We start from the raw sequence: 144,179 nt of genomic DNA, 5'->3' as shown, positions 1-144,179 counted from the left end.
TCTGGGGCTCTCTAAGCTGGAGCCCACTTTCCTTTGGACTATCTATATTGGTGAGAGCATATCATAGACCTTTGGGAGGAGATGATTGGTACCAACTGTTCTTACTATGCAATGATAATAAAATCTCCAAAATAAAAGCTAAGTTAAGTTTGGTGGTCTAATGGGTATCAACTGATCATGGAGACAACAGTAAGTTGCTAGAGACTTGTGTGTGATAGCATTAGAAAAAAGCCACCCTTAACTCCTTTGAGCTACCCCTAGAATACAAACTCCAGCCACCTTCTAGAGACCTGACCTGGCACTGAGATGGGAAGGTGGGTGAATAGCTCCAGAGCCTATTTCATCATTTCAACAACCACTTTCATAGGATTAAGGATCTGAGGCTGAGCTTGATGAAATGACTGATCCATGATCACACAGCTTGTAAATGTTGGTGGCCAGATTTGAACCCAGACTTCCCTAACTGCAAATCCAAACTGCTTTCTGGTATAGCAGAACTATTGTCTTGAAATAGAATGTATTCTCTGCACTAGACCTATGAAAGAGAAAAGCTCTGGTCCAGGCTTTTGGAGGAGGAAAACTTATATTTTATAGCACTTTTTTTTTTTAGTCTCCTCAGTCTTTCTGGCATACCATTCTCAGGCCCTCATGGATTGGGATGCTGCCAAACTCTTTTTCCCACAAAACCTCAGTAAACTCTGAGGCAGAGCCAGCTATCAGACTGTGGTATATTTCCCAATAAAGCAATATATTACTTCAACTGACCCAAGTTATAGAAAGACCGATGAATACATCTAGACCCCTTTTCAGAAGTCAGTGATAACACTCCCGTGAAGGATAGACTCAGCATCTCTGTCTTATCTAAGGCTGGGAATTTTCTCCTTTTGGCTTTGTAAATGACTTTGAAATTGATTTTATATCAAGTTATTCCCTATAACTACAAAATCTCTTTAATAAAGCAAATGAATAATTTAATTGGCCCCCAGAGACTTGTTTGCTTTGATTTTTATCAAGACTTAAGGGACTTTTTATGGGTAATTACACTTATATCCTTCAGGGCTGCATGACCTCCTTCCTGGTCATAGCCAGAGCCCCAGCACATCGTTTCAATAAATGGGGGAGCAGGCCAATGTGCCCTTTGGAAGGGGAAAGGTAGTCTTTCTTTTTTTTATGTTGGTGGATATTTTTTTTAAAAAACAATATTTTATTTGATCATTTCCAAGAATTATTCATTAAAGACAAAGATCATTCACCCCCCCCCATAGCTGACGCATGATTCGAACCCATTGTCATGTTGTTAGTATTTGCATTAGAGTGTTCGTTTAGAGTCTCTCCTCTGTCATGTCCCCTCAACCGCTATAGTTGGGCAGTTGCTTTTCCTCAGTGTTTCTACTCCCACAGTTTGTCCTCTGCTTATGAATAGTTTTTTTTCTCCTAGATCCCTGCAGATTGTTCAGGGACATTACACCGCCACTAATGGAGAAGTCCATTATGTTCGATTATACCACAGTGTACTAGTCTCTGTGTACAATGTTCTCCTGGTTCTGCTCCTCTCACTCTGTATCACTTCCTGGAGGTCGTTCCAGTCTCTATGGAATTCCTCCACTTTATTGTTCCTTTTTGCACAATAGTATTCCATCACCAACATATACCACAATTTGTTCAGCCATTCCCCAATTGATGGGCATCGCCTCGTTTTCCAATTTTTGGCCACCACAAAGAGCTCAGCTATGAATATTTTTGTACAAGTCTTTTTGTCCATTATCTCTTTGGGGTACAAACCCAGCAGTGCTATAGCTGGATCAAAGGGTAGACATTCTTTTATCGCCCTTTGGGCATAGTTCCAAATTGCCCTCCAGAATGGTTGGATCAGTTCACAACTCCACCAGCAATGAATTAATGTCCCTACTTTGCCACATCCCCTCCAGGATTCATTACTTTCCTTTGCTATCATGTTAGCCAATCTGCTAGGTGTGAGGTGATACCTCAGAGTTGTTTTGATTTGCATCTCTCTGATTATAAGAGATTTAGAACACTTCTTCATGTGATTATTAATAGTTTTCATTTCTTTATCTGAGAACTGCCTATCCATGTCCCTTGCCCATTTATCAATTGGAGAATGGCTTGATTTTTTGTACAATAGATTTAGCTCTTTATAAATTTGAGTAATTAAACCTTTGTCAGAGGTTTTTATGAAGATTGTTTCCCAATTTGTTATTTCACTTCTGATTTTAGTTACATTTGTTTTGTTTGTACAAAAGCTTTTTAATTTGTTATAGTCGAAATTATTTATTTTACACTTTGTGACTCTTTCTATGTCTTGCTTGGTTTTAAAGTATTTCCCCTCCCAAAGGTCTGACGTGTATACTATTCTGTGTTTACAGAATTTACTTATGGTTTCCTTCTTTATGTTTATGTCATTCACCCATTTTGAATTTATCTTGGTGTAGGGTGTGAGGTGTTGAACAATTCCTAATCTCTCCCACACTGTCTTCCAATTTTCCCAGCAGTTTTTATCGAATAGTGGATTTTTGTCCCAAAAACTGGGATCTTTGGGTTTATCGTATACTGTCTTGCTGAGGTCGCTTGCCCCCAGTCTATTCCACTGATCATCCTTTCTGTCTCTTATCCAGTACCAAATTGTTTTGATGACTGCTGCTTTGTAATATAGTTTAAGGTCTGGGACTGCAAGGCCCCCATCATTTGTGTTTTTTTCATTATTTCCCTGGATATCCTTGATCTTTTGTTATTCCAAATGAACTTTGTTATGGTTTTTTCTAAATCAGTAAAGAAATATTTTGGGAGTTCCATGGGTATGGCACTAAATAGATAAATAAGTTTGGGTAGGATGGTCATTTTTATTATATTGGGTTGTCCTATCCATGAGCAGTTAATGTTTTTCCAATTGCTCACGTCTAGTTTTAGTTGTGTGGAGAGTGTTTTGTAGTTGTGTTCATATAGTTCCTATGTTTGTCTCGGGAGATAGATTCCTACGTATTTTATTTTATCTAAGGTGATTTTGAATGGGATTTCTCTTTCTAGTTCTTGCTGCTGAGCTGTGTTAGAGATACATAGAAATGCTGATGACTTGTGTGGGTTTATTTTGTATCCTGCAACTTTGCTAAAGTTGTTGATTATTTCAATTAGCTTTTTGGTTGAATCTCTAGGATTCTTTAAGTAGACCATCATGTCATCCGCAAAGAGTGATAACTTGGTCTCCTCCTTGTCTATTTTGATGCCTTCAATTTCTTTTTCTTCTCTAATTGCTACTGCCAATGATTCTAGTACAATGTCAAATAGAAGAGGTGATAATGGGCATCCTTGTTTCACTCCTGATCTTATTGGGAATGCATCTAGTTTATCCCCATTGCAGATTATATTAGCTGATGGTTTTAGATATATACTGTTTATTATTTTTAGGAAAGACGCTTCTATTCCTATGCTTTCTAGTGTTTTTAATAGGAATGGGTGTTGTATTTTATCAAAAGCTTTTTCTGTGTCTATTGAAATAATCATGTGATTCCTGTTGGTTTGCTTGTTGATGTGGTCAATTATGTGGATGGTTTTCCTAATATTGAACCAGCCCTGCATCCCTGGTATAAATCCTACTTGATCATGGTGGATGATGCTTCTGATCACTTGCTGGAGTCTTTTTGCTAGTATCCTATTTAAGATTTTTGCATCTATATTAATTAGGGAGATTGGTCTATAGTTTTCTTTCTCTGTTTTTGACCTGCCTGGTTTTGGAATCAGTATCATGTTTGTGTCGTAAAAGGAGTTTGGTAGAACTCCCTCTTTGCTTATTATGTCAAATAGTTTGTATAGTATTGGGATTAACTGTTCTCTGAATGTTTGATAGAATTCACTGGTGAATCCATCGGGCCCTGGGGATTTTTTCTTAGGAAGTTCTTTGATGGCCTGTTGGATTTCATTTTCTGATATGGGATTATTTAAGAATTCTATTTCTTCTTCTGTTAGTCTAGGCAGTTTGTATTTTTGTATATATTCATCCATATCACCTAAATTGGTGTATTTATTGCCATATAATTGGGCAAAGTAATTTTTAATGATTGCCTTAATTTCCTCTTCATTGGATGTGAAGTCCCCCTTTTCATCCTTGATGCTGTTAATTTGCTTTTCTTCTTTCCTTTTTTTAATTAGATTGACCAGTACTTTGTCTATTTTGTTTGTTTTTTCAAAGTACCAGCTTCTTGTCTTATTTATTAAATCAATAGTTCTATCACTTTCGATTTTATTAATTTCTCCCTTAATTTTTAGGATTTCTAGTTTGGTTTTCTGCTGGGGGTTTTTAATTTGATCACTTTTGAGTTTTTTCAATTGCATTTCCAATTGATTGATCTCTGCTCTCTCTAGTTTGTTAATATATGCACTCAGGGATATGAATTTACCTCTGATTACCGCTTTGGCTGCATCCCAAAAGGTTTGAAAGGATGTCACGCCATTGTCATTTTCCTCGGTGAAATTATTAATTATTTCTATGATTTCTTCTCTAACTAAACGATTTTGGAGTATCATATTGTTTAATTTCCCATTAGTTTTTTATTTGGTTTTCCATGTACCATTACTGATCATCATTTTTATTGCCTTGTGGTCTGAAAAGGCTGCATTTATTATTTCTGCTTTTCTGCATTTGTGTGCCATGTTTCTGTGACCTAATATATGGTCAATCTTTGTGAATGTGCCATGTGGTGCTGAGAAGAAGGTGTATTCCTTTTTATCCCTATTTATTTTTCTCCATATGTCTATTAATTTTAATTTTTCAAGATTTCATTCACTTCTTTTACTGCTTTCTTATTTATTTTTTGATTTGATTTATCTAAATTTGATAAATTTAGATTGGTTTAAGGTTAATTAGGTTGGTTTAAGTCTCCCACTAATATGGTTTTACTGTCTATTTCTTCCTTCAATTCTCCTAGTTTCTCCATTAAAAATTTGGGTGCTATATTATTTGGTGCATACATGTTGATTAGTGATATTTTCTCATTATCTAAAGTCCCTTTTAACAAAATATAATTACCTTCCCTATCCCTTTTGATCAGATCTATTTTTGCTTTGGCTTTATCAGATATCATGATTGCAACTCCTGCCTTCTTTCTGTCAGTTGAGGCCCAGAAGGTCTTATTCCAACCTTGAATTCTGACCTTGTGGGTGTCTACCTGCCTCATGTTTGTTTCTTGAAGACAACATATGGTAGGGTTTTGGATTCTAACCCATTCTGCTATTTGTCTACTTTTTATGGGTGAGTTCATCCCATTCACGTTCAAAGTTATGACTGTCATTTGTGGACTCCCTGGCATTTTGATATCCTTCCCTAATTCTAACCTTTCTTCTTCAGCTCTAACCTTTTAGTCCAGTGATTTACTTTAAATCAGTCCCCCTTGTCCCCTCCCTTGATATGTTTCCCTTTCTAGTCCCTCCCTTTTTGTTCCCTCCCCCTCCCCCTCTTCTTCCCTCCTTTTTTGTGTTCCCTCCCCCCTCCCCCCTTGGTTTTCCCTTCTCCCTTCCCTTGTTGGGTAAGATAGTATTCAAGATTCCAATGGATCTGGATGTTCTTCCCTCTCAGAGTTCATTTCCCTGAGAGTAAGGTTTAAGTCAGAACTCTCTTCCTCTCCTTCTTATAGGAGTTTTCTTCCCCTCCCCTTCCCGTGTGAATCTTTGTGTGAGAAAGATTATTCTATTTGGTCTTTCTTTTCCCCCATTTACATATTACATTTTCCCCACATGTTAGTATACATAGATTGATATAAATGTAGTCCTTATAGAAGAGAGTTTGGGTAAAAGAAAAAGATAACATTTTCCCCCTTTTCCCTTTCCTTCATATTTACCTTTTCAGGTATTCCATGCTCTTTGTTTTTCGATATCGAACTTTCCACAGAGCTCTGGTCTTTTCTTTGTAAAAAGTTGGAAATCTTCTATTTTGTTGAATGCCCATACTTTCCCTTGGAAGTATATAGTCAGTTTTGCTGGATAGCTGATTCTTGGTTGAAGACCCAGCTCTCTTGCCTTTCTGAAAATCATGTTCCATGCCTTACGATCATTCAGAGTGGAACTTGCAAGGTCTTGTGTGACCCTGATTGGCATTTCTTTATATCTAAATTGTCTTTTTCTGGCTTCTTGTAGGATTTTTTCTTTGTTTGAATGCTTTGGAATTTGGCAATTACATTCCTGGGAGTTGTCTTTTGGGGATTTACTGTAGAGGGTGTTCTGTGAGCTCTGTCAGTGGCTGTATTGCCCCCTTGTTCTAGAATCTCTGGGCAATTTTCTTTGATTATATCTTGTATTACGATGTCGAGTTTGCTGTTTATTTCTGGCTTTTCTGGTAGTCCAATTATTCTTAAATTATCTCTTCTTCCTCTATTTTCCAAGTCTGTCACCTTGTCAGTGAGGTATTTTATGTTCTCTTCTAATTTCTTGATCTTTTGGCTTTGCTTTATTGATTCTTGCTCTTTTACCTGCTCGTTGTCTTTGAGTTGCCTAATTCTGACCTTTAAAGCCTGGTTTTCCTTTTCAGTTTGGTCAAACTGGTTTTGTAGATGCATGAATTTCTTTTGCATTATTTCCCACTTTTCCTCCCAGAAGGCTTCCATCTTTTTGATCCTTTCTGATTCAAATTCTTCATGGGTTTGTGGAGAGTTTCCATTTCCTTTGGAAGGTTTCAGAGCATTTGCTTGTGTTTCCTATTCTATCTCCTCTGTATTTTGTATTTTTGCTCCATAAAATGTGTCCAAATTCGCCCCCTTCTTCTTGTTTTTCTTGGAATTTTGGGGCTTTTGTGCTTCTGTGGGGTTTGCCATCTCTATCTGTGTGGGGAGGACTAGCTTTTCTTATCTCTGTCTGGTGTTCAGAGGTTTTAGCCCTAGGCAGATTGTCTGTTCTATGCAGTTGTTGTTCTGTCTTCCCAGGGAAGCCAGGAATTGTTGGTGTTTCCATGTTACTGCCCTCCTCAGTTCCCTCCTGATGCTTCTCTGTTGCCTTACATCCAGGCTCTGAGCTTGGCTTGGCCCTTTCCTCGGGGTATTTGTTTCTGTGCCTTAGCTGGCCAGGAGAGCCAGCACTCTGAGGGGGGAGGGGCCGTGGCTTCCCGGAGCTCAGAGGGCTCCTGATAAGATTAACTTTCTTTGGGTTGAACTGAGTATGCTTTGAGGTAGGGACCTTGAGACTCGGAAGGAAGGATCCAGCCAGGGGGCTGCAGGCTCCCCCGTCTCTTTCTGTTTCCCTGCTGTCTGGGTGCCCCTGCGATTGGGTCAGGTTGTTTTCAGGATGTGGCCTTCAGAATAGCCAGCTCCCGAGGCCCTTTTGCCTGCCCTGAGCGTTACTGTTGTTTCAGAGGACCCTGCACTCTGAGGGGTAGGGGCCATGGCTTCCTGGAGCTCAGAGGGCTCCTGATAGGATTAACCTCGGACTGAATATGCCCTGAGGCAGGGACCTTCTGTGAGACTCAGATGGAAGGATCTGGTCAGAGGGTTACAGGCTCCCCCGTCTCTCTCTGTTTCCCTGCTGTCTGGGTGCCCCCTCAACTGGGTCAGGTTGTTTTCAGGAAGCAGCCTTCAGGATAGCCGGCCCTGAGGCTCTGAGGTTCCCTCTGCTGCCTCAGACTCAGAGCTCTGGGTTGGGGGGATGGGTCCTCGGACCTTCCTTCTGCCTACCCCTTAGGTCCGGGTGATCTCGTGTTCTGGCTTTTGGGGGGTCCGTACCTTTTGATCCAGGTCCAGGTCCAGGAGGAGGATTCCCAGGGTCTATGCTGTTGTTTGTTTTGAATTTTGGTGCCTTAGGAGTATATAATTTGAGTTCGGTAGGGAAGGGTTTCCAGAGATCTGAACTTTAGCTTTCTCTAAGCCACCATCTTGACCGGAAGTCAGGAAAGGTAGTCTTTCTAATCCACACCACTGATAATAATAGCTAACACTGGGGCAGTTAGGTGGCTCAGTGGATTGAGAGCCAGAACTAGGGATGGGAAGTCCTGGGTTTAAATCTGGCCTCAGATGCTGCCTAGCTGTGTGACCCTGGGCAAGTGATTTATCCCAATTGCCTAGCCCTTACCACTCTTCTGCCTTGGAACTTACACTTAGTGTTTATTCTAGGACAGAATAGAAAGGGTTTAAAAATAATAGCTAGCACTTTATGTAGTATATTAAGGTATGCAAAAGTTTGACAAATATCTCATTTAATCTTCACAGCAATCCTGGGAGGTAAGTATATTATTATCCCCATCTTACAGATAAGAAAATTGAGGCACATGGAGATTAAATTGCTTGCTCAGGTTCACATGGCTAGTGTCTGAGATTAGGTTTGAATCCAGGTCTTCTTGGCTCCAAGACCAAAACCCTTTAAAAAAGCCATTCAAGCACACAGCATCAACTGCCCCAAACTGGGACTTTGAGAAGATGTAACTTGGGACAGAGTATGGAGAGCAAAGCTGTTTCTCCACATAAAAGTTGAGTTTCAAAGTTCCCTGTCCTCGGCCATATTGGTAGACTTGGAATCATAGAATCACAGATTCTCAGAGCTGAAAGGGATCCTTAGTCCTTTATTCCCTTCTGGGTTCTATGTCCTAATCTCCAGACTTCTCTCTTACCATCATGTCACAGAAGTCTTCTCAACCTGGAAGACCTCTCTGCTCTGTGGCCCCCCCAAGTCTGATTGGTCAGTTCCTCTTGGAACCTCTGTTTGAAGCCATGCTCATTCACTCCTTCATTCCTGACCAGATGGCCTCCTCCTATGCCCTTCCCTTTCCCAGCTTTCTTTTGTGTGTTCTCTTCCTACATCACTATAAACTCTTTAACACAGGAATGGTCACTTTCCTTTCTGGCTCATCTTTGTATCCTCAGAGCTAAGCCCAATGCCTGGCCCCCTACTAAGCACTTAATAAGTGTCTGTTGACTTCTTTTCTGGTCCAACCTGGACCCAACTCATCAATCCATCAACCAACAGACATTTATTTTTCCTGTGTGGTGGGCACTGTGCTAAGCAGGAGGGATAGAGAGAAAAAAAAATCGCTGTCATCAAGGCTTGCATTCTATTGGGGAAGATGACATCTATGTGTATCTACCTAGATATAGATCTATACAGAATAAATACAAAGGAAGGAAGGAGGGGATTAGTGGTTGGGGGGAATCAAGAAGGGCTTCACACACAAGCCCTTGATCAAGAGTACATCTGAAGGAGCAACTATAAGTGGCTCAGAGGATAGAGGATAGAGGACAGAGACCAGACCTGAAGTTGGGAGGAACTGGGTTCAAATGTGACCTCGGACACTTCCTAGGTATGTGACACTGGGTAAGCCACTTAACTCCAATTACTTAGGCCTTGCTACTTTTCTGCCTTAGAATAGATGTAAAAAAAAATCCTGTATCCATTCTAAGACAAGGTAAAGGTTAAAAAAAAAAGAATACATTGAACTAGTGGTCATCCAGCCTCCAGTGGGGAAACACACTAAAACAGGTCCTGTGTCACAGACCTCTTCTCAGAATGATGTTTTAAAAATCATACAGAAAATATAATAGGATTACAAGGAAAACCAATAATATTGAAATGCAATTATCAAAAAAAAATTTGAAAAGTTTCAAAGCCCCAGGTTAAAAAACTGCTGTGACCAGAGGCAGCTCATTTCACTTTAAAATCTCTTAAGTTGTTAGAAATTTCTCCTTCCATATGGATCTTATATCTGTTTCTGTGCAATTTCTACCCATTGATCCTAGTTCTGGGGCCAAGCAGAACCACTCCTCTATATGTTGCTGTTATTCAATCATCTTTCAGTTGTGTCCATCTCTTTGTGACCCCATTGTGGTTTTTCTTGGCAAAGATACTAGAGTGGTTTGTCATTTCCGATTCCAGCACATTTCCTATTCCTTAGCTCTGAGGAAACTGAGACCAACAGGATTAAATGATTGGCCCAGGGTCACAGTGTAGGTAAATGTTTTACAAGGAATACTTCTTTAAATATATGAAGATAGCTTTTATGTCCCCCTTAAGTCTTTTCTTCTGCAAGCTTACTCTTCTTATTGCCTTTACTCTACCTTTCTTTTTCTTTCTTTCTTTCTTCCTCTCTTTCTTTCTTTCTTTCTTTCTTTCTTTCTTTCTTTCTTTCTTTCTTTCTTTCTTTCTTTCTTTCTTTCTTTCTTTCTTTCTTTCTTTCTTTCTTTCTTTCTTTCTTTCTTTCTTTCTTTCTTTCTTTCTTTCTTTCTTTCTTTCTTTCTTTCTTTCTTTCTTTCTTTCTTCCTTCCTTCCTTCCTTCCTTCCTTCCTTCCTTCCTTCCTTCCTTCCTTCCTTCCTTCTCCCCCCCTTTCTAAAATGTGGTATCCTGAATTTCCAGAACACCATGAGACTATTATCTCCTTCATTCTGGATACTTTAATGGAGTAAGCACTCAATGGTATTCTTCCTTCTAAATTGTCCTTCCTCGATATTGAATTCAATTCCATAAATAATTATTAAGTGCTTACTTTATTCAGGGCAGTTAGGTGATGCAGTGTATAGTGTGCCAGGCCTGGAGTCATGAACACTCATCTTTCTTAGTTCAAATCTGGTCTCAAATACTTCCTAGCTGTGTGTTCCTGGGCAAGCCAATTCACCCTGTTTGCCTCAACTATAAAATGAACTGGAGAAGGAAATGGGATAACCATTCCTATATCTGCCAAGAAAACCCCAAATGGGGTCGTGAAGAGTTGGACATGACTGAAAAATGACTGAATGATCACAAATATGTGCCAAGCACTGTATTATGCACCACGAGTAAAAAAAAGATCTCTATCCTCAAGGAACTTACATTATCTTGAACAAGATGGACATTTTTCAGAGCAAATCTGGATTAGGATTTTCCACACATGCTTATGTGTTTGCCTCTGCGCCCTTTGGGCTTTTGTCCTGAAATAACTTTATATTTTAGATAGGCAGATCCCAAGATAGTGGGAAAAAACCACTGGATGTAGATTTCGTGTCTCAGCTGTGCTACCCACTCCTTGTGTGACCGACCCTGAGCAAGTAACTCCCTTCCCTTTTCTGAGCCTTCCCATTAGTCATTCTCTTTGGATGAAAATTTGAAGGCCCTTGCCTTAAAGGGAGAGAGAGGATCACTGTCAATATTATTCATTAGCACCTTTACACTAATTAGTCCATCAGATTAGCCTGCTTGTCACTTAACACAGCCCTAAGGGAATGGGGTAGGAGAAATACTTTGGTAAGAGAAATATGAGGTTAATAAAAGTTCAGAGCAAGCAAGGGGTGTTGCCTGGAACTCAAACCTGAGCATGGTGCAAACTGGAGAGAGAGAGAGACAGAGAGACAGAGAGAGAGACAGAGAGAGAGACAGAGAGAGAGAGAGAGAGAGAGAGAGAGAGAGACAGAGACAGAGAGACAGAGACAGAGAGAGACAGACAGAGACAGACAGAGAGAGACAGAGGGAGTGTATGTGTGTGATTGGGAAGAGGGGGTTGATGCTCTGGGAAGGGGTGAGAAGGAGTCCAGACAGGCAGCTTATGCGTCCTGGACTGAAGTGGATAAAGGGATGAAGGGATGAAGGGGAGATGAGGATAAAGCCTGCCCTCTTCAAACGTGTAGGCTGGGTGTAGCTTTGGGGCAAAGCCTAATTAAAGCAACCTAACAGGCTTCAGCTTAGCTGCCATTACTTACTTATGGCTTGTGCACAGGTTAGCAAGGGGGGGGGATGGGCAGGGGAGGAGACACTAATGAGAGGGGCCTTCTTCTTCTAGTGTGAATGGTGCTCATCATCAGGCAAAGCAAACTAAACCAAGGTTCGCTTATCTCAAACTCTGGATCCCCCTGACATTTAGCATAAAAAATAAGCAGCCAGACCAGGAATTCTTGCATCTTTTCCTGTTATTTGTTCAGGTGGGCATCAGAGGATCTGTTGGAAAGATGGTGGAGAAGGACAATGGCTTCCAGGCCCAAATTCCTGAGTAATTAATACATCATAAACTATTTGGAGTCATTACAACTACTGGATGTTTACTCTTAATTACGATTGCACAAGGGCTTCCTGAATGATGAAAAAAAAAGAAAAGAAAAGAAAAGAAAATCCTATTCATTCTCCCACACCAATTTTTGAGAGCAAGTAAAAAAACCAAAATACCAGTCTTGAGTCAATTCCTGCCACCCCCTAATCATGATTATAAGCAGAAGTTGAGATGAAATAATTTCTTGGTATTTGCCTTGGAGATTCTGTCTTGGTTTTATATTCTGGACCCTCCTTTGTTGAACTGCAAATTAATTAGTTCTCTCTTTGAGAGGGTCCTTCCTTTGATGGGGGTAAGGGTATCCCTGAAATTCAGGGACTTCATAGGCAGAATTACTCTCTGGTCCGGTGAAGCACAGGAGATCTAGTCCTCTTTGACCACTAACTTGTCTAGAATAGTTTTGTGGGACTCTAATGTGAGTTTTCCCTCACATTTTTTCTCTGAATAGAAAAGATGACTTTTATATATTGAATTGTCTGGGAAGAAACACAGACTAACGCAGCCCGTGAGAGCAGCTGCCCCGAGAGGGAGCTCTGTTGAGCTGACCTTGCTGACTCCTGCCCTTTGGACATGAGGCAGAGGGGAAATCCAGGATTTTTTTTACCAAGGCATTCTAGATGGACAGTCTCCTCCTTTATTCTTCCAAACCTCTGACTTGACTGCTACCTTTTGATGGAGGTATTGGACAATTTGGAATGCACCTGGGTCATCTATGAAAACTTAAGGATGTTTATATACAGCTGCACAATTTCAAATATTTCCATGTACTTCTTTTGAAAGCTAAAGAGGATATAGACCAACTCTTCTCCTGTAGGGAAGAGTTAGAAAGATCAGGGACTCTTGAAGGATGAAAGAGACTTCTAAGTCTGTCATCGATTCCAGATCTCTCCTTTGGTACCCATGGTTTTTGTTGTTTGTTTTTTTAACAGATGAGGAAACTAAGGGAAACAGGGTTAAGTGACTTGCCAGAGGTTATATGATTAGTAATGTAAGGATGGCAAGGAATCTTGGCAGATCCCTGTGTTTTGGCGGACAGGCACAGAGGTGGCAATTTGGGACAGCAAAGAATTGTGGGTAGAGAACTGAGAGCTGAGGAGAATTCTGGCCAGCCCCAGGACTTCCAGCCCTGTACTGGAAGCTAGGTAGGTCTGTTTCTGAGTGACTGAGGGAAATCCAAAGCCACAAGAGAGAGAAGACCCAGATTTTTCTGTCTATCCTGGAAGCTGTTTTCATTAAGGAAAGAAACCTTCTACTGCTTTCCTCCATCTGCCAGCAAGAACCCCTGACTGAGAAGAAGTTTAGCGTGGACTCTCTCAAAACTGAGCCAGCCTTCTCATTTCTTTCTGGGTCTCTCCTTGCTTTCTGAATTGACTTAAATTTAGAGATAAGATATATTAGCATAGAAATAAAGAACACAGACAGCTGGAAAAGGGGGCTGAGTCCTTTGGGACTCTAACTCCAGCCTCTTGATCTGGCTGCTAGGGGTCTCAGCTTGACAGGGGGCATCCTGCTCCCATTTCCCTTCAAGAGCTTTCCCTTCTCTTTCCTTCCAAAATAAATCTTTAGTTTAAGTCAGATCTGGGTTTGGCCTGTCTCCATCACAAGAGAAGGGTTGGGAAAAATTGGGGACAGGATTCAAAGCTGAATCCTGTTCTTGTCTGAGACATGATTATACTAAGTCTGTCACAAATCTCCATAGAGGAAGGTTGACCACAAATCTAGCTCTGAAACAGCTGACGGGGAATAGACAACTTTCCCTTCAGCTTGTGCCCACATCAGTGCTCAAGGGGATAGTCTGTTAAAGCATCCCTTGTGAAGAGAGACAGACAGAAAGTCTCCTTCTGGCTCTCTAGAAGTTGCCTCAAGCTCTGGTTTCAGCTATCCCCAGGGAGGGAGAGATATTGCCACCTTCCCTCCATCTACAAATCACACCCCAACCTTCAGATTCCCTCACCACCCGGTCTACTCACTTGTTTCACTGGTGTTACATCTTGCCAGTGAGCCAAACTCAAAGAAGGAAAGCTTCCTTCTTTTTTACACTAAGTATCTGAGACTGGATCTGACTCCAGGGCTGGCACTCTATGTAGCTGTTCCTGTACACCCATTTCAAACCTTATTGTTCCAGCATAGCTGTTCCTCAGAGACATAATAAGGAGTGGCAATTTTAGCAAAAGTCTATGTAGAATACTGCTGAATGCAGGTTAGCACAGTTGTTGAAATCTGTTCTACATAAACGTGGTGTGCAGGTGGAGTATTTCTTTTTAGTGATGGAATATATCTCCAGTAAAAAATTACATTCCCAGAGGTAATGAGAATAGGGAAAATGGAAATCTAGGGAAATGGGAATAGTCCTGGCTCTAGGTCCTAACCCTAGCTCTGTTATTAACTTGATACAAAAAGAGAGGATTTGGAAAGCAGAAAGCAGTTTTGGAGAAGAATAAACAGAAGCTGGGCACTAAATGGTTTTCTCCATGGAATCACAGGAGAGCTACATGGGTTTTTGTGAGGAATAAATAAGGAAAAATGCTCTGCAAATCTTAAAGGGCCATATAAATGTCAATTACTAACACGACCAATTATTTAGGATTATTGTTTGACTAATTCTTTGGATGAAACTCATTCATACAAAAGTATTACCTCAACACGGCCATTGTTTTGTGTTTCCATTCTAATTATAGAATGAAAATCCCCTTGTTAAAGGAATTTCAGATCCTACACAGTAGATTAGAAGGATTTTTTTTTTGGTGGGGGGAGGGAGAGGGAAGTCCCTGAAATCTTACTGGACACATTCCACCAGACAAAGAAGATAAACCTCAGTTGGTTATTTTAGGGTGATTCACAAAAAGTTCTTAGTTTCTGGTGTAAAGATGATCTTCACCTCTGGAAGGCAATGACACAGGAGCACATGTGCTGGCAGGTCTTATTGAGATGGAAAGATTTCTACTACATGTCTGTCCTCCAAGATGCAGCCTTGCTAAGTTTGGAGAAGCTTCTCAGGGTCTTGGGGTAATGAGGTCACAGGAATTCTTGAAAATTGAAGATGTAGACAGCTTACACCTGTTTAACTTCATCGTGCAAGGAGGGGTATGGATGTCCTTTTCTAATTCTAAATCTTTGATCCTATTACTAAAGATGAATAGGGTCAGAAGGGTACATCTTCCCTCTAGAAGAGCTTTTGTTCCCTTTGGGGAATGAGCAGGGGACTGCCCAGCTTTTGGACAGGTCTACTCTTCAGTATTTTTGCATAAAGAAGATATTGACTTCCCTTTGCTGGCATCTTCTTCCAAGTCCCTGACTTGGGGTAGATAAGCCTACTGGTATACCCCCCCTGGCTTTTTATTCTTTCCTTGCCTTGCCTAAAAAAAGGTTGGGTTCCATCCTATATTACCAGGATCTAAATCAAGCCCCTGTCCTCATCTTCCCCTCTTCTAAAGGCAGATAATTTATATATTTTATATTTTATTTTTTACGATTTATTAGACTTGATGACTATTAGAATTTCCTCACACAAAGTGCTATGCTGATGTTTCATTGTGTCATGGAAGTCACTTGGATCCTTGAAGGTAATTTCAGGGGACCATTTACACTAGTAGGCCTTACCAAACTAGAAAGACTTCAACTTCAAGCATGACCGTAAATTTGGCTGGTGCCAACAACGTTAGTTTTGATAAATTTGGGAAGGTTCATCATCAGTTGATTTTAGGGTGATGAACTTTTGACCATGGAAAGTCTGGAGTAGTGCCTTATACATATCAGGCAAGATATAAATAGTTTATCATCCAAGTGTCTGGAGGGAGTAAATCAGGTTATTTCAGGAGGCTTGTAGCTGAAGCTGAAAGGAAAGAAACAAATAAAAAGGAAATGAAATAGATCTGCCAGTGTTTTGGAGCAGTTGTACAATCATGGAACTGGAAGAGCCCATAGAGATTATCTAATCCAGCCCCACCATTTTAGAGATGAGTCTCAGGAAGGGTAAATAAGTGACTTGCTCAAGGTCATATAGGTAATAAGTGACAAGATTGAGATTTGAACATAAGTCTTCAGGCTCCAAATTCAGAATAAAATTTGAATCACAAACAAAACTCCAAAAATGTGCTACTGCATTAAGAGAGAGCTACCTTTATTTATAAAGTAATTTTTAGGATACCAGTTGGAAAATCCTACAGAGATTTTTAGTTAAGATGATAGCACAAAGTCATAAAGGAGCCCATCTCTCTCATATACTTGAACTAGCACTTCTGCTGTGAATGCTTATCTACCTTTAGTGTCCATCTTTCACTCAACTCTCACCTGTGGCTCCAAAAAACTATAGCATGTGCAGCAGCCACATCCTGGTAAAACCATCTCAGCAGGGAAGATAAACCAGACTGAGAGTAATTGAAAGGCCTCAAATCTGTTAGTGAGAGGTGGGTTTCCTCCCCAGGCATGCGAAAACTTTCTCTGCTGGAATGGGTCGATGAGAACAATTTATTCCAGAATTGTGAAGGTGGCTGAAGCAGGTGCTATGGAGGGCTTAGAGCTTAGTCAGACATCAGAGAAGCCAAGGTCATCCACTGCACCCCGGGCCATCACAGGTCATCCTGAATTTTGTCTTGCCCCTGAACATGGATGACTCTGGAAGAGACAGTGAGGCTGATGACTTTGAACAACTCTGTCTCACTTACATCCAATTCACTTGTGAGCCAAGACATCCCCCTGTGATGCTATTGATCTTTGAAAAATGACAGAACAGCAGCTGTTCCTACTCAACTTCTTTCCCCTCTTTTTCTCCAGACCAATTCAAGCTTTCTCAGAAACCCAGAAACCATCTCCATTCAATCTCAAGGTTCATCATGTGTTGGTCAAGGGGGATTGCTCTTTAGGACGTCATCCTGCATCTCTCAATGGTCCATGCAGCTTCATCTGCAGCTCTGTCTCTCTGAAGGATATAATGTTCATATTTATGGATGTTTTTCAAGTTCAGGGCAATAACATACTAAGATTAAATTCTTGAAAAACTTCTTTAAATTCCTTGTTAAAAGTGGCCTTATTATCCTTGAGGATAAAATTAATTCATCCTCACTACAATACGGTGAGTCAGCATACACTAATGTGATAGAGTAATCCTCCTTGTTTTGACTCATTTCCTATGGAGTTACTGGGTTTCAAGATTCCTATTAAAAAGGTATTAGTAGCTTGAACATTTGACATCATTTTGTCCTTTAGGATCTGGATGTCTAGAGCAGATCATGTGACCTCTTTGTTCTTTTCTTGACTGTCTATTAGTCATTTTCCCCCCTGTCTTTTGTAGACAGTTCATTGGGTGTAGGTTTGAACTAAAAAAAAAATTGCTGGGAAAGAAACAAATCTAGGGTGTTTAGCTGACCTGGATCAGATCAGGTACATGCTGGGTTGTGAAGGAAGTCTCTCAAGGTCTATTCTTTTTCCAAAGGCCTAGCCATCCCCTAAATCTGGCGATTCTGGGGTTCCTCTATTCATTTGTTCTATGATTCTGCACTCATGCTTACTGTATAGCCTGTCCCACAATGGTCCAGGTCCAAACTTTTTTTGAAAACAACTAGGGAAGTTCAGTGGATGGAGTGCTGGACTTGCTGTCTAGAAGACCTGAGTTCAAATCTAGTCTCAGACATTAACTATGTGACTCTTGTGTAAATCATTCAATCTCTTTCTGCCTCAGTTTCCTCAAATGTAAAACCAGAATTAAAACAGCCAACTTCACAAGATTGTTGTGAGGTTCAACTGAGGTTATATTTGTGAAGCACTTAGTATAGTTTCTGGGCCATAGTAGACACATAATAATACTTCTTCCTTTCTCCCTTCCCTCCTCTTCCCCTCTACTATCTTACCTGGCAGAAAGGTTTCATTTAACAAAAGGGAAGCTAAGCAACTTCATTATTACCCCAAATATGGAAAATGTATATCTACACATTATATTCTATAACTTCTGAGACTTTGGAAGGAGATGAAACCATGAGTCCAAAACCATGCAAAACACATCAATAGGAGAACCAGGCACATTTCACACTGGTTCAGGACTTCAATCCCAAGATGGCTTTGTTTGGCAGATGGGCACAAGACTGCCATATTGAATGATGTGTTATCTCCCTGATAAACTTTCCTAACAAAGAAGAGGCTGTCATCCTCTTGATGCTTCTCATCATCCCATCCATGATTAACATCTATATTACAATATTATTTATAAAGTTAATATAATAATTATTTAGAAACCCTGTTTAATAATTCAAAGAAGGAACATTTCAATTGGGATGAGCTTTTGCAAGGAATGGGAACTAGTTGGGACTTAAAGATTGCCAATATGAGTTATATTTGGGTACTTAATATGAATCATTTTGCATACAGCAAATTCTTATATCATTGACATGATAATATCTATGCTCCTATATGACCACATTTTCCCTGTTTTTACTATAGATACAAGTTATATGCCTTTCTAGGATATTTAGCCTGAAAAAGAAAAGACTTAAAGGGGAAATGATAGCTAGTGTTCTAAGAGTTGTTATGTAGAAGAGCAATTGGATTGATTCTACTTGTCTCTGGAGAATAGAATGAGGAGCAAAATTGGTGGGGGAAAGGATGGATCAGGAAGTTATGAGACACAAATTTAGGTTTGATATCAGGGAACATTTCCTAACAATTAAAGCCATTCCAGAGTGGAACTGGCTGCCTGGATAAGTAGTGAGTTCTCCATCCTTGGAGGTTGGATGACAGAAAGGAATTTTTTGTTCAGATATGTGTTTGGCCTAAATGGCCCTTGAAGCTTCTTCCAACACTAAAATTCTATGATGATATGTACTATGAAATAATGAACACAAGCAAGAACTCATCAGCACATCATGCTGCTGCCTTGGTGATTTCCTGAAAGAGAGAAATCTGGCATGCAACCACAGCTGTGTCCTGGGGGTGGTGCTATATTGCCTGAGGGAAGGAATGAGTGATCAACCATTCAAAGGGTTGCTTTGTCATTTTATAGGGCAATTCCGTGGCCTGGATGTGAGGTTAAGCCCCTATGACCCTTTTCCCTTTCCACTGAAAGGGACTCAAAACATTGGCTGATTACAGACATGGTCAAAGCAGCTGGAAAAGACCCATCCATTGGTGCAGTTGGGGGGTGGGAGAGATTGATTATGCTATAATAAGCTCAAATGAAAGTTCAGTTCATAGAAAACACAACTGATGACCTGATGATTTAAAAAATCATAGTTCAACATCCTCCATTCATTAGAAGAGTTGGGTATGGTGGGATAGAAATACCCATCAGATGTGGTTGCTATGTTGTTTGGTTTTGCTCAGCTGTCCTTTGTTATAAGAGAAAGCTTGTGTGTGTGTGCCTGGGTGTATATGCTCTTTCTACTGCTTCGTCTCTACCAATCTCTCTACCTGTATCCTTTAATTCCCTGCATTCCTTTTCTGGAGAGTCTATTGCAAAGTAGAAGTCTGCAGCATCTCAGAAACTTTGAGCCATCCCCAGTTCTGGTATGATCCAACTAAAAGCAAACCAGTATTCCTGGGCAGAGGCTTAGTCTTGCCATTATAATTTTCTCAGCTCTTGAACTGGGACACCTAGGATACCATTTGGGCACAGTGGCCTTTTAGCTGCAGACGCTGGAGTAAAAGAGCATAAACCCTGACCAGACACACTCATTCTGTCTTTTGGTGCTGCTTAGAGTAAAATCAATAACAGAGAAATGGTAGGATTAGCTAAAATCCCTCTATTTTGCAAAGTAAAGAAGTCATTGGTGATGCTGAAACAAGGAAATGCACTTACTTGTGCTCTGACCCAACTTTCTTTAATGTTGAAAGTCTGTAAAAACATCAGTAACCAGAATTAGGCTCAGACTAGCAAAGATGGCTGAATAGAGGAGGAAAAGGGTCATCTAGCCCATTTCTTTGCTCCCAGAAGGAGTACTTTTAAAATGGCCCAATATAAAATGAAGAAGAGCATTCACAGACAAGAGTCTGCTATTGAAAGAGCGAGACATGTCCCAGCCATCCTGATCTCCACTTCCTGAATCTCTTGCTGTTCTTTGATATCCTGAGTGAATGTTTTTGACCAGCAGGACCAGGGAAACATGGACTCATTGGCTTTTAGAAACAGAACAGCATGTAGAAGCTCTCTATTTATGTCCTGAGGCTAGTGGGGCACCAGAATTATTTAGAAACCCTGTTTAATAATTCAAAGGAAGCACATTCAAACGGGATGAGTTCTGGGGATGAATGGAAACTAGTTGGGACTTAAAGACTGCCATATGAATTACATTTGGATACTTAATATTAATCATCTTGTATATAGCAAATAAATATTGGAATTCCAAGTATTAGTTCCAAGGCAGAAGCCAGGTACAGCTAGGATGGTTGTGAGATCAGACGTGAAGTGGATTTATTTTGAAAGAAAATATCTGTTTATTGCCCCCAAGGAGAGATAGTAGGGGGCTAAATACTAACACAAACAGCAATTATCTACATTGCATATAATAATCATTATATCTACATATTTAGGTTTGTTTTGCAAAGTAAATTACATTATTTATTTCATTTTTTCCCAATTATCTTCCCCAGTGCCTCTGAGATAACCTCTAACTGATCCTGCCTGTATCTTGTTTGCAAGTTGTCTCCCCATTGGACTCTGAGCTCTGGAAGAGCAGGGGCAGTTTTTTTTTGGAATCCCCAGAGCTCAGCAGAGTGTCAGACTGGGTGTCCCTGGGTGAATCTCTTAATCCCTCTCACTCACTACTCAAGGGAGTTCTCTAGGTCTTTGAAGTTGCAGAGAAGGTGATAACCTATACCTGTAGAGGGAGTTTCCTCACCTGTGCATTACTCTACTAATGAAAACCCAACTCTAACCCCTCTGCCTAGACTATGGTGTTTGTAAGGGGTTTTGTACTCTTGGCAGAAAAGTGACATTGAGTTTTCTCCATCTACATCTGTTTGATGCTTTATATGAAGACTCATTAAAATGGGACAACTGGAAGGGGGCTCAACAATCAAATAGTCCAATCCCTTCCCTTTACAGGTGAGTAAACTGAGACCCAGGGATGAGAAGTGACTTGCCCTAATTCACACAGGCAGTAAGGGGTCGTATTAGAGTTGAGTTCAGGTTCTCTGTATTAAAGTCTTATTCTCTTTACACTGTGCCACAGAGGTGAGGAAACTGAGGCCCAAAGCAGATTGGTGACTTGCCCAAGACCTTGTTGCCTTACTATCCCAGGTACTTCTATGAAGAGTCAGTTTGTTTAAGGCAATAAATAGTGGCTCAGAATACCCCTTTTCTCTAAATGTAGCCTCAGATTTGGGTTGGTAAAGGACCAGGGTGAGTCATGAGAATAAAATTGAATGACTGAACATTAATCATGGGTTCATAGAAGGTCAAGACTTGCCCTACAATTACACTCACCACATAGGTATATGGTGAGAATCTGGACTTCTTCAGAATACTAGTGTAACTCTTCTTCAAAGGGCCACAAAATCTTCCTTTTCATGTTAGGATTTGGATTAGAACTCCCTACAAATTCCAATTCAGGAAGACCTAGAATGAGATGAGAACAAATGGAATAGATTATTGCTACAGGACAGGAACAAGAAAATTTCATTTTAAAAGAGAGAAACCAGTCTATCTCAGGGAGGTATTCATCCTGAGGTAAGTGGAATTTAAATGGCATGCAGACCCTTCAGAGTCAGAGAAGCCCATTGGAAAGAGACCTGGATTTGGAAACTGGGGATCTGGTTTGAAATTCTGCCTAGGTACTTAATGAGCAAATTGACTTTCTTTTCAGAACTTCTGTGTTTTCACCTGTTAAATGGGCATCATAATACCTGAACTACTTATTGCATAAGGTTGTAAAGAAAGTACTTTGCAAACCTCAAAGCTTTCCTCATCTAGAAAATGAACAGGAGAAGGAAATAGCAAAACACTCCAGCCTTTTTGCCAAGAAAATCTAAATGGGGTCATGAAGAGTAGAACTTGACTAAAAAAAGACTGAACAACAATGTACCAGTCTTGTGAAAAACCTGGTTGAAAAGCCAGACTGAAAAAAATATTTTTTAGATTGAAAACCAACTAAACAGCATAGTATGAAGGGCTTTGGGGGTATGAGTATGTGGGAGAAGGAAGTTGAAGAGTAAATGAAAAAGAAAGTCCTTACCCTCAAGGAGTTTGCATTATGCTAATGCAAGCAATTTTGAGATGGGGAGAACAGTCTCTACTAGAATAACTAGGAAAGACCTAGGAGGTGGCACAAAAGGCATGGTTGGAAGGGTCATGTGAAGTTTAAGGGGTCTAGGAAAAAGGTGAATCTTCCAGGCAGGTGGGACAGGTTATGTAAAGGACATGAAACCACTTATGGAATGCTAAATTGAGGAATCAGTAAGTCTGACTGGAACATTGACCAATGTGTAGTTGACCTGAAAATTTAAGCAATCTAATATGAATAATTGATATGGAAAAAGAGGTCAAGGAGGTACAATCTATGGATTTCTGGATTCTCTGAAAATTATGACCAGAAAAGAAATCTGGTTACCATATTTCAGGAATGTATTAATGAAACTCCCAGAACTAGTGAAAAAAGGAAGTGAAAATGGTAAAAAAAAATCTGCCATTCATTCCTAGGGGAAAAAACACAAAATTCTAAGAATGGAAACTCTTAGGATCATTCAGAGATAAGATCCTGAGCTTCCAGGTCAAAGAAAAGTTACTTCAAACAGGCAAAAGAAGGAGTTCAAATACTAAAGAATTACAATAAAGAATATGCTAGACTTAGCAGCTTTCATTGTAAAGAAGGGTAGAGTTTGCAATATGATATTCCAAAAGACAAGAGACAAAGATTTACAACTAAGGTTAATTTATTTGGCAAAATTAAAGATAATTCTACAGGGAAAAATGGATTTGTAATGCAATATAGAATTTCTAAGCATTCCTAATGATAAGATAAGAACTGAGTAGACCTTTAGGAACTGAAATTCAGGAAACAAGACAAAGGTACATATATTTATATAATTGAAAGGGAATCTGTGGAGACGAATGGTTTACATATTATTGGAGGATAAGAAACAAATTTCTTCTTAGATCTCTAAAATCTATAAAGGTCATGGAGAAGTTATAGTGGTTGGTTTTGTTCTGTTTTAATGGTCATAGAAAACAAAAATAGGAGAGACAAAGATTTATACTGGTAAGAAAAGGAGGAATAAAGGGAGGGAAACCAATCTTGCACAACAGAGGTTCATAAGATAAAGAGTATATAACCATGATTATGGGAGGAATAGGAATCCCATGGATATTGTTTTCATCTTATTTGGATAATGGAAGATTGAATAGAATTACCTTCTCCTCCTACATGCACATAAAGATTTTGGTATAGAACAACAGCATCCTCCAAAGGAAAATATGAGAAGATAATGATGAAGGGGAGGATGTGGAATTTAAGAGGGAAGGCAGGGTAGGTAAGGAGACAATCTTAAACAAAGAAACCTTAAATATTTGAGGGAGGAACATGAAGGGAGGATTAAAAAGATAGGAAGAAAGAGTAAAAGCTTGGGTTCAAGGGCAAGGTAAGGAGAAGAGAGGAACTATAACAGAGGAAATTGATTATTTCCTTTAAATCATACGGATTGGGAAAATTTCTTCTCTTCTAGCTACTTATTTATAGCAAGAGAAGTTGGAGAACAATCTTCTTTATGAGCATTGAGATCAAAATTTTAAATAAAATATTGGCAAGAAGGCTATAACATGTTTGAAAGATTATATATTATCATGAGGTAGGGTTTATATCAGAAAAAACAGGGCCAGTTCACTGTTTAGGAAGATTAAAATGTCATATTATTAATAATATAACAAAAATTAATATATTAATAGATGCCAAAAAGGCTTTTGACAAACTCTAATACTCATTTCTATTAAACAACATAGAAATCATAGAAATAAGTGGACCTTTTCATACAATAATAATAACATTTGTTGAAAACGAAGAGCAAACATTAAATGTTAACCGAGAAATGTTAGAGTCTTTTCTAATAAGATCACGGATAAAGCAGGGATGGCCATTATCACAGCTGTCATTTAACTTAGTGTTAAAAATGCTAGCTACAACAATAAAACAAGAAAAAAATTAAGGGAATAAAAATAAACAGAGAAAATGATTACTTTTTAAATATGACATGATGGTATACTTAAAAGAATGATAGAGAGTCAACTAACAATTAATTAAAATAATTGTTAACTCCAGCAAAGTTGCAGGACATAAAATAAATCTACATAAATCATCAGTATTCCTATATATACCTATAAAACTCAGTATGCCTATAAAACTCAGCAAGAGCTAGAAACATAAATGCCTTTCAAAATAATAAAAATTTTAAAATGCTTGGGAGTACATATTTCAAGAATCACTGAGTTATTGTATAAAACTAAGTATAAAACACTTTTTGAAGAAATAAACTTAACTGGAGAAACACTAATTTCTCATGGGAAGATCAAGTAAATTTAATAAAAAATATCAGTTACTACTTATATTTATTTATTCAGTACTGAATTAATCATAATCTTAAAAGATTATTTTATTGAACTAGAAAAAGTAATAAATTTATGTGCAGGAACAAAAGGTCAAGAATCTCAAGGTTAACAATGAAGTAAAGAGGGAAGAAATAGTCTATCTGTATCAAATCTCAAATTATACTATAAATCATTGATCAATGGAGCAGATTAGGTATACAACATATAGAAGCAAACACACACAGTGGCACAGTGTTTGATAAACTCCCAGTTTTTGGTTGGAATATCTTACTATTTGACAAAAACTTCTGGAATAAATGGACAGCAGTCTGGTAGAAATTAGATTTAGACCAACTCTTGTCAATTCTATCTCCATATTGTATACTGCATCCATCTCCTTTTTACTTCATTTGCAAGGTGTTACAAGGGAATCACTTTAAAAGACTGATATATATTAATTTAAGGTCGCCAAGGAATTCAGCTATGTAATTCCTAAATGAAAACTCAAGTCAGCCGTCAGCCTTTTTTGGAGTTTAATTACAATAGGAGCAAGAAAGGAATTAGAGATAGAGAGAGAGAAAAAGGGAGAGAAGGGAATAGGGCTTAAATACCCCTTCTGTTTAGGCGGGGCCAAAAGGCCCAAGCCCTTAGATAGCTGGGGCAAAGAAAAGAGATCAGTCCCTATCACTCACGTGACCAAAATGGAGAAACAGTCTCAGAGGCCCCCACCTTCAGCTTCCTTCAGCGCAAGCTTCTCCGAGTCCACCACAATCACCCCGACCAAACTCCTCAACCCCCCCTCAAGTCTCCAGACCCTCCTATCTTTAAGGAAACCATCCAAGTTCCTCCTCTCAGTTCTCCCATCTACCAATCACTGTTCATCAATTTCCCTGTGCCCATGGAGGCTCTAGCTTAACCCAGGACCGCCCAGAGGTTTCTGGCTTTTGCACATGTCTGTTGAAGGTCATATTTTCAAATGATTAAATCTTTGATCTAGGCTGCAGCCCTTACTCAATCCTGTTAGGACTGAATAGGGTGGAGATTTATTCCAAGTATCTCCATTGTATCAATTCTAAAATCAATCATGATTCAAAGAAATTCCTGTTCTATGCTTAAGCATAGGTCAAAGTCCTTTCCATTGTTCAGCAAAAGGTTTCTGTCCTAAAGTAATCTGAAGAAGGGAAGAGAAGGAACCTCCCATGCCAATGGGGTTCCCATTCCAATAGACTATCAGTAAGAAATTTTCCAAGAATGAAATATCCCAATGGTGAAATTTCCAACATTTATAAGTCTAAGGAATTTTGAGGTTTACAAAGGCCATTACCCTAGTTTGGGACCTTACTGCCTCTTGCCTAGAAGTATAACTTCTAAATTGGACTTCCAGGTTTTAGTTTCCCCTTTCAAATCTTTCATACCACTGTAGGATAATTGCATTGCTGCTAGTAGAGAAGTCCATTACATTCAATTGTACCACAGTGTACCCATCTCTGTGCACAATGTTCTTCGGGTTCTGCTCCTTTCACTCTGCATCACTTCCTGGAGGTTGTTCCAGTTCACATGGAATTCCTCCAGTTCATTATTCCTTTGAGCACATTAATATTCCATCACCAACAGATACCTCAATTTGTTCAGCCATTCCACAATTGAAGGGCATCCTCTCATTTTCCAATTTTTTTTTGTTACCACAAAGAGCAAGGCTATAAATATTTTTGTACAAGTCTTCCTTATGACTCAGCAGTGGTATGGCTGGTTCAAAGGATATGTAGTCTTTTAGTGACCTTTGAGCATAGTTCCAAATTTAGGCAATATTTAATTGCTCACATATCAAAGTCTAGCTAAATGAATGTGTGAAAAATATATGCCTCTTTCTACATTTTAAGTGCATTGCCTATCTATCAGGAGGTCAATGGTATATTTCATCTTCATTCTTTTGGACTCATGGTTTATCACTGTGGTGATCAGAGCTCTAAAGTCTTTTAAAGTTATTTTTCTCTATAATTTTGGCATCATTGTATAAATTGTTCTTCTAGTTCTGTTCATTTTGTTTCATATCATTTCATAAAAGTCTTCCCACTTTCCTCTAAAATTTAGTAATTTTTCTAGTAATTTCTAATGGCATGGTAATATTTCATTACATTTCAGTACCCCAAGTTATTTAGCCATTCTCAAATGGAAGTGTAATCTTTAGTTTCTACTTTGGAACTAGTTGAAATTTGCTGTTATAAATTTCTTTGTGTATGTAGATCCTTTTTCTCTTTCTTTGATTTCTTTTTGGTTATTGACCAAGTAGTAGTATACCTGAATCAAAGGGTATGCACAGTTGGTAACTTTCTGCCTATACTTCCAAACTGCTTTTCAGAATCCCTGGAAAAATTCAGAGCTCCATCAAAGGTAGCTAGTCTACTACATTTCAACAGCCCTAACATGAGTAGTTTCATCATAATTTGTGATCTGGGATATATATATATATATATATATATATATATATATATATATATAATTCACTTTATTTTTTCTTATGTGAATGGCAATGCTGATCTCTTAAATAAAGGTGTAGTTTCACCTATACCAATCACTTTCTTGTAAGAAGTGGAGTAAAGGATATCATTAAGGGCATATGTATGATATGATGTAGATTGATCATATATCAAGAAAGATACCCTGTATGTTTGTACAGGCATCCATCAGAATATTAAAAGAATTTGAGGAAGGTCACCAATGAGTTTGTTGGATATTCTTGGGAAGGCTCAGAGGAAGAAATTCATCAGGATTGCATGAACTTGCTTTCTCCCATGCCTGGAATGCACTCCCTCCTCACCCCCATCTCTTAACTGATAAATGGAAAAAATAAGAGATAGTTTTAAATAGATGTATTTTTTTTGTCAAATGATGCCTTCTCTAAAGGGAGAATGTTAACTTATTATTTAAATGTAACAAATAAATAAATAAATGCTTAAAAAAATCCTTAGCTTTCTTTGAGGCTTAGTTAAGATGCCACTTCCAATGAGAAGTCTTTCTTGATCCCCTTTGTTCCAAGTATCTCCTCAAATTATTTCCTGTTTACTCATCCACTAACATATTGAACATAAATCCTTTGAGGTCAGATTTTTTCACTCATAGCCTTAAATTAATTCTCAGTAATTAATATAGTGCCTTGTCTCATGTAAAAAAAAAAGATTATTGAATTGAAATGAAATGAAAGGATGGGTTGCAATTTGGATCCAAAACAATGAGATGATAGACCCACTAAAACACTAAAATGCTCTTAGTCATATTTTTTTGCCAAATGTGGCATAGAAGCTAAAGGAGTAGCACTGGAGTCAGGAGTTCAAAGTCTACCTCTGAAAAATAGTGGCTTTGTGACCATGGACGAGTTACAATCTCTCAGTGCCCCAGGTAATTCTAAAACTAGAAGTTCCAGAGAAGCTGGTGACCTGCATCAGCAGAGGCAGTTTCTTCCTCTGGGAGTTTCCTATGTCAATGAAAACAAAGATTATCTCTCTCTTATTTCTCTCCTTGTATGTAGGATGTAAGTTTCCCAAGTGCAGCTACGGTGCCATTTTTCATCTTTGTATATCAGTACTACCTAACACAGTGTTTTACTCATAGAAGGGCTTTGTATGCTAGATTAAGGAATTTGTATTCATCCTTTTCAATGTTTGTTGTGTTGAAGACAGGAAGTATAATTTAGTATAGAACTCTGTTGCATTCAATACAACAATGGAGTCATTTCCTAAAAGTTTTGACCATAGATCAATAATATTTTTAAGTCCCTACTATGTGCCAGGCACCATTTTAAGCTCTGAGAAACAAAGATAGTGAATCAACAGAAATCCTGTTTTGAGTAGATTTTACCTGAGACTCACCTACAGAACACAGAATTCGGGGCACACAAAGGGATCCACTAACAACGAGGGTCTCTTCTTCCAGTTCCCAATGTGGCCAAATCTGTGGCTGAAACTTGTCCTCAATCTTCTCATTTCTCTTGGGCTGGATTTCCTTATGCCCATGACTCAGCTTGGAGAACAGACTCCCTTTTGCTGGAATGGCAAAATCAGAAGTAGAGGCTGGAATTCTTGATTCAGGAAACACTACGTAAGTCAATTGGGCTGGTGCATAGAGTGTGGGAAAGGAATCTACAAAGAGGGATCCTTAGCCAGCCTCTGAAAGGCTATGTGGACAAGTCGAGGAGCTTCCATTTATTGCCTAGAAGTAATAGAGAATCACTGAAGCTTATAAAGGAGAGGAGTGGTGTAGATTTGCCTTTTAGGAAGACTATTTTGGCAGCTATGGGTGTATAAAAATGATTGACAAGGAGAGAGAATAGAAGCGTGGATCCCCGCCAGAGTAGGAATAATCATCAAAATACCAGCAATACTTGTAGAAATATCTGCTTTATTTTACATTTCTGGGCCATTTCCATTATGGGACTTTGGCTTCTGGCTCATTTCTATAGGGAGTCACCTTGCTGTACAGACATGATAAATATGGTGGAGATTAGCCCCCTTGAAAGCATAATTACATCTTACTAAGCTTATCAACAACACACATAATAAAGCTCATGCAGTTACTATTCAATGCCAGAAATGTACGATGTTCTGGATTTGTAAAATACATTTCATCTGTATGCAAGAAACATGTATTTTTTTACAATTATGATTGTCTAAACAAAACTTGTAATACTATAGCTTATGTTATAGGCATATGTTGTTTCATGTGCTGTATCAATACATGAAGGGAATGTGATAGGATAACACTTGAATAAGCAGTTTCCTAGCCTCTCAGTTTCAACGGCAGACACCTAGGATAAGTTTTTAGGTAGGTGGTGTCTGGGATTGTATCTGAATACAGCACCATAAATGAGCTTAGCTCCGAGTCAGCAAAGCAGGATTCCTGGCACTGCATCTTCACGATGAATTGTCCATTTTTATTTTCTCATTCAGATCTGTGACCTTGTCAGGACAAGGATGTCTCTGTATGGAAACTCCCTCCACTGTTGCAAATTGTGTCATTTAGTCTGTAAATATAGTTATAGAGAAATTCCTGGGCTCTGAGAGGATAAGTGACTTTTCCATGGTCACACAGCTATCATATGCTAGAGACAGGACTTGAACTCAAGTCTTCTTGACCTCAAGGTTTGCCCTTTATTCATTATACTTAGCTGCCTCTCTACATTGGATAGAAAGGGGGTGACAGTAAGGAGTTATTACATTCCCATAGCTGTGGCACAGGAGGTAACAAAACCCAATATGCTACTTCATCAAAAAATGTTGGAAAAATCATTTTGTTGCATTGGTCTCAAAGATCCTAGCTGGCCATTTGTTTAGTGTATCAGGCCTCCCCTTTGGGATGACAAATATGGTCACTAGCTTTGGGAACAAAAAGGCTTCTGATGTAGAACTGATTGGACTAATGCCTCCTGACATTCTGTCCAGGGTCAGCTACTCTTGAACAATGCTAAGAAGTTATGTTTCGGTCCTTAATAGATCACTAAGCAACTGCATAAATTCTATGCACACACGTGTTCCTACAGAAAGACACACCACAGACATTTCATCTGAAAAGGTTCTGCAAAGAAATTTACAAATGGTGTTTCTGTGTACATTCGAAAACTTTCTGCTGTGCACAGACTGTAAACAAGTGGGGAGCTGCCAGCATAAGTCTTTGGAGGCACTTTGAAATGGTGACCTTGTGAGCAGAGCAGGCTAGTGTGCTTTGGACATTTGGGATGGTTACATTTCCACCTGGCATGGCAAACCCTATGAATCTCCTAGTAGTTTTCTGAAACAGAGAAAAGGCACTGAGACACAGCAGGCTGCCATGTCTTATGATGGACATCAAACACTTAGTGGCTAAGAATTGGTGCCATCATGTAGCCATTTTTGAGAATCACTGCAAGTGAAAGCATACATTCAGATGTAGCAAGAGAAGAATTGCTAAAATTTGGACTACTAGGCTTTAAAATGGAAAAAAAACTCCAATAAAAATGGGATGCTTTGCTTAGACTTTGAACTCTCTCTGCATTTCCTTTTGTCAGTGACAGTCACTGAAAGTTTCAGAAGTATTTTAAGTGCTTTTAGTTCTTTGAACCCTTTCTTCATTTTGTAGGAGACATAGATACCCCTGAAGAAAAGAATAGGCTTATGGAAAATGACTGCTGAATTTAAAGGTAACTCCAGCATTTAGTAGATGCCTATGGAATGCAAATGTGATTTGGGAATTTATCATGTGTTTCAGTGTTTCCTTTAAGCAAGGATCATTAAAAATTCCCCCATAAGATTTCCTTAAAAGTTTTTAGACTAATACTTAGAGATGCAGCCTGATAGAACACTAGACTGAGAGGCAGACAGACCTAGGATCAAAGTCTGCCTCTGATATTTCCTAGTTCTGTGATCCTGGGTGTCACTTCTCTGAATCTCAGTTTCCTCATCTATAAAATGAGGACAGTTCTATCTGTAGTACCTACCCTCCTAGGGCTATTCTGGAGGCAATAACATTCATAAAGCACTTTGCAAATTCAAAGCACTGAGTAAATGTCTATTATTATTAATAGTACATCATTGTACCTTCTGGTGCTTTCAGTTTGAATTTTAAGTACCTAAATTTAAGCTGCTTTTAAGTCGTACATTTTTATGGATTTATCATTGCTTGGAGAAAGAAGCTTTACCTCCTGACTGCTTGCTAAATCTACTGCTTTCTTTGAAAAATGTGTGTAGGACAAGAGCAAATGATTGTGACTATGCTATTAAGATATGTAATGAAAAAAAATAGAATACTGATGTGGACTGACATTTAAAACAAAGGTGGTTTAAACCCATACTGTATTATATAGGAAAAACAAATGTCAACACTCAAGAGGATGGAGATGCACTATACTGCCCACAGTCCTTTCTGTGGCCTCAGCAACATTTCATGGTGCCACGTCTTAGCAGACCTCCGCCAGAAGGGCCACTGTATACCAGTCACATATGAGGAAGACTCTCACTTCCTGCAAAGGCAAAAGCTATGTCCCCAGGGCTAAGAACTCTGAGAGAGTTCTTTCCAGGTTCCTCCAACACCGCTGAGTGTCATCTTTGAAAAACGTCAAGTCTGCTGAAAGCAGTCAACTTCACAGGACTTAAAAGACATAACCAGGTTAATCTGACGGCAATTCCCAAGTGCATTTTTCAGGGGCTGGGGCAGGGAAGGAAGAGAAAACTGGTAAACTTTCTGGCAAAACATCCGCCAGGGTCAGGCTTTCTTTATCCATAAGGCTTGAGGCGTTGCTGGTGTTCTGGGCATCTTCAGTTTATGCTGTCCTTGTGGCTGCTCCTGTCTGTGTTGTGATGGTTTTGTTCGTGGGTTTTCCACTGGATGCTTGTTCCATTCATGGGCACTGAGGTCATGAGGCTTTTGGACTGGTAGCAGCAACAGCAGAGGCATGACTAGAAAAGAGGAAAATATTGAAAAAACCCATTCTCTCCACTAGTTCCTCCAAAGACTCAATAAACTGGGGCCCTCGACACCTACTCTAGAATAACAGGAGTGGTAAGTCTTAAACGTTCAGTCTAGGTTTAGTAGCAACAAAATCAATCGCTGTCTCTTCAAGTGTCAACAGTTACCCCATCTCTCTACTCATCAGTGCTTTCCACTCTGCAAAGAGCAGACAGACTATGTAGTTTAATGAGAGAAAGCGCAGTAAATAGTCATTAAGTATGCTTTCTACCTCTTTGGTAAGTGAGGGTAGCAGCGTGGTTCTGTTTTGTTCATCTGTAAAGTAGCCTTTGAAAACAAAACAAAGAGAGCAGAAGTCTAACCAATGTAGCGGTTCATTCTGATATCAGTGGACCACTGGTGGTGCCTTGAGAGAGATAGAGAAGAAAAGTAGTGGGGTGAGGAACTCGCTGTCAGGCACTGTCACTGCAGTGATTTGTTTTCTCTCCTGTAGTACTCTGCTACTACAAGAGAGGGATCTATTTGCCAGTCAGTGGGAAGTAACAGTGTTCAGGAGAAAAAAAGCACATGAATAAAACATTTACAGTATTTTAAAAGAATAAAGTGACCCTTAGATCAACAGATCAACAAAGTGGACTGTCCTCCGCCTTCCTGTCTCCCCAGGATTAATTAACTAGCATTTGTCTAGCTGCTAATGTTCCCAGGAAATGGACAGTTTTATGACTATTATAAATATTTAACAATCTGAGCTTCAACTCCAAAGATTTGGCTGAGGGAGCAACAAGTAAAATTCCATATCATGGGCTCTGAGGTTAATTACCATACTTTCAAACAGAAAACAGCATAATTCAATTAAGATGAATGATCTGCCAGTCATCCAGTGGGTGTTTGCACACACCTTTTTGCATGTGTGCATATATACCTATTTGCAGCAATGGAGGCCAAAACCACTTTGATGAACTGTGCTGTTAAGTAACATTCCCTTCATGCAAATCTCCTGAATTTGCTCATAGACATAGTTTTGAGAGTTGGAGTGAACTTTGCTTCTAATGACATTTCTTTAGGTCAAAGGACCAAGAAATATTCCCAACTGGCTTCCTTGAATGGATTACATCAGTGATCTGTAGCATGTTATCATAAAAACAGGTGTAATATAGCTGCTTAGATTTCTGGAAGGTTAAGGTTAGTTTGGGAAGGAGAAGGTTTTTTTTTTCTTTCAGTGTGAAGATGGCACACAAAGTCAAGATTTATATTTTCTGACAATTGAGTTTTAGGGTTTCTTTTAAGTGGAGTAGTCACTGGGCAGGTCACAAAAATAACCAGAGTATTATCGTTGTTGGTGATCCCTTTTTAGAGAACCCACCTTTCTTGTTTCTGGCTCTAGAGATGCCATATTGTCTATTTGAAACTTTCCTGCCTCTGGATCTTTGTAGAGCTCTTATCTCGGGTCTACAATGCATTCCTTCTTCACTTTTGCCTTGAAGAAACCTTCAAAGCACAGTTCTTGCAAGAAGCTTCTCTCTTGAAGCAATCATTTTTTAGTCTGTTCCTTCTCGAAATGCCTTTGTATTAATTACATTGTATGTTATGTTATGTCTTATTTGTGTCCATACTGTATTCTCCCTCTATCCTCCTTCCATTTCTAACAGAATGTAAGCTCATTCATGGAAGTCAAGGACTATTCCATTGTTGTTGTTTAAGGGCTTAGCACAGTGCCCGTCACACACAGATGCTTAATATATGTTTGATACATTAAATATCATCTCTTCTAATTTCTTTACAGTTCTTCTAGTTGGTAAAAATGATGACTTTTGAGACTCACATTGGCAATGTCTACTCTTTATTTTTCATGATCTAGGGAGCTATCACAGTGAATAGAACTGACCTTAAGTCAGGTTGATCCGAGTTCAAATCCTGCCTCAGAGACTTATAAGCTAACTTAATATCTGTCTTCCTCAGTTTCCTCATCTGTAAAATGCAGATAATAATAGCACCTACATCGCAGGGTTGTTGTGGGAATAAAATGAGACATTTGTAAAGTGCTTTTCAAATTGTAAGGCATTATTTAAGTATTAGCCATTAGCATTAGTATTAATAATGAAATTAATAATGATGATGATATGCTCTATGATGGCAGCTATTATTCCTCATTTTTCATTTCTCTTAAAATTACCTCCTAAAGCTCTTACCTGGAAACAATTTTTAAACTTTTTGCTGACAAAATAGAGTGCTATCGGGTTTATACATGAATTCATAGTTGCCAGGTTAATGCTGATGTAATCCATAAGCAATAAGAAACTAGAGCAAAAGAAAATAAAGTAGAATAATTAGAACATATATTATTTTTACATGCTAGAATTTATTCCTGAAGTAAGCATTCTTTCTGCCCAGAAGCCATTTCCAACAAATCTTTCTATATACTTTTTAAAAAAAAAGAATGGTGGTCTCAGCTTCATACAGCTTTTTTTGCCACAAAATCTGCTCCATAGTTTAGACAGCACCCTTAAACACACTACTGGAAGATTAGGGTTATGCAGGGCATTTTCATCTCTGTGCATGCTGTCATGGAAGGAGACTAGACTTGGAGCTAGAGGATCTGGGTTCCAATTGCTTCTATTAGTTACCTGTTTGACCTAGAGCAAAATACATAATCTCTTGGAACATCAGTTTTCCCAGCTACAAAAAGAGAGGATTGGATGATTAGGAATTCTCCTGTTCCTCTAAATCAGTGACCCCTTTTAGGAAGGTTATTCCCTTTTCCCCACAAAAAGAGGTGGCAGCTAAACAGTGGGGGTCTTGTGGAGTTTTTCCCTCATTGAAAAAATGGGTACCCAAAGGGATCATTAAAGTAGGCAGAATAGAATCATAAGAGCCTTATTCTCTTGGGGAAACCCTAATTCCCTTCCAGGGAAATTAGTCTGTCTAAGCTTCATTTTGCTCATTTTGAATGAGGAAATAGGTAAATGGCAGGTACCATACCTAAGCAATTCACAGCGATTCAAATCCCTCTCATTGTACACAGTCTTCTTCAAGATTCGACTCAGGTGAAGAGGAAACCAGCATAGGGCAAAAATCACAACCAAACAGAAGACTGTTTTTGCCACTTCCCGGCGCTAAAGAGGAAAAAGAATTACAAAAGAAAGTTATCTTGAGATAGAATCATTTCACAAAGTGACTCTAGTCATGAGAGGAAGAGCTGTCACTGCAGATGGTCAGAGAAATGGTCTTTCACAAACCTCTTAAAGAATCCGAATATCAGTCAATATTCTAACTGAACTTTTAGTAATTGAAGAAAAAAAAAGAATGATTTTTGCTTTATATCATAATCATTCCTTGCACTGCTAATTAATGTTAGGTCAGAATTGAAATAACAAGCTTAAAAGACAAAATTGCTCATATGAATAGAGCAGGGACTTTGTCTAAGGGTGGATTTGATATTCTGCTCTGATAGTCCCCTACATCTCGGCCAATTGGAGAGAATATACCTTCCTCCTTCCTATTGGCTGAGATGTAGGGGACTATTGGAGAAGAATATAAAATCTGAATCTAGGATCTGAATGATTCTTGTATTTGGATTTTGTATTTGGATATCAAAATTTCCATTTAGCTCTGGTCTTTTTAGGAATGCTTGGAAATCTTTTGTTTTATTAAATGTCCATACTTTCCCCTGAAAGTATATAGTCAAGTTTTGATGGGTAGGTGATTCTTGGTTGTAGACCCAATTCTCTTGCCTTCCTTAATATCATATTCTAAGCCTTGTGGTCCTTTAGTGTGGAGTCTATGAGATCCTGTGTAATCCTGACTACAGCCCTTGATATCTGAATTTTCTTTTTGGTTGCTTGCAATATTTTCTCCTTGGCCTGGAAGCTCTTGAATTTGGCTACTACATTCCTGGGGGTTGTCTTTTGAGGATTTAATGTAGGGGATGATCTATGAATTTTTTCAATGTCTATTTTCCCCTCTTATTCAAGAATATCAGGGTAGTTTTCTTGTATAATTTCTTGTAATATGCTGTCAGGGCTTTTATCCCCCCCCCCCCCCCCCCCCAGGCTTTCAGGTAGACCAATAATTCTCAACTTGTCTCTCCTGAATCTTTTTTCCAGGTCAGTTCTCTTTTCAACGAGATATTTCATGTTTTGTTTTTTTTTATTCTTTTGATTTTGCTTTATTAATTCTTGCTGTATCATGAGAACATTAGCGTCTACTTGCCCAATTCTAGTATTTAAAGACTGTTTTTCCACTATGATTTTTGATTTCCCTTTTTGGTCTATTCTGCTTTTCATGGCTTTCAGCAGGTCATTTCTGGGCTCTAATTTGCTTATAACTTTGTTTGATTTCTGTGCCTCTTTTTCCATATGGGCAATTTTGTCTTTTAAGCTGTTATTTTCTTTCTGTATTACTTTCATTTCTTTTCCCTATTTTTCTTCCCATTTTTCTTCTATCTTTCTTGGTTTTTGAACTCCTTGAGAGCTTGTGACCAATTTCCATTTTTTTTTGAAAGCTTGGATGTGTCTGCATGTTTATCACCCTCTGCTGTTGCTTCTGTAGTTTGCTTCTTTTCACCATAGAAATTATGCAGGGTAGAGAGACTCTAAATGAACACTCTAATGCAAATACCAACAACACGGAAATGGGTTCAAATCAAGAACACATGTGATACCCAGTGGAATCATGCATCGGCTATGGGAGAAGTGGTGGTGGGGTGGGGGGGAAGAAAAGAAAATGATCTTTGTTTCCAATGAATAATGTTTGGAAATGACCAAATAAAATAATGTTTTTAAAAAAAGAAATTATGCAGGGTAAAGAGCTTTTTTTGCTGCTGCTTGTTCTTTTTGCCACCAGTGGACTGGGTTCCTGCATGTTGATTGCTTTCTTAGCTTCTGTCTTGTAGGGCTTTGCCTTGGTAGTATCTTCTCTTCCCAGACAGAAACCCTAGTGAAGGCAAGTAATGTGATGTTCTCTGTGTACTGTGCTTTAAAGCATTTTGCCCTGAGGCTATCTGTCCAGTCCCTGATGCCTCAGCTTTGTCCAGGCTTGTTTCTGCCCAAGCTCCATGTTCTGCTGCCCAGGCTCTGTGCTCCTCAGCCTTGGGTCTCAAGTCTTGCTGCCAAGACCTTGATCTGACCTCAGCAGTAAGTTTGTGGTGCTCTCAGTCAGCCTCTGAGAATTTAGAGATTTGCCTGCCTGTGCTCTGACTCTGGCACAATAGGTAATGTGGGGGAGGGGTGATCAGCTTATGCTTTGATAAGTGTATTTTTGACCCCTTATAGCATGGGAATCCCCAAACACTGCCTACCTTTAAGGCTACATCCTGTGGGAGAGTCCCTTTGCTCTTCTGATTTTGATTTCTGTCCTTTTGAGACATTTCGTAATGATTGGTTGGAAGGAGATTCAGAAGGCTGCTGAATGATTCTTTTTAACCAGAGAAGTGTAGTAGATAGAGCACTGGGCTTGGAATCCAGAAGGACCTAAGTCACAGATATAACTGTGGGCAAGAGACTCATCTCTAAAATGGGGATAGTGGTACCTACTTCACTGGGCTGTTGTACCTACACACAACTGGGCTGTTGGGAGTTTCAAATGATATATAATGGATGAAAAGTATTTCATACAGTGTTATGTTACAGTGCTACATAAATGCCAGTTGTTACTATTGTTATTATTTTTATGTCAGTCAATGAACATTTATTAAGCACTTACTTTGTAGCAGGCACTGTGCTAAGGGCTGGGGATACAGAAGGAGGCAAGATAGTCCCTGCCCTCAAAGAGCTTACAATTTAATAGGGGAGACAATAAGCAAACAAATATATACAAAGGAAGCTATATATACATGTACACACAATATATATGCACATACACATATATCTGATAAATAGGAAACAATTAAGAGAAGGAAGTCATTTGAATTTCAAAGAGTTGGGAAATCTTCCTGAAGAAGATGGGATTTTAGTTGGAATTTGAAGGAAGCCAAGAAATCCAGTAGGTAGAGCTGATGAAGGAGAGCATTCCATGCATGGGGGATATCTAGAGAAAATGCCCAGGACCATGAGATGGAGAGTCTTTTACACAGACAGACAAGAGGTCAATGTCACAGGATAAAAGAGTACATGTTGGGGAGTAAGGTGTAAGAAGCCTAGAAAGTGGGGGTGGGGAGGAGCTATGAAAGACTTTGAATGCCAGACAATAAGATTTTGCATTTGATTCTGGAGGCAAGAGGGAGCCATTGTAGTTTATTGAGTAAGGTAATAACATGGTTGTAGATACACTTTAGGGAAATCACTTTGCTGGCTATTTAAGTGGAGGATGGACTGGAATAGGGAAAGAGTTGAGGTGGGCAGACCCTCCCAGAAACTATTGCTATAATACATGTGTGAGGTGATTAGAGGGCCTATACCACGGTGGTGGCAGTGACAGATGAGAGAAGGGGGTATATTTGAGAGCTGTTGCTGTAAAAATTAAAATTGGTTCGACTAAATATAATAGTTAAAAAATATAAGAATGTGGTTGCTGTTTGTAAAATGAACTCTTAAGTCATGAGTCTGTTAGTCGCTCATAACAATTTAGTTTAATAGAGATATAGTAAAAGAAAGAAATGTAGGAAGGAAGTAGAAAGTATTGCCTGGCTAGATACTCTATAATTTCTGCCCCAAAAGTTCAGCTCACCACCTTGCAAGGGCTCCCTCAAGTCCCAATCTCCAGGTTTTATTGTGGTAGTCTCTTAAACCAGGAGTCCTGGTGGTGTTTTCAGCAAGGGTTCCCCTAACACAAGCCTCTTCCTTTGGCTCCAGTCACTCATCCAGCAAGCCTCCAGCACAGAAAGCTCCAGCCTAGCAGAATCCCCCTCCAGGAGAGTCTCCTTGCCAAAGAGCCAAGGAAAGAATGAATTCTTCTTGGTCTTGCCTTTTATAGGCCCTTTCCTGCATTACTTCCTGTTTCTCTCCCACTTCCAATCACAGCTTCCCAATTTGCCTAGCACTGCCCAAGGGGGGGTGGGGCAGTGCTTGTGGCCTTTTGGGGAGGGTGAACTTTTTTTCTAATAAGTGACTTGTGAACTCTCTTACTTAGTGATTTATTAAGTGTTAAGTAGCAGTACTTTTAGTTCTTGATTGATTAATTCAAACTAGTTTACATTGCAAAGGCTAAATTGACAGGCTTTGCTGACAGATTGGATATGGAGGGTGAGAGAGTGAAGAATCCAGGATGACTCCAAGTTGCAAGCTGGCAGCACTGAGCAGATGGTGCTTCCCTGTACACTAACGGGGAAGGTGAGAGGAAGGGAAATTTTAAGAGGCAAGATAATGAGTTTAGTTTTGGACATGTTGAGTAGACATCCAGTTTGAGGTTGGAGATGCAAGAGAACTATAACTATAGCATGGGATTCAAACAATAGGGTATGATAGAAAGGACAGTGCCATATACCCAGATATATGGCTAGCTGGGCTCATTGAGTTTAACAGTTCATTTTATGGATGAGAAAACTGAGCCCAGAATATTAGGTAAAGGACTACTTTGTGAAGCAGAGAAGTCAGTGTGGATTGGCCTGGCTTTGAAGGTCTAGGCACTTCAAAGTCTATACTGGATTAGGAAAATCACAGATTGAGATTTTTCTTTGGCCACTAACTAGGAAACGTGTTTATTTTTTAAGAGCGTGCTCACTTAACAATTGAGCTAGCCACGTAAAAGCTACTGGGATCAGCCAACACCAAGAGAAAACTGATTAAAATGGGGATTGGAGGCTTAATATTGTCTTGCCCCTAACCACCTGGTATTAGGTGTGTACAGCCTATTATTAGAGCCCACATGACTAGTACAACCACACAAAAGGTTTGTAGGAGAGTTAGTAAAGACAGGGCATCCCTCCACCCAGTCAGTGCTTCTTTGATCTTCGGGAGTTCTCGGTTAAGCTGAAATATGGAAAGACAGTGGTCTCAAATAGAACACAACAGAATGGAGTTATTTCTTGCAGAAAGAAGATCCCATGTGGCCTATTTTGCTGTAAAGGGTACTGCTGTTTAAAAGGGTGGGTAGACTGGTATAACAAAGCATTTGCTAGCAGTGAGAAGAGTTGGGTTCTAGAAATAGAATGCAATAGTCATGTTCTAGCTATATGACCAAGTCCCTTGATTCAATTGAGTTCAATACAATTCAGTTCACGGGTTATTTATAAAGAGCCTATAATGGTGAAGGTGCCATTCACTGAGCTTCTCTGGACCTCTGTTTTCATATTTGTAAAATGTGGTTCTTTCCAATTCTAACCAATAACTTGCTGTGTGATATTAACCTCTCTAAGTGTCCGTTTTCTTATCTACAAAAAAAAGGGGATAATACAATTTGCCCAGCCTACCTCACAGGGCTGTTCTGAGGATCTACTGCTCTGATAATAGAACAGATTTATTATCTCATTAATGTGGATAACAATGCAATTCACAACCCATCCATGTTTGCCGATCCTGTACAATTCTTAAGAAACCACATAAGTTTGCCATATTGGTGGAGTGGGAGATTCCATCCAACATTTTTGTTGCTGTTGTTCAGTTTTGTCCAATTCTTTTTGACCCCATTTGGGATTTCCTTGACAAAGATACTGGAGTGGTTGGCTGTTTCCTTCTCCAGCTCATTTTACAGAGGAGGAGCTAAAGCAAAGTGGGCTAAGTAACTTGCCCAGGTTCACACAGGAAGATGAGTCTTTCTGACTTCAGGTCCAGCAGTCTATCCACTGAGCCATCTAACAACCCAAGTGGAGAGCAAGGTAAATCCATATGTATTACAAAGGGTTTTGTTTCTCTCCCATTTCCTTCTGCCCCTCTGGGAGGTAAAATAAATGCATGTTAACTGAAAAAAAGAAAAGCTATCATGCTCCACGGTTTTCTATACAGTGTCGAGAAGATCTAATGATAATCACATTTATAAATTGTTTGATCTGGGCCACATACTGACCATATGACTCATGTCAATTCACTTAATCTCTTACATTTAGGTATCCTGGCAATTCTCTAAGTTTCTGTGATGCAAAAGAACTGCCAATCCACAGTAGCATAAGGCATTTTTTTAACTGGGAGTGGGATTTTCAATCAAGGGCAAAAAAATATCACCTTTAAGGTTTACAAAGCACTTTTTCCACAACAACCTGTGAAGGAGGTTGGGAGCAAATATTGTGATTTTCATTTTACAGATAAGAAAATGAAGGTTCTTAGAGATTTAAATGCTTTATAATCTAGGATCATAAACTTAGAGCCAGTTAGTCAATCAATAAGCCATGATCAAGTGGTTACTATGTGCCAGGCACTGTGCTAAGCATTGAAAATAAAAAGAAAGGCAAAAGACAGTTCTGGCCTTAATGAGCATATCATCTAGTGGGGGAAACAAGAAGAAAATAAATATATAGGAATATATAGGAACAAGCTATCCATAGGAGAAATAGGAAATAATTAACAGAAAGAAGACAGAATTAAAAAAAAATAGGGATTGGGAAATGTTTCTTGTAGAAGATGGGGTTTTAATGGAGGCTTGAAGGAAGCCAGGTGATGAGGAGGGAGCACATGGGAGATAGTCAGTGAAAATGCCCATAGTCAAGAGACAAAGTGCCTTGTTGATGAGACAGCAAGGAGGGGTCAGTGTAACTGAATAGTCTAAACTTCTCATTTTATAGATGAGAGAAACGGGGTCCACAAAAGAGATTAAATGCCTTACTAAAATTCTCACGGGTGGTAAGTAGCAGATCCTACCCATAAGCCCTTGTTCTGCTCCTCAAAATCCAGTGTGCTTATGATGTTGCCTCTTTCTTTGTCCTGGGGTCACAGTAGATGTTAAAATTGAGATTTTGACCCAGGAGTCTCTTAACTCCAAGTCTAGTACTAAGGATATGCCATATGTGAAAATGCTTTTAAAACAGCAAAGCACTATGCAAGAATCTGCTACCATATCCTACCATAAATTCACCAAAAGGGATTTATCCAATAAGGTGGAAGGCTTTCCAACAACTTGACATTGTGTGGATACCAATGTAGTCTGTCCATTGGTTATCCCTCTCTTATATGGATGACTCATCTTTTCCTTAGGTTATATTGCGCGATATGACATTCTACAATTGTATAGATTGTACTGAACTATTTCATAATTTGAGCTTTGAGATCATTGGGCTACCTGCCTTCTAAATCCACAAGTTGATTCGGACCATGAAGTATTCCAAAGCACCCAGCTCAAGACAGAACTCTACTGTCAAGCTTTTGGTTCTCTTTTCCTGTTTGTCTCTAATGGGATGATAGTTGTATTGTACTGTATAAATGCAAATCATTACCATGATTATTACCTGCTTAAGGTGCTCACTGAGTGCAATTCTCAAACTGCCATTTCTTCTGTTGAGCATCTCACAAGTCATTAGAGTATAAAAGATGGCAGTGCATGCTAACGGTACACAGAAATAGAAACCGAAGAGCCACCAGTCTTTCGCATCTCGGTAAAACTGTAAATAGAAGAAGAGAAAAAAAAAGAAGAAAAATTATGCAAACAAAGTGCAAAATATCCCTGAAATATGCTAATAGCAAGGCTGAAGCAAGATCCTTTTAAATAGAGAGAGAAAAAAACTGTTCCGGTTTTAATAATTCGAAGATGACACAGGAGCAGAAAGTCAATTAAGTTGAAAACTCAGAAAACTGTCTTACTCTTTTACAATACATGGAAAAAGCATAGGATTTTAAGCTTAATATATCCTAATGTTTGCTCTTGCTGTAGAGGTGACCCTGGGTTTTGGAAAGCTCTGTCAATGGAATCTTTGGGAGGTGCCACTAAGTTTGAAGGGCTTCAAGTGTGGGTATTGGTGATAGACAATATGGGGGTTGTCCAAAGACCTATCTTGCCCCAGGCCCTGGAAGGTTGGCTACCAAGTGGTTAATTTTTTTAGCCACAACCATTTAAGAGATTTTAAGAAACTCTAATTTATATCAGTTGTGGTAGTACCCCATAGATGAAATAATGGATTTCTTAGAAAATGATTTTAATAAAAAAAAAAGGTGGTTTCAATTGTCTACTTTTGGATAAAGAAGGTTCTTTGGTAAAAATTAATCTGTATTTTGAAACATGAAATCATAGCACTTAAAGTGCTCTCCAAATACAAGCTATTATGATAAGAGGTAAAAAAGAGTTTTGTGGATAAAATTCTGAACTTGATATCATGAAAGATCTAGAATCAAATCCCAAGTCTGACATTTATTAATCAGCAAATCACCTTCTCTAAGCTTTAGTTTCCTCATCTGTAAAATGGGGATAGATACATCACAAGGTTTATGGTAAGGCTCAAATGTTATGATGCAGGCAAAATGTTTTGCAAACTTTAAGACCCTAAACGAATGTTAATGATTATTTCTTAACTCATTCACAGCTAGAGAAGAGCATAAACCCTTTGAGGGAAGGGACTCTTTTATTTTGGGTTTATTTATTCCCTAAAGCAGCTAGATGGTACAGTGGATAAAGTGCCTGGTCTACAGTCAGGAAGACTCAACTTCCTGAGTTCAAACCTGGCCTCAGACACTTACTAGCTGAGTACCCTGAGTGAGTCACTTAACCCTATTTGCCTCAGTTTCCCCATCTGTGAAATGAGCTGGAGAAGGAAATGGCAAACCACTCCTGAATCTCTGCCAAGAAAACCTCAGATGGGGGTCACAAAATGTCAGAAATGGCTGAAATGACTCAACAACAACAACAACAACTAATCCCTAGGTCCTCTAGGGCAAGTGCCTTGAAAATACTAAGCACTTAATAAGTCCTTAGTAAATTTTATTGAGGCTTAGTTGGCTTATGTCCCCTGGATTGAAGAGTTCTTAATGAACTATGAGAAGTGATGTGAATACTTTGGTTTCATAGGCAGTTAACCCTTTGCCTGGTATGCATGCTATGTGACCTCATTGCTGGAAAATTGGAGCCATCAATAACTTTGCCCCCCCACTCTTTTTAAAAATGCTCACCACCTGGAAGTCATTTGAAGAGCCCGAAGAAGCATGGAGCTTGACTTTCCTGCTGGGTCTGGGAAGTGGTCAGACTAGCTAACCCAAGGAGTATTCTGACTCTTTTCTCTAAAATGAAAACTTTGATTTTCACCAGAGATGGAGATTGAAACACTATACGCAGAGACTTCCTGCCTCTGAATGATTAATCTGAGAAGGAAAGAAACCCTTTCTTTCCCATCATTTCCTTCCAGATTGTTTATTTAGCAAGGACATACCCCACACTGTAACATTAGTTCCCACAGTAAAAAATGATGGGACTCTGAAGACTTAGGTAATTTCTGATTATAATACAAACAATGAGAGGCCCCCTGGGTAATATTTGTAGTACCTTCTATTAATGGCTACTAAGTAATAAAAATGTTATACAAAATGACAAAGAAATTAGTTTACTTAGATCTGTTTATGCAAATACTTCCTTGAAAGTATTTCATTCTATATCAATTCAATAGTGTGATACAATGGAAAGAGGGAAAGAGTGCTGTAATAGGAGTCAAGGGAGCTGGGTTTTAATCTCTGTACCACTTAGTTCCTGGGTGATGCAGGCAAGCCACTTAAACCTCTCAGTTTTTTCATCTGTAAAATGAGATTGGTTTTGATGACTTCTATGTTTCCTTCCAATGGAACTCTATGGTTCTATGGTTCTACGAGCACTCTGATTATGTCTTCTATAGGTAAGGCTCAAGATGTCCATTCAAAAATGAATGATGCCTTCTAAGAACTTATATTCTCTGGAGCAATAAAAACAAGTAAAGAAATAAATTAACGCAAGATCATTTATGGAAGGAGAGAGTGCTAACAACTAAGGAGATGAGGAAAGGCTAGAGGACACTGGAGCTGAGCCTTGTAGAAAACTAGAGAATATAAGAAGGGGAAGTGAGGAGGGATACATTCCCAAGGCTAGGGAACAGTCTATGCAAAGATGACGAGACAGGAGATGGAATGCCAAGGTTGGGAAACAGCACATAAGCTTTTTTAGGATGGAAGGGAGAGTATTTGGAGATCAATGTGAACAGTAAACCAAGATAAAAAACCCCAACTTTTGAAAGATCAGCTGCAGCCAGACTATGAAGGTCCTTACATGCCAAGCTAACAAGTGAGTATTTTATCTTAGAGGGCATAGAAAGCCACCAACGTTCTTGAGCAGAAGAAAAATAAAATCAGAGCTGTGCAGTAGGAGTATTATTTTGAAAGTGTGGGGATGATGGATTAGAGAGAGCTGGAAACTATAGAGTGGTAGCTGGGAGTCCAGTAAGGTTATCGCAGTAGTCTAGGTAAGAGGTGATAAGGGCCTTAACAAGGGTGTTGTGGTCTCTATCACAATGATACAATCTGCTGGAGAAAAGGAATGCCGGAGTGGAAGATCTGAGCCAAGTTTAAGTTATGTCATTGATGCTAGTATTCTATCCAATTCTGCAGAGCAAAACCCATCCATGCCTACCCAATCTGTGAAGCTCTGGTCTACATCCTCTGTAAATTCACCACAGGAGATCAGTCCATTGTGCTGAGGGCTCTTCTTTTGTTTTCTCAACAGAAGGAGATGCCAGAGGAGTGATAGAAGGAACAATTAGTTCCTTCTCATGGTTGTTAAGTGATTTGTCCATTTTTTTTCATTCATGCATTTTTCCCCCACAGGGCAAAGTAGGTTAAGTGACTTGGCCAGGGTCACACAATTCATGCATTTGGGGGGATATCTTTTATTTCTCTTTCCATAATCCCTTTTGCCAATCCACATCAGTGGGGGATTTTTTTGATTTTATTATCTCTCCTCAAGAAATGTGATGGCTGTGTGTCCCAATGCCTGTTGTCCTGTTGTCAAATGTGAAAAAGCTGGATGTTGGCTCCATAATTTCTGGGATGCAGGCTTACTAGCTCTAGGGTGGGAAAGGCTACTTCATGTCTCCAGGGTGCCTTTTCTTATGAGAGTACTGCCAGCATGATTAAGTTAATAGAGGGTGGGAGGTGGGATGAGGGTAGGGAATCTAATTTATAGGTGAGGAAGAAGGTAAGAAAAGAGAATAAGAAAGAGAGGAGAAAAAAAGATTAGGAAAGAAGAATCACAGAATCTAAGAATTGGAAGGGACCTCAGAGATCAGTTATTCTAATTCACACTTGAATAGGAATCCTCTTTAAAGCATACTTCAATCAATAAACCAATCAATCAATAAACATCTATTAAGCACCTACTATGTGCCAGGTACTCTGCTAAGCACTGCAGGGTCAAAAAGGGGCAAAAGGCAATCCCTTCTCAAAAAAAAAAAACAACCAAAAAACAAAGACAACCCTTGCCTTCAAGGAGTTTAAAATCAAATGGAGCTTGCAATCAAACCTACTGGTTGATTGAATCTGAGTTCCCTGAAGGTGGGATGATGCTTTTCTTTTTATCCCTATGAATTAGCACAGTGCCTGGAACACAGAGTGATTTATAAATGCTTGTGGACTAGATAACAGTGGCGGAGTGTCAACTGGTTTTACAGAATTGTTTTCTGAATTTCAAAAGAGGGTCAGTGGAGGGGGAAAATGTTATTCGGAAATGACTATGATGCAAAAACAAAAAAGTGCGATTGAATTTTATTTTAAAATTAGAATTTTTATTTTTTCTTGAAGACTTCTAAGTGACTGGAAATCTACTATCTCCTGAGGAATTTTGTTTAGTGGCAGGGGTGGCTCTACTGGGAGAATTTCCCTCTAAATTTACTTCTTAGCAACTTCCATCTGTTATGCCCACTAGAGCCCAGGGAAAGTCTGGTCATTCTTCAACATTTCAGGCCTTCAACTACTTGAAAATAGCTAAAATACTGTTTTCTGGACTTCTTCTGGTTAAAAATCCCCAGTTCCTACTACTGATGCTCATATGGCACGATCTCACCATAAAGGTTGCCCTTCTCTGATCACACTCCAAATTATTATTAATGTCTTTCCTAAAACGTGGCACCCAGAACTGAACACATTATACCAGATACAGTCTAAGGGGGGAGAACTAAGAGAAAGAAGAGGGGAAGGAAAAGAGAATTAAAAAAAAAAGATATTTGTAGGGTAGAGAATTGTAAAGTTGACCATTACAACTATTTAGGGTGTCCTTTGATTGTAGAAGAGCCACAGGTTGATGGCCACTCCTCAGAGTGTAATTTCTGCCACCGGATCACAGCCTGGCTCTCATTTCCATGGCATCTCTGATCTTGGTATTTGAACACTAGATTACAATAGTTGGGGAAGTTATATTCCATCATGTTACTTTTATGACCCCAAATCTTTAGTTGTCTTCTACTGCCACTGAATAAATTTCAAACTGCTATGCGACCCTACCTTTTGAGACATTTCTTATTATTCCCCTTAAGCCATTCTATATTGTAGCTAAACTGGACTCCATTCTGCCCGACTGAAGAAGATGCATTGCATCATCCTGCTGCTCTCTTTTTACTCACATTGCTCCTTGTTCCTGGAATGCCTTTCCTTTCTTTCTCTATCTGCTGATGACTGATTTCCATTTACTTAGATATCTTCCCCCCAAAAGTTTCATTAATGCCTTTTGTTTCGACACGAGTCATTTCTGGATAGCCCATTTAAAATGTGACTTCTTTATGGCATTTTCCCTTCCCTTTGAGTAAGCAAGGACCCCATCCTTGGGAATTTATATTATATCTCTCTAAGGTACTTACCATGTAAATAAAAATGATTGCTGCAAATTATGGTTATCTCAATCAATCCATCAACAAACATTTATTAAGTGCTTATTATGAGCGAGGAATACTGGGTGTCCAAATATGAAAAAAGAAAGACAGTCCATATCCTCAAGGAGCATATGTTCTAATGGGAGAAGTCAGTACACAAAAAGAAGCTGAAAACTAGAGGGAAGTATCCAACTTGGAGATCACGATGGAGAAGTCAGAGAAATCCCCAATTAGTGCAATTAAATGAAAAATGAGATGTCTGAGCTTGCTATCTGATTAAGTGAAGTTCAGAGTCATTGTCCTACTCTCTAATCAGAGAGGTAGAGGGTAGTAAAGACTGATCAAGAGTACCAAGGTGTGTGACTTTGGACAAGCCATTTAACCCTGTTTGCCTCAGTTCCTCATCTGTAAAATGAGCTGGAGAAGGAGATGGTAAACTGCTCCAGCATCTCTGCCAAGAAAAACCTAATTGGGGTGATGAAGAGTCAGACATGACTAAAATAACAACTACCCAACAAATCTAGGCTGATGAGATCTTGCAGGATGATTTTAATGAATTTTCTGGGGCAGGGTGGAGAAGGCAGAGAAGTCCTAAGGTGTACAGCCAGATATCTCTGTTGGTGTCTTTTCTTTCTACTCTCAGTTCTACTATCAGTTTTTCTATCAGTTCCATGAAGGAGATGATCCTGTCCTTTTCTGAACTTTGTGATATGGTAGTCAAGAGGGCTCATGCCAACTTTGATTGCATTGAGATTTGGAGAATTCGGAAATTCTTAGCTTCCTATGTTCAACTCTTGCCAGACCTCCTTTGAATTAAAGAATTCATTTCTGGGCTTCACAGTTTAGGAAGGCCATTGATAAGTTGGAAAGTGCTCAGAAGAGGGAAATTAGAATGATGAATGGCTTCATGAGAATAGAGGAAATAGGAATGATGAGACTGAAGAAGTCAAAACTTAGTACTGTCTTTTCCAGTACAGAAGGGTTACCATACAAAGGAGGGATTCAACTGTTTGGTCCATAAAGGCCAATTTAAATTTAACATATATTTAAAAAATTTTAAGTTTAACATAAAGAAAGCCTCCCTAACAATTAAAGCTGTTAAAAAATAAGTTGGGCTGGCCCAGGAAGGAGAAGATTCCCTTGAGGGCCCCAAGCAAAGACTGAATGACCAATTGTGGAATACCCAGTAGAGAGGACTCTTATTCAGGTAGGGGTTGGACTGGGTGGTTTCTCAAGTCCTTTCCAACTCTGACCTTCTATGATTCTAGACATATTGGCAATTATCTCTTGTCAACAATCCTGGAGACCAATTCCAGTTCAAGAACTTTTTTGGCAGAATGAAAAAGTGAAAAGAGATCTAGGATTTTCTAAGCAAACCATTTGTACTAATTATTTCTTTTCCTTTAAAAGGAAGCATTTCTTGGAGAAGAATTCAGCTTACCTATAGAACTCTTATGATGGATTTTATTATGGAACTAAAATGGTACAATGGTATTATGCAAAACAAAGACAGATAATCTCAAATACAAATTCAGGCTGAAATCATAAGAATTGAATGTTTTCCTCCACTGAATGTAGGATTTCCTTTCTTTTGTTTCCACAAAAGACAAATAGGAGGAGATAATTTTTCCCCCTTTAAACATGTTTCTTGGAGAATAGTCCCTCTGAGCAGCTTTGGAATTGCTATCTAGATGCCTCTAGGGTGTAGTTATTATGGTCGAATTTGCTTTTAAGTTTTCTTCCAAGGGTAAGGAAAAAAACAAAACAAAACCAACCACTGAGGATAGTAAAAGTAGCAAAAGACTCCTTATCTTTAGAAAAGATTAATTCCAGGAAGTATTTGCAGATTTTAATTCCTCAAACCAATAAATGACACTGCACAACATTTAATAAAATACTGGTATGGTATCAATTTTGCCATTTTATCTATGAATCTTTTCTTTCTGGATTTGGAATGGAGGACCTGAGTGAGACTCCTGAAAAGTCTAAAGGTCTGGGCTCTAATGATGGGTTCTCTCTCAAAGTATGTGACTCTAGTCAAGCCACTTAACCTCTATGGGCTTCAATTACTCATTTGTAAAAAAAAAAAAAGGTGGATTGGATGCCTTTAAGTTTTCTATGAACTCTAATGGTCTATGAATATCATTTTTATGAATAAAATATATACTAGAGATTATTCATGTTCTGGTCTAATTATTTATGTGGGCACAAAGAGGTCTTAGGTTAAGTAACTCTGTCAAATAATCAGATGGGCTTTATAATTACCCAAATATAAAGTGTCTAAATAGTAATAAATCAAGAATATAAATTTCCCTTCCTAAAAATCTATAAACAGATGACTCATGAGATTCAAAGTCACATTCACTTTTCCTTGTTAGTTCTTAAGTCTGTAACCCAAGGATAAGTCATTAAATCCTTGGGCTTCTGTAATATGGACAATCAAGACTCAGCAAGGCAAATGTTTCTTTCTATTCATTCTCCAAAATAAAGACATATCACTGTCTCATTTGTCCTCCCTTTTCCTGTCTTATATTTTCCCAGCTGGTCTACTGTTGTCATAACAATTGTATTTCTGATATAAACCTCAACTGACCTTATTTTATCTTTTCTATGGGCTCACATGATTCCTTTTAGGGACATTATTCTTAATGCATACTGTAGGACTTCTGTGGGACCTCTGCCAATTTCCATTGGGACATCTACCCAATGGACACTTCTCCAATTTCTAAATGATATCCAGTTCTTCTCAGGCTCATCAGTGTCTGAGTGGGTTATTTTTGTTTTTTTGCTTCTTTTTTCAACCTTATTCCCTAAGCAACTTGGATTACTTTACTTTTGGTGGAACTATATTAATGAATTAATTAATATTAAATAGTACTAAATCTTATTGTTTTGTAATCGGAATGCTCTATTTCCATCCATTTTTGCAGGGAGTTAAGAGGAAGCCCGAATTAACATGGTCACTCTTTTAAAGTCAACTTTACATCATTCATTGATTGATTATACAGATAATTATTTAACTATAAAGATCATTCTATAGATAAATGAGTGAAAAATGGAACTTTTGGATCAAAATTTTCAAGTTATTTGCTCACATTTATCAGGCAGAAAAGGCCAGCTTTTTACCTTTTGTGGGCCATGTTCACTTCATTTATCTATCACTAGAAGACTGGCTTTTAAATGATAAATATTTTTTGGTCATTAGAACCTATTGAAGGCTATCAACTAATGCAGGGAGGCAGGAGTGTACTTGAGGCAGCTCTTATTGATTCAAGACAGTCACGTAGTTAGATTTTCAGTGTGAATATGTATTCCTTGAAAATTGGTACATACTACAAATCAGGGCTTGATTTTTTATTGTCTTGACTTAAAAGTGATTGCGAAAATGTTAATAATGGAGATTAAACTTAAAAGTATTTCGTGTGTACATTTCCCCCCAAGAGCTTATTGATAAACATTTTCCAGTCCATTCCTGCATAGAGGGGTTGTAATCTATAAAGGTGAAAAGAGTTCCCACACTACTGAAATCATAGGTCCTTTGAAGTTGGAAGAAATCTTGGCATGTAAAGCAGCTGCGAAACAAAAGATGTAGATTTTTAGGAAAGCTAGTTTGGCAATTCCTATGAACTGTTTACTTAAAAAAAAACCCCTGAAAACAGGGTAATCAGTCACCTATAAAACCACTAATTTTGTAGACTTTCCAAGATATGGAAACATACCCTGACAAGCCTGCAAATGATTAAGTTTTAGAATATGAGTAGCATGAAGCTTACATTGAAGCAGTAAATAATATTGATTTAAAGAGAAATAGTTATCCCTTTGGTTTCTCTTCTTAGACCATATGGAACTTATTTTTGTAGAGGATGTGTATTTTAAAACAAATTTTCCAGTGCACTTAAAACTCCTTGGTTGAATGAGGTTGTTTGTGGTCAGGTGTATTTAAAAAATCAGAATTAAAAAAAAAATCTAAATGGTTTTCATTAAGTTGAATCATGCTGTTCTGATATACATGTGACCATAACAGGAGGATAGAATCTTTTACATACAAACCTTATGGATTTTGCTGATTTAGTAAGAAATGAATGTGATGGAGGAATGTGGATTTTCCCAGGACATGTGAAATTTGTAACCCTCTTTGTGAGTCTGATAGATTATTGGCTCATAGATTTGGATATTTGAGAGATCATTTAGGATCTCCCTTTTATTTAACAGATCTTGAGGCCCAGAAGGTTAGGGAGCTTGTTTTTAGGTCATATTAAGGCAATTAAGTCGACGAATTGAGATATGAACCTAGCATTCTTTTCACTGTACCAAGCAAATGGCTCTACAATGTGTAATAATAATGCATGCCATTTTATTTACACAGCTATAACTTTTTTGAGGGGGAAGGAAAGAAAAAAAAACATTTATTAAGTGTGTACTATGTGCCAGGCACTGGGCTAAGCACTTTATAAATATTATCTCATTTTATCCACACAACAACCTTGAGAGGTAGGGTCTTGAACAAAGAAGCCAAAAGATCCATTTCACTCTTTTCCTCACTAAGTTGACAACTTTTGTTTTGCACTAACTGGATTACCCACAGATCCTGAAATCATCCAACTGTCCCAGAATAAAAGATTTTTAGAGTAATCAGAGATCTCCCTGGATATCCAGTCAGGCTCATATTTAACAAGAATCCTTTTGCTCAACAAATAGCAATCTAACCTTTTCTTGAAGATCACCAAAGAAGAGAAACTGACTTACCTTCTAACATAGCCCATTCAACTCTGCACAGTCCTAATTGTTGGAAGTTTTATCTTACATCAATTTCAAATTTGCCTTTCTGCAATGTGAACTCATGGCTCATAGTTCTGCCTTCTGGATCCAAACAGAACAAGTCTAATCTGTCTTTCATATGACAGCTCTTTGAAGATAGCTATCACATGTATTCTAAGATTTCTCTTCTCTGGTCTAAGGTTCTTCTTTTTTCCCCCAGCTAATCCTTATATTCCTAACTTCAAGGTCTTTCATCATTTTGGTTGTCTCCTCTAGATACTTTTCTTTCAGTTGTCACTACAGCCCCAAAGCTTACAGAGTCAATGCTTAGTTAGACAAGAACAGCTCCCAATTAGATTATGTAAAGTTAAGTACCTCCATGAACTTGTTTGTGGGGTTGAGCATGCAGGTTTTGTGTTCTTTACCCTTATACTCAAAGGGCACCATGACAAAGCCAATGGCTTCGGGAATAGCCAAGATGAAGGATAGAATCCAGATGGACACAATTTCAATTGCAGTGATCAAGGGAATCCCAATTCCCTGAACTCGACTCCAGGAGGCAACTGCCCTGTACCTGAAATAAACATGTGAAAGAACAACTATTAGATCATATGGGAGGAAAGGTAAAAGAATGGAACCCTCAGCATGTGTAAGAGAGTAATAAGCCTACAATGGTTGAGATCAGACATTTACAAAAGTGACCCATTCTTAGAGGTGGTTCATAACTGTGACCGACTACAAATATAAGGTTGAATAGCATTCAGCTCAATTTAATAAAAATTTAGTGACTATTGTGTGTTCTTATATGTTCTACTATGTGATAGGTATTAGAGGGGTGCCGTAACTCATAGAATATCAGTCCTGGAAACAGGAGGACTTCTTAATGAATTCAAATCTGGCCTCAGCTACTTACTTCCTAGCTGTATGACCCCAGGCAAGTCACCTAACCTTGTTTGCCCCAGTTCCTCATCTGTAAAATGGGCTGGAGAAGGAAATGGCAAACCACTCTAACATCTTTGCCAGGAAAACCCCAAATGGGGTCACAATGAGTCTGATATAATTGAGGCAGCTAAACAACATTAGGATTACAAACAAAAACAAAAATAGCTGCTGCCCTCAAGGAGATCACATTCTTTTAGGGAGGAGACAACAGTTACACTGAGAAGTAAATAGAAATCAATTTTAAAACATTTTTAAAATTATAAAAAAATATATAATAAACAAAAATATAAATTATATAATAAGTAATTCACAAATAAGTAAATGAGAAGTAATTTGGTGGGGTGTAAAGAACTGGGAGATCAGAAGAGGCATCTTGTTGGAGGTGGCACTTGAGCACTGAAGAGAGAAGGAGAACATTTCAGACCCAGTGAAGAGTCTACAGAGACAGAGAAGTTGGACATGGAATATTATATAGAAAAGGAACAACAAGCAGGCCAGTTTGGACGGGACAGAGTAGTTGAGGGAGAATAATATGAAAAAAAGTCTTGAAAGATAAAGAGATATCTCCTAATACTATTCAAAATTTGTGTTTTTTCTATGAAATGAAGGAATTGGAGTAGATATCTCAGGTATCTTTTAACTCCAAATCCTTGATCTGAAATATAATATAAAACATACTGCATTCTAAAGATGAATGAGAAAAAAGCCCATTTACTATATTTTAAGCACTGCATTAAAACCTATGGGTAAGGGGTAACCTAGTCAGGAGGACCTGGGTTCAAATATGGTCTCAGACACTTCCTAGCTGTGTGACTCTGGGCAAGTCACTTAATCTCGATCACCTAGCGCTTGCCTTCTTGTCTTAGATTTGATATTAAGACAGAAGATAAGGTTTTTGACCACAAAGTATAAAGGGAGTGGTGGTGGCCAAAGAGAGATGTTTTGGTTTAGAAAGTGACAAGGATGGGAATAATATGTCTGCCATGAGGGAAGTAGATGTTTTGAAAAAAAGGGTGGTATGATGGACGGGAACTGGGTTCAAATCTCACCTTTGTTACTAAGTACTGGTACTTTGCCACTTTGGCCTTCAGTTTTATTACCTGTAAAATGGCTAGTATGAACTAGATGACCTCTCTGTCCCTTGCATGGTGGAAAGAGCAGTCAGGGAACTAGAATAAAAATCCTGGCTTTGTTATTCATTCATTTTACTTATTATATATTATTATTATTTATCAGATTTTGATACATCATATTATAATATATTATTTATTAAATTACTTATTATTTATTGTTACTTAGTGTGAAATTAGGCAAATCACTGTCATGAGGAAGAGGAAATTGGATTGCTGGAAAGTGGGCTCTAACATCCCTTTAAACTCAAAATCTGGGATGCTTTATATCCTCAGCCTATGAAAATTGATAAAAAAGGATTGTTAGATGGAAAGATATCTTTCAGTGTATTTTATTTCACTCACCAGTGTTTGTAATAAAGACAACAACATCCCTAAAATAGAAGTGAGTATCACAGCTCAATAAAAATATCTAAGAGTATCTTCCAGAGACTTTGCTCTAATTCTTTGTTTATCAAACAAGCTCGACATAGATACTGTAATTGGTGGGCCTATGTAACAGGTGGCTATGTCCACTGCAAATGCCGGATGGAATACTGATTATCTTTTCAGCTAGCTCTCAAATTGGAAATGAATGAATTAGCATTCAGATTTGCTAATCAGTTCATGAATTGGATTAGTATGAATTAGTCTTCCATTGCTAAATCACATCTGGATGGATGCGTTCATTCAGCAAACATAATTAAGAAAGTACTTCTGCACAAACCGCCTGCCAGGTGCTGAAGAAGATAAAGAGATTAAATAAAGCTTCCCTTCAGGAGTTTACTAACTAGTCAATGAGATAAGACATCTGTACAATAACTGTCAGTTACATGCAGTGGTGGTTTAAAAAAAAAAAACTCTTACCTTCTGCCTCAAAATTAATATCAGTATTAGATTCAAGGCAGAAGAGGGGTAGGGGCTAGGCAATTGGAGTCAAGTGATTTGTTCAAGGTCACACAGTTAGGCAGTGTCTGAGACCAGATTCGAACCAAGGACCTTCTGTCTGCAGGCTTGGCTGTCTATCCACTGAGTCTCCTAGCTGACCCCCATACAGTAGTGCTTTAAGGATTTCAAAGAGCTCTATCTATATCTGTTCCTTCTAATAACCTTGTCATGCATTATGGGTATTCTTATCATCATTGTATAAATGTTGTGCAAAAATATTTCTGTAAAGTTACTAGCAGAAGACTAGAAGAAACAAGCTGCAGAGTGTCACAGTTAATAACAATAATAATAATGACAACTAATAGCATTTTTTATAGTGCTTTAAGGTTGTCAAAATGCTTTACACATGTCTCATTTTATCCTCACAACAACCCTTGTGAGGTAAGTACTATGGTGATCCCCATTTGACAGATGGGAAAACTGAGACAAACAAGTTAATTGACATGTCCAAGATCTCACAGCTAGTACGTGGTTGAAGCAGGATGTGAACTCTGGTCTTCCCAGATCCAAGCCCCATGGGCTATTAAGTGAATCATTTAGTGCCTCTGAGCTCACTGTGCAGGGAGCCTGAGGGGGTTCATAGAAAGATAGTTTGAGAGGCAGGAGCAGACAGACTGTGTGAATGTGGCATAGGTGTGTAAGGGGGAAATGAGTAATTAGCTGATAGGAAGGCTGGCCGAGGGCTCTTTCCAGGGAGGTTCTTTGATTTCCCGGCCACTGATCTCTCCACATTTCACTTAGGTAAAGGCTTTATGATTAATCTGAGGAGAGTTCCAATGAATGACTAAAATAAAGAAAAAAGCTCAGTCTGCTTGTTCTGTTTAGTGGTGCCTGAGACTCTGCAGGTGTTCCCTCCAATTGGCCAGGAGTCAATAATCTGACTGTGTTCCTCCCTTGGAGAAGAACCTGGAAATGCACACTGAGGAGGAGACACCCAGATAGATCATGCCGGCTGCTTTGGCTGCCTTGTCCCCTGGAATTCCCAACCAGGATGGAGGGATTTCTAAGGACTCTTCTGCTGAAGTGGGTTATTTTTGTCACTCTGAGCCCAGTGCAGAGAGTAACCCAGAGATGGAGTGAAGAAGCGATAGGCAGCAGGAGGCACGGGTTCTGACTGGAGGCTTTGTCACGGATTTTCTGTACAAATTTGGGGTAATGTTCTTAACTAGCGAACAGATGGTTTATGGGACGGTATATTGAGAGCTGGAAGGAACCGACGGGTCAACAAGTCCAAGGCAGTCATTTGACAGTCTAGATCACTGCATCTCCCACCTTCATCCCCTAAACTCTTTCCTCTTTACTTCTCTGTCTACATGTTCTTCCTTAGGATAGAAAGGAAGCTATTGTGGGTAGAAATTTTTTTGTTTCTTAGCATAGCATAGCATAGCATAGCATAGCATAGCATAGCATAGCATAGCATAGCATAGCATAGCATAGCATAGCATAGAGAGAGTGCAAGACCTTGAGTCAGAAAGATTCATCTTCTTAAGTTCAAATCTCCCCTCAGATCCTTGCTAGTCATGTGACCCTAGGCAAGTTACCGAACCCTGTTTGCCTCAGTTTCCTCATCTACAAGATGAGCTGGAGAAGGAAATGGCAAACCACTCTGGCATCTTTTTCAAGAAAACCTCAAATGGAGTCATGGAGAGTCAGACACAACTGAACAATAGCAATGTTCCTGGCTGTCAGCATAGTACCTGGTGCATAGTAGGCACTGGGGCTCTGATTACAGAGCAGGAAACTAAGGTGGAGAGGAGAAAACAAATTTGTCTAAGGTGACACACAGATTATCAGGGTGTGGACCCCAGTCTTCTGATTTCAGATCTAATCCTCTTTTTAAGTCATCAAGATGCCTTTCTTCTTTAGTAAAGTGAGAAGAGCAAGCTAACACTACTATCCCTTTGGAAACTGCAAACACAGTCAAGGCAAAGGTCTTTGCCATCTAGCAAAATCTCAGGGAAATTTAGGGAGGTAGTAATAAATCTGTTTCCCTCAATTTTCCAGGTTATTAAGCAAACTGGAAAATGTAGTAGTTAGGAGAGACATGTCACTCCTTTTTTCTGTTCTGCAAAAAGTGGGATTTGGGGTTTTAGAGTATACCACGATATCCTCGTAATAATAACAAAAAGAACAGGCAGCATTTGTACAGGGCTTTAAGCATGGCCAAGGATTTTATATATGCTATTTTATTTTATCTGCCCAACCCTGAAGTAGATACTACTGTCCTCATTTTAAGATGAGGAACCACAAGCAAATAGAGGTTAAATGACTTGCCCAGGGTCATATGGTGAGTTAACTATTTCAGGCAGGATTTCAGTGTGATCTTCCTGTATAAAATAAGATCACATACTTCTTTCCTCAGCTCTACCTGAATAAAATGCCCAGGGCTAATTCTATACCAGCCTAACTGGCTGTCTGAGAGTAAATCAAGAAATGCCATTTCCCATTTTTCTTAAAAGGGCCCTGTGCTTGATAAAAGGGTTAAAATAGATCTACTGCTTGATTTCGAGTTACTTCCAATTCATCAGCCAGGACAGAACAGACTTGGACAGACACAAAGAAAAATAACTCAAATACCTGCTCTGCAAGATCATAAATTAAGTAAGAGATATTGACCTTAAGATTCTTGGACTACTTTCTGCTTTAATGCTTTTCCAATTATAATATTCAAATTTCAAACTTCAGCTCCAAGAATTTAAAAAATGAAACAAAATCCAGTCTCTTGATCTTTGGCATGTCACATCCTTTAGCCCTATGTCAGAGTTGAATGAAAACTGCTTTTAGAATTACTATTAGGAAAAGAACATTACGTGTACCATAGAACAGGACATGTATTGCTTGCTATAATATTTTCATGGCTTTATACTTGAAATGTTTATTGCTTTTCAAAAGGAAGTTCACCCATCCCCTTCTTTCCTGCTTTCTCTTCTTAATATAGAATATGCTAGACAGACATATTTTTACAAAACAAGATATAAAATGATTTCTTTTTCATTTGGACGTATGATTTTATCCTAGTGTGGAAACTCTCTCTACCAATTCAGATTATCCTGTGATTTACAGTCTTAGAGAGGTACCATTGGCATAGAAAGTTCAAGTGACTTATCTATGATGAGATTGCTGTTTGGTTATTTCAGTCACGTCTGATTCTTTATGACTCCAGTTGAGGCAAGAAAGGCAAAGACACTTGAGTGGTTGGCTATTCCCTTATTTAGCTTATTTTACGGATGAGAAAACGGAGGCAAAGAGGATGAAATGACTTGCCCAGGGTCATATAGCTAGAAATTTCTAAGGTCAAATTAGAACTCAGGTCTTATTGACTCCAGGCTCAGTTCTCTGTACACTATGGTGCCACTTGCTGACCATCCATGATCATGAGTGAATTTAAGTCAGAGGTAAGACTTGAACTCAAGTTTTTTTCACTTTGAGGCTGGTTCTCTATCTACTATGCCCTGCTTCTTTTGATATAAATATAGAGATTGTTAGAGTTTTTTTTTTTTAAATTTCTTAATCATGACTGGGTGTATTTTCTCAAAAGTAAAACAAGGGGGCAGCAAGCTGGCCCAGTGGATGAAGAGCCAGTCCTAGAGATGGGAGGTCCTGGGTTACAATCTGACCATCTCACTTTCTAGCTCTATGACCCTGAGCAAGTCACTTAATCCCAATTGCCTAGTTCTTACTATTCTTCTGCCTTGGGACTGATCCTTGGTATTGATTCAAGGACTGAAGGTAAAGGTTGAAAAAAGTAGATCAAGAACTGTATAGTTGAAAATTGTTAGTTCATCCATTCATTAACTCAAAAAACATTTATTCAATTGAATTCAACAACCATTTATTAAGTATCCACCTAGCCTGTATGCTGGGCTAGGCTAGAGCTTCAAAGGCAAAAATGAATTGTTCCTACCCAAGGAGCTGGGTTCTCAAGGAGGTCTCACCCTGCAGTGGAGCTGCTTTCTCGTGGGGTAGTGGTGGAATGGGTGACACGTCCACAGATATGTAAAATATAAAATATGTACAAAACCATTTACATGGGAGGCACAGGAAAGTCCTAACAACTTGTGCCATCAGGAGAGTTCTTTAGGACTGGATACTTGATTTGAACCTTAAAGATGGAGAAGGGTTCCAAGAAACAGAGATGAAGAGAGACAGCATTGCAGACACAGGGGACAAGTAGGAGATGGGATGCCCAAACTGGGGACCAGCAAGGTCTGTTCAGCTGGAATAAAGCACAGAGGGGGATCATGTGAGATTTGTCTGCAAATCAATCGACTGGCAGTTAGATTAGACACCTTGTTTGGGAAGCTCTATAGATGGCAAATGAACGAATTTCTGTTTTATAAAGTACCTGCTATGCTAATCAATAGGGGATAGAAGATGTGTGTACATTAAAATCTGTGGCATTATGGAGGCACTTCTTTAGATCACATCAAATGGCGTCCCCCTAGTTCACCAAGCGAGGCTGCATTTTCTTTGCTAGATGTACGTTCTTAGGAAAGCTGTGGCAAAAATGAAACTGCTAAGCCTGGCTAAATGCACTGACCGAGAGCATTATGACTTTAATTGTTTATAGATCAGCACAGATATATCTTGAACCCAGAGCACATAAAGCATGCATACTTGCATAGTTTGCTGAAGAAAGGCTCAGAAATGTATGTTTCTAAAGAACGAGATCTTTATATATTTGAGTAGTAGACATCACTGGAAAAATATCCAGGCTCTTTCAGCCTTATGATAGTCAGAGCTTGTACTCTGGGCTTTCCTCAAGAACCTCAAAAATCCTGGAAGGTGGGAAATGCAAGGATGAATGAGTGAATGAAAAACCCATTTATTAAGTACCTAATGTGCTGGGTACTGCTGGGGTGATCTTTGAGCAAAGTGGGTGGGTAGGGGTAAATTTGTGTTACATAAAAACCATTTTATGTAGAGATCTATAGAAAGGTTCCTTTATGTACAGTGAGAATTGTCTGTATATTGGGTTAGCTAGAAAGCTCAGTAGATTGAGAGCCAGGTCTGGGTTCAGATCTGGCATCAGACACTTTCCAGTTGCCTGTCCCTGGGCAAGTCACTTAGTCCCCATTGCCTAGCTCTTACTGCTCTTCTGCCTTGGAAAGCCAATTATATATTATATGTTATTATATGTATATATATATTATATAATATATGTATTGATTCTAAGACAGAAGGTAAGGGTTTTTAAAAAAAAAGCTTCTCTTCTGTTTAATGATTAGGTATTTATTATTTTTTAACACTACCTAGCTGTCCCCAAATAGTTAATCATTAATTCACATTTTGGAGGAGAGATATTTTCCAGTTTTTTCAAGCCAATCTTGAATTAGAAAATCTAAGCACTATTTAGCAACTTAAGGATCCTAGAAGGAACCTCAGAGAGAATCTGGTATAACCTAAGAAACTGAGGCTCAAGGAATAACTTGCTCTAAGTCCCACATAGATAATGTGAGGCAGGTAGGTGGCACAGTGGACAGAGTGATGGACCTGTAGACATCTCAGACTCAGAATGATCAAAATATCACTCATTATCTCCTCTTTCCCACTTACTCCTTTTCTTATTACAGTCAAGGACACTAGCATTCTTCTAATCACCCAGGATCACAAGGCGGGTAGGTTGCTCATTGGATCTGGAGTCAGGAAGTCCTGGGTTCCAATTTGACCTCATGTACTTACTAGCTATGTGACCTTGGGCAAATCATTTCATGCCTATCTTCCTCAGTTTCTTCCTCTGTAAAATGGGGATAATAGTACTTATCTCCTAGTGTTAATGTGAGGATAAAATGAAATAATATTGGTAAAGCACTTGGTAAAACTTAAAGCATTATACAAGTAGTAGTAGTAGTAGTTGTTGTAGTAGTAGTAGTAGTAGAAGTAATAGTAGTAGTAGTAATAGTAGTAGTAGTAGTAGTAGTAGTAGTAGTAGTAGTAGTAGTAGTAGTAGTAGTAGTGGTAGTAGTAATAGTAGTGGTAGTAGTAGTAGTAGCTGCAGCAGTAGCAGTAGCAGCAACATCAATAGTAGTTGTAGGTAACAAAGTTGGAATATTAACTCATGTCTTTCAGGTCCAGAATATAGAATTATAGATGTAGGGTTAAAAAGAACCTCATGGGTCATCTAGTTCAATTGTCTTATTTTAAAGGAGAGGAAACTGAGACTCATGGAGATTATTTGACTCAACCAGGTTTATCTACGTAGTAAGTATCAGAGGTGGAATTTGAACCCAAGTCCACTTTTTTTTGAGTCTAAGGAGTAGGACAATACTTAAAATTACTTTTTCTTGAAAATTTTATTTAATTAGTCAATTTAGAATATTTTCCCTTGGTTACAAGAATCATGTTCTTTCCCTCCTTTTCCCCCATCCCCTTACCCTCACCCCCTCCTATAGCCTAGGGACAATTCCACTGGGTTTTACATGTGTCCTTGATCAAAACCTGTTTCCATATTGTTGATGTTTGCTCTAGGGTGATCATTTAGAGTCTACATCCCCAATCATATCCCCTTCAATCAATGTGATCAAGCAGTTGTTTTTCTCTGTATTTCTGTTCCCACAGTTCTTTCTCTGGATGTGGATAGTGTTCTTTCTTGTAAATCCCTCTGGATTGTCCTGGATCATTGCATTGCTACTACTAGAGAAGTCCATTACATTTGATTGTGCCACAGTGTATCAATCAGTCTCTGTGTGCAATGTTCTCTTGGTTCTGTGCCTCTCACTCTGCATCAATTCCTGGAGGTTGTTCCAGTTCACATGGAATTCCTCCAGCTCATTATTCCTTTGGGCACAATAGTATTCCATCACCAACAGATACCAAAATATGTTCAGCCATTCCCCAATTGAAGGGCATCCCCTCATTTTCCAATTTTTTTTTTGCCACCACAAAGAGCGCAGCTATGAATATTTTTGTACGTCTTTTTCCTTATTATCTCTTTGAGGTACAAACCCAGAAGTGCTATGGCTGGGTCAAAGGACAGACATACTCTTAGCGCCCTTTAGGCATAGTTCCAAATTGCCTTCCAGAATGGCTGGATAAATTCACAACTCTACCAGCAATGCATTAGTATCCCTATTTTACCACATCCCCTTCAACATTTATTACTTTCTTTTGTCATGTTAACCAATCTGCTAGGTGTAAGGTGGGTACCTCAGAGTTGTTTTGATTTTAATTTCTCTGATTAAAAGAGATTTAGAACACTTTTTATGTGCTTATAAATAGTTTTCATTTCTTTATCTGAAAATTGCCTATTCATGTCCCTTGCCCATTTATCAATTGGAGAAAGACTTGATTTTTTGTACAATTGATTTAGCTCTTTATAAATTTGAATAGTTAGATCGTTGTCAGAGATTTTTGTTGTGAAGATTTTCCCCCAAATTGTTGCTTCCTTTCGTATTTTGGTTGCATTGGTTATGTTTGTACAAAACCTTTTTAATTTAATGTAATCAAAATTATTTATTTTACATTTTGTAATTTTTCTAACTCTTGCCTGGTCTTAAAATCTTTCCCTTCCCAAATATCTGACAAGTATACTATTTTGTCTTCACCTAATTTACTTATAGTTTCCTTTTTTATATTCAAGTCATTCACCCATTCTGAATTTATGTTGGTGTAGGGTGTGAGGTGTTGATCCAAACCCATTCTTTCCCATATCCAAGTCTAATTTCTTTAAAGCTAGTGCTCTTCATTATGTACCACATAGTCGTATGCTTTTGCTCTTTTTAAATAATAGGTATAATAAAACAATATATATGTCTGTATATACATATATGTATTCCATATTTCCTTTAGGTCCAAAAATTCCATATCACCAAGTTTTTAAAGATCACTCTTTCCCATGTTTTATGTGGCATAATCCACTGGGTACAGGTTCAGTGAATCTTTAAGATATGAACAAAGTAAAGCACTTTCTCTCCAAGGGCTTGGACAAACAAAAGTAGGGAGAGAATGGGGAAGTAGAGTCACAAGTTTGCTTATTCCTCTAGCTCCAGTCTAGCAGAAATAATAGCATTTAAATCTGGAAGGGACTTTTGAGATCATCCAGGCTAACCCACTCCTTTTATTGGTAAGGAAACCAGTCTAAAAAATGGAAAAATGACTTCCCTCCACATCTTTGAGAAGTAGAGCTTTGAAGCCAGCTCTTTTGACTCCAGATCTGGGTGCTTACATCTTCACTGTTTGACCTCCTCCATTTTTATAAATCAGGAGTTCCGGGAAGGAGACCTCTTGGTTAAGAACTAGGTTGAATCTCTGGGAATCCCACAGGAAGTGGCGAATGATGTATGATGATGAGTAGAAGAACTAACATCAGCCTTTTTGTTCGAGGCACATAAAATGAAACTATTTCTTTGAACATCAGCAATGTTTCTAGATACCTAATTATATAATAATAGTAGTTAAGGCAGCTGCGTTTTGTCTCGGCTTTCCTCTCTAGACAACATTTTATGGGAATTTGGATCAGCAGTCAGACTGCTTTTCTGGTATGATCTCAGTCATTTAAAAATTTCTTAAATGAGGCTGTTAACTTGATGAAGACCAGGGTTGGATAAATCTTTGTTTAAAAGGAAACATCTTCATCATTTACGTCTTAAGAGGTTTTTTTTTTTTTTGTATCAGACCTATGACGTCATTGGTCTAAGAAACTTCCACTATGGAGACACCCTTTACCAATGCAAATAATCATCAGCTCTGCCATTTCATCTTAGAAAGTTGTTTGGGATGCTGAAAAATTAAATGACTTGTCTAGGGTCACACAGACAGTATGTGTCAAAAGCAGGACTTAAAGTGAAATCTGTCTGACTTCAAAGCTAACTCTCTTTCTACTATGCCAACTTGTCTTTTCGTGTTTTAAGTATTGTTTAAATTAGTAGCAATTATCTGTTGTGCCCATTTTTAAAAACCCTTACCTTTTGTCTTGGAATCAATATTGTGTATTGGCTCCAAGGCAGAAGAGTGGTAAGGGCTAGGCAATGGGAGTCAAGTGACTTTGCCCACGGTCACCTGGATAGGAAGTGTCTGAGGCCAGATTTGAACCCAGGACCTCCTGTCTCTGGGCCTGACTCTCAATTCACTGAGCCATCTAGCTGCCCTCAATGTGCCCATTTTTTTTCCAGAAAAGTCTCCCAAGAATATTTTTTTAGCCTTTAACAAATCCCTTTGACTAATAAAGCCAGAAAGGGTTAACAAAACATTTTCCAAAGATCATACCACATTTTCCAAAGTCCCTTCCCTAAATTTTTTCTTAAGTGATCAAGTGTGCTACTTTATCTGACCAATAATTAATCTGCAAAGTGCATATTGATGTCATTCAAGAGACTTATATCAAGTAGCTCCTATTTGTGGGGTGTTATGCTAGTTTGGGGTCCAAAGACAAAATGACAGTCTCATAACTCATGAAGCTTCCATCCTACTGGAGGGAAACAACATTTTCACAGATAAGTAAATACAAATATGAGTATGGTTATAGAAACTTAACAAGCAGAAAGGAATCTAAAGAAACTTCCTCTCCAGAAGGAGAAGCTTCTGGAGATGAAGAGGAAGCACCTGAGTTAAACTCAGGAGGAAAGTAGGGATTTTGTGTATATTGTTTCATTCCTTTTTCAGCATTCTGTTCAACATAAAACTTTGACATATTTATATATTCAGATCATGGGTATTTACATTATTTATAAAATACAACTGCCAGGTTATGAACCAAAGTGGAAATGAAAGCTGATAAGAAGCAGTTTATAAAGACAAAATGGAAAAAGGATCTGTTTGTACAAAAATATTTATAGTTGCTCTTTTTAAGGTAGCAAAGAATTGGAAATCAGCAGTATGCCCATCATTTGGGGAATGGCTGAATAAGTTGTGGTATATGGCTGTGACGGAATACTATTGTGGCATAAGAAATGATAAGTAAGATGATTTCAGAAAAACCTGGAAAGACTTATATGAACTGATGCAAAGTAAAATGAGAAGAACCTAAAGGATAACTGTTCTATTCTCAGCAATACAATGAGTCAAGCTAATTCTGAAGAACATTATTGAGAAAGGCATCTACCTTTAGAGAGAGAAGTGATGGAGAGACAATGCAGATTGAAGCACATCTTTTAAATTTTATTATTCTTGCATTTTTTTTGGTCTGCATTTGTTTTTTTCAACATGGCTAATATAAAAAGTTTTTATGACTTGTACGTGTATAATACGTATCAAATTGCTTTTTTTTCCCCAAGAGGGTTAGGGGAATGAGGAAGGGAGAGAATTTAGAACTCAAAAAATGTTAACAATTTTTGTTTGCTGTAATTGAGAGAATAAATAAAATAGAAACTTAATTTTAAAAAGCAAGAGAACCTTTGGTCCTATAGTCTTTGTAACAAGATTGTTTCTTCTATAGGATTTCTCCTGCACTTTCTTAAAAATATAAATTTACTATTCTTACTCCTTCTCCCCAAAACACAAAATGATCCTGAGTGGAAATATTTAATCGGAATTCTATAATTCCCTTTATTCTTTCCAGGGGGTCCACAGAGTAGTTCTTAGAAAGATTCCTAAATTTGGAGTCAGAGAACCTGGATTCAAATTCTGGCTGTCACCATGTGTATGAGACTTTGGAGTAAGTCGATTGATCTGTTTTGGTTTAAAAAAATTTTTTTTATCTGTAAAATGAGGACTTTGATTGGATGACCTCTGAGGTCCTTTCCTGGTCAAAAGCCCTGGATCCCAAATGTTGAGAATGATAATAATGAAATTCACATCTGGAACTTATGTGCAATTTCTATACCCATCTCTTAGGAATTTTCACTTTTTTTTAAAAAACAGATAAAATTTAACCCTGGTTGGGACATAACAAATGTCACAGGCCACCAATATTCTGCACTGTAAAATTCTTTCTTGAGGAATTTTCATAGGCTATAATTGGCTTTCACTTATAAAGCTAAAAACTTTGAGCTTTCTTACAGAAGGATTTACAAGAGATTCCCAAAGCTGCCTCACTTATGCCAGGTCTTATCTCTACAGGATGATGATAGAATCTTTTTAGATCAGATTCATCCAAATAAAGACCCAGAGGAGACACTATCTTATCTCTAGGAATTAACTGATAACAATTCTTATTCTTGTATGAAAGCTTTTAAAGAAAAATATCAATACAGTATTTCAAGGTTTTAAACCCTAGAGTTGATTGGAACACACAATAGGCTAGAAGCCAGAAGGCCAGTGTTTAAGTCTCTGATTCTTATCTATGTGATTGGACAAATGACTACAGATCTCTGAGCATCAATTTCCTCATATGTAAAATGGGGACAATAAATAGGATTATTTATTGCTAGTATTAGAGGTGTTGTTTGAGCAAAGTGACCCATAAACCTCAGAGTTTTGTGTAAATGTGAGCTATTATAACACTGGTTGGAATATTGAAATGAAACCCAGAGAAGCAGAAAAGAAAATGGAGCCAGTTTATTCCTTCAAAAAATTTTCCCAGATTAAGGCAGTTTTCCAGGAAGAGTAGAATATAAAAATGATTTGACTTACTTATCTAAAATTAGAAATACATTCCAATAGAATGGATTCTGGATAACTGTTTATATGCAAAATGGTTTCTGATGCTTTTCCTATGGATATCATAAGCTGGTTAGAAATAAGTTTCTTTTTTAACTTTTCTTTAAAAAATTTTTAATCCCTTTCCTTCTGTCTTAGAATTAATATTGTGCATTGATTCCAGGGCAAAAAAAAAGTGGTAAGGGTTAAGACAAAGTGCTTTGTCCATGGTCACACAGCTAGGATGGATCTGAGTCCATATTTGAACCCAGGACCTCCTGTCTCTAAGTCTGGTACTCTACCCACTGATGCCTACCCACTAGATGTCCCCTTAGAGATAATTTAATCCAATTTACTCATTTGACAGTTTATTATTTATTCACTACTTCTATAATTTTGTGATTAAGGTAGTTCTCCATCCATTTGAGGAGTGAAGATGTGCCATATCTTAGCTATCTCAGTTGCTCCAATGGGCATGGCTAGATTGGGGCTTGGAGGAGCCTTAGGGTCTCTTTTTTTTTTTTTCTGGGAGTGAGATCTACCAAGACTACAGAAGGACAGTAGTGTCAAACTCTAATAGAAATTAAGGATCTCAGAGCTCACTTAGAAAACCACAAGTTAACATTATCTATGTTGTACTGTATTTTGTTAAACATTTCCCAGTTATATTTTATTATCCTTTGAGGAGATTTTATAGGGATCTGACTCTTCTGGAGATGAATCTCACTCAGGTGCTGTGTAGACAGATAATAGACAACACTGTATAGTGGTCAGATTGTAGGATATGAGGTTTAAAAAATGCTACTCTGCCACTAGCTCTGTGACCTTGAGTTTATTGTTATGATTTTATTATAATTAATAGAGTATACAAAACACACAATAGAATATATATTATGCATTATAATTATTATTTTGAACAACTTTGCCTGGATATCTGGTAACTATGGAACAAACAATCATTAAAAATAAAGTCTGCTATTATAAACATGAGGTTATATATTCGGTTACATGAAATTAAAGTTTGTAATACAAAAACAGAGTGTGAAAGCAGTATGACTGACAGGTCAATTTTCATTTCTATTAGTGTGGCAAACAGACAGTTTGCTGTCCTTTCTAGGTAATACAGAATATAGAGCAGACTTGCATAAAGAAGGGCTCAGGGAGGAGGAATGGTATGAAAATCTGGACTACATTTATGTTGAGTTTTAAATTCTGGAAGAGTCTCTATCAATTGCACCCCACCATTTATTCAACAACCATTTAATGAAGGATTAACTCTATGCAGAACGCCATTCTAGGCTCTGTGGGATCTGAGAGTGGTGGTGAGGGCTAGGAAGTATCTGAGGTCATATTTGAACCCAGGACCTCCTATCTCTAGGTCTGGCTCTCCATCCACGGAGTCACCTAGCTGTTCCCTGATTCTCTATTCTTTATACTATGATACTACTCTGTTTTTACTATGTCTGATCAAAAGCTAAAGAAGCTCCATCAGGGTTATCAAGGAGATTTTGACAGGCATCTCCCAGGAGTCTCTTTTGGAAGCCTGAGGACCATCTACTGGATTTTTGAGAACCTGAACTGGCAATCTTCATCTTGCTTCTTTATTTTCTCTAATAACTAAAACTAGAAGAACACTTTTCTGTTTCTTTGGAGGCTGGGATACAATTCCTCAAAACAGGCAAAAAGAATGTGCCTTTTTGGACATGGAAGACATGCTGGAGTGCCTTAAATAATGGTATGGTCAGTGATATACTGGTAAATATTTAACAGCTGGCTCTAGGAAAAAATAAAAGTACCCATAACCTACTGTTAAATTTAATTTGCATTATTAAAAATTTCCCCATCATTTAAAAAAGTCTCAGACAACCAATTAAACAAGAAATCAAACTTTGATTTATAATATTTGCTGATTTCTGAGGTATAAATGGAGACATTGAAAATTTAACAATCAGCTCTCATAAAATGGTATCAGCTGACTTTAGCACACCCTTGGCCTGGCTATGATTGATTGAATTAAACTAACTCAGAGGTTGCCTGAATCTAGAAGGGATAGAAATCAGTCATAAAAGGTAATGACAAATCAGTTAACATTTCCTCTCATTCTAGAAAATCCAAGTTGCTTCTAGATAACTGTCTAGGTCTCTTCTAGAAGTCAAATTCTCAAAATTAAAATTGCATTCTCTAATCTACCTTGCTAATCTTTGAGACTGACAGCAAGATGGCACAGTGGATAGCCAGGCCTTGAGTCAGGAAGACTGGAGTTCAAATTCAGCCTTAGATACTGTATGACCCTGAGCAAGTCCCTTAACCCTGTTTGCCTCAGTTTCTTCATCTGGAAGATGAAATAAAATTGGAGAAGGAAATGGCAAATGACTCCAGTATCTTTGCCAAGGAGACCCCAAATGGGGTGATGAAGTGTCAGACATGACTGAAACGACTGAACTAAAAGAAAAGTAATCTTTGAGAAAAAAATAAAGAATTCCTCAAATACAAAACAAAGAAAAGAAATGAAGTACCTGTCCACACTGAGAGCACAGAGATTGAGGACCGTGATCCCGACTGAAGCCTTCTGCAAGAAAGGAAACAGCTTGCAGAGAAAGACTCCGAACTCATTCTGCTCGAAAGGCCAACGCTGAGCTAGGAGCTAAAGAAAGGAGGGACAATGATTAGAACTAGAATAGGTCAAACTTTCATGACCACCAAGCAGCATGGGGCTAGGGGTAGGGACTCTGCAGAGAGCTAGGTGCATTGAATATGAGTACGACTAAGAATAATAAGCTTTTGGTGCTCCCTGATCCATTAACATCCTCCACCCACTGAAAAGAAAGAAGGAAGCAAGAACTAAATCTAGAATTCTCATGTCATATAATACTTTTGCTTCACAAACTCAGTCAAGTAAAATAAAGTCTTGAGGAACTTACCTGAGGTCTGGAGGCAGAGGGTGGAAGAAGAATTTGGGGAAGAAGAGTGCCAATTGGTAGCTTCCTAACTTTTTATTTTTAAAGTTATTTTTTTAATTGAAAAATTTTATTTAATGAATTAATTTAAAATATTTTTCTATGGTTACAAGATTCATGTTCTTTCCCTACCCTTCCCCCAACCTCCTCCCATAGCCGACACACAATTCCACTGGATTTTACTTGTGTTATTGATCAAGACCTATTTCCAATAATTGCAAAGTGAATTGATTTTTAAGCAATGTTTATTATTATTTCTCTGAAATAGTACAATTAATTCCATACTGTCCCCTCAGCAACAATAATCCAAATGCCCGACACAATAAGTATACACAGTCCAGCAAAACAAATCCCTACATTTGCCATGTCTGAGTTGCTTTCTATTTTCAATAACTATCCTTGCTAGCTAGGGACTAAACTCGGTTGCTTCTTCCCACTAAAATAATAGACGGGCTTTCAGATGCCCCTAAATTTTGGCACTCTGGAACAAAGCTCAATGGCTGTGCCTTAGTCATAATTCTTGGGCGGTCACTGTTCCTTTTTCTGGAAATGAGTGTATTTTGTGAATAATGAAAAAGAGAGGACTTTTGCTGGGCATTTTGTCTGGTGACTGTATTAAAATTTATAATGCGGAATGAGAATCACCGGGAAAGTTATTATAATGGAAACAAACTCATTTACATTTAGTAACTTTGGCAGTGAGAAGCAGGTTCTGATCTTTCTGTTTACCATTTTATATTCTGAGAGGGAGGCAGTGTAGGCTGTCACTTTCTTAGGAGAGGTAAGGAGGAGATGGTGATCATTTCAGCCAAGATGGCACCATTTACAAATCTCAAGTTCATTCTTCCTCGGTGCATGGAGAGATTTTTGTTCCATCTCACACCATGATCACTAGCTATGGCTTTCTGTGCTTGATCATAAAACCAGCAGGGACTGCACAGGTTTGGAATAAGAGCTCCACTTGCTTATCATGTGTGAGGACACGATAGGTTCTGCTTTTGGCTTTGTATCTACAGAACCTATCACGTTACCACGTACACACAGAGGAGATGATTATTAATAATAGTAATGATGTGAATGTTTTAATATAAATTAATGTGTGTTGAATTGAGCCTCAGTATTTTGAGAACTGTCTAATCTACTCTAGAGTTGTCCTTTTTTTTCTATATTTTTTCCTAACCCCAAACCCTATCTGATTCCATTTTAGGGTTATTGCTTTTATTTTTCCTTTTCTTATCCTACTAAGAGAGGATATATTTTTCTTATTTCAGATTAGAAAATGGATTTAAAGAACATTGTAAAAGGCTATGTACATGTGAACTCTTATTATTACAGTCACAATACCCTAGACACTCAGTCTCAAATACTCTACAAATGACCTTTAGCCATTTTTCATTCACCCTCCCCACCCCTAACAATTCTCTCCAGTAAGAACTGACTCAGCTAGGCATCTTTGTATCCTGCTGTCTATTTTATCATCCTTCTCCCATGCCTTAGGGGAAAAAAGGGGTCCTGCCCCTTAGAGCCCCAGTGACCCTTTGCAGACAGAGAGGGACCCTTCTACAAATTCTTCTTCAGCAGGACCCAGGTCCATCTCTGACTTCTTATTTATTTCTCCAAGTATAATCCAACTCAATTTCTAGTTCTTCAGCTCTAGTGGATGTTCAGAAACTTCAGATCTCCAAATAAAACTTCATGACCACAGGGCTTTTTAGGAAAGAGGGTACTAGTAATGCCTGCTTTCCATAAAGACTGCAGGTAATTAGTGCTCTAAGGAGAATCCCTTTCTGATGGCTGGTTGTCAAAGATCTGGGCAAGTAGAGACACCTACAAAGCACTCCTCCAGGAATGACTCACATCTTTGCAAAGAAAAGGAAATTTAAAAAATATTTTTGTAGCATGACAATGCTATTTTCTTTGCTTTTCTTTTTTAAAACTGAATAGCAGTTTCTTTTCAAAGATTTCCTTGAGTGTAATACAAAGTGTGTTGGGGATACAGAATGAAGTGAGAAAAACCAGCAAAGAAATTAATATTATGATGCCAATGTTATAAAAATGCACAATTTTGAAAGACATAAGAACTTAAGCAATGCAATGATCCATCATGTTTCTAGAAGACAAATGACGAAGAATGCCACCACTGTCTTGACAGAGAGGTGACTAATGTGTAGAATAAGGCAAGCCTTTTAAGAAATAGCTAATTATGGGAATTTGTTTTATTTAATTACATTTATTTGTTATGAGTTTTTCCCTTTTTTTAAAGAGCAGGTGTGAAGTAGGAGAGAAAAAATAAATGCTTAATTAATTACAAACATGATGTCTTGAGATTATAAGTAAAATTATTTCCCTATCTAAAACCTTGCCTCAGAAGCAACATGGAGTAATGGATGGTGAGTTGTCCTTGGTGGAAGGAAGGAAGGGTTCAAGTATTGCAGTGAACTGGGTAAATCTGGGCCACTTATCTCACAGTTGCTCAAGTAACTTTCTAAGACTTTGTTACAGAACATATACTGACTTCTATTAGAAGAAAGAACTTCATAATCAATGAAATTGCCATTCCAGTTTAAAAAAAAAAGGAAAAAACAAATAAATTTTCCCTGTAGGTCATCTCTCTGTGGTACAGGTCATACCTATCCACACATTGTTTCTCATTCTTTGTGACTCTTGTGAACATTATCACTGACCCTTCCCTAAGATATGTGCCATGCATTCAACTGTATTTCCTACTTTGTTAAAAAGCCATTATTCATCCACTTGGTTTTTCCTGTGTGGTTTATTACTGTCTCATTTGCTGAACTGTCTGTTTGTTAGTGACTGTTTGTTAAACTGTCTTGCATAGTTGTGGATGTCATTGAGGAGGTAAGGCTTCATGAAATCAAGTGAGATGTTATCCATAGTGGACCATCTAGAAGATCCCTACCCCTCATAGGAAATCCCTTTTCCATTTGGAACTTGGGGAAGACATTCTCCATGGCAGTGGTAGTCATCTTTGTTCACCATATATCTCCTTGTTTTATACATCATTTGGTATTAATAATAGAAGATCACCAAACACAGTCATCTTTGTGTTTATGTCAGTTGAATCTTATACAAGCTTGATATTTGCAAATAAGGACACATTTTGAGACTGTTTCAATATTGAATCAAATGCTTTTGACAATAAACAAACAAATACAATAGGATGTTGCCTTTTTTGCATCTCTTAGGTGGTGTTACTCTGAAGATGTCTTCTGTTAAGATGGGAAAAATATATCTGTTCCTTCTTTTTTCATTGAGGGAATTCTCAAGGTATGTGTATATCATTCTCATAAAGATGAGAAAGTTGGCATATGAATCAGTAATTATGAATAACTTCATATTTTGGGGTTAATAATATGTTATATAATTTTCAGGAATAACCATAGGCTTGTTGGATATATGTAATCATAAGATCATACATTTAGAACTTCAAGGGACCTTAGAGGTCATCTAGTCTGACCATTTCATTTTATGGATGGGAAAAGTGAGATCCAGAGAAGGTATGGTTTTTCCATTCATTAGAAATGAGACTTTAAGTATTAATACATTTCACTTCTTCCATATAAATGTGTCTTTTTTTTTTTTGGACAAAGATCACTTGCACAGAGTACCAACCGGTAGATTAATATTTATTGATGTTGTAAAAACTGCCAGGTTCTTAGTGTACTCTGCCTGTTTATTCAATATTCTGTTATTAGCATTATAGAAACTGAAAAGGGGGCACATTTGACTGAGAACCATTTAAATTTTTCCTTTGTTTCATAGATTGCTATGACCAAAGAATTCATTACTTACTGAACAAACTGCTAGTGACACTTTTGTATGTTTTTTACATCTTGAGGAAGATGACTAAGATGATTAAGGACTCTTGGTTATAGGAAATGAAAATACTAAGGCAGCTAGGTGGTGTCATAATGCACAGAGCACTAGATCTGGAGTCAGGAAGATCTGAGTTCAAATCTAATCGAAGTTACAAGCTATGTGACTGTAGGCAAGTCACAATTTCTGTGTGTCTCATTTTTCTATAAAATAGGAATATAGTATAATATAATAATATAACATAATAATAGCACCTGCCTCCCCAGGTTTTTGTAAAGATAAAATCAGATCATTTTAAAGGGACTTAAGTACTATATTATTATTATTATTAACCTGCAGTGTAGAAGACTTAGCGATGATATAGCAGTGACTGTCTCCAAGTACCTGAAGGGCTAGCAAATGGGAAAAGATTAGATGCTTTTTTTGTTTACACTGAATGGGCAGAACTAGGAACAATGTATAGATATTACAATTAGAGCTATTAATGAGTAAATTGGGAAAAATTAATAGGTAGATTGCCTTGGGAATTAGAGCTTCTCCCTCATTAGATGTCTTTAAGCAAAAGTTGCATGTCCACTAATCAGGTACATGGGAGAGGAGATTCATGTTGAAGTATATGCTGATTAGATAGTCTTTATGGTCTCTCTGAATTCTGGAAACCTTTGGTATCTCTATTGATTCATCTACATATATTTATGTTGATATTCATTTTCATAGGGCTGGGAGAGCTTTGAAATACAATTTTCTTTTTTGTTTCTTCTACCATAAGGGAAATAAATATTTTAAATTAAATAATTAAAATGTATTAAAGACATTCATGCTCTGTAGAACTATAATGAACAAGTGTTGACTGCTAAGAAAATATTACAGATGACATAAAAATTTCCAAATTTTGTTTTGGACTACCTTTTTCTCAATGAGCGAGTTGCCTTTGATTTTATATTCTAAGTGGATTTAAGTAGTATATTTCAAGGATTGCCTTGTCCATATATATTACCAATGGCTGATGGTGATTCTTACAGAAAACTTTGCAGCATCTGGTTAAGGCTATGCAGAATGATGAAGGGTTCCACTTTAGGGCCCTGTATTATAGGAGAGAGGAATGTAGGAAGCTAGAGGGGAAAGAATGTAGAATAAGAATGAAAGAACTAAATTCTAGTCTATTAACTCAATACGCAATTCTTAAGTGTCTATCAAGAATAAGACACTATGCTGGGTGTTAGGGGTACAAAGACAAAAATGGAGGAAATCTTAAAAGTAGCTTAAAATAACTGCAAATTAACTGTCTAGTTCTATATTTACCACAAACTCGTGGAATTAAAGGGTTGGACTAGGTGATCTTTATGGTTTTCTCTGTACGACATCACCCACCAATCCTCAATGATTTTACCACTTGTTCATCTAATTATTAATATCTATTCTAGTGTCCTAAGTCTGAGAGTTAAGATCCTCATTCATGTAGCCTGAGGGAGAATTATAAGGTAATTATGGAAAGAGGAACCATAGAGTTCATTGTGGACCTAACATACACTTGTTAAATTGATTGATTGATTAGCTAAATCACTCACTGATTGGAATAATAGATCACATTATCAGGATAAATACATTTTCTTTCCATTTTGAGTCTTCTTTTGATGATCTCATCCTTTTGGACTTTAATCTCAGATGCAGAGACAGGGCTGGAATGTCACTTTTTTGGGTGGTTGAGGTAGAGTGAATGGGGAATGGGAAAGGATGACATGGAGGCCAGAGCTGGGAATCAAAGTGGGCAAGATTAGCAACTACTGAAGGGACATGTGTATATGTGTATGATGAGGGACATATAAAAATGTAGATTGCAATATGCAAACAAGCATTCTTGTGACTTATTGCCACACTTGAAGAGGAAATGACCTATGGTGGCTATACTGGTGTCCTTAAGTCTGGTAAATATAATAAAAAAGCTTTATTTTTAGCTCCCATCTTCACAACATTAAAAAAAAAAAAGAACGTTTTCCCATCTGCTACAATCATGGAATCATTCGTTACTTCTGTTTCACAAGGCAGATCTTTCCTTCTTTTTTTGAAAAAGCAGCATCAGAAATTCATGGTGATGCCAACAACGTGGAAATGGGTTCTGATCAAGGACACATGTAATACCCAATGGAATTGCATATTGGCTATGGGAGGGGATGGGAGAGGGAGGGACAAATAGAAAATGATATTTGTAACCAAGGAATAATGTTTGAAATTGACCAAATAAAAAAAATAATGTTAAAAAATAAAATAAAAATAAATAAAATTTAAGACAGAAAAAAGAAATTCATGGTGATGGAAGTATTTTATGCTCTAGAAATTGGTGCTGCACTTTCATACTGGCCTCCAAAATGGTACCAAAATGCATCACAATGCTAAGGAAAGTGTGCTACATTAGCTTTGTTAGAATAAAAAGAACTGGGATCAGAGTCCTGTCCAGCAAGACAGTTACTACTTAGTATCACTTCATTTACTTAGTGCCACAAGATGGCAGCTAACATCCTGACAACAGGGAATGAGAGGAGAAAACAATAAAAATAGTCACAAGTATTAAAAAAAAAGTAGAGCAGGTGGTCCTATGGATTGAGAACCAGAAGGACCTGGGTTCAAATTTAACCTTGGATGCTTCCTAGCTTTGTGACCCTGGGCAAGTCACTTAAACCTATTTGTTCTGGCCCTTGCTCTAAAGTGAGTTACTTAGGACAGCAGTCCTGGAGTTATTACTAGGACAGAAATGAAGTTTTTTTTTTTTTTTAAAGCATAGCAGTTTGGAAAAATTTAGTTTAAGTACACATAATAATAAGATCACAAATGTTTTATAGCTCAAGATAATAACCGATTAATAGTAGTGAACTTTTTTATGTTCTCTATGCCCCAGAACAATTGGAAAGAACATGGACTCTGGGGTTTAGAGGACCTGTGTATAAATGGCATTTTTGAACCTTTGGACCTGATCCCCCAGAAATCCCTTAGTATTTCCCCAAATTCCTTTTAATCTCTCCTGTGCCTCCGTGTTTGGGTGATCACATTATTGCCATATTAGTGGCTGTAATTCCTCCCTCTGTGACCGGGCTGAGTTCACATAGTTTTTTTTTTAATTTTGTTATTATTAATAAAACTTTTAAAATATAATACTTAGTTCTTGATTATTAATTTTTAAAAAGCCACACCTGGTTTAAATTGTACCTCTGAAAGTTATTACCTGTACCACTGTGGGCAAATAATTCTAAGCTTCTAGACTTCAGCTTCCTCATCTGTAAAATGGGATGGGGGTTGAACTAGATGGGCTCTAAAGTCCCCTCAGCTTTAGGTCTAGGATACAATCATCTGCATTGAAGAAAGCCTGGTATCTTTCTATCTTTCCCAGGACCTTGAACACAGTAAATATTTAATACAAGCCCAATGAACAAATCAGAAATGGTTGACATTTTTTAAAAATATCTACATTAGAGAGGATGAACTTCAGTTGCATGGAAAATTTACTTAGGATGATACTAGATAATTTTTTTGGAAACCCATCCATATTTAGTAAATGTTATGAGAAACATGTATCCAAAATAACTAAAAACAATCTCCATTCTGTATCCCCTTCTGTTTCTTATGATTATTCAAATGCACTTTGTCCCTCGCTGTGATCCCTGGGCAGGCATGATTCCAAATTTCTACTGCTTTGCCCAGGTCTTTCCTTTTCTGCAGTCCTTGTGTCTGCCGCCTTTCCCAGCAATTCTGTCTCTGTAATATTAAGGCGGCATCTTGTGCTTATTTTTTCCTTAGTCACTGAGCATCTGAATGATTTCCAGTTTTTTGCTATTATATATAGAACAACTATAAACATCTTTGTATAAATACAGATCTTTTTCTTTTGAGTTATTTTCCTGGGATAGAATCTTAAGAGTGGTATGACTGGGTCTAAGGATATGACTCCTTCTGAGGCTTTTGCTGTGTACGGAATTGTTCATTTAGAGACGGATGGGAGCTCAGTGGCCATCTAGTCAAACCTTCCTCTTACAGATGAGGAAGCTGAGGCACAAAGGGGTTATACAACTAGTAAGAGTCTGAAGCAAGATTTGAACCTAGGCTTTATGATTCCAGAATCAATATTGTCTTCCTTTAGTGACCTTCAAGAAGATTGAGTCCATGTTTCCTCAATGTCCCATGAATATTTTAATCTAATTCTGGTCATTTAAGGGGTGGGGAGTTTACTTTGATTTGAATTTTTTAAATTATGAGTCAGGGGAGGGGAAGCTGGGTGGCTCAGGGGATTGAGAGTCAGACCCAGAGATAGGGTCCTGGGTTCAAACCTAGCCTCAGACATTTAGCTGTGTGACCCTGGGCAAGTCACTTAACCCCCATTGCTTAGCCCTTATTGCTCTTCTGCCTTAGAATCAATACACAGTATTGACTTTAAGATGGAAACTAAGGGTTTAAAAAAAAGAAAAAAGAAAAAAAATTATTAGTAATGTTGAACATTTTCCCAAACAGTTATTTACATTTTGTATTTCTTCTTTTGCAGTAGTTTCTATCAAACTTTTTGACCTTCTTTCTGTCTACTAGAGACTAGATTTTGCCATTATAGACTTGTGTCCATTCTGGAAATCAAATTTTTAGTCATACTATTTATCACAAATTAAAAAACGAACTTAAAACCTCATCTAAAATGCACCAGGAGGGAGGGAAATAATGTGATTATTTTAACCAAGGAATAATGTTCTAAATTGACTAAATAAACTAATTCAAATGGAAAAAAAATAAATAAAATGCACCAGAAGGGGCAGCTGGTGGCACAGTGTAGAGAGCACCAGGCCTGGAGTCAGGAGGACCTGGGTTCAAATCTGATCTCAGACACTTGCTGGCTGTGTGACTCTGGGCACTTTGCTCTGTTTGCCTTGCCCTTGCCCTTCTGTCTTGGTGCTGTTACTAAGACAGAAAGTGTTTAAAAAATACATCACAAAAGGGTATCAGAATTCAGATAGCACACAATGTCTAGTAAGCTCATTTCCAAAGAACTCTTTCATGAAACAAGCTAAGTATCTCCCTGAAGGGAGAGGGTGGACGATGGAGAGTCCAATGAGCCTGCAGTCTAATGAATGAGCCATTTAAACTCTACCCTGTGCAAGAGGCGGGAGTACGTCAGTTACCTGCCACATCCATACTCATGAAGGCCAATGTTTATCCAGTGCTTTAAGGTTTGCAAAGGGCTTTCCATCATTCTCTCCTTTGATTCTCACAGATATTGTTACCTTCATTTTAGGAATGAAGAAACTGGGGATCATAGCCCCGGTCAGCCCCTGAACCTTGGATTTCCTCCAAGTCGGGCATTCTTTCTCTTATGCCACAGAGACTCTCTCCTTAGTCATAGAATTATCATTTTGTTTTATCATATATTTATAGCTTAGCGTCCATCAAGTCCCAATCTCTCATTCTACAGCTGAGAAACAAGCTGGTCAAACCATATACAAAGGGCATACCCTCCCCCCCTTTAAGTGTCCAAGGAAGAATTTGGACCCATCTCTTCCTGAATCCAAGTCCCATGTCCTATCTCTGCCACACAGCCGCTCTAGAGAGACTCTAGGAAACAGAAGAACCCCCCCAAAAGCATCAATAAGACATTTTTAAAAAAAGAGAGAAAAGGTCTTTTAGACTTCCTTAGCTATATGAAAGATGCCAAGCAGCTTGAACCCTTCATTTGAAAATTGTTTTTGAAATGGCCATGGCATCACAAAACATTACAAAGAAAATGAGTGACACATTTTCCCCCTTTGTTAATTATCTTTCTACTCTTCCAAGAGGATTCCCATTTCCTTCCTTTTTTACCCCACCCAGTGGACAGAGATGAGGAATTTATGGGTATAATTTGGAGCAGCTACTAAAATATCCCAAGCATCTCTTCTTAGAGAAGAACTGAATATGACTGAACAGGTCCCAGGACTCAGAAAGTAAGGTTTGCGAGTGATCATTTTTCCCCCTCTATTTTTTCCCGTCCCCTTCCCCTTGGCAGGCTAGCATGGAGGCTTGGATGAAGTTGGCAAAAATGTTGAACTGGCACTAAATGAAAAAAATACTCCAAAAACACAGGCTGAGATGATTATCTAGCCTGTGATGCCTGGGACCAGCCTTTAATGAGAACATGCTCTCTGGCACTTACCAGTCTAAAAAGGCAAATACTATGAAATAAATAAATCATATTGCGTGACTAGGAACAAATGTTCTCCTGCCATCTTTCTGTAATTGTTTCAGGACTGAGGCCCATTGTCTCTAGTCAAGTACTGAAAGCAGAGGCCTCTGCTGGGCAGGGTAATCTGGCCCAAAAAGATGCAGAGAGCATTGTTAGAGGATATGGGTTCAAACCCATGCTTTGCCACTTAGCGACTGGGTGACTTTGAAAAACTCACTTTACCTGTTGAGGCCTCAGTTTCCTTATTGGTGTAATAATAGAGGTCCTCTAAGATTCCTTTCATTTCTTGGTCTGAGACTCTTTGATTTTTCCAGTACATTCAGACTTGCAAAATACTACCCAACTATCCATGGGTTTAGAACCCATGGACACTGGAGTAGGGAACTCCAGGACAACTTTCCCCATCATGGTTTTGATATATTGTGGATCAGCATAAGAAATTAAATGGGAATTTGGGGAGAGTTTAGCAGAAGCCACAGACAACACATAAACGCCAGCAGACAATAACAAAAAAAGTTTTGAAACTCAGAAATACATAAAATATATGAATAGTATTATATAATATCAACATATTTTATCCTTTAATACCATACATATACACAATTTCTTTTTTAAATACCCTAATAAAATCACAAGAATGATTAAAAAAGCCAAACAAGAAACAAATTGAAGAGCAGAAGAATATCTCTCTTTCAATCTGAGATCCCCAAATGGATTCTGACAGTGAATCAGACAAAAGTAAAGTGCTGGATATGCAAATAGGGAGTAAGCAAAGAATGAATTTTTTTTTCAGCTTCAGCAGCTTCTAATAAGGGGAACAACTACTATCAAGGCAGATGCAACGAGCTTACTAAATTGCCTAGGATCACAGAAAAAAGCAGGAAGAGGGGCATTTAGAACCCAAGTCCTCTTGAATACACTGTATCAAGCTGCCAACAAAATTTCCAGATTTAATTCAGCCTTTGGTGGAGAATTATGGAAGATATGTTCATAGCACTCTCAGGAAATGAGAAACAGTTGAACTGCCCTCCCTCCATGATTTTGAATAAACAGGGCTAGGTTCAGGAGGATGGTGACTTGACTGTCATGCCTTGTTCTGTATTTTCAAGTTTCTATCCTATTTTGCCTTTTTGTCCTTTCTTCCCAATGAAAACGAAACATTTTCCAATCCCACTGGCTCTTTTCACCAAAATGTATACACTAGCCCTAGCCCCAAAAGGTGGAAGAATTTCCAAGGGCATCAGTGAGAAAGGAAGTACTATGGTTGTGGGATTCCTTTTGTTGTTTTTTTAAACTAGAAGTCCTCTCAATGAAAATAGACTCCTAACTGAGCCCCAAGAAACTTGTCTCATCAGGAAAGCATTGATTTAGAGGAGGAATGTAGAAGCCAATAGAGATGCATTTCAAAGGCATGTGGTGAATTTTCTAATTTAGCCCAAGGCTCATTTAATGACTTAACTTACACTTTATTTTTTCATTGTAAGAGTCCATTCTGTATTTCGACGTATGTCATGTGGTCATAATTAGCCTCGTGTGTTGATGGAAACAGTGAACCATTCAGTTCACAGAGATATAGTTTCCAGCATGAACAAAATGCTACCATATGTTTCTCCTTGAAGGAAAAGCAAAATAATTGATGCTGAAGGAGACATTTTGTAGTAAACAAGGGTTGAGGTGACTCGATCTGTGCAAGGCTAGACACTGAACTAGAAAACAAAACCCCACAATTATCCATAACTGAAGCATGAATGAAAAAAAAAAGTCAAGGAATCAGAAATTACACTGGCTATGAATCATGACTATGTCCCAGAATGGTGGACTCCTGGAGAAACGACCCACCTTATATTCCTCTAGGAGGCAGTGGGTCTTGGGGGAAAGAACACTAGCTTTGGAATCTGAGAATGCTCAATAAACATTTAGGAAGTGCCTGCTATATGCTGAGCACTGAACCAAATGCTGGGGATAAAAAAATAAAGGCAAGACAGTCCCTCCTCTCAAGGAGCTCACATTCTAATGGAGGGGACCATATATAAACAACATAGAAACAGGGTACACTGTTCTATAAACAGTAGATGGAAGGCACCTAGGTTAAGAAGACTTTGGAAAGGCTTCCTGCTGAACGAAACATTTTATTTGGGGTTTGCGGGAAGCCAGAGAAACCAGGAGGTAGAGATGAGGAATGAGAACATTCAGGCATAGGGGACAGCCAGTGAACATGCCTGGAATTGGTAGATGGATTGTTGCTTTCTTTCACCTCCAGGATCAAATATAAACGCCTCTGTTTGGTGTTTAAAGCTCTTCAAGACCTCACCTCTCCCTTCTACTTTTCCAGTCTTATGCCTGGTATCCCACCATGTACTCTGTCATTTTGGCTTCCTTGCTATTCCTCAAACATGACAAGGACATGGATTTAAATCCTGGCTCTACTATTTACTACTTCAATGCCTCTAGGTCAAATGACTTAATTTATTGGCACCTCAGTTTCCTCATTTGCAAAATTAATTAAATGTTCTCAAAGGTCCCTTCCAGCTTTAGATCTGTGATATCATTATCCGTAATTTAGAAATGTAGGCTGTTTTCCAGGGAAATACTTTTAAAATTTGTGTAGATTGTAATCGGGGGGTATATGCTAGGAGTTAGGTGATTTGCATGTCTCACCAACTAGCTACTTTGACCTGGGGCAAATCATTGTACTTGTCTAAGCCTTAGCTACTTTTTAATTTCTAAAATGAGGCATTGAAGGAGATGATCTTGATGGGCCCTTTGTAACTTGAACAAGTATAACTATTTTTATTTCATAATTTTAAACTATTCTGATCCCAATTTTTGGCAACTGTTGTCATTTCCACTTGTCCCTCATCTGGAGGGAAGTGGAATTAAGGTTAGAGATAAAAAGGGGTGTTGTTTGGTCATTTTTCAGTTATGTCTGACTTTTTGTGACCCCATTTGGAGTTTTCTACTGGAGTGGTTTGCCATTTACTTCTCTAGCTCTTTTTATAGATGAGAAAACTGAGGCAAATAGGGTGAAATAACTTGTCTAGGATCATAGAGCTAGGAAATATCTGGGCTAGATTTGAATTCAGGAATGTCAGTCTTTCTGACTTAAGCCCAGGAGCTCTATTCACTGGGTCACCTGACTGCCCCATAAAAGGAAATACTGTAGTTACAAAGGGTAATAAACTTAGGGATTTCATTAGCACTGAGAACTGGGAAAAGTTGAAAATCTGAGATCAATAATGATGTTGATTCATTCATCAATGTTGTTTAGTTTCTCTCCCAATTTGTTTTTCTCTCTTTGCCGACCAATAACTAAATGGTATGCTCTAGTTCTTTTTGCTTCTCTTTGATGAAAGGTTGACATGAAAAGTCACTTAATTTCACTGAACCTGAATTTTCTAATCTATGAATTGAGAAACTATGACTAGATAAATGCCAAGACCCCTTCCAGCTTTAGATTTATTATTTTCTAAAACTCTGAGCTCTCCTTAACTTAATCCCAAATGGTTCCTATTTGCTTTGAGTAAAAGAACAAATGAAAAATCTACAATTTTTAAAGAAAAGGGGAAAAAAAATCTCCACAAGTTTTGAAAATACTTTGTGTGAATCAAAGGATGACAAGCAAGCTTATTTATTTGCATAATATAGGGAAATATAATGTAAAAGTCATTTTAAATTTCAGGATCTGTCAATTTCTTTTTTAAAAGCCTATTTTCAAAATAGAATATTGTGATGTGGGCATTTAAAACCTTTTTGTCTGGACCTGGGCTTTAATCAGCATAAAGATCTTCCTGTGCGGAAACTCCCTTTAGAAATGCAGTTTGGCAATGCTTTGCAGCTTACAGTTCTAGACAGTGGCACAGGAATTACTGTGGAATTGGAGGGACACTGAGAAATCAAGACTCAAACCCAAGTTTACTTGTTTCTAAGTTTAGTCTTTGGAGGGTACAACCATGATGTCTCTTTTCAGAGTAGAAGAAAAAAACATGGATAATTGAGTTATGCTTTGGGTTTGGAAAAGATACTCTTTCTAATCATTTCCTCTTTCCTTTATCATTTTTATAATTTTGGTCTACCTACCTGGGCTGGAGAGCCTTACTTGAACAGAAACCATCACCACCCTCGGTTAGAGCTATTTTCCAGGGAAACCAAAGTCTACTTTTTACATTTTGGAGGAATATGTTCTGTTCTCTGATATCAACCTCACTAATACAGGGCTCTACCTTGAAAAATCCCTAATTTAAAAAATATATGAAAAAATAGTCTATATGATGATTCACAAATAGTCCAAAACCATCCTAGTGCAGAGGAGTCAAAAATTGAATGTAGAATTTCTTTAGTTTGACCCTCCCTATTGGTTATAAGGCTTTTGTTTTTATTTTTTTATATGGAGGATGAAGAGTAGGAGAGAGAGAAAATAAATGCTTATTAACTGAAAATATAAAAATATCAAAAAATACTGTACCCATTCTTTTAATGTGGGTTCTACATCAACTTCTTTTAAACTTTAACGGGTACTTTTTAACTAGAATATTCTGTGATAGGATGAACAAGTTTACATCTAATCTCTTTCTACACTGTGTGATTTTCTGGGGCAGTCAATTCTCTGAATGCCTTTTTAGACAGAAGAGTCCTCTTTTGAGTAATATGACACCTTCATCCTCCCCTCTATCATTTTAATTACCCTTATCTTTTTTAAAGTTTTCTCCATAAATAATTTTCTAATGCATCACTTCCCTTTCCATTGACTCCCTACCACCAGAACCTATTCTAATAACAAACAAAACCAGTTAAATGTAGCATGTGTTGAGGACAAAATCAGCTGGCATGGTGGTCATATTTGACAACATATTCAACATCCTGTAAATGTACTTCCCAAAAGAGGAAAGTATATTTCATTAGAATATCATTGGCACACATCTGGAAAGGGCCCATTGGAAGTCATCTTGCTCAATGACCTTATTTTACAAACAAGGAATCACAGGACTATGGAGCTTAAGTGACCTGCTCAAGATAACAGAGTCACGCATATTGACAGAACTGGGATTTGAATTTACCTCCAATTCCATTCTACACTCAACACTCTTTCCATTATACCATGTCATTCAGAACTAAAATAGAGTTTTGAATTTAATGTGAAAGCAGATGTTTTTTAATCTTGTTTTCATTATTTTAATCATTAGTTTGGCTAGCGTGTGCTCTGGGTTCTGCATTCATTTCATTGATAGAATGTTAACTTCCTTGAAGGCGAGAACTTTGTTGTCTTTGTATTCCCATTATCTAACATGGTGCTTAGAGTGTATTAGAGGACTAGTAAATGTTTTTTTTTTTTTTTGATTGAGGGGTTGGTTCTTTCCACTTTATATCAGTTCATTCAACTCTTCCCATGCTTCTCACACTTGTCATTTCTTATATCACGATAGTATTTCATAGCCACTTATTATAGTTTGTCTGGCTTGTCTTCTCTATTATTTTTCTTCCTTTGCCAGCTCCTTCTTGAGATGTGAGCAGAAATAATTCCATACTTCAGGAATAGATTTAAGAACATGGTTCCATATTCAGCAAAGGCTCAATGAATGTGGACTAACAGAGAAATCAGCAAATAGGGTTCATGTTGCTAAGAATTTCAGCATGAGAGGGAATCAGCATCTGTCTAGGGGACCTCTTCATACTATTTTCAGTGTTTTGTTTTCTTTAATGGGCCAATCAAAACTGCAATTTAACTCTTTGTCTTAATCTCTGATTAAATTCCAAAAATCTAATTTGTAGTCTCACCAACAGGAGTATTTTTCAATAATGCAACTAACATAATGGCTGCTCCATGCCTGTTTATCCTATGGGATTCTCCTCCATCTCCTACAATGGATTTTCCAGAGTGGTTCCACCCAGTCTACTGGGGGGGGGTGTCTTCCATGTGTTCTCTTGACATCAGTGGAGCACACAACAGGCCAATCTTTTTTTTTTTTTTGGGGGGGGGTGAGGTTATATTTTTCAGTCCTCAGATTTCAAAGCTATCAAAATCAATTCTCAGAAGGGCAGTTGCTTCAATCTCCAAGTTAAATAAGACTTTCAATAAACATGTGGAGTACCCATTTATGTAAACAAGGAGATTAGACTGGATGGTCTCCAGGATCCCCTCTAGCTGGAACAATCTTTGAATCTATGAAAAGGCAAGAGCAGATTTTGAGAGAAAGTTGATCTTTTCGGTTTGGGACCTGTTGGCTTTGAGGTTCTAGCAGGATATCTCCAGGGTAAAAGATTTAGCAGACTGTTAACAGTGAGGCGACCCCAGGACACAAGTCAGATCTGGAGACTAAGGTTTGTTGGGGGTCATCTGCAGAGAGGAGGTAATTGAAACTGTGAGAGGAGATAAGATAGCAGAGAGACAGAATGTAGCGAGAAGATGCCCAAATATAGAATGCTTATATTTATGGGGTGGGGGAAGTAGACAGAGTTAGCAAATAATGGACAACATGGCATAGGGGAATAAACAACTGGATTTGTAGGCAAAGGACCTGGTTTAGTATTCTGGTTTTGTTTCTTACTTCAAATCTATTTGACCTATCCCAACCCAACAAGCATTTACTTTGGGCTAAGTGCCAGGTGCTGGGAATACAAACAAAACAAAAAATAGTTCCTGGACCCAAGGAATTTCTAGTCTATTGGGGGCAATGTGGCATACAAATAGATAGATGATTCTTTGAGGAGAATTAGTACTTAACTACAAGAGTGTCAGGAGAGGCTTTCAGTAGCTTCTCCAGGCACCAGTTTCCTCCTCTATAAAAAGAGAGCATGGGGACTTTTAAGGTTCTTTACAGGGCTAAAGCTATGAATTTTTGAGACAGATAAGAAGTAATTAGAAAAGAGAAGGAAATTCCGGAGAATGGGATGACCTGGAAGCTGAGAGAGACAAGAGGGTTAAGAAAGGGGGTTGGTCAGCAATGTCAGATGCTACAGAGATGATCAAGGGAATGGAGCCTGAAAGAAGTCCGGGGTATTTCGTGATTCAGACGTCATTGGCATGTTCTGAGGGAGATTTTCATGGCATGAAGGGGATAGAAAACAGATTGCTGGGGCCTAAGGAGAGAGTGGGTGGGTGAGGAGGAAATGGAAGCAGGCAACTTAGTCAAAATACCTCCATATGACATCATAGCAAGAGGAGAGTTTAATTACAGACACTTCAGAGGCACTTTTTCCATGAATTCAACAGATTATTGTGTTGCATACGAGATGTATAAAATTTCTTGCTCAGAACAACTAGCTCCCAGTTATCTATTTGTACTGTGTCCTTTTCACTACAGTGAGCTGAGGTTCTTGTCATTGGGAAGGGTCAGGGAAGAAAAGAAGCCAAGGTCTTGAACTGATTTGGGTCTCACTGGTGACTTATCTCAATGTTCCCAGGCATTAAAGAGGATAATTGGGAACTGACCATATGTTTTTCCAGTCATAAAAAGTAATGAGAAGCAGCAAGGCAGAGTGGATAAAGAAAATGCCTTAGAGTCTCAAGATTTGGATTCAAATTCTGACACATACTAGCTGTGTGACCCTGGGCAAGTCAGTGACCCCAGGCAACTTTCTAAGATTACAAGTTTGTGAAGAATTGTTGTTCTGCTACACTGATGTCTATTTTGAAGAGATCATACAGATCTATGCCAACATTTTTTTGAAAAGAGAAAAAAATCAAGAAATAAAAAGGAGGCATGTTTACTTGCAAATCTTTGATAAACAGCAGAGGCTAGTTTTAAATGTGAATATAATAAGGATGGTTTTTACAAACAAGTCTCTTGAGTCCCCAAATAATATGCCATTCTTTGTCAAGTTTTAGTAATAGGCCACAACTCACAAAAAGTCTATCCAAAGAAAATTATTAACAACAGTTTCATTACTGGAACTAATCAATAGAATAGAACTGTTATTCTTATTTGACTTTCCAAAATGTTTTGGGAATCATATGAAATTAAAACAGAAACCAAGTGCATAACAAAAGGAAAAAACTGGCAAGAGATTTGTAATAATTTTTTAAAAAAATCTGAGAAATACAAAAAGCATTGTCAAGTAGTAATTCTCCTTAAGGCAACAGAAAAGTGAGTTCCTCATCAAGGGATTATCAAACTATGGCAAATCAAAATGAAAAAGGCTGTGTGAAATAAATAGATAAAGGGCTGGCCTTAGTGTCGGGAAGACCTGAGTTCAAATCCTATCTTGGATACATAGTGACAGTGTGACCTTAGAAAAATCGCTTAAACTCTTAGTGACTCAGACCACTATCTCTAAATTACAAGACAGGGGTCTACCCTCTTTTTGGAAAGAGTTTACTCTTGGGAATTTCCCATGTCAGTGAAGTCATATGTCTTGTCCAAGAAAAAGACAAAATGTCTTTTCCAAAGGTAACTTCAGGACACGCAATACCAAAACAAACTATGTAACAAGTGAAAAGGTGAGTGGAACCAATATTCAACATGGTTGAATTAAAAATACCCCCCAAATATTAAAAATAAGTAGACAATAAACATTTGTGACATTATATTGTATGAATAAAATAGGTCAATTTCCTTTATCATCCTTTGCTATCATAATCTGATCCAGCAATCTGAGTTTGAAAGATCCTAGGATCACTCTCAAAGGAACTCTATTTTCCTTAGAGAAGGGAAAGTCCAATTAGTAAGTCAGAAGCTTCTCTTCTGACACTAGAAAAAATGCCACTGGCAATCCCTTAGGTGGCTTTGGAGAGGTCACTGCGGTGTCACACTCCTGGCAGTTTCTGAGCTGCTATAGGATGACAGCAGGACTTAGTTGTCACCCACCTTAAGTAGATCTTTGAAAAGAAACAGACCTGGATTCTTTTTCCAGTCCTCCATGCTTGCCTGACTCAGAGGAACAGACAACATCTTTTACAGCTGAATTCTCACCTTTCATGGGCACAGCACAATTTCTGATCCTGATTTATGACAAGAAATGGCAATAAATGTGTGCTTAGTGAGGGCTACCACAAAATACGAATTTATTTTCCATTTGAAAAATGAGTGTCCAAAATACCTGCTCTTGGAGCCTAGGCCATTCTCCAAATGGTGTTCAGAATGAGGGACTCCTCATTGCTTTACTATGACAAAAAACAACAACAAACAAACAAACCCAAGAAGGTGGCTCTCTTTCTATTGTTCTCTCTCTGTCTCTTTATTCCCTTCTTTTCCTCCCTTGCTTCTTCCTTCTCCCCCTTACACTCCTCTCTTTTTTTCTGCTCCCCTGTTTTCTTTCTCTTTCTTTCTATCTCTGTCTGTCTGGCTGTCCTAGAGGTGTACCATGCTACTCCCCCTAAGGCTCTACTTGCTGTCCCTAGAGTTTCCCAAACGAAAATATTGCTTCCTTCTATTTCCTTATATGTGTTGCTTCCTAGATTTGGAATGTAAATTCCCTGAGGATAAGAACAGCCTTGTTTTTGTATCTGGATTTTCAGCTCTTAGAACACTTCTTAGTACATAGTTTCCTAGAATTGAGACTTGTCCAGGGTCAGACAACCTTTATATGTCAAAGACTAGACTTGAACTCGGGGATTCCTGTCTCCAAAGCTAGTTCTCTATACGTTACACCAAACTGCCTCTCAGCCAAATATGAAATATATGAATTCTACTAGCAGATGAATCTATAAATTGATTCATTTTGCTTTGGAGTGGAGGGAGTAAGAATGGAGAGACTACATATTGGATAATTGTATTGGCTTTTTAACTGGCTTTCTGCCTTTATTGCCTCCCATTTCCAAACTATCCTACACACTGCTGGGGGTGTAATTTTCCTAACGTACAGCTTTGATCCTAGAAGTACAAATGCTTTAGCCTGGCTTCCAAGGTCTTTTAAGCTCTTGTTTTAGCCTATCTTTCCAGGCTTAATTCAAATTATTCCCACTCATTTATGATATGCACAACCGGACTACTCATTTAAGAAAACTCATTGCGCCCTTTCCTACATTTCTGTATTTGCTCACATCTGCAAAGCTTCCAGTGGTTGGTGTTGAGTGATAACATTCTTGTATTTGAAATACATTCCAGCCATCATAAAAATGGTCACGAGTGGCTAAAAATCTTTAAGAATTCCAAGAGTACTAAGTTCAGGCCACCATTTTCTATTCATTTTTTAGTAAAATAAACTAAAATGTGTGAAGATACTTGAAATCTACTTTTTGATACCAAAATGAGAGGGAAAATTATTACTGACATTAAGTGACATGCTCTTGGTTTCATAGTGATTTGGGGGAGACCACATGAATGCATCTACCTTTTTCAATTCACAAAACAAACATGGTTGGCTGGTTATCACAGAATTCCATCCCGTGTTCCCCAGACACATTTATTTTCTGGCTATGAACCACTATAGTGGATCAAAGTATATATAGTACATCAAAGCTAGTTCTTAAATGTATCTATCAAAAGAAACTAAATTGATGAAGTTGACAAAAGTCAGAAGTGATGGAACAGAAGAAGGACAGGTGACATTAAGTCCTACTGATGGTTTATGATTCCTGATACAACAGATAAATCAAGAAGCAGTGGTACTTTGCTCTCACAAGACAGGCTATGGGCCATTAGAAACGACTTAGCTGACAATCAAGTGCTTGCAAATTAGAGGTGGTGTGGTGTGGGAAATGAGGCAGTGGTGATAAGATTCTTATTCTGATATTTGGGCTGTAGGTATGACAAAGTTTAGACAAACTTCATCTTTTTTTTTTTTTAAAGATTTTAACCTTTCCCTTCTGTCTTAGAATTAATAATGTGTATTCATTCCAAGGCAGAAGAGTGGTATGGGCTAGGCAATAAGGATCAAGTGACTTGCCCGGGATCAAACAGCTAGGAAGAGTCTGAGATGATAATTGGATCCAGGATGGCCCATCTCTAGGCTTGGCTCTCAATCCATTGAGCCATCCAGCTGACTGCAGGCAAATTTGATTTCAAACTGTGCTTGTCTCTTTCCAAAAAAGTGAATCTTTTGGTTTTCATATAGGTGCCCTGTTTCAATTGCTATATTTTTTATCCTTAAAGCAAAGAATTTCATTTTCCTTCCTTCTTGCCTCTTTTCTTATAGCATAAACCAAATTATCACTGTACTAAAACAGTATGAATGCTGGTTCTGTTACTGCATGTGAGATCCTTTATCTCTCTAGGCTTCTGTTTCATCATGTATAAAATGAGACAAGGGTGGGGAGATGGTTGGGGGATTGGACTTTCTAAGGCAGAGATGGCGAATCTATGGCATGGATTCCAAAGACGGCACATAGAGTGCTCCCTCCTCCCCAACCCCAGAGGTCTTACTAGAAAGGCAGAGGGACTTGGGTGGAGCTGCTCCCCTCCCCCTCTCACCCATCCCTCAGTCCAGCAGCCCAATGGGAGTGCTTCCTCTCTCCCCTGTGTGGGGTAAGGTGGAGGGCAGGCACAGCACTCTATATCTAAAAGGTCTGCCATCACTACTTTCATCATTTATGTATGATTAAATTTCCTCTAGCAATTGCTCGATTTGATACATAGAAACTTTATGTTTTCTAAACTTTTTCATTCAATTGGGCCAAGTGTATCCTCAGAAAGACTGGACAGAAACTCTCTCTGACTCCCTTCCTCATGGTACTTGTTACTCACTTGACATTTATCTACTGCTTTGTAGCATTAGTTGTCTTAAAATCTAGCCATACATTGGTACCTACATTCTGCTGAGTAGATGTAAAATCTTTGAGGGCAGAGAACTTGTCATTGTGTCTACTGTGGAACCAGCCCATTGAACTGCATGTAACGCATTCTCAATAAATAACTAAATAAGTCAAATTATGTGTAAAGAGAGGCATCAAGGGAGACCCAGGGCTGAGAATGTGAAGTTTTAAACAGATGAAGCACTCTTAATAGGAATGTACAATTCCAATAATGCTTGGGGCTCATTTTATGCCAAGTATGGTTTTTCCATACCAGCCAGATAGTAGAGAGCTTTTTTAAATGCTAAATTCAAGGGTTTAACTATGGAGCAACAGGGAATCTCTGAAAATTCTTGCCCAAGTCAGTGAAATGATCAGATGGGCCCCAGAAAGGTTATTTTGACCACATCTCTGTCACTAACCACTGTAGAAGTGGGAAGAGGGAGAGAGTGTGAGAAGGTGGCTTTGTGCTACAACTGAGAGGGTCCTAGATTCCTTGCAAACATTATGTCACAGAGAAAATCATCTCTAGAGTCACCCAGCTAATGCTGAAATACAGAGAGAGAACCTACCCAGAATCCTTTGAAGATCCTAGGAATAATAGGCCAGGGGAAGTGATTTTTTCTTTGCCATTCATTATTCTATTTAACTAATTACCTTTCTTTCAAATTAGATAATATTTGTAAAGAGCATTAAGCATAGGGCCTGACACATAGTAGGTGCAATACAAATGCTTAGAGTCTTCCTTTCAGTTAATGCTTCCCCTGGTTAGGTATGGGGGGGAAAAAGCATAATTCATGAAGCGCTTTTGTCCCAAAGAACATCTAGAAAATAGATGTTGATTTTTTCAGATGCTCATATATAAGGGGAAGTTTACAAGGATGCAATAATAAATGAAAACATTTTGAGGATAAAGCTTATGTGCTCTCAACACATATTCTAAAATAAACATTTGCATTCTAAAATCTCAATTCATAAATGTTCATTTGTACTAAAAGTTTGTGGTGATTACAGTTTAATTTGAACAGGAGCTAACAATCTCAAAGCTGAGAGGAAAATGACTAAGGGAATTGAATGACCAGATTTTGGGCAAAAGGAGGAATTGACCCTTTCCCTCTCAAATTTTCTCCTGGCTTGGTTGTTTAAATTATAATGTCTGACTTTTACTTGAGAACAAAGAAGGAAGTTTCATATTAAATTATTTTACATTTCATGGTCACTTTTGTAATCACTTCAATTATGATGATGGTCATATTTGGGGGAGATTTCTGATTTTAAAAAAATTTGCATTTAGATTTGTTTCATTATCTTTAATTCTGCCTTTGCTTCTCTCCTTTAAAAATGTCATCCCACCATATCAACATAGATGACAAACTTGAGGTATACTACCACCCTGCTTGTAGAGCTGTTAAAGCTGTTTAAGCCATTCTAGAAAACAGTCTGGAACTACACCCAAAAAGTTGTTAAACTTAGATCCAACATTAAGTTTATACCCTGAGATCAAAGAAAGAGAGAAAGGACTCCGAGATTCAAAATATTTACAGCAATATTTTTTTCTTCCAGCAAAGAATTGGAAACTGAGAGGGTGCCTGTAGATAATAGAATGGCTGAACAAACTGGGGAATGGTTGCATATAAGGAATATTATTGTGCTGCCAGAAATGATAAAAAGATGGATTTTGAGAAACCTGGGCAACTTGTATAAACTGATAAAGGTTGAAATGGCCAGAACCAGGAGAACAATTTATATAATGACTACAACATCATAAGGAAAAACAACTATTTTTCTTTGAGAAGTCAAGAACTGTGGTTAAGAAAACAACCAATCATGATTCCAGAAGACCAGTGAGGAAAGAAGCTTTCTACATCTTGGCAGTAAGCAACAATACAGGTCCAAAATGAAACATACCTATTCAGACATAGTTAAGGCATGAGTTTGTTTTGTATGACTATACTCATCAGTGTTAAGGGAAGGCTTTATTCTTTCCTTTGGGTGGGGAAAAATTGGAAGGGCAAATAGAGGTAGTGATAGCAAAAAAAAAAAAGAAAAGAAAAGGGTGCCAATGAAACGTCTAAAGTACACAAAAGACAGCAGAAGGAAGTACCAAAGGGAACAGAGATGAGAAAGGCAGTGTTGTGACTAATATATTAAATGTGAATTTTTTTTTAAAACACCAAGCCATGTACAGTGGAAAAAACTGTACTGAACAGAAGTTTTCAGTTTCAAATTTAATTTCCTTTCCATTGAAATTATATATTGAAATGTTCAGGCCTGTTGATATTTATTAAATTCATAATAATAAAGAAAATTTAAAGAAAGACATGGGTGTCCTACAAACTGTATGTAGAAATATAGTAATATATGCAAAGCATTTTGAGGATCTTAAAACTCAATGTCATATATTTGTTATTTACATTATATTATTAATTATTATAAATTATAATTAAAATTACCCTTCATTGACAATATAAGAATAATACTTATAAGACCTTTCTTTTAGCCTTGCAATCATAGGCTCATCACTATTTAAATGAATAAATGGGTTGAACATCACGTTGGCAACACAGTTGCTTGTGACCAGCTGTCCTGGAACAGAAATTTGGTTCATCAAAGAACTACTTTTCTTTTCAGCTGTTCTTAGAATTTCTGGACATCCTTTTCTCATTTGACTTCGCCACCATGAAAATGAACATGGGAGACAAAAACTCTGCTCACCAGATGTTCCAAAGCAGTCTACAAACTATTAAGCTTGCTACAATATGCAAAGGAGATGTTTCCTATGCTAAATGCTGCTATCATTGCCCCTTAAGACACCTACCAAAAATGGGTATTATCATGAAATGAAAATCAGCCAGCAATTTTGAAGTTAGAAACAATCATTTGAAATTACTTGAGCAACCAAACAGAAGGAAAAAAAAATGTTATTTCATAACCCCAAGTGGTTCATCAGAGAGACAGCATTGCCCAGTGCATAGAGGGCGAGGTTACCTTTAGAGTCAGGCAGACTTTGGTTTTAATCTCCTCTCTGATGCCTTCTGGCTTTGTGGCCCAGGGTAAATCATTTAACTTTTCAATTCCCCTGGCACTTTCTCAATTACAGATGATTTAGCAATCTGAACTTGTAAGGACAGTTTTCTACATCTATGAAAATCATAGGTGGATTTAAGTTTGGAAGAACCTGAGGGTTCATAATTAACCTCTTTATTTTATAGATGAGGAAACTAAGGGTCAGAAATATAAAGCAGCTTGTCCAAAATTATCTCATTGGTGCTGACATATCCAGGTTATGAACCCAATTCCTCTTGACTCAAAAGCTAGCATATTTATTTTCTATTTTGCCCTACTACCATGAAAAGCAAAACAAAATAAAGTAAAAATAAAGTTTCATCTAAGTAATTCTGGGCAAACAACAAAACCAAACTAAACTTCAAATATACAACAGGCACAAGGTACTGTTCCATGGCAGTTGGTGCATTACACAATGGAATGATTGTTGGATTAGGAGGCAGAGGACCTGGGTTTTAATCCTGCCATTTATTACTCATGTGACCCTGGACAAGTTAATTTCCTTTTCTGGACTTCAAAATAAAGGGGTTGAACTACATATTTCTTAATATCCCTTTTGATTCTATATCCAATTCTAATTTGATTCTATGTCTAATAAAATTATAAAGATGATTCTATGATTTCAATTATTGAACAGAATATTTAAAAATATTTGTGTGTGTGTACTTTAATATTTTCATTACAAGGCTCTAACTTATAGGGTGTGAAGGCATAATACATTATACACAGAGTAAAGTTTTTAAGGTTATATAGCTCTTCATGATGTCTGCAATAAGCTTTATTAATAACTATTTACTAATAACTTAAAAATTGAACCTAAACAAGAGAATATCATTCTAAAAGTAACAGCTGATATTTACAGAGAGATTTATAATTTCCACAGCCACTTCCTCACAGCTTAGGGAAGGGGCAGTACAAAAATTCTTATCTCCAATTTATATGAAAAGGAAACTGAGGCTGAGAGGTAAGGTGACTAATTAAAGACATAATAAGTATTGGATCTGGGATTCAAACCCAGATTTAAAATATATATATATATTTAATATTTATTTTAAACATTAAAAAATTGAGTTCCAGAGTCTCTCTCTCTCTCTCTCTCTCACCCCTTCTCAACTCACCGAGAAGGCAAGCAATATTATATCACTCATACATGTGAAATCACACACAACATATTTCCATATTTGACATATATGCCCCCCAAAAGCAAGAAAAATAAGGAAAACTATAATTTGCATTCAAAGGTCATTGTTATTTCTCTGGAGATGGATAGCATTTTTCAGCATTAGTTTTTGGTTTTGAACATCCTTTTCTCATTTGACTTCACCACCAATTCTCTTGGATCATTGTATTGATCCAAGTAGCTAAGTCTTTCTCAGTAGATCAGCTTTACAATTGAGCTGTTACTGTGTACAATGAGCTCACTTCAATTTGCATTAGTTCATATAAGTCTTGCCATGTTTTTCAGAAGCCATATTTCTCATTATTTTGTATAGCACAATAGAAATCCATCATAATCATATGCAACAATTTGGTTATTCCCCAATTGATGGACAGACATCTCTTCAAATTCTAATTCTTTGTCACCACAAAAAGAGTTGCTTTTGAATAAAAAGATCCTTTTGTTTTTTCTTTCATCTTTTTGAGGGCATAGATCCAGCAGTATGGCTGGATCAAAGGGTATGTACAGTTTTATATTCCTTTGGACATAGTTCCAAATTGTTCTCTAGAATGAAGGCCCACAATTTCTGCTGAATTCCAAGTTCTTCCCACTAAACCATAACTGTTTTACTTGATCATTTACTTGGTATTTGCATACTAGGCTTATCTCTTGTACTTGATTGTAAGTGTCTGGAGGTTAGAATCCTTGTATTACTTACCATTGGTTCTTTACTACTTGGTATCTCAGTACCATATTTTAAAATATGAAATTATATAACATTTGCTAAAATCAACTGAATAAAAAAAGCCAAATTGCATGTGTACCTTGGAGCACACAGACTAAATGGTCACTTTTGTGCAACTTTGGATATGCATGTTGGAAGCTGAGGAAATTTTTGAAAACTCTGGCATTGAAAGATATTTACATGTATATCTATCCTTGGGTAGTATCTCTAACTAATATATGTATAACTTGGAAGTTTTCCCAACAAAAACCAGACCTAGTTAGAAAAAAAAAACAAACAGAAAACAACCAAAAAACCTCAACAGATTGTGGTGTAGAAATCACCAAGAAATAATTCTTGCTCACAAGAGTATGTTGGATACCCAGAAGGCAATTTTGCAGTTTCTAGCTGTGTGTCACATTTATTTTTGACAATGTTACTAAGAGCATTCTTTCCTGGTCTACCATATTTCCACCAACAAACTTTAGTGGGAAGCACACTTGAATTTCCTCCCCGAGTTTGAGTCCTTATTGTCCCAATAAATCTCAATATATACAAAGTTATTATACAAGCTTGATAACAATGATGCCAAACCACGTTAATCGTTAAGTCAGAATAATGCAGTATTTAAATGTTTCAGATATAACTGGGTTACAGAAACACACTTGTGACAGTTAGAAGAGACTTCAGAGACCATTGTGGTCCAATCCATCTAGCTCAGTCAGATGCTACCTTCTATAAGTCATCTCTTGAGATCTCGAATTGTTAGTGTTTCTCCTTTACTGAAATTACTTTGTATTTATTTTTATTTTTTATAATCTTTACCTTCTGTCTTTAATATAAATATTGGTTCCAAGGCAGAAGAGAGGTAGAGCCCTTGCAATGGGGGTTAAGTGACTTGCTGAGGGGCATTTGGTAGGAAGTATCTGATGTCAGATTTGAACCCAGATCCTCCTGCCACTTAGCCACTGAGCCACTTAGTTGGCTCTGTATTTATTTTTAATCTATAGACATATTATTTTCATTCAGTAGAATCTAAGATTCCTGAGGGCAGATTCTGTGTAATTTTTGTCTTCACTGCTTTAGGGTTAGCACAGAGCCTGCCATATATATAGCAATTGGTGCTTAATAAATACTTTGAATTGGATTGAAACTCTCCCTTAACAAGAGTCCCTGCCATACATAGTTTAGCATCATTTCCTATTCAGACACAAGCTGAGTCTTGAACCCACTCCCCTACGCCCCAGTCCAAGGCTTCTTTAGTTTAAAATTGTTTGATTGAAAAGTGGGTCCAAAATGGCAGGCTTTTGCATATTAAAATATCTATAGTGATGGAAAGCTGTTTTCTCAACGATCTTCAACGTTTGCTATTTTTAAATAATGGAGGAGCAAACTCTTGAGTCAGGCAAACTCCTTCACTCCATAAAGTGATTTGGGTCTCAACACCTCTCTAACAAGAATTGGACTCCTGACCTCCTGGCTTCCATAGTTCAGGGGAACAATCTGTTAGATCTGAAGAGGTGCCGTGGCCAGTGGTGAAATGGAAACAGCTCTGCCTTCAGCCAAATGCCGCTGCTTTAGGAGAGTAACCTCACAAGAGACTAATTACTTAACCTGACTATGAGAAAGAGCATGAGATTCCCAGACACAGGAAATGAAAAGTCAGATGTAGAGGTATGGGTAGATGGAAGGGGCTCTGAAAGCTTCCAGACAGGAACTTTAAAAAAAATATACAAGAGTGGGTAATCATTTTGCAACTCTGTCAGCTCATTAGAGTCTGCAATTGTTGGTTTTGAAAAATGTATTTTGCAATGTACGCTTGTCCTAGACCAAGCACAGCAAGTGAAGGCTGCATTCCTCTGGGCTTCACGCAGGAAACAAGGCAAACCTTTGGTGATACGCATGTTTATTCTGATCATATGAGTCACTGCTACATTTCAGGGCTAAATCGAAGCCATATTTTCATGTGTGTATTACAGAGAAATCATGGAAAGGGACATTTTTGCAGAGGCAGGTCCAGGAGACAGGAAATGAATTCAGCCCTCATGCAGACTGAACTATATGAAAAGAACTCTTGACCTTTCAGGATTTTACTACAAAGGAAATGGGGGTTTTGCATTGCATAAGCTTCTCTCAGATTTATGGACATGGAGGCACTCTCTAAGTGAGAAGGATGAAAGAGAAAGCCTAGGGGGAAGGAGTTCCAGAAAAAGCTTGTTTTCAGGATTTAACTCTGAGAAACATGGAAACTGATATTGTATCGACTATTAATATGGTGAAAAAAGCTGATCACTTAAGAGATATCCAGAATGATCACAGTAACCTCAATGAAACAATGCAAAGAGACTCATGATGAAACATTTCCCCACTCTCCATCGAGAGATTGTGGACCATGAGACTCAGATCTGTCTGAGTTATAAGCTGTCAGATGTAGCCACTGAGACAATTTTTTCCCCTTAACTATTTTTCTTTATTGCAAAGGAGGTTTCCATGGGAAGTGAGCTTTCTCAGGAAAATATCCAAGTATAAAAACCAAAGTCATCAAGAAAAGATTACAAAATTTAACTTAGAATTATGTGCGTGTGGGAAAAAGGGGTCTTTCTCCTGAAACGACTACAGGATGCTTTCTTACAATACCATATACATAGTGGGAAAAGGTCCAGCTGGAACTCATCTCACTGAGAAATGGACAGAAACATTAGTCGTGGGAGCAATTAGATCCCTCTGATCTCAGAGAATACTATTCCAATATTTAGCTCTGTGTCTGTGATCCCAACTATTCTTTTGGAGTTAGAAAGAGCACAAGCCCTTTCTCTTTCTTGAAGATGCAGGGCAGGAGCTATATGTACATTACATATGAAACTACTGGCAATATAAATAACTTAGAAATGTAGTGTGTTTAGATCACAAGTGAGCCTCTAGTTACCAACTATTAAAAAAGACTCTTTTGTAGGAGAGAGAATATAATGGAATAGAAAATTAATTAGACTTGGAAGTCAGGAAAGAATTGAGTGTGAATCCCACCTTTGTCACCAGCTCTGTGACCAAGGGCAAGTCACTTAAGGTTTCCAAACCTCTATGTCCTTATCTGTCAAATGGAGATAGGAATGCCTAGCTCACAAGATTGTGAGCAAAATTTTTTTTAAATGACTTTTAAATCTTAAGGTTATATATAAATGTTAATTGTTATTTTAAAAATTCAAATGAACTTCATTAGTATAGTATGGAACCTGATTCTTCATATTTCATTCTAATATAGAAGTCACTCCGAACAAAAAAATTGCCTGTAAAATCATGAAATAAAACAAAATCATGGAATCTGAGTGTTGGATGGTCCTCTAGAGATCATTTTGTCTAACATTTATATTTTATAAATGAGGAAAATGAAGCCCCAGGAGGTTAAAAATAACCTGCTCAAGATGATTTGGTTAATGGCTCGGTCACTCTCCTAACTCTTAGTCCTGAGCTCTTTTTCACCTTATAACACTGACACGACTAAGACAAATACTACTTAAATATTTATAATAACCATTTTTCTTGACTTGGAATTTAGACATTGCTATTGGCGGATCATTTTGGATAGCTTTCTCCAGTGTCAACTCCTAAAGATACTTCCCAGGCTGGGCTCTCTCCTCCTCCCAATTTCCTTTTCTTTACTAGAGGGATGGCTTAGCTGTGTTCCTTTGCCTTGTCACCACCTGCTGCTTCCAGATAGGGTTTTTCTTTTCTTCCCTGGCTTTCAGCCTAAAGAATAGATCATAGAATCTCAGAATTGGCGGGGATCTCCCAGGGTATCTAGTCCAAGCCATACTTAAGTAAGAATCTCTTCTGCAGACTATTGAAAGAGAGGTCATCCAGTTTTGGTTTGAGGGCTTTTAACAAAGGGGAACTGATTAATTCCCAAAGCAACTCATTCTCCTATAATTTTTAGACCTCTAATTTTTAGGCCATTTTTCCTAATGTCAAGTCTATGTTTATTTCTTTGTAGCTTCTACCCACTATTTCTACTTCTACTCTTTGGGGCCCAGCAAAATAAGTCTAAATCTTTCCCATATGCAGTCCCCTTCAGATACCTAGAAATAGATATCATATCCCATTTAAGTCTTCTCTAGGCTAAACACTTCTAGTTCCTTCAATTGATTCTCCTATGGCATGCTCTTAAGACCCTTCACCATCCTAGTCTAGCTTATCGACTCTTTAGTTGTTTAGTCATAACTGATTCTTCATAATCCTGTTTAGGGTTTTCTTGGCAAAGATAATGGAGTGATTTGTCATTTCCTTCTCTAGCTCATTTTATGGAGAAAGAAATTGAGGCAAATTGGGTTAAGTGACTTGGCTAGGGTCACATAACTAGTAAGTGTCTGAGGTCAGATTTGAACTCAGGAAGAAGAGTCTTCCTTACTACATGTGGGACGCTCTATCACTGTACCATCTAGCTATTCATGCTGTAGCCAGCAGCTAAACTATTACTCTCAGAGCTGAGTACAATATTCCAGATGTTTTCTGATTAGGGTAAGGCAAAGTAGGATCACCACCTCCCTACCAACCAAGTCACAAATATTTTTTAATGTATTTAAGTTGAATGTAAAACAGTTAAAAATATTCTTCTCAGCTTTCTCCATTTCCCCCCACTTAAACTTTGTTGGCAATGGCAAAGACACAAAGGGGATAATAGTGGATTTTTGAGGAAACAAAGGATTGAAGAAATATTTATAGACTGGTATAATGCTCAAAGTAAAGTCTTCTGAGCTTCGTTATGGGAGTAAAAAGGATGATTTTTGGAGGTAAGGAATAGGAGATGTCTCCTATGGAATAGTAGATAAGAATACTGGGCTTGAAGTCAGGAAGACAGTGCAAATATTGTCTTAGACACTATCTGTGTGTCTCTATGCTTTCTGTGCCTCAGTTTCTTATCTGTAAGATAGGATTACATTCAATGGTGTCTAAGGATCCTTCCAATTCTAAATCTACGATCTTATGATGACAGAATTGAGATCATAGAGATCCAGGGGAGTCTTACCTCTATAGTCATATCCATAGAGCCTTAATTCTGGTTCTAAACCCAGTATATGGTCAGAGAGAAAGAAGAAAGAAATATCAAACTATAAGAAAGGAAAGTTCATTGAATTCCTCTGGCCACTCTAGGTTGTCCATTTCCATGTAACAAAATTATTTAAGGGAGACATAAGTAAGTTGCTTATAGCTTCAAATTTCTAATACTGAATACTCCAGCTTACGAGCCAAGTCCAATCTTTAAAGCTACCTTGAAAAAAAAAAGAATCCCTCAGGTTCTTTCTTATAGCATTATGGGAAACATATGTTCTGGCTAAAGGGGTGTGCTAGTTCATATTTGTGCCAGATATATATTCACTAACCTTCACAATATGAAGCATCTCTTTGTTTAAGCCATCTTTTTGTGTCTTGATCCCAGATGTTAGCATATAAAAGTCTTGGTTGAGTATGAAAGTGGGTAATACAACCCATATTTTATGTATCAATGGCCACTAATGACTTAGTTTTGAGCCACAATGCACGCGCGTGTGCGCGCACGCACATACACACACACACACACACACACACACACAAAGTTTGCTTGCAATGTGAATAAAAGGATTCATTAATTTGATTGTTTCTCCACTCTGATGAGCAGAGACATCTATTCTTTCTACATATAGGATTATAGATTTAGAGAAAGGTTTATCAGATTATTGACCTAAGGCTGGATGAGTCCTGAAAGAGCATCAATTCACCCCCTGATTTTAGAGATAAGGAAACTTTGAGGTTGTTGGATTTCTGGGTATTATCCCACCAATTAGTCAATCAATCAACATTGCTAAGTATCTACCTACTATGTGCCCGGAACTGTTTTAAATTCTATGAATACAAAGACAGGTAAAAAGTCAGTCAGTCCCTGCTCTGGAGGACCTCACAATCCAGTGGGTGAGACAACATGGAAATGTTTTGATTGTTTTTGAAATGCTAGTGTGTCCTAATGGACCAATATAGCTACAAACATTTTTATAAACAGACCAATTTCCTTTTTTTAAACTTCTAGATTTCTTCGATTCTGCAAAATTGTTTTATGAAGAGAATATATAATTGATTTAGGTTGAAGAGCATGAATTAGATATTTTAGTACTTACATCCCAGAAAGTTTGTGCATCTTCCTGACGCCTGTCTTTATAAGCTTTCTGTGCTATCACCTAACTCTTCTCTTGGGCTGTCAAAATCAGATCCAAGACAGTACATCCAGGAAGAAGAGTTTGGGAAACTAGGAGACGGGCTACTTTTTTTTTTCACTTGCTTTATTTCTCCTTGTTTAATTCTGGCTGCCTGATTTATATTGTGTTTGGTCTGGTTCTATAAGCTCATTAGTGAGGGGTGCTCTCCCAATATGGAACTATTCGCCAAAGCACATTGGCAACTGTTATATAACTTACAAGCTTGGGGTCACTGATTTTTCAGTTTCAGTTTCAGTGATGTGCTCATCATTACACAGCCAACATAAGTCAGGGACTTGACTTAAAACCAGCTTTCTGACTTCCAAGCTGACCCTGTACCTATTACCCCCAATTATTAGCTCATGGAATTGTGGAAAGAGGCTGATTTAGCAGTCAAAAGAAATATGAGTTCAAATTCCACCTCGGTCACTAGTTGTGTGACTTTGGGGCAGTCATTTTATGTCTTGGATCCTCAGTTTCCACATCTATAAAATGGGGATAATGATACTTGCCCCACAGGGCTTTTGGAAGAAAAGTGCTTAGTAAACATCAAGGTGTTATATAAAGGCCAATTATTATCACACACATTGGGGGAAAAAAACCAACCTTAGCTTTTAGAGTCCAAGAACCTGGGTTCAAATCCTACCTCTGTCTCTTATTTCCTATGTGACTTTGTATAAGTTCCTTAACCCTTTTCCCCTAAGTTTTCTCATCTGTAAGATGAGGAGGTTGGACTGGATGGCTTCTGAACTCCCTTCTAGCTTTAAAACTAAGTTCCTCTGATCATCATTGTTAAGATTGTTAAGGCCCATAAATCCTTTATGTAAAGCAACTTGTAGTTTCCTTTGTTTCTTTCCAAGCCTATCTCTTATTATACAGTGCTTTGACCTTCCATTCTCCATAAAAAAGAACTTGGAATTGAGAAAGCACATTACAGAGACACATAAACCCAGCATTCTCACCAACGATAAATTCTACATTTGGCTGCCTGCCTGACAAGAAACTAACAAAAATAATTGAAAAGCAGCCCGCTATAGAGAAAGAGCACTGGATGGAGACACAAAGGACCTGGGATGGAGTCTCAGATCTGAAGTTTCCCAGCTCTTTGATGCTTAACCTCTGGTTTTGTTTTAGTTTTGGTCCAGCCTCAAAATTTCATAGCTGAGTTAATCAGCTTAGGTTAGGGACCCTTGTTAGGATGGAGTTTTCTCTAGTGATGAGTGAGGGCAAAGTTATCTAACCCCACTATTATGTAGCCAGTCCCCCATACTGGACATCCTGTCTTCTGCCCTGTCCTTCTTCCTTCCCCTTTCTGCCTGCCTAGAAGCAGAAGACAAGAGGCATCTAAGCCATGGTTTCTGTCATCATTGGAATGAGCTCATAATCTTGTTGGAGGATAGACTGACCCACAGAGACTGTGAGAGAGCAAAGAAATACACGTTCGAGAGTTAAGCAGCATTATAGATAATAAGACATTAAGCAGCAGATCAGAAGTATAAAGAGTTCCCAGAAAGGAAAGATCAAGGTCAGCTGTGGAGGTGTCAGGTACAGCTTCACACAGATGACAGGACTTGAGCTAAGCCTGGAAGAATGAGTTGTCTTGGAGCTGTGGGCCAGACATTTCAGGCAAAGGGAACAAAGGCCAAAATGATCACACAATGTATATGAGAGTGAGACTAGCCATGCTGGACCTGAGCATCCATATGGAAGGTCAGTGGGAGATTAGACTGGACAGGTAAAGCAGGATCTGCTCATGAGGGCATTGAATGTCTGCACAAATCTTGAAGACCAGAGGCAGTAGGAAGTAGCCATAGAAAGTTCTTGAACAAAGAGAAAAAAATTGATGGCCATTTGTGCTGACTCATTGAGTACACATCATTCAGATGGTGCTTACTTATGAAAAAAACTGAGGGCTGAGTAGATAAGCACTGATCACATGTATGTTTAAAGCCTTGAGACTTTATGCTGGTGTTTGGAAACTGGTCTTTCCTGTGATCCTTCTAATTGTAGCCCATCAGTTGATTTATAGCACTATGTGAGATAAGAGTGGCTTCAACTTGCCTTGAATGGGGTTTGTCAGGGCCACAGAACACCCATTAATTTTACAGTTATCAAGGAACACTGATAAAATGAGGTAGGAGGTTTGGTTGATGTTCCCTGGCTTTGCAGGGGAGAAGAGGGGATTTCACAGGTAAGAGCAGATTACTAGCTGTGTCCCTTTGGGTGAATCGCCTAATCCCTCTGTGCCACAGATTCCTGATCTGTGAAATGATGGAGGTGGACACAAGGGTCTCCTCTAACACCCAGCCAACTCGAAGTGTTGTGATTCTTTGATCTTGTAAGCACCACCAAACACACTACGAGTTCTGGCCCCTGGAAAAGGACAAGGGACTTCAGAATCTCATGGCCTAGAAGGATTTTCATCACATATTTCAAGAGTTTTCATGTACATGGATTATCTCTAGATGGCAAAGTCAATCTGCTAACCCAAATAAAAAAGCCCTACTAGGAGTTAGCAAAGATGACTCTAAATGTGAAGGTTTTAAGCCATTGATTGGGCAACCGCTACTCATGTTAGATTAATTGGTATATCACTATGGCTCTAGTTAGGGCTGAAGTGACTAGAGGCAAATTCCAAACACAAGAAGGAGAACTATATAAAATCACTGATAGTGAAGTGGGTCACCAAATATGCAAAATTAGATTTAAACAATCGCTCCTTTGTAGACAAATATCTTCAAGATCCCTTTTCTCCTCCTCCAACTCTCAGTCTCCAACTCTCCCCATTACTAAAAGTGCTTGTTGACATATAGTAAGCACTACATCAATGTTAGATATTATTACTATTTTGCAAATGTTTATTCTGCATATTTTTATGTGTACATGTTATCTCCCTCTATAGAACATAAGCATCTTGAGGGAATAAGGGATTGTTTCACTTTTGTCCTTGTAATTCTAGTCCCTTGCACAGGACCACACACACAACACATTAATAAATGCTTGTTTATTGACTGACAAAACACAAGACCCAATTTAGATGTGTAGAATGGTCCAAACATAATTTACTTGAGACCTTGTAAAATTTATGATCAAACCAAAATGTTCTAGGAAAAAAATGTGTCTACATGCATAAATACTAGTAGTTGCTATTGCTAAGTATAGCTTTTTTCTTTGTCCATGTAATTTCCATTTTTAAAAATGGTGTCATTAAAGCATGGACATGGGTGTCATTGGTTTTGATGCCATTTGAAGCAAGTCCTACAAAATATGGTCACACCTGCTCTGTAAAAAAGTTAAAGTTATTTCATGGAAAATTCAGGAGACATTTTTAGAAAAGAAACGAAGAATCAAGCTTTCTCTAATGTATACAAAGTATTTAAAATTAATTCCACATTTTCAATTTTTTAAAAAATCAGAGTTCTGTTTGGAATTCCAAATAGGAAACACATGAGTTTGTCCCCAGGGTGGGAAAAAGCCCAACAACAAAACAAACATGTAAAGTATTTGATATCATATAACTTTGCCTCGTTTAATATGTAATGTTTTTCTCTTGTTTGGAAAACTTTCCCATTTTTAGTGTTTGTAATTGCAAAATAACAAATGTAGAACTTTGATTGTCATTCTCATTATGTCAGTCATGTTTTTGGTCTGGACCAATGATTTCATTGGAGAAGTCTCAGGCAATTCATTTCTAACTTACAGTTTTAAGAATTGGACTATAGCACTAAGAAGGTAGTCTACAAGACTGGGGAGTGTCTGAGTCAGAACTTAGACTCAGATTTAATCTCCTTACAGTATTGGCATATCTATTGTGAACCTAATTAAAATTATCCCACATTAAGTAGTCAAAACTTGCCACTTAAACTAGTGTTCTAGGGAGGGCCTTGATTATTGCATCCTACATATAACTCTGTTCTTATGAACATACAATGAAATTAAGAAAATCACAAAAGATGGACAAAGATCTGGGTTCAAAGTCTGCATCTGTTGTTATCACATATTTGGCCTTAGGTAGCAATGACATGGAATACAGGGCACTGAACTTCAAGTCCAGAAGACCCAAGTTCAGCTCTTCGAATCTCTCTTCAGACATCTGTTAGCTATGTCACCCACGGTAAATCTCTTGACTTCTCTGGACTTTGCTATTCTCCTTTATTAAAGAGGGGATTGAACTAGACAACCCTTAAGGTCTCTTCTACCTCTAAATCCATGATCCTATGACAGTGACCCAATATAAAGGTGCTCAATTTTGTGACAAAGAAATGGCAATTTGGTCTGAGTAATGAAATGATGGCAAGTCACAAAGTCAGAGGTCTGAAAACTAATCACTTGACCCATTGCCATCCAGAAAGGTAAAGAATGGACTTAAAGTCCAGAATGAGACATGCCATTTTGGACAAAGCCAGTATGGGAATTTGTTTAACTGGACTATATGCATATATTGGCAATTTGGTCTGAGTAATGAAATGATGGCAAGTCACAAAGTCAGAGGTCTGAAAACTAATCACTTGACCCATTGCCATCCAGAAAGGTAAAGAATGGACTTAAAGTCCAGAATGAGACATGCCATTTTGGACAAAGCCAGTATGGGAATTTGTTTAACTGGACTATATGCATATATTTATTGTTTTGGTGGGTTTTGTGACTGTTCTTTGGGAAGAGGCATCAAAGCAGTGGAAGAGAGTGATAATCAATGCTTGTAAAAAGAAAAGGAAAAAATAATGTTAAAAAACTCACAAGAGTCAAGCCCTACAGGCATGGACATAATTACTCTACAAAATAATTGAATTTAAAATTTGATTTGAATTTTCAGGTAATCATTGAATGAAACAATGTCTTTTTCTACTTGTGGTTGAAATAAATTAAAGTTAGCCCTTTTCTCTGGCTTGTTTAGAGTGAAAGAACAGAGAACTAAATCTTTCTGGCTTGTGTCAGTACTAATAGTGCCTACAGTGGTAAGAAGATAAGCTATTTCTAATCCTTTATACAGTTAAAACTCTACAGAAGGATCTGTGAATTTCTCAGTGTGGGAATTCATTCTACCAAAGTAGATCACAAACTTTCTCTGGCTTCTCCTTATGGAGTTGTTTGAGCCATGCAAAAGTTAAATTGCTTTTCTGGGGTCATGTAGCCAATGGGTCAGAGGTAAAATCTGAACCCGGCTCATTCTGACTTAAATCCAAATATTTTCTCCATGTTCCAAGCTGTCTCTCTGAAGTTTACAAATTTAAATGTAAAATCTTCTGCCTTTCTCAAATGACTCTAAAGGCACTTAAACAGCTCCATTTCTGGGAGATAAATAAGTGATAAAGTTAAGTCCTCTGCTTAGTCTAGTGACACTTCAATCAAATCCACACAATCACAATTTTACAATAATTGCAATAACCCTGATTTTTTGCCTGAATTATTCAAACAGCTGAGGAGGGAAAAAAAAGGCGGGGCTCTTTGATTTAAGTTATGTAAGTGTCAATCTTTTCTCATAATTCACAAGATCTTTGGCACTTCTCTTTGTGTAACAATGTTTTCCCAGGAATCAATTTAAGATTTGCAATTAATGTTGGTAACTTTAAACTGTTTATTTTATGAAAGACATGCTTTCAAAGACACTTTCCAAAAATCATCAATGGTATCACTAACTAGGAGAGAAGCAGGATGATATTCTTCTTCTGTTCAAAATAAAACCTCCTCCATCTTAAGAAGACAACAGAGGATAGCTCTTAATATAAATGGAAAGGAATTGACAAGAGATAGTGGAGGTCCTAGAAGATCTTGACATTAGAATGACAGATAACTGAATTATAATTCAATCTACCATCATGACTTACCTTAAATACATTGATAGGGATATCAATGACAATATAGATTAGGTCTCCCAGGGCCAGGCTGGCTATCAGTGCATTAGGGCCATTCCTCATGCATTTGTTCTGGTAAATGATCCTGAGCAGAGTTGCATTCCCCACCATTCCAACGATGAAAATAGCACAAGATATCACAGTGTTGATGTACTTGAAGACTGAAGTGATTTTAGTCTGCTGAGGGCAATAGTTACGCATTGAGCCATTGCTTGGCAGGACCAAAGAAGTGGGGCGGTGGGTAGTGAAGGGGAGGCTGGGTTCTGTCCCACGAAATGTGGTCAAGTCATCTACAGGATCGCTCAGATTTGTGTGATAACTTTCAGGATTGTCACTGACCACACATCCAGCCAACAGGAGCCAAAAGGAGGCCGTGAGATAAAAGGTTTCCATCTTAAAATCAAGTAAAAGTTCTGTCTCTTGCAATATTAATCTCTTGCAGTCACTTTTTTCACCTGGATGGAGAGAGAAAAAAACACTTGATTGTAAAATCTAATCCCCTTTATCAAAGGCTGGAGAGAATCTTTTGTAACTAGGCAAGACATTTCAGTATCAGAGTAACCTGATCATTTTCCAGAATACCTGAAGAAAAGATCCCTGCCTGCAGCAAACAGGTAGTATAATGGCTAGCGTACTAGATCTCTGAAGTTCAGAAGACAAGTTCAGAAACAGTCACTTAACCAGTTATACAACCCATTTAAAATAATTTAATCTTTCTTAGCCTCAGTTTCCTCATTGGAAAAATGGGGATACTAATAATATTTACCTCACAGAGTTGTTACCAAAGTCACATAAATTAATAGCTGTGAAGCACCTTAAAAATCTATGCTTTGTAAATGCTGTTGTTGTTATGATTTAATTATTAGTATATATTGTGGTGCTGTGGAAAGACCACTGAACCATGTGTATGAACTTGGACAGGTTACTTCTCTGGGCTTGAGACTCCTCATCTCTAAAACATAGAGTTGGACTAGAAGATTCTGAGATTCCTTCCAACTCTAAATCTATGATACTGTGATAATCAATGATATGGGCTAGTATTTATTGGCAAATGTTACAAAGCCCATTCTTTACATAGAAAAGAGAGGACTGGCTGCTAAGTTAAGGCATGTAAGAAAATATATTTTAAAGGATGATGATGGAAGAAAGGCTACTTATAAACAAAGAATTGTCATCCAATTGGAAAAGTTCTAAAAATGTAAGTCAGAATTGAACTTTATTCAGATGTAGATTATAAAGCTGCAGTAAAATGGTCAGATTTTCTAAAAGCAAATTCAATTTTATAAATAAAATTTTATCCTTGTAGTAGCACATTTTTTAAACTTAATACAAAAATTTTAAAATTCTAATTGGGTTCAGATCAAATGCCACACCTACAAGAGGTCTTGATCTCCCCAGTTGTTAGTTTTCCTCCCCCCAAAAATTATCTTGGTTTTACTTATAGGATTATACATTTAGAGCAGAAAGGGACTTAAAATTATTTTTAAAAATCATATTTTTATTTAATAAGCATTTATTCTCTCTCCTGCCCACCTAACACCTCATTTAGCAAGGGAAAAAAAGAATGAAAACTTCCAACAAATTTGCATAGTTAAGCAGAACAAATTTTCCTATTGGCTTTAGTCAAAAATGCATTTTTCATTTTAAGACCATCACTTCTCTGACAAAAGGAAGATAGGTAGTATGCTTTTTTTGGTCCTCTGGAATTGTGGTTTGCCATTGAATTGTTCCAAGTCCCATAGTTTGAAAGGGACTCTAGATGCTTTTATTTTATAAATCAGGAAACTGAGGTCCAGAGAATTTAAATAATTTGCTTAAGGTTGTCCAAGTAAATGGATTTGAATCCGGATTCTCTGATTCTGAATTAAATGCTCTTTCTGCTATACCATACCCTCTATCTACATGAATGTTTTTTTTTTTTCTTCATAAAACATGGAGAAAGGACTGTTTAATTTTTTTTTTTTTTTTGCATCTACCCATCAAGGTGAGCTGAATCTAATTGAATTTTGTCTGAAGGAGCACCTGGGTAATAGTTTTATATTCTTCACTGAAATGTGCCTTTGAGCCCTGATTAATAAATGCTAAGCCCCCTAAGTTTGGGGCAAGGGGATATCCATCATAGCTTTTGCACCTTACGGTGCTTTTTCCAATAGAGTCTATGAGAAGCAAACATTTCTGAGGCATTGAGCAGCCGTAATACCCAAGGACAAAGCCACATAGCACTTCAGCCCAAAGATAAGGGCAGGAAAGACTGATTTTGCTTCTCAGTTTGACCACTGCAGTTGAACTCTGTGTGCTAACTTTCTAAAAAGAGATGCAGTTTCCCAGAAGTGGAATGGGCTGCTTGCCCATGGCTGCCTTCTAAGAGGATCACAGCTAACATTGCTTGACACTATCACATCTTTCATCAGAGTTGCTCCAGAGGCTTGGAGCATCACTACTTTGCACTGATTAGCTTTGACTGATTACAAGGGGAAACTAATGAGGCCAAGGTTTGTGGGTTCTTATCCTGGGATCAGCCTGACTCCACATATCAGCCCCTCTCTTTCTCTTTCTTTCCCAAATACAATCACATACCATCCCCACTAATTACCATATCTGTGCCAGTTTACTCATACACACATGGGATTGGGTCAAGGCAATGCAGGGGGTTGAGTTCCATGAAACCAATCTATGCTGGCTCCAGAAAATTCTCTACTCAATCAGTTCAAGTGGCTTCCAATTGCCTCTAGGATTCTGTGTAGCTTTTAAAGCTTTTCAAAACCTGGACTCTTCGAAGTAGCCAAATTGGCCTTCTCGATATTCCAAACATCCGACAGTCCCATCTCCCATCTCCCTTCCTCTCCTTAACTTTGCCTCACAGAACCCCCTCTTGCTATAAGGTGTAGTTTAAGCTCCATCATGTTCATGAAGCCTTTATTGATCTCTTAACTCCTACCCTCTAAAAACGACCTTGAATTTAACTACTATGCATATGTTTGAATTTATTTGCTTTATAAGTTATACCATATTATTTCATATATTCTTGTCTACCCATATAAACTGTTGAGTTCTTTGTAGCCTAACACAGGAACTGGTATATCATAGGTGTTTAATGAATAACTGTTGATTGAGGAACTGAGATTGGTCTGTGGCTTATCCTTTACTTGGAAGACGGAATATGATGTATGAATCTGCTAAATAAGCATTTATTCTAATGCCCATGTAATGACCTTTGGGAATATAAAGACAAAGAAAAGGTCTCTGCCCTTAAAGGGTTTATTTTTTCCTGGCATGAGGCATTTCTTCTTGCCTCTATTAAGACAACTTAGGTTTCCACTGGAAGTATGGGACAGAAAAGTTAATAGAAGCTGCATGTCTTTTCCCATATAGACTCAGGAGATCTCAAAGTTGTAAGGGGACTCAGAGGCCATCTTGTCTAACCATGAACATCCAGAACATATAGCCATTCAACCTCTACTTGAAGTTTTCTCTCTGGCTGTCTGTCTGTCTCTCAACCCTTACCTTCCATCTTAGAATCAATACTGTGTATTGCTTCTAAGGGAGAAGAGCTGTAAGGACTAGGCAATAGGGGTTAAGTGACTTGTCCAGGGTCACACAGCTAGGAAGTGTCTGAGGTCAGATTTGAACCTCCCATCTCTAGGCCTGGCTCTCAATTCTCAATCCACTGAGCTTCCCAGCTGACCCTGCTTGAAGTTTTTGAGGAAGATGAGGGGGAAATCCAAGGGTTTCCTCCTTACAATTACAAAAAAATTTAACTTTATGCAACTTCTATGCATTGTTAAAGTTCTATCCTCTGAGGCCAAGTAGAACAAGCATAATTCTTCTTCCACACCAGGGTTAGACATCTGCTTGTGCCCAATTATAGAATCATAGATTTAGAGGGGAAGGTATTTTAGAAATCAGTTGATTCAACCACCTTATTTTGCAGATGAAAAATCTTAGCCTTAGAGAAGTACCAAATGGGTGAGGCTGGAAGGCAAATCCAGAATTATTTCCATTAGGCTAAACAAAATCTTCATGCTCTGAGACTTCAACTATCAAAGTAATATTCTTGTTTCTTAGCAACAATGATCCCCTCTAATTAGCAATTTGGAAATTCCCTCTACAAAGTGCATCAACTCAGAAAAAAAAGGTTTCTTGTGAGAAATTAAAGGTGATTGATGCTATTTAACTGGCACCTTTAAAGTGGAAGAGGATGGTTGGGGGGGAGGGGGTTAAAAATTAACTCATCTGCATGAAAAAAAGTTGCAGGCAACTTGAAAGCACCAACTTGTTGGATGTCAGGGCTTCCTCTGGAAGGTTGCGATGGAAAGAGATTAGGGCGAAGTGAATTGTTGTTATCTGCCAGTTGTGTTTCTGAACAAATCCAGCGGATGACCAGGGCATGTGCTCACTTCTTCAGCTAAACAGAGAAATTGGACCCTAGACAAGCTATATTTCTTGGGAAAATGCTGCATAAAGTCCACATACCTCTTAACCGGCAGCTCTGCTGTGGACACCAAGAACAAAACGCCCCGAGACTTCAGTGAAAGACACGCCTGTTCAGAGCTAGACAAGCTCCCAGGCAAGGGTATATTCCCCAAAGCACAGCCCTGGAGTTTGTAAAACACTCTCCTTTCTCTCTCTTAGACCAAGCACCTACTACAGTTGCCCTAAACCTTTTCTCCTGGAGACAACGGGGCTAAAGAGTGAGAAGAGAAGATGAAATCTGTTCAGATCCGTGAGTTCAAGCAGGAAAGAAGATACAGAATTGTGGTAACTTGTAAGAAAAGATGATGGAGAAAAAGTTCCAGAAAAAGACAAAGAGAGTGAACCCTGGCTTTCTTTTCAAGCTCTGATGGAAAGTTGAACCGCCTCCCGCCTTCCCCCGCCCCCTTAGTCTTCAGTAGCTTTTGATCAATAGCACTTTCCATTGATATCAATCTCCCTCCGAATTGGTATCAGCTGGCCAACGTTTGCCTTGAACTCCTGGTCCCCAGACAGGACTTCTGGTGGCACTCTGCCGGTCTCTGAGTCAGCCTCTAACTGGAGGATTCTATCAAACTAAGTGGCTTGGAAAGTAGACGCTGTACGGACCCCGCCACCTCCATCCTTTATCCGTCTCCTCCACCCCCTCCCCAGGCTGGCTCTCCAGCGTCTCTACCCCTCTGCCCCCCTTTTAGGTCGGAGTCCCAGAAAAGCGTAAGAGTTTCAAATACCCTGGAGGTCCGCGCCGGGCTGGTTTTCTGGGCACTAGCAGCTGCCCAAGTCCCCGTTTCAGGCATGAGATTCACGAAGCCCAACAAAGTCAAGGCGAGCAGGGATGTCCTTCCAGGCGCCGGCTCCAGGACAGGCAGCCCGGGCAGTGAAAGAAGTGGCTGCAGGCTTTAGCCCTTCCAGCTACTGCTGCCGCCGCTGCCGTTTCTGCAAACTTCCTTAGCTTTGTTTTTTGGGGGGAGGGCTTCCAAATTCTCCTGCCTCAGTCTGGCTGAGTGGGATTGGGATTCTCCACCTCTGCTGGTCACGGAAAGAAAAGAGATGAGTGTGTGGGAGCGAAATCCTGGGAGAAAACGAAAACTCCAAAGCAACACCCTCCTCCCCCCTCCCCCCACTACCCCCAAAGACTTCCCTCCTCCACCTCCACTCCATAAAAACAAGACCAGCCCCAAGGAGGCTGCCTATATTAAATGCGAGCATGTGCCTCCCAGGCACTGGAGAACTCAGAGTTCTTTTAACCATTTCCTCTCCGAAATGGTGCCTTGGAATGAACACTGAAAGTGAAGGCAAAGGACCCAGGCTTGATTTCTCAAATTCTGCCACCGACTGCCTGGGTGGCCTTGAATAAGCCTCTTTCCCCCTCTGGGCCTCAGTTTCCTCATCTATGAAGCGATGGGGTTGGATTCGATGGCCTCTAAGGTTTTTTCCCAATCTAAAACTCATGATCCCATGCATGAGCCCTTGAATGGGAGGAGAATATTAACAGGAGGCAGCAGTTATTCAATGGAGAGTTCTATAGATTAGGCAGGAGTCCTTGTTTCTGGTCACAGTTCTGTCACTACCTCCGTGACCTTGGGGCAGATCACATAAGCTCTCTAGGTCCTGTTTTCCTCATTCAAATTGACAGGCCTGGACTAGTTATTCTCTAAAGTCCCTTCAAGTTCCAACATGCAGTGAGGTAGTTCTTATTGCTCAACGATATCCTTCAAAGACACCCTTTAACCATACCTCCCCAAACTGTTGAAGCTGCACTACCAGACTACCAGCAATTGTGTTACTTACTCACTATAGCTTTATCCATGAGCCAATTAGTTCATTAGAATAAGGTCAAGGTTGCCACAAACCCAAAAGGTTCTACTTTGCTGCTCATTCTGTGGCTACATGCAGCCTTAAACTCATCAGAGAGTAGTCACTCTTTTGCAAGAAATCATAGGAGGTTCAATTCAAGCCATGATCACCTTGGGGAAAACCATTCAACATCTCTAGTAGCCACTAGCTGAGCTGTATTTATCTCAAGGTCCCATTACCCCTTTAGGCAGCTGAAATGGTCAGAAGGATGGAAGAGAAAAGGAGAGGAGAGAGGAGATGTGAAATAGGCAAGCCTGCCTACAGAGAAAGACTGAAAACAGAACTTTTTTTTTTTAGCTTTGTTTAGTTTTGAAATGTAAAGGATAAAAGTAGAGATGACTATCTTCTACATAGTTAGCAATTGCTTTTGATGACAGAGAAAGGTAGCAATTCAATGTCTCTACTGGTCATCCTTTCTTTGAAGAACTGAAATTGGAGGGAAGGAGGGAGGAAAGGAGGGAGGGAGAGAGAGAGAGAGACAGAGACAGAGACAGAGACAGAGAGTGAGAGAGACAGACAGAGACAGAGACAAAGAGACACAGAGAGAGACAGAGAGAGAGAGACAGAGACAGAGAGAGAGAGAGAGAGAGGGACAAAGAGACAGAGGGAGAGAGGGAGAGAGAGACAGAGAGACAGAGACAGAGACAGAGACAGAGACAGAGACAGAAGGAATTTCCATTATTTGGGCTTTTGTGCCTTTTTTATATCACCTACATGACCCTGGGTAGATTACTTGACCTGATCGAGGCTTTCTTTCCTCACCTGTAAATCAAGGGATTTAGACAAGATGATGTCCCTTTCCTTTTTTCTTTTTCCTTTCCTTTCCTTCCTTCTTATGCTACTGTGGCCCATTATATGCCTGCTCCTTCTATATTAATGGCAGAGCAATATGAATTCTTCCCCCCCCCCCCTTGCCTCTGTTGCCTCCCTCTCCAATCTAAGGTAAGAGAATGGTTAGGCCTTTCTGTTATGACTTCTAGATTTATTTATGTGTAGGAGAGGGTCCTCATTTGTATGCTTAGTATTACTGACAGCAGATGGATGGCACAATGGATAGAGCTCAGGGGGAACTTGGAATCAGGAAGACCTGAGTGTGACTCTTACCTCAGACACTTACTGGCTGTATGACCCTAGGCAAGTCACTTATATCTTCCTCAGTTTCCCAATCTATAAAATGAGGATAATACCAGCACCTACTACACAGGGATTGTTATGATAATCAAATAAGTTAAATTATGTGAAGTGCTTTGTAAACCTTAAAGTGTTGTATAAATGCCAGTTTGTTGTTCAGTCATGTCTGATGCTTTGTGATCCAAGGCAAAGATCCTGGAGTGGTTTGCCACTTCCTTCATGATGAGCAAACTGAGGCAAACAAGGTTAATTGACTTACCCAAGATCACACAGCTGGAGAGTTTCTGGCATCAGATTTGAACTCAGACTTCCTGACTGCAAGCCTAGCACATTACCTAGTTGCCTCTTAAATGCTAGTAATTATTGCTACTAGAACAACTGCAATCAACTCTTGGAATGGGAATATTCCTTCTGTCCTTACCCTGGAAATCATATCATCATGAAGCCCAAAACACACTTCATCTGCTTCTCCTTCATTTTTGCCAGTTAATCCAACCCTACTTCAAGGTTCAGTTCAAATGCTACATCCTTCCAATTGCCTCTTAGGTAAAATATAGATTTCTGCTTAGCTTTTAAAGTCCCATATATCTTGGTCACAATCAATATTTTCAGACTCATTGAACATTATTCCTTTTCCTGGTCTACTTTCTGCTTCTTGAACATGATGCCCCATCTCCCATCCCACATCTTGCCAATAGCTACTTCCCCTTTGCCTAAAATATGCTCCTTCCTCACTTCTGCCTTCTCTTCTTTCACAGTGCAGCTTAAACCTCATTTTCTATATGAAACCTTTTCTGATATGCCAACTGTCAGTGCCCTCCATCCCAAATCACTTTGTATCTGCTCTATATTTCAATATGCACTTATTATCTCCCTCATTAGAAGGTAAGCTCCTTCCAACTGAGGATTGTTTCATCTTTGTACTTGTATCCCTAGCACCTACTACAGTGTCTAGAACATAACAGGGGCTCAATAAATATTTGTCTGCCAAAGACCCCAGCTTTTGGGACAAAAATCTACTATTTGACAAAAAACTGTGAGGAAAATTGGAAAACAGTATGGGAGAGTTTAGTTTTAGATCAACATCTCACATACTACACCAAGACAAATTCAGAATGGGTTAATGACTTGAATATAAAGAAGGAAACTAAATTAGGTGAACACAGAATAGCATACTTGTCAGATCTTTGGGAAAGGCAAGATTTTAAAACCAAGCAAGAGTAAGAAAAAATTACAAAATGTAAAATAAATAATTTTGATTACATTAAATTAAAAAGTGTTTGTACAAACAAAACCAATGCAACCAAAATTAGAAGAGAAGCAACAAATTGGGAAAGAATCTTCATAAAAATCCCTGAAAAAGGTCTAATTACTCAAATATATAAGGAGCTAAATCAGTTATACAAAAATTCAAGCCATTGCCCAATTGATAAATGGGCAAGGGACATGAATATGAAATTTTCAGATAAAGAAATCAAAACTCAATTAGCACATGAAAAAGTGTTCTAAATCTCTTATAATTAGAGAAATGCAAATTAAAACAATTCTGAGGCACCACCTCACCCCTAGCAGTTTGGCTAATATGAGAGCAAAGGAAGGTAATAAATGTTGGAGGGGATGTGGCAATATTGGGACATTAATACATTGCTGGTGGAGTTGTGAATTTATCCAACCATTCTGGATGGCAATTTGGAACTATGTCCAAAGGGTGCTAAAAAACTCCCTGCCTTTTGAACCAACCATAGCACTGCTGGGTTTATATCCCAAAGAGATCATAGGCAAAAAGACTTGTACAAAAATATTTACAGCTGCACTCTTTGTGGTAGCAAAAAATTGGAAAATGAGGGAATGCCCTTCAATTGGGGAATGGCTGAACAAGTTGTGGTATCTATAGGTAATGGAATACTATTATGCTAAAAGGAATAATGAACTGGAGGAATTCCATGTGAATTGGAACAACCTCCAGGAATTGATGCAGAGTGAAAAGAGCAGAACCAGGAGAACATTATACTCAGAGATTGATACACTATGGCACAATTGAATGGAATGGACTTTTCTACCAGCAACCATGCAATGATCCAGGACAATTCTGAGGGACTTGGGAGAAAGAACGCTATCCATATCCAGAGAAAGAACTGTGGGAGTAGAAACACAGAAGAAAAACAACTGCTTGGTCACATGGGTTGTTGGGGACATGATTGGGGATGTAGACTCTAAAAGATTACTGTAGTGCAAATATCAATAATATGGAAATAGGTCTTGATCAATGACACATGCAAAATCCAGTGGAATTGCCCATCTGCTATAGGAGGGGGCTGGAGGAAGAGGAAGGAAAGAACATAAATCATGTAACCATGGGAAAATATTCTAAATTAATTAATTAAATAAAAATTTCCAAATTAAAAAAAAACAACTTGTTTCTTTGATTGAAGCCTTCTCTAATCTCCCCACACTCAGTTATTAATTATATTTTCTTCCTCAGACCTTGTATCACATTTTGTCCCTGGTTTATTCATTTGTTAGCATTTATAATAACAAAGACAATGTGGAATGTTTGCAGGTTGAGTAGTCCAGTTTAATGGGAATACAGAGTGTGAATAGTGAAGGGAGCTGTATGAAATAAAGCCAGACAGATGTAGATTGTAGAGGGCCTCTAAGGCCTGGGTACGGTATGGAGTTTGAGGAACAGCTAGGTGGCACAGTACATAGAATTCTGGGCCTGATGTTAGGAGGACTCATCTTCCAGAGTTCAAATCTGGCCTCAGCAACTTATTAGCTCTGTGACCCTGGGAAATAACTTCACTGTTTGCCTCAGTTTCTTCATGTATACAAAGAACTAGAGAAATAAATGGCAAACCATTTCATTATCTTTGCCAAGCAAACCCCAAATGTGGTCATGAGTGGACAGGATTGAGTAAAAAAGGAGTTTGAATTTGATTAAAGTCATAACGAGCCATTAAAAAGTTTTGAGATGTGTACTTTATGTGTAGAATGCAATCACCATTACCAGTGTACATAACCAGTGTAGTTGGAGATAGGATAATGGAGAAGGAAGAATTTTTTTGTTCCCAGAGCATAAACAGCTCATTGATGAAGCAGCACTTGCAAAAGCAAGAAGGCTTCTCCATGGAGGATATGCAGGGACCTGAACCTTGGGATCTCACTTTCACAATTGCACAATTGTATCAGTTAATCTCTCAATTATGTATCTTTAGAAATGCAGCCCTTTCCCAACCACAAATCTCTAGTCTAGTAACCAGGCTATTAGTCTCAGCAAAAGAGGTTTCATAAAAATCTGTCTGGCCCTAGGCCAAGTTTTAAGGAGGTGAGATTTTCCTTCAGTGGTCTCAGCCTTCTTCCCCTAATCTCTTTTTAGCAATTCCCCACCCCCCATCAACCACCAGGGCTCCCAGTTCTTTCCAAAGAGATTCTCTCCCTGCCTCCCACATACTCTTCTCCCTTTCACTCTTCAAGTCCTGACTAAAATCCCACCTTCTACCAGAATCCTTTCTTAAGCCCCATTAATGCTAATGCCTTTCCTCTGGGATAATCTTTCATTGACCTCCTCTATAGTTTGTTTGTATTTAGCTGTTTGTATGTTATCTCTGCCAATAGGCTGTGAGCTCCTTGAGAGCAGGTACTGTATTTTACCTTTCTTGCTGTTCCCAGTGCTTGGGACAACTCCTGGCACACAGTAGGACCTTAATAAATGACTGTTGATTTAGTTTAGCCCTTACTCCCAAACAAAGCTTGTAGTTACATTAATAGGTGGTGCTGATTTAGAAGAGGGGATAAAGAACAGAGACTGGACCTTTACTATCATTGGCTGGAAGGAGTGGATAGAGAGGTGGCCTGAAACCTGGGAGGTTAGACAGCTACTGATTGTGTAGTCATGAGCAAATCCTTGAACCTGTCAGTATTCTAAATAATTCCCTAAGTGGGAGAGAGAGTGAGAGAGACAGACAGACACACACACACACAGAGACAGAGACAGAGACAGAGAGTGACAAAGACAGAGAGACAGAGACACACAGAGAGAATGTGAGACAGAGAGAAAATGAGAGAGAGAGAGAGAGAGAGAGAGAGAGAGAGAGAGAGAGAGAGGGAGACAGAGACAGAGTGAGACTGGGAGAATACAATCCTATACTGGTAGAGCCAAGATTTGAATCAAAGTAAGTAGAACAGAACTTTGCCCCTGACTTAGAGGAGATTGACTCTACTTCCTATCCTCTTGACTTGTATACTTTGTCTGGTAGTTCTCTGGGAAACTAGGAAGCAACCCTCCCCCCCCCCCCCCCCCCAGGGTAGGTACAGGTTTTCATGTTCCTGGGTTAACTGGATTCAAGGTGGGACTAATCTCTGAAAGTCTGTATTCCTTTCCCCTTACTCATGAAGTTTTCTGGGTTTCCTAGGCTCCCTTCCATCTACCCCAACTAAGTTTGTCCTAGGTCAGTGATAGTGAACCTTTTAGAAGGGTGGATGATGTCCCCAGGCATATAGAGAGGGGGAGGGGAATAGCCTGGTCCCATGGCCCTCTGGCTTTTTAGTAGTGAACTATGTGCTGGGAGTAATGGCAGGCATGCCTACTCTCTGTAGTACTCTAAGTACCCCCCCCCCTCAAATGTGTACCATAGATTCACCACCAAGGTTCTAGGCACAGTATAGGCTAGGTACACCTTGCTTCTGGCTCCAGAATCAATTCAATTTCAGCTGTATTCTGATATCTTGTAATCTGGTAGAAATAAAAATGGAGAGCAGGCTGAGTATAACTTTTTTTGATTAATAACCATTTGTCCATAGAAGGGGAAAAAGGCAAATGAGGATCACATTAAAATAAAACATAACACTTTAGGTGTTTGCTTTTCTATCTTTTTTTTTTTTAAAAGAGAAATATAGAATACTGTCTGTTTTAAATAAGAACATGAACCTAAATTCTACTGAGTGGTACAAAAACTCAAAAGAGAAGGGAATTTAGGATAGGTAGAGAGGGCAAATGGAAGCAAGAAAGAGAAGCAAAGAGGAAGAGGTCCAGGGAGATAAAAGGGAGATAAAGAAAGAGAAAGGGATATAGGAAGATAGAAAAGGAAAGAGAACCAGGTGAAGAGATAGAATGGGACAGAAAAAGAAGAAGAGAGATTAGAAAATAAGAAGGATAGGGAGAAAGAGGAGGAAAGAGTGGAAGGAGAAGTAAGGAAGAGAAAAAGAGTAAAAAATGAAGGGTACTTAGAAATCATCCCCTCATTTTTACATTTGAGGAAACTGAGCCTTAGGGATATGAAGTGACTTCACAGAATTTAAGAGTTGGAAAGGATCTCAGTGAACATCTAGTTCAACTTATATACAAAAAGATTTCTCACCAAAACATACTTGACAAGTGATTGTCCCGCTTTTACTTAAAGACCTCCAAGAACAGGGAATCTGCTCTCTCTCAAGACAAGCCATTTGCCATTTGGGCAGCCCTAGTTAATCCTTGCTCAAAGTTACACAGATAGTACTGGCAGTTATTTGACTCCAAATCCAGTACTCTTTCCACAGGACCAACTTGTTCTGTTTGTTAATCACTCAACTGATCCATTTCATCAACTTGTTAAAAAGGGAATCCTCAAATACAAATAAGGTAATAAAAATAATAGCTTTGTTAAAACTTAGGAAATTAAAAAATGGTTGTTAGGAGGTGGGAAAGGGGCTCAGAATTAGGTATAACAGAAGCATTTTGTTTTTAAGAAAACAGGAACTTTCTTGGAACCTGGGCTGGGTTAGAATGTCAAAATGGAGAGTATTGGATAAGTAGAGGTCATACATTAAAGCCTTAATTAAATAAAGCCTTTGAATATAATTTGGGGGGGATTCAATTCAAGTGATCACTCTATGCAATGAAGACACTATACTATCAGGGGTATAAAGACAAACACTGAACAGTATCAGACTTTCCAAAACTTACATTCTACAGGGAACTAGGTATACGCAGATGAACTAACATAAATGCTTTTGCAGCAGAGAGGGACAATAAGAGGCACTTGGTAAGGAAGGGAGGGACGTCCCAAAGCAAGATTTATGAACTGTGAATATGGCCAAAATTATTCAAACTATCTGGAACTTCTGAGACATTTTTATAGAGGCAAATCAGGATAAAATTAATACAAAGAGCAGCTTTGAAAGAAAAAGGCATGTTAAGGGAGGAGAGGACCTACCTGGGGGAGTGGAGTACATGGTAGCAGCTAGGAAAGGTCAGGGAAGTCAATTTTGGGGCACCCTTGGATGAAAGATGTTCCTTGGGGTTCCTTGGAGACAAGAAGGCAGTAAACATGTAATAGACTGAATAATGAGTATGGAGCGAGAGAACATAGATTCAAATTCCGATTCTGCCAGTTACTAGCTGTTTTATCACTGGCATATCATTTAATCAACTGAACCTCAATATCCTTATTGCAAAATGGGTTTGATAATATTGACACTACCTATGTTGGAGTTGTCATGGGGAAAGATTTCATAAATATGCTAGATACAGTGTGATATAATGTGAGCCATTATTATTATTAACCTTTCTAAGGTATACTTGAATCAACTTGAATAGGTACACAGTAATACTGAGAATGTTTTTATTCTTCAGAGAATAGAGTTGCCTCATTCCAAGTGCCTGAAGGTTATACTTGACAAAAAGCCCAGGAGTTGGGGGAATCCCATCAGGGCTTGTTTCTCCCTTCTGCTTTAGAATTGAACTGACAGGTAGATGGGTTCAGTACAAATCTTCATTAAACTAACTCCAGCCCCTCCCCCCAAGATAACAAAGATCTTTCTGTACTTACCTCATCCCTTCTCAGCTCTGATTTACCTCTGCTATTAACATATGTAAATATGGCTTATGAAAATGTTCAAAGAGACTTCTGAAGCTCTCTTCTTTTTTTCCCCTGGGAATCAGACCTTTGAATTTGATTTTTTAAAAAAATTAATATAATTCCATTGCCCACGGTGTGCAAAGAGGACCCTGTATTTCCAGGACTAGAGAAACAAAGACTTAATAGTAGCAACTCTCCAAGAATTTACCTTCTACTGGGAAGTAGAGAGCATTGGGTATGTAGATAAACAAATATAAAACATGGAAAGAGAAATACAAAGTAATTTATAGGTCTGTTGTCCTGAGTTCCATATGGCTTCCATTTAAGTTTCTATTAACTGCTGATCACTTGAGAATTCTTGTTGGTAGGTTGCCATTGAACTGTAGTGCCACTGTTTTAACATTTGCTTTTATTTTTGCAAGCATAGTTATATTATTATTAACTGGCACTAAAAAATAATTGGCAAAGATGATAAGACACTTAAGACTTAGCTTTTTAGTTTTGGGGAAAAAATAGATTTAGATTCAGAGAATGCCCATTTGAGTCTAAACTGTGACATTTAGTAGATGTGTGACTGAGAAAATAGCTTTTCCTCTACAGGTCTCAGTTACTTCATATGTAGAATGTGGAGGGATAGCCTACATGATGCCTACAGTCCTTACTGGCTTTAACATCCTGTATTTCAATGAAACCTTAGATTTCTTGGGTTAAAGTGGGATTGAATCCAAGTTTCTTAAAAAAAATGGCAGCTGCATCTTGTAACTGGTCACTCTTATAGGGTAGCTTATTCAACTCTTGAACTCGTGTTTCATACACATGGGTATTGGAATGCTTACCAGGAATAATATATTTAGAGAAGAATCATAAAAGACCCTCAAAGATCATTCAAAGACTTAAAAAACAGAATATGGAGGTACATTTATAAAATATGATACCTGGAGATCTAAAAGATTTCATATTTATCAATGTAGTGATGCTATGTCTGGTGGCAGTGAAAACCATTGGCCTAATTTTTCTTGTGTCCTGTTAAGTTATCTTTGAAACACTGCTCTTGAGGGAAGTTGCCAGTTTTTATTATTCTAAAGTGAATATAAATGGTAAGGTCTCCTAATTATTCTTATTTGCAGATGACATTATGCTGATGGTAGCAGGCTCTGAGTGATAAGCTTTCTAAATATTATCCATAATTACTCCAAAGAAATACTTACAAAAGATTACTTACATATGGGACAAACAAAGTGGATGAAGAATGCCTATTTTTTAGACATATGGGGAGATGGACAGTATACAGAAGGAGGGACCATATATCCATACCACTAGCATGTCTTGGAAAAAAAAAAAACAGAACAGAAAGTCAAGAGTATCAAGGGAATCAATATAAAAAAATCTAAAGGAAAGAGAAATAGCAGTACCAGATCTCAAATGTATTGCAAATTAATAATCATCAAAATAATGTTGTATTGCCTTACACCTAGCAGACTGGCCAATATGACAGCAAAGGAAAATGATAAATGTTGGAGGGGATATGGAAAAATTGGGACACTAATACATTTTTGGTGGAGTTGTGAATTGGTTCAACCATTCTGGAGGGCAATTTGGAACTATGCCCAAAGGGCATCAAAAAGGGCAAAAAATGCCTACCCTTTGACCCTGACATACCATTGCTGAGTTTGTACCCCAAAGAGATAATAAGGAAAAAGACTTGTCCAAAAATATTTATAGGTGCACTTTTTGTGGTGGCAAAAAAATGGAAAATAAGATGTCCATCAATTGGGGAATGGCTGAATAAATTGGAATATATAATGGTGATGGAATATTATTGTGCTGTCAGGAATAATGAACTAGAGGAATTCCATGTGAACTGGAAAGACCTCCAGGAATTGATGCAGAGAGAAAGGAGCAGAACCAGGAGAACATTGTACACAGAGACTGATACACTGTGGCACAATCGAAAGTAATGGACTTCTCAACTAGCAGCAATGCAATAACCGACCCAGTACAATTCTGAGGGACTTATGGGAAAGAATGTTATCCAAATCCAGAGAAAGAACTGTGGAAACAGAAATGCAGAAGAAAAACATGATAGATCACATAGTTCAATATGGCTAAGATTAGGATTTTGATGTTAAATGATCACTCTACCGCAACTATGAATAACACGGAAAGAGGTTTTGAACAATGATACATGTATAACCCAGTGGAACTGCTTGTCAGCTTCGGGAGGAAGGTGAAAGGGGGAGGAATTATGAATTGCTTAACCATGGAAAAATTTTCTAAATAAAAAATAAAAATCAAACACCATTATGATCAAATCACAAAAAAAAAATAATATGGTATTGGCTAAGAAATAGTGATGGATCAGTGCAATAAATTATGTATCTAATGCATAGTAGTAAATGAATATAGTAATCTAGTGTTTGATAAATATAAAGATCCCATTTTTTGGGACAGACTCACTATTTGACAAAAATTGCTGGGAAAACTGGAAAGCAGTTTGGCAGAAATTAGTCATAGAGCAATATCTTATACTGTGTATCAAGATAAAGTCAAAATGGGTACAGAAAGGGTGATATAATAAGCAAATTAGGTGAACATGGAAAATTTTACACATCAAATTTATGAATAAGGGAAGAATTTGTGACTAAACTAGAGCTCGAGAGCATTACAGGGTGTAAAATGGACAATTTTGATTACACTAAATTAGATTTTTGCATAAACAGAACTAATGCAGTCAAAATTAGAAGTAAATCAAGAAACTGGGAAAAAAATTTTACAAGAAGTTTCTAGATAAAGGCTTCATTTCTCAACTGTGTATAGAGAACTAAGTCTATTTTATAAGAATAGAAGTCATTCCCCAGTTGATAAATGGTCAGAGAATATGAATAGGCAGTTTTTGGACAAAGAAATCAAAGTTATATCTATAGCCATATAAAAATGCTCTAAACTACTATTTATTAGAGAAATCAGAATTAAAACAACTCTGAGGAATCCTTCACCCCTATCAGATTGGTTAATATGACAGGAGAGGAAAATGATAAATGTTAGATGATCTAAGATAATTATAAAAGATTTATGATGAGAATATGCTATGTACCTCCAGAGAAAGAACTGATGGAATTTGAATTCAAATTGAAGCATACTTAAATTTTTTCTTTATTTTTATTTTACTTTTTGTCTTTCTTTTGCAATATGGCTAATATAAAAATATGTTTTTCATGACTTCACATATGTACACTATATAAAATCACTTGCTTCTCAAGGAAGGAGTAAGGGAAAGAGGAAGGGATTTTGGATCTCAAAATTAAAAAAAAAAAGAGTGTTATGAGGCAGCTAGACAGACCTGGAGGTTTGGGGTTCAAATTTTGCTTCAGAAACCCCTAGCTGTGTTACTTTAAGCAAATCTTTTAATCCTGTTTCTCTAGCCCTTACTGCTTTTCTGCTTTGGGACTGACACTTTGTATGGATTCTAAGAAAGAAGATGAGGGTTCTTAAAAAAAAAAAACCTGAGAGACTTCTGGTCAAGATGGCAGCTTAGAGAAAGCTAAAGTTCAGAGCTCCAGAAACCCTTCCTTACCGATCTCAAACTGAATGCTCCTAGGGCACCGGAATTCAAAACAAACAACAGAATAGACCCCAGGAACACTCCTCCTGGACCTGGATCAAAAGGTACAGCTCCCCAAAAGTCAGAACTCGAGATCACTCGGATCTAAGGGGTAGGCAAAAGGAAGGTCCCAGGACCCATCCCCCCAACCCAGAGCTCTGAATCTGAGGCAGCAGCAGGAACCTCAGGGTAGGCAAAAGGGCCTCGGGAGCCAGCTATTCTGAAGGCAGCACCCTGAAAACAACCGGAGCCAGTCGCGGGGGCACCCAGAGAGCAAGGAAACAGAGAGAGACGGGGGGAGCCTGTAGCCCCCTGACCAGATCCTTCCATCTGAGTCTCAGGGAACATCCCTGCCTCAGGGCATACTCAGTCTGAGGTTAATCCTATCACCAGCCCTCAGAGCTCCTAGAAGCCACGGCCCCTCCCCCTCAGAGTGCAGGCTCCTCTGGCCAGCAAAGGCATTGAAATACATCTGAGAGTGTCAAGCCAGGCTCAGAGCATAGAAGTAAGGCAACAGAGAAGCATCGGGAGGGAACTGAGGAGGGTAGTAACACCGAAACACCAAAACACCAGCAATTCCGGGCTTCCTGGGGAAGACAGACAATTTGCCTGGGGCTAAAGCCACTGAACACCAGACAGATAACAGAAGAGCCAGCCCCCCTCACTCAGATAGAGATGGCAAATAGCACAGAAGCAAAAAAGCCTCAAAACAACAGGAAAAACAAGAAGGGGGCAACTTTGGACACATTTTATGGAGCAAAAATACAAAATACAGAGGAGATAGAAGAGGAAACACAAGCAAATGCACCAAAACCTTCCAAAGGAAATGGAAACTCTACACAAACTTTTGAAGAATTTGAATTAAAAATGATAAAAAAGATGGAAGCCTTCTGGCAGGAAAAGTGGGAATTAATGCAAAACAATTTCATGCATCTACAAAACTGGTTTGACCAAACTGAAAAGGAAAACCAGGCTTTAAAGGTCAGAATTAGGCAACTCGAAGACAACGAGCAGGTAAAAGAGCAAGAATCAATAAAGCAAAGCCAAAAGATCAAGAAATTAGAAGAGAACATAAAATACCTCACTGACAAGGTGACAGACTTGGAAAATAGAGGAAGAAGAGATAATTTAAGAATAATTGGACTACCAGAAAATCCAGAAATAAACAGAAAACTCAACATCGTAATACAAGATATAATAAAAGAAAATTGCACAGAGATTCTAGAACAAGGGGGCAATATAGCCACTGACAGAGCTCACAGTACACTTTCTACACTAAATCCCCAATAAACAACTCCCAGGAATGTAATTGCCAAATTCCAAAGCTTTCAAACAAAAGAAAAAATTCTACAGGAAGCCAGAAAAAGACAATTTAGATATAAAGGAATGCCAATAAGGGTCACACAAGACCTTGCAAGTTCCACTCTGAATGATCGTAAGGCATGGAACATGATTTTCAGAAAGGCAAGAGAGCTGGGTCTTCAACCAAGAATCAGCTATCCAGCAAAACTGACTATATACTTCCAAGGGAAAGTATGGGCATTCAACAAAATAGAAGATTTCCAACTCTTTGCAAAGAAAAGACCAGAACTCTGTGGAAAGTTCGATGTCGAAAAACAAAGAGCATGGAATACCTGAAAAGGTAAATATGAAGGAAAGGGAAAAGGAGAAAAATGTTATCAGTTTCTTTTACCCAAACTCTCTTCTATAAGGACTACATTTATATCAATCTATATATATGAATATATGGAAAATGTAATGTGTAAATAGGGGGAAAAGAAAGACCAAATAGAATAATCTTTCTCACACAAAGATTCACACGGGAAGGGGAGGGGAAGAAAACTACTATAAGAAGGAGAGGAAAAGAGTTTTTACTTAAACCTTACTCTCAGGGAAATCAACTCTGAGAGGGAAAAACATCCAGATCCATTGGGATCTTGAATTCTATATTACCCAACAAGGGTAGGGAGAAGGAAAAACCAAGGGGGGAGGGGGGAAGGAAAAGAAAAGGGAGGGGCTAGAAAGGGAAACATATCAAGGGAGGGGACAAGGGGGAATGATTTAAAGTAAATCACTGGATTAAAAGGTTGGAGCTAAAGAAGAAAGGTTAGAATAAGGGTGGGATATCAAAATGCCAGAGAATTCACAAGTCACAATCATAACTTTGAAAGTGAATGGAATGAACTCACCCATAAAATGTAGATGAATCACAGAATGGGTTAGAATCCAAAACCCTACCATATGTTGTCTTCAAGAAACACACATGAGGCGGGTAGACACCCCCAAGGTCAGAATTAAAGGATGGAGTAAGACCTTCTGGGCCTCAACTGATAGAAAGAAGGCAGGAGTTGCAATCATGATATCTGATAAAGCCAAAGCAAAAATAGACCTGATTAAAAGGGATAGGGAAGGTAATTATATTTTGTTAAAAGGGACTTTAGATAATGAGGAAATATCACTAATCAACATGTATGCACCAAATAATATAGCACCCAGATTTCTAATGGAAAAACTAGGAGAATTGAAGGAAGAAATAGACAGTAAAACAATATTAGTAGGAGATTTGAATCAACCATTATCAAATTTAGATAAATCAAATCAAAAAATAAATAAGAAAGAAGTAAAAGAAGTGAATGAAATCATATAAAAATTAGAGTTAATAGACATATGGAGCAAAATAAATAGGGATAAAAAGGAATACACCTTCTCAGCACCACATGGCACATTCACAAAGATTAACCATACACTAGGTCACAGAAACATGGCATACAAATGCAGAAAAGCAGAAATAATAAATGTAGCCTTTTCAGATCACAAGGCAATAAAAATAATGATCAGTAACGGTACATGGAAAACCAAATAAAAAATTAATTGGAAATTAAACAATATGATACTCCAAAATCGTTTAGTTAGAGAAGAAATCACAGAAACAATTAAAATTTCATCAAGGAAAATGACAAAGGCGAGACATCCTTTCAAACCTTTTGGGATGCAGCTAAAGCAGTAATCAGAGGTAAATTCACATTCCTGAGTGCATATATTAAAAAAATAGGGAGAGCAGAAATTAATCAATTGGAAATGCAAATAAAAAAACTCAAAAGTGATCAAATTAAAACCCCCCAGCAGAAAACCAAACTAGAAATCCTAAAAATTAAGGGAGAAAATAATAAAATAGAAAGTGATAGAACTATTGATTTAATAAATAAGATTAGAAGCTGGTACTTTGAAAAAACAAACAAAATAGACAAAGTACTGGTCAATCTAATTAAAAAAAGGAAAGAAGAAAAGCAAATTAACAGCATCAAAGATGAAAAGGGGGACATCACCTCCAATGAAGAGGAAATCAAGGCAATCATTAAAAATTACTTTGCCCAATTATATGGCAATAAATACAGCAATCTAGGTGATATGGATGAATATATACAAAAATACAAACTGCCTAGACTAACAGAAGAAGAAATAGAATTCTTAAATAATCCCATATCAGAAAATGAAATCCAACAGGCCATCAAAGATCTCCCTAAGGAAAAATCCCCAGGGCCCGAAGGATTCACAAGTGAATTCTATCAAACATTCAGAGAACAGTTAATCCCAATACTATACAAACTATTTGACATAATAAGCAAAGAGGGAATTCTACCAAACTTCTTTTATGACACAAACATAGTACTGATTCCAAAACCAGGCAGATCAAAAACAGAGAAAGAAAATTATAGACCAATCTCCCTAATGAAGATAGATGCAAAAATCTTAAATAGGATACTAGCAAAAAGACTCCAGCAAGTGATCAGAAGGGTCATCCACCATGATCAAGTAGGATTTATACCAGGGATGCAGGGCTGGTTCAATATTAGGAAAACTATCCACATAATTGACCACATCAACAAGCAAACCAAGAAAAATCACATGATTATTTCAATAGACGCAGAAAAAGCCTTTGATAAAATACAACATCCATTCCTATTAAAAACACTAGAAATCATAGGAATAGGAGGGTTGTTCCTAAAAATAATAAACAGTATATATCTAAAACCATCAGCCAATATCATCTGCAATGGGGATAAACTAAATGCATTCCCAATAAGATCAGGAGTGAAACAAGGATGCCCATTATCACCTCTACTATTTGACATTGTACTAGAAACACTAGCAGTAGCAATTAGAGAAGAAAAAGAAATTGAAGGCATCAAAATAGGCAAGGAGGAGACCAAGTTATCACTCTTTGCAGATGACATGATGGTCTACTTAAAGAATCGTTGAGATTCAACCAAAAAGCTCATTGAAATAATCAACAACTTTAGCAAAGTTGCAGGATACAAAATAAACCCGCATAAGTCATCAACATTTCTATACATCTCCAACATAGTTCAGCAGCAAAAACTAGAAAGAGAAATCCCATTCAAAATCACCTTAGACAAAATAAAATACCTAGGAATCTATCTCCTGAGACAAACACAGGAAGTATATGAACACAACTACAAAACACTCTCCACACAACTAAAACTAGACTTGAGCAATTGGAAAAACACTAACTGCTCATGGGTAGGACAAGCCAATATAGTAAAAATGACCATCCTACCCAAACTTGTCTATCTATTTAGTGCTATACCCATAGAACTCCCAAAAAATTTCTTTACTGATTTAGAAAAAACCATAACAAAGTTCATTTGGAATAAAAAAGGATCAAGGATATCCAGGGAAATAATGAAAAAAAAATACAAAGGAAGGGGGCCTTGCAGTCCCAGATCTCAAAGTATATTACCAAGCAGCTTTCATCAAAACAATTTGGTACTGGCTAAGAGACAGAAAGGAGGATCAGTGGAATAAACTTGGGGCAAGTGACCTTAGCAAGACAATATAGGATAAACCCAAAGATCCTAGCTTTTGAGTCAAAAATCCACTATTCGATAAAAATTGCTGGGAAAACTGGAAGACAGTGTGGGAGAGATTAGGATTAGATCAACACCTCACACCCTACACCAAGATAAATTCAAAATGGTTGACTGACATGAACATAAAGAAGGAAACTATAAGTAAATTGGGTAAACACAGAATAGTATACATGTCAGACCTTTGGGAAGGAAAAGACTTTAAAACCAAGCAAGACATAGAAAGAGTCACAAAATGTAAAATAAATAATTTCGACTACATCAAATTAAAAAGCTTTTGTACAAACAAAACCAATATAACTAAAATCAGAAGGAAAGCAACAAATTGGGAAGCAATCTTCATAAAAACCTCTGACAAGGGTTTAATTACTCAGATTTACAAAGAGCTAAATCAATTGTACAAAAAATCAAGCCATTCTCCAATTGATAAATGGGCAAAGGACATGAACAGGCAGTTCTCAGCTAAAGAAATCAAAACTATTAATAAGTACATGAAAAAGTGCTCTACATCTCTTGTAATCCGAGAGATGCAAATCAAAACAACTCTGAGGTATCACCTCACACCTAGCAGATTGGCTAACATGACAGCAAAGGAAAGTAATGAATGCTGGAGGGGATGTGGCAAAGTAGGGACATTAATTCATTGCTGGTCGAGTTGTGAACTGATCCAACCATTCTGGAGGGCAATTTGGAACTATGCCCAAAGGGTGATAAAAGACTGTCTGCCCTTTGATCCAGCGATAGCACTGCTTGGTTTGTACCCCAAAGAGATAATAAGGAAAAAGACTTGTGCAAGAATATTCATAGCTGAGCTTTTTGTGGTGGCCAAAAATTGGAAAATGAGGGGATGCCCATCAATTGGGGAATGGCTGAACAAATTGTGGTATATGTTGGTGATGGAATACTATTGTGCCCAAAGGAATAATAAAGTAGAGGAATTCCATGGAGACTGGAACAACCTCCAGGAAGTGATGCAGAGTGAAAGGAGCAGAACCAGGAAAACATTGTACACAGAGACGGATACATTGTGGTACAATCGAAGGTAATGGACTCCTCCACTAGGGACAATGCAATGTCTCTGAACAATCTGCAGGGATCTAAAAAACACTATCCACAAGCAGAGGATAAACTGTGGGAGTAAAAACATCGATGAAAAGCAACTGCTTGACTACAAGGGCTGAGAGGAAATGACTGAGGAGAGACTCTAAATGAACACTCTAGTGCAAATACCAACAACATGGAAATGGGTTCGAACCAAGAACACATGTGAAACCCAGTGGAATTGTGCGCCGGCTATGGGAGAAGTGGTGGGAGAGGGGCGGGGGGAGGAAAAGATAATGATCATTGTTTCCAATGAATAATCTTTGTAAATAACCAAATAAAATAATGTTTAAAAAGTAAAAAAAAAACCTGAATGTTAAATTTTTTATATGTAATTGAGAAATATTTAATGAAGTAAATAAAAATATACTGGGAAAAATAAAAATGACTAATACTTTCTTTCCCCTCCTGAACTAAAATCTTCTTGTTTTGACATTAGTATATTTCTGTTGATGCTGTATGGCTCTGAGTGTTAGAATATGGAAAGTCATTCACATTAAATTATAGAGTTTGAATCTACGATCACTTAAAAGGCAGAGGAAAGGTACACGGTAAGCATGAATGAGCCACCACAAATTACATACTGGGAATTGTCTTGGAGAAGCAGCGTGAAGCTTAGCTTATCAGAAAAATATATGATTGGACCAAATTATGGTCTATTTACATATCAATAATGAGATAACCTTGATGTTCAACGCTTATGTGATCCATTGGCAATGCCAAGAGATCTGGCATGTTCAGTGACCCTTGTATGGAAGATTTATAAAAGTATGTGGACAGGAGTTACACAGAATAATATGCCATGGATGAGTTGTGATAAGTACCAATTTAAATTATGCATTAAAGACATCAGATTCATATAAGTATTGAGAATGAAAATCTTAGTCTAATGTCACATCATACATTGGAGCTGACTCTAGTTTCTTGGGTATAATGCCAATGGACCATAAACCCCCTCATATCCTAGAAGTAGAGTGTCAGACCTGGTATCAGAAAATGCTGAGTTCAAAACATGCCTCTGACACTTATTAGTTATATGATTGTGGGCAAGTCATTTAACCTCTCTCAGTCTGTTTTCTCACATATAAAAAGGACAGAAAGATAACATTTATCTACAGGAGTTGTGAGAACCAAACGAAATAATAAATGTAAAGTGCTTTACAAAACCTTAAAGTGCTATATTAATGCTGTTGTTGCTATTGTTATTCTAACAGTCTGGAAAAGCTTCGAATACAATCTTGATAACAGATTGCTTTCTAAGGACAAGCCTGGCTGGGTATAGAGAGGCACATCACAATAGACTTGATGATGAGTTGAATATTTCTGACCATCTATAAAACCTGAGAAACTAAAAAATGACCATTAACCCCAATCTTTTTCAATGTTTGTGTGAGAATAGCAGAAAGTAAGGCAGAGAGTACTGAGAACTATTCAATTTTAAAACTGTTTATTAACATTAATTGTTGCTACTCTAAATAAAAAATCCCTGTCAAATGACCAGTGAATCATCATACTACTAGAAGAATTAAAGGATTTAAACATTGGCATAGAGTAGCATTTTCTAACCATTTTTATTTGTTTATTTTTATTTTTTGGCTGCATGAATTATATATTTTATTTGACTAAATAGTAGCAATAGGATCAATTATGCAAACAGCTTTCAAGATTTCATATTTGTACTGCTAGCATTCTTTTTTAAATTAAGTTTATTAATTAATTAATTTAGAATATTTCTCCATGGTTACATGATTCATGTTCTTTCCCTCCCCTCCTCCCACCTCCCTCCTGTATTCAATGAATAATTCCACTGGGTTTTACATATTTCATTGATCAAGACCTATTTTCATATTATTAATATTTATACTAGGTTGATCATTTAGGGACTACATCTCCCATCATATCTCCATTGAAACGTGTGATAAAGCAGTTGTTTTTCTTCTGAGTTTCTGCTCCCATAGTTCTTCCTCTGAATGTGGATAGCATTGCTGCTGAAATGTGTTGGAAATATTTAGAAATGCTGATGATTTATGTGAGTTTATTTTATATCCTTCAACTTTGCTAAAGTTGATTATTTCCACTAGATTTTTAGTTGATTTTCTAGGATTCTTTAAGTAGACACTCACATCAGCTGCAAAGGGTAATAGTTCAGTCTTCTCATTGCCTATTTTAATACCTTCAATTTCTATTTCTTTTTCTTCTCTAATTGCTAGTGCTAGTGTTTCTAGTACAATGTTAGATAATAGAGGTGATAATGGGCATCCTTGTTTCTTTACTGATCTTTTTGGGAAAGCTTTTAATTTATCCCCATTGCAGATCATGCTTGCTGGTGGTTTTAGATATATGTTTATTATTTTTAGGAAAGTTCCCTTCTATTCCTATATTTTCTAGTGTTTTCAATAGGAATGAGTGTTGTATTTTGTCAAAGGCTTTTTATGCATCTATTGAGATAATCATGTGATTTTCGTTGGTTTGCTTGTTGATATGGTCAATTATGTGGATGGTTTTTCTAATATTAAATCATCCTTGCATTTCTGGTAGAAATTCCACCTGATCATAGTGAACAATCCTCATGATCACTTGCTGGTGTCTTTTCCCTAGTATTCTACCTAAGATTTTTACATCTATGTTCATTAAGGAGATTGGTCTATAGTTTTATTTCTCTGTTTTTGGTCTGCCTGACGTTGGAATCAGTACCATATTTGTGTCATAAAAGGAATTTTGTAGAACTCCTTCTTTGTTTATTTTGTCAAATACTTTGAATAACATTGGGATTAGTTGTTCTTTAAATGTTTGATAGAATTCACTTGTGAATCCATCTGGCCCTGGGGATTTTTTCTTAGGAAGTTCTTTGATGGCTTTTAAAATTTGTATTTCTGATATGGGATTATTTAAGTATTCTGTTTCCTCTTCTGTTACTCTAGGCAGTTTATATATTTTTTTGTAAATATTCATCCATATCACTTAGATTACTGTAGTTGTTGACATATAATTGGGCAAAATAGTTCTTAATAATTCCCTTAATTTCCTCTTTATTAGAGGTGAGGTCTCCCTTTTCATCTTTGATACTGTTAATTTGGCTTTCTTCTTTCCTTTTTTTTATTAGATTAACCAGTACTTTATTTTATTTGGTTTTTTAAAGTACCAGCTTCTAGTCTTATTTATTAATTCAATAGTTTTTTCACTTTCAATTTTATTAATTTCTTCTTTAATTTTTAGGATTTCCAAATTGATTTTTATATGGAGATTTTTAATTTGATCTCTTTTTAGTTTCTTAATTTGTATGCCCAATTCATTGACTTCTTCCCTCTCTGATTTGTAGATATTGTAGATATTTGTAGATATGCATTCAGGGATATAAAATTTACCCTGAGTACAGCTTTGTCTGTATCCCATAGATTTTTATATGATGTCTCCTCATTGGCATTCTCTTGAATGAAATTATTAATTGTTTCTATGATTTGCTGTTTAACCAACTAATTTTGGAGAATAACATTTTTATTTCCAATTAATTTTTGATTTACCTTTCCATGTACCCTTACTAATTATTATTTTTATTGCATTATTATCTGAGAAGGTTGAATTTATTATTTCTGATTTTTTGAAATTGTTTGCAATGCTTTTATGCCCTAGTATATGGTCAATCTTTGTGATTTTACCATGTGCTGCTGAAAAGAAGGTACATTCCTTTTTATCCTTATTGATTTTTCTTCATATATGTATTAACTCTAATTTTCTAAAATTTCATTCACATCTCATCTCTTTCTTATTTATTTTTTGCTTTGATTTATCTAGATCTGATAGAAGTAGGTTCAGATCTCCCACTAGTATAGTTTTACTATCTATTTCCTCCTTAAGCTCCACTAGTTTCTCCTTTAGAAACTTGGATGCTATACCATTTGGTGCATACATGTTGAGTACTGATATTTCCTCATTGTCTATACTGCATTTTATCAGGATGTAATTACCTTCCTTATCTCTTTTAATCAGATCCATTTTTACTTTGGCTTTGTCAGGTATCATGATTGTGACTCCTGCCTTCTTTTTCTCAGTTGATGCCCAATAGATTTTGCTGCAGCCTCTTATCTTGACTCTGTGTGTGTCTACCTGTTTTGTGTGTTTCTTATAGACAACATATGGTAGGATTTTGGTTTCTAATTCACTCTGCTATCTGTATCCATTTTATGGGTGAGCTCATACCATTCACATTCAGAGTTATGATTACCATCTGTGTATTCCCTATCATTTTGATTTTCTCTCTTAGTCCTGCCCTTTCTTCTTTCAATATTTCCTTTTACACCAGTGTTTTGCTTTTAATCAGTCTCCTAATTCCCCCCCATTATTTTACTTTCCTTCTCACCCCTCCCTTCTTATTCCCCTCTTATTTTTCTTAAGGGTCCATTAAATTTCCTCCCCCCTCTCTTTCCTATCCTTTTGGTACTCCATGCCCCAATCCCCACCTTGGTTTTTCCCTCTCAACTTCCCTGAAGGGTAAGATAGAATTCGATCCTCAATGGATCAATATGCTCTTTTCTCTCAGAACTGATTCCACTGAGAGTAAAGTTTCAGTATTACCTATTAGCACTTTCTTCCTCTTCTTCTTATAATCGTATTATTCCCCTCCCCCTCCCACATGCCTCTTTATGTGGTATCATTTTTCCTATTTTTCTTCTTCCTTTAAGTTTCTCTTGGTGCCATCTTCCCCTCCCCCTTTAATATATCATCATAAACCACTTAGTAACTTAACTTCTACCTATGAATAATTTTTCTAACTACTATGATAGTAAATACAGTTTTTCAGAGTTACAAAAATCATTTTTCCACATGGGAATATAAAAAAATTTGTCCTTACTGAAGCCCTTAAAATTCCCCACCCCTTTCTTGTTTAATTTTTCATGTTTCTCTTGAATTTTGTATTTAGACATCAAACCTTACATTTAGTATTGGTCTTTACAAATACTTGGAAATCTATTTTGTTAAATGCTCATACTTTCCCCTGGAATTATATAGTCAGTTTTGATGGGTAGGTGATCCTTGGTTGTATATACAATCCTCTTGCCTTTCTTAATATAATATTCCAAGTCTTGTGGTCCTTTAGTGTGTAAATTGTCAGATTCTGTGTAATCCTGATTGGTGTTCCTGGATATCTGAATTGTATCTTTCTGGCTTCTTGTAATGTTTTCTCCTTAGGTTAGAAGCTCTTGAATTTGGCAATTACATTCCCGAAAGTTGTCTTTTGAGGATTTAATGTAGAGGGTGATCTATGGACTCTTTCAATGCCTATTTTTCCCTCTTGTTCAAGAACATCAGGGCAGTTTTCTTGGATATTTTCTTGTAATATGATGTCAAGACTTCTGTTTTTTTTTTCTTCTTCTAAGTTTTCAGGTAGACCTATGATTCTCAAATTGTTTTTCCTGGACCCGTTTTCCAGGTCAGTTGTCTTTGCAATGAGATAGTTCTTGTTTCCTTTTATTTTGTCATTCTTTTGACTTTGCTTTATTAATTCTTATTGTCTCATGAGATCATTAGCTTCTACTTGTATAATTCTATTCTTTAAAGACTGGTTTTCAGCTACGATCTTTTGATTTTCCTTTATGGTTTGGCCTATCCTGCTTTTCATGGCTTCCAGCAAGTCAATTCTGGTCTCCAACTTGTTTATCATTTCATTTGATTTCTGGTCTTCCTTTTCTAAGTGGGAGATTCTGTCTTTTAAACTGTTATTTTTTTAAAACTTTTTCACACTTTTCTTGTCAAGTTTCTTCTATCTTTCTTATTTGGTGCTTGGATTCCAATTTGAGTTTCTGGAGAGCTTGTGACCAATTTACAGTTTTTGGAAAGTTTGGATGTGCTTACTTGTTTGTCACTCTCTGCTGTCTCCTCTGTAGTCGGCCATTTTTTGCCATTGAAGTTATCCAGGGTCTGAGACTTTTTCTAATTTTTTTTTGGTAGTTGTAGATGATAGTTCTTGGGTGTTGACCATTGCTATGTTAATTTTTTCTTCCCTAGTCAGCCAGAAGTCTGAGTGAGGAAGGTAGGCTGCTCTCTCTGTATTGTTTCTGTGTTGGTACCCACAATTGAAATGTCCTTGTTCCTATTTAACTGTGTTTATCCAAGTATCCTATGACAAGGATTTTGACTTCTTTTGTGTTATGGGCCTCTGTGATAGTATAGTGGAATCTATAGGCTCCTTAGAATAATAATGTTTTTAAATGCATTCAATATAACTCATATGACCAAATGAAATAATTTGTATTGAGATAGTTATCAAAATTTTAACAAAACAAGGTCATGGATAACCGATTGATTATATCTGATTGGAAGAAGGTCACGGAATATGGCATGTATCCCCTAAAGAGGATATATGGAAGCTCATGGTCAAAAATTGCTAAGGAGGAGAAGGTATGATTGGTTTATGATTTACTTTTCAGAAGAAATGCTCACTAAACATTCAGCACAGAAACAAGAGGAGTTGAGATTTATATTGATAGGGAAAGATCCATCCCTTTGAAATCATAAATGCTTGAAATATTTATGTAAGAAATATTTTATTTAAATTCTGAATTTACAGATTTTCTTGACAGATTTTCTAGTTCAATTTCCTCTTTTTATAAATGGAATCCAAATAGATTAAATGTGTATTGCCTCATTATACCACAGTGACAAGGGGAAAACTTGGGGCTCCAGATCTCTTTTGAGAACACCACATGGCTATTTAATAATTAACCAGTTTTCAATTGGATGACCATATGAGGGGAGAGGATAATGACTATCCATTTCATTGACCAGATAATGGTGCCTTGGAAAAAAAGCTCACTCTTAGAGTTAGGAGGCTTGGCTTCGAATCCTTCTTTGCTTTCCCTCTTGCTAGCTAGATGATCTTGAGCAAGCCACTTAATAACATCTCCATTTATATAGATATGATGCTTTATTTTTCCTATAAATCAGGGTTCTACCACTAACAACTGAAGGATCAGGCAAAATCTTGTAGGAGGTGGAACTTTGAAAGTTTTGAGAAATCTTAAGAGGTAGAAGCAAAGTTTGAGAGGTTTTAAGGCTTTGGGGACAGGTATCCTGTGGTAATCTACATTTTTGGAAATGGAATGTTGGTTATAGAGAATAGCAAATAGGTTAGTTTGGCTTGAGGGGGAAATTTTTTTTTAATGTCCTAGAAAGGTAAGCTGGGGTCAGATTGTAAAGGGCTTTATTAGATAAGAATTAGATGAGTTTGTATTGCATCCTACAGGCAATAGAGAGCTTCTGATGCTTCTTAAAAAGGAGAGTGACATTTAACAAATGTTTATTGAATGTCTACTTATGTCCTTTCATTGCTCTAGGGCTTAAAATCCTAAGGAGCTTATAATTTAATTGAGAAGAGAAGCAATGTACATGCCAAAAGAGTTAAGCCATTAATATAAGGCAATATATCATGAAATGCCCCCAACACCTGACATAAATTATAAATGTTCTAGTTAAGAAAATTATATGGATTGCTATGGCTGGGAGAAGATCTGGATATTTATTCCTAGGGCAGAGGTTCTTAAGGTAGGGTCAACAAACTTAAAAACATTTTTTTGGGGGGGATAACTATTTCAATATAACAAATTTGTTTTGAAATCTTATGAAAAGAAAAAAACCATTTTAAAGGAGTCCATAAGTTTAAGTAGAAAGCTGAAGGGGGCTATGTCATAAAAGAAATCAGGAACTCTTGCCATGGGACATTTAGATAGGCAGAGGGAAGGAGGAAGTTAGACATTCGAGGTGGGGGGGCAGAATAGAAACAAAAGTTTGGAGCTGTCAGGGAGCATGGTGGCATTCAGGAGGCAAAAAAATGAGCTTGGCTAGAACTGTTTGGGAGTACTGACAGATGAAGTTAAATAAATTAGGGTGGGGTCAGTTAGGAAGACACTTGAATGCTCTGGAGTTTGGACTTCATCTCACAGACAATGGGAGCTATGGACCAACTCGAAGAGAGTGTTGACTTAAGAAGATTAGTCTGGCAGCAGGGTGCAGGATGGATTGGAGGGGAAGAGTCTTAGAGATTAGATGTTTTGGATTTAGAAAAAAGCATTCCCATTGATGAAAGCCTCCTGGACAGTGTGCAAAAAAAGGATTTTCCATAAATACCCTATTAGCAAAACAATATGGAAAGTTATTGTTTCCTGGGGTCTCTATTTACAGTAAATTTCTAGTACTGACATATTTATGACCTTGACTCCACCTACAGAACAGGCCCTGGAAGCAAACCCTCTCTTCCTGGGCCAAATATTGCATCTTTTCCCTTCTTTCATCATGCTCCCAGGAAGCTTCATGTTTTAATGCCCCTAGTTTATGATTTGAAGTAAACTGAAAGGGAGGAAATTTTATTTTCTTTAATTTTACAGGAATTAAAATACAGTAAAATACAGTAATTAAAATACAGTAAATTCAAAGTCCTTCAAAATGTTAAACATTGAAATTCAGCAGTTGTGACAATAATAAATTCTTGAACTATGCCCATCTTCTAAAGTCTATGCAGACAGTCTGCATTCTTCTTCCTAGTAAATCATAATAATGGACTATTTGGTGTAGCCAGAAAGGCTTTATTTATAAGTCAATTAGTAAAGAAGATGAGAGATTTTGGATGGACCCAAGGAAGCCAGGATCCCTGCTAATATATTCTATATCTCCTAAAAAGAGACTCTGCTGATCTTTTAATTATTTACTTACTTAAAAAAAACCCAAATACTTACTTAAAAAAAACAACAATAACAATAGTCCCCAAGCCAAAAACAAGTCAAATGGCTCCTTATTTGAAATATATTCTCTCTTCACTTCTGCCTTGTAGAATTCTAAAAATCCTAGTACAAGTACCATCTCATGAGCAAGGTCTTTAGTGATGTCCTGTATACTGATCATTAAAAAAAAATAGCAAAAACCCTATAAAATTTTAGGGCCAGTTAGGAGACTTAGTGGATTGAGAGACAAACCTAGAGATGGGAGGTCCTGGGTTCAAATTTGACCTCAGACACTTCCTACCTATGTGACCCTAGGCAAGTCACTTAACCTTCATTGCCTAGCCCTTACTGATCTTCTGCTTTGGGGCCAATACACAGCATTGATTCCAAGATGGAAGGTAAGATTTAAAAAACAAAAACAAAAAACCCTCAAAATTTTGTGAACACGAGGGAAAAATTTTGTGGAGAATGATGAAACCTTTTGACTGAATTTTGGAGAGAAATTTCTAATACAATTCAATAATTATTTGTTGAGGGCTTGTTATATGCAGGGCACTTGTACTAGGTTCAAAGATAGAAAAAATAATTGAAAAATGTTTATGCGTTATGTGGAGGGAAATTGGATAGCATAGATGCAGATGAATGCAAGGAGAGAGAATTTTCAATGAGGGGATGGGAAAAGACTTCCTTCCTTCAGCAGGAAACACTTCCGCTGAGTATTGAAAAAGGTAGGACTGGGAAAGGGGAGTTAATTCTAGGCATTGGGGACGGTCAGAGCAAAGGCTTGCCATTGGGAAGTGGAATGCCATGTTTGGGAATAACAAGTAGTCCAGAGAATATATGAAGATCAATGGGAAATAAGAGTGGAGAGAAGGCTGGAGCCAGATTAGAGACAGGTTTACAACATCAGGTTTCATTAAATATTTATATTATGCATCTAAATATTATAGATTTATATTTTATCCTATAAGCAGGAAGATAGAGGCAGTTAGGTGGCACCGTCAATGCTGTTGTAGATTTGGAGTTAGGAAGACTTAAGTTTAAATTTTGCCTCAAACATTTACTAGCATTTATGACCATGGGCAGGCTTTATACATTTTAATAAAAGTCCTTAGGGGCTTAGAAGATCAATCAACTTCTTTCTAACTGTTCGATGGTCCTAGCTGGCCTATGGTCCACCCACATACATCATTTCCAAGTCCTGTTAGCCTTTTAGAATCAGTAAGTATGCTTTTGTTTTAAGGGAACTGAGTAAGATTGTATGAGAGAGCCAGTTAAATTTCAATCCTACTAATGAGAAAAAAGAATGAAAAAATCTGTGCCCTTACTTTGGATGTAGGTTCATGGTATATATCATCTTTATACAATTTGTGACAAGGCTTAAGAACTGGTCAATACTTCTCTCTATTATAGAGAAAGAATGATGTATAAAAATGTAGGACAAATTTTTTTGTTAGTTGAGAGAGGAAAATATTTAGAAAAGCAAAGCAGGAAAGATGGTTGGATGACTAAGACCTTGCTCACAGTGCCAAAATTCAGAAGGCACTGGGAACACCTTCCACTAGCAGAAGCAACTGAGTTAGTAAGAATCATTAGTTAGTAAGAATCATTACTTTAAATTAGAAGCTAAAACATGGCATGTTCTGTTCCCTTAGCAGCTGCATCTGCACCATTTGTTAGCTTTTCTCCTGCCTGGCCCTACCTTTTTTCTATCCCATTAAATTGCCATTTTCTTGGTGACGGGAATTATCTTTTTGTCCATTTATATCCTCAACAGTAAGCATAATGCTTGGCACATAGTAGGTGTTCAATCATGGTTTATTGATTGATAGATCCCATTCTTCTGTGTAGAATTGGGAGTTACCTTCTAAAATTAAGATGGAAATTCATAGATTTTTTTGTAATAGCAAATAATAATTTTTAAAATGTAATAGTTTTGTAATTTATATTGTAAAATGTAATAGTATTATAAAAATAATGCAATAGTAAAATCCATGAGTATGAATGAATTGACAAAGGAATGTGTGTACAGAGTAAAGAGGAGAGGGTCTGAAATAGAGGTTTGGAGGGATCCCACAATTAGGAAGCTGGTTGGTTAGAAAGGGGGTTTGAAAAGGAGACATAAAGACGTTTAAAAAAAGAATCAGAAAAGCTGAATGCTGCTGAATGGGAGTAAAGAGTTTCAAGAATGAGTGGGTGGTCAGTAGTGTCAAATGCTGAGAAGAGATTGAAAGGGATGAGGATTGAGAAGAGACCTTTAGATTTAGCAAGAAGGAGGTCATTGTTTGAAAGATGTCAGGCTTGGCCTCTAGGGCCAAGTTTACTAGTTTTCCATGTGTTTAAAATGACTTGGTAATTAGCAACGGATGGGAAAAGAGATTCAGAAACACTGTACAATAGTGAGTGTAAAACATTTTGCCAAGTTTTTTTAATGTATGGAAGAGAAATAGACTCAGTAAAGTATCCCTGAACATGAATCACAGTAGCTATTTTAAAATGCTTTTTTAAATCATTCATGGAATAAAGAATTTGATTTGGAAATAATTCTATTCATGTACAATTTTTTCATGCAGAACGAATTGTTTTTCTTTAAATGTTTATCTTCTTGTGTGACAATGCCTTCCCGCTATGAGTTAGTTCTCCACCATAAACACTTTTTAGTCAACAATAAGCATTTACAGTCCACAAATATTTATTAAGCACCTATTTTATGTGCTAATCTTTAAGGATCCAAAGAAAGGGGAAAAAACCAAAAATGAAAAATCCCCACAAAAATAAAAACCTCACATACTTGTTCTCAAGAAGATCAGAGTCTAATGGGAGAGACTCACAAATAAGAAAAATGCAAGAAAAAGTTGAGCTAGCTTCAGAGGGAAGGTACTAGTATTAAGGGGGATTGAGAAAAACTTCTTGTAGAAGGTACAATTTTAGTTGAGACATGAAAGAAGTCAGGGAAGCCAGGAGGAGGAGATGAGGAGATAAAGAATTCTAGGAATTTGGGATTCTAGGATTTTGAAATCCCAAATATAGGTTGATATTTTC

The 144,179-nt window shown here is 37.8% G+C and overlaps 1 protein-coding gene across 2 annotated transcripts; it reads right to left on the bottom strand.

The window, feature by feature from the left end:
- Window positions 1-28,870: 28,870 nt before the first annotated feature.
- EDNRA (endothelin receptor type A) lies at window positions 28,871-114,173 on the bottom strand. Of its 2 annotated transcripts, none has more exons than XM_001366879.4 (8): window positions 113,743-114,173; window positions 108,515-108,996; window positions 69,387-69,514; window positions 52,733-52,931; window positions 42,239-42,391; window positions 34,909-35,042; window positions 34,119-34,227; window positions 28,871-31,919 (listed from the first exon to the last, which is right to left on the bottom strand). In XM_001366879.4, exons 2-8 carry the CDS (start codon window positions 108,932-108,934, stop codon window positions 31,779-31,781), a joined length of 1,284 nt encoding a protein of 427 aa, XP_001366916.2. In that variant the 5' UTR covers window positions 108,935-108,996; window positions 113,743-114,173; the 3' UTR covers window positions 28,871-31,778. The 2 variants fall into 2 exon arrangements, with proteins under 2 accessions (XP_001366916.2, XP_056658730.1); XM_056802752.1 differs by lacking the exon at window positions 113,743-114,173 and adding an exon at window positions 113,015-113,346.
- Between the last annotated feature and the right edge of the window lie 30,006 nt (window positions 114,174-144,179).

Source organism: Monodelphis domestica, chromosome 6 (genome assembly GCF_027887165.1).
Source record: "Monodelphis domestica isolate mMonDom1 chromosome 6, mMonDom1.pri, whole genome shotgun sequence".
NCBI classification, from domain to species: Eukaryota; Metazoa; Chordata; class Mammalia; order Didelphimorphia; family Didelphidae; genus Monodelphis; species Monodelphis domestica.
The sequence above is the reverse complement of the archived record's forward strand: the minus strand, read 5'-3'. Positions and strand labels throughout refer to the sequence as shown.

Excerpts from the sequence above, each read along its gene's own strand:
- EDNRA (XM_001366879.4), bottom strand. The coding sequence starts at position 108,934 with ATGGAAACCTTTTATCTCACGGCCTCCTTTTGGCTCCTGTTGGCTGGA. Across the intron at positions 52,932-69,386 it reads TGTGCTCTCAGTGTGGACAG|GTACAGGGCAGTTGCCTCCT; the intron begins GTACTTCATTTC and ends TGTTTATTTCAG. Across the intron at positions 31,920-34,118 it reads AGTTTAAAAATTGTTTCCAG|TCATGCCTCTGCTGTTGCTG; the intron begins GTAAGAGCTTTA and ends CCTCTTTTCTAG.